Genomic DNA, 134,028 nt, shown 5'->3' with positions numbered 1-134,028 from the left:
CCACCAGTGTAGGTGGATATTACACTACAGCCCAAGACACTAAAATGTTTTGTGATGAGCCAGACACAGAGAAGCTGTTGATTACCTTACTTTGGAGAAGATGTTTATTCCCCATCCCACCCTAGGATGTTTCCTCTTCAGCTGTCTGCTTCGGGGAAGGACAGAGCATCGTCATGCTTTCCATCTGAGATCATGATGGAGTGTCCCAGAAAAAACACTTGAACCACCTTTGTGTAATGTTGCTCCTGGCCCTTTTGAAGTGTAAAAACATCGTTGGATCTTTCAGGGTAGATGATAAGAATATTTCCTTCTAAGGAATATCATCACCCTACCCTAGAGAACCCATAGACATTAGCTCACGTCCTCACACCCATTTTCTCAGTTAGCCAAACCTCATCTCCACTACTATGAATGAGTGATTGGTGTCCCGGATCCTTCTCTGCCCATTTTCAGGCATCATACAGAAATGTCACCTACACTTCGCTGAACAGCCACCTCCTGTGGATACACAGGAGAGAGGACCCTGCACTGTCCGTCAAGTGCCCCATGACTTTCCCCACTGTGACTCCAACTCCTGACCCCACAGCCATTCCTCAGCACCCCCTTTTTAGGCATCTGAGATCAGGATGAAGGGGGAACCCCTGGATGGGGCTAAGCAGGGATGGCTGATAATGGTGTTTGGTGGAGCAAAACCTTCTCAAGCACATGTGTCATCCTGGTAACACACAGCCTTCCTCTTCACAAGCTTGGAGGTTGGACAAGGAGGGTCAGCAGGAGAAAGGATCCTTCTCAGTGTCCTGTTTCTTGTGGTCATCTCTAACTGTCCTCTTTCGTCTGCTCTTGGAGACAAGTTTTGGGGCTCAGGGGACTTTTGGTCTGATCCATTAGAGCTGTTCTCGACCTGTAGGATGCCCACACAACTGCTACAGTCAGTGCTGAAGATATTGTAATACAGGAGACAATGTGTCCTAAACTTGGCTATATGCCTGGATTAGAAATTAAAGGCAAATAAGGCAACCTAAGCTCTGGAACTGCATCAAAGGCAAATCCAGGCTAAATGGGAAGGATCCAATTTCACAGTTAAGTTTGTTAAATAGGTGGGTGGTGGTTGCCGGTGGTGCACACGTCCCTTTATTAACAATTTAAAAATGAAAGGTCTCTGCCTGGAGATAACTGGAGGATCAGACCTTTTTCTGGCTGCCTTGCCACAAGTAATCCTTACTCATGCAAGGTTCCTACTAAAATCACCAGAGCTACTCGCGTGCACAAGGAACATCCTGGATAAACTGAATATAATGGCAAAGATGATGGGAAAATTGCAAGGATAGTAAGACATGCTTGACAGACGCAGGACAGCAGAAAATAATGTGACAAGTCTAGCTCTTTCTTTTTCACTTGTGAGTAATCTGCAAGCAAATAATTCCCAGCCAGAAATTATTCAGCTGTTCATTCACACAAACGTGTTTTTCGTTTTGGATGACTTCTGAATTTTGCTGGAATAGATTATATTTCAGCATGTGGCCCTTGCACAGAGCCTCTGACTGTTTTCCCTGGTCAAGGATGACGATTTGCAGAAGACAATTTGACAGATTATTTTTTTGGCGCAAATCATAATGGCATTGTTAACAGGTAATCATTAAAGCAAGATTTCATAGAGCTTCAACTGACACTGTGGTGATGCATATTTTGCCTACAGATTGCTCTTTGCTATGTAAACTAAGACTCTGTATAACCTTAGACAAAGTTTAGTAGTTTCGTTCAAAGACTCTTGCATGTGCTTGTTTGCAGTGTTACTGGACAGGAATTACAAAAGGTGCCTCCTCTACCTACATCAACATCAGGATGAATAAATATGATTATGAATAAGTCACTTGTACTACCTTTAGTATTTATCTTTGTGTGCAGTGTTGAATTATTACTAGCTTTTGGCTGATTTTTTCCTTGCTTATGGTAATTTATGATTACGCCACAGACCTTTCATACCTTGATTTTTCCTAGTGTTCCCATTCTCATCCACACGATAAATTAGTTGAAAAGAAACTAAACCTCTTCCCTAGATTTTTAGTACTCAGAACCAGGTTTGAGAAAAAATCCCCACAAGGACTCAGAAATCAAAAAATAAATTACCTGAATCCAGCATGAACTATTTCTAAGATGTCATGATTTTTAAACAGATTTCATCATTTTAGTGGGGAAATGGCTGGAAAGGTTGGGCTGCTTGGCAAGGGCAGTGCTGTGGTATGTTACATGAAATGGTCCTGTAAACAAAAGGAGGTAATTAAAATATGTTTGCCAGAAAAGTGCCCAGATTTCCCATGCAATGTGCAATACTCTCTACAGGGCAGAGCTTTTCCTTTCTGCACTCCCCTCAGCTCCTTGGTTTTATCATCTCTCAGTCAGAGGCAAGCAAGACAATAGACATTCTTTGAGAAATTCACTACAGGGGATATGAAGCTAAGGTCTGTAGTGCCAGTTTTACATCTCCTTAGGACTTGTCTTCATGGCAAATGTGACCAGAATAGCTATTTTAGAATTAGCTTTCTATGGTGTCACTATTCCAGAGGAAAGGGATTTTATCCCAGATGAATTACCCTGTTTAGGAATGCACTTGGTATTTTGCAATTTATCCACTTATGTGTAGAACAGCACACGGTAATGTGTAGAAATACCTGATATACGGGGGTCAGAAGCAATATGGCCACATTAATGCCATGCTCAAATCATGCTATTATCTGTATCTTCATGCAGCTACATGCACCCAGCAAAAATAGGGTATTCCTCATTAAAATGTAGTTGCCTAAAATACGTTGCCCAGTGTGAGCTGGCCACCTTGTCTCTCTCTTGAGTTAATGAGGTAAGAAGATACTCCAGAAGGCTGTTGGTCTCAGCTGCCTTAAGTATCTTAGGGTGGACAAACTGCTTTGTGTAAACATTTACCTCTCTGCTAATTAGAAAGGAAGCCAAAATTCAGAGTTTAATCTCAATTTGCAAGAGCCTTGATGAAACAAATCCTTCGTCAGGTGACTTCTGTTCTTAGACAGGAGGTGGGACTCATCCTACCAGTTCAGATCAGGGTACACACTGCTTTTTCAGGTGTGAACACACCTAAGATAAAAGTTGTTGCAGTCCCCTGTGATAAAGGTTTTAGATGCCAGTGGGTCTACAGGTGACCACCTGTAGACAAAGTCTTTGTACCTGAGTTCAGTTGTATATCTAGACTTCTTTGAAATTACCACTTTCTCATGGATTTCCCCACGCTGTAACTCCTTGACAAGCAGTGTCTGTTGTGTGGCTCAGCTCCCACTGCCATATATTCTGTGGTGGATTTAATACATGTTTAAGTGGATCAATTGGGCCTGGGCTCCAACTGGGAAGCTGGCCTTTGCTGCTTGGTAATGACCTTCCTGTGGAAGCATCCATCCTGTCCATGGTGGAGGTGATGCTTCTGTTTCATTAACCATGTGTGTGACCCTTGAGGAATGAAAAAAAAAAATAATGCATCATGTTCAGGCAGCATCAGAAAGCATCTCTGAGCCATAGGGCCCCCATGACAGCTACCCCAGAGGAGAGATGCCTGCGTGGTTTCTACCACTTTGATGAAAAATGAGGAATCTTAGCAGCTTTTGGTGAGGAGAGAAGAGCAAGGACTTTGTCCTCTAGTCAAGTGTTGCTGGGGAAATTTGCAGGCCCTTGACCTTGCGGTGAAAGATGCTCTATAAATGCAGGGGAAAATCAATGCTACAATTGATAAAGGTCACTCAGAGTTTTCAGGGAAGGGGAATACCTTTTACTAGGCCATCTGATACAACTGGAGTAGAGAGGTGCGCTTCTGAGTACACAACATCTTCTCATCTAGATTAGTCAAAATTAGGAGAGATCAGACAAATGAAGTAGGTAGATTAGATTGTGCCCTGTGGTGATAAATCATTTTCAGCCTCCTAGCTGTGACGTAGGCTGAGCCTTATCTCACCAAGCTATGCTCAGAATGAACCTTGGGGGCCTTTTCCAGCTACAATAAAGCGTACAGGTTGGCCATATGTGAGAGACAGTTCCTAAGGATGTCAGTGGACAGCTCTGGAGAGCGTGGGCTGCAAGGTCAGTGTGTTGCAAGGCCAATTCCCTACTCAGTATGTGGATTGAATGTTTTTCCTTGTTGCCAAAAAGTGTCTTACAAAGGTTAGGTTGAAAGACTGGCCCTTGGGATGAGGGGACTCAGTCCCTGTGATGTAATTCCTTGTGCAACATTGGGGAAGTTATTTGATGTGGGACTCATCTCACATTATCTATGAAAAAATAATGTCTAATCCAAGCTAGTCTTTCACCTTCTACAGTTAATTAGGGAGATCTCGTTGTCTAGAAAGTGATCTATCCTGTCCGAGTCAGGGGCAGAGCAAGACTGTAAGCTCAAGGTGTGGCAAATCAAAATCCCATTTCAGCAAGCTTTGCAGAGTGAGACATGCCCATCTGCCTCTCCTGAGGGCAGCAAAAGACTTGATACCTAAATTTGAGAGGACCAAATTCAGGTGAAATGACTCGTCTTTTGGTTTCTTTGTGCCTCTGCTCATCATTTGTAAAATAAAGATAGGTGCACTTTACTCCGTTATAGAGAAGATGCCAACAGAAATATGTTAAAGATCATGAGCTGTTTGTATGCCATGATCACAAAGCTGAAAGAGCAGTGTAGCTTCATTATCCTGACATCTGCTACCTTCTGCTTTGGCAGACAGTGGGTGAAGGCATACAGTTGAGAGAAGGCAACCGATACAGTAAACCTCATCCCAATTTCTGTATGCTCAGTAACCAAAATCAAATGTCACCATTGGGAGACATCACTGACGGGAGAGCATTTCACTTGCACTCATGAGTTTGGGCTACAGTTGATGAAGAAACCAACCTGGTCCTGGCATGAGGAAGTGCTCCAACTTGCCTGAAGAAAAATTGACTTGGGGAATTTTGATTCAGGTGTTGATTCAGCGTCAAAAGAAACAGTAGTGGAAAACCATGGAGAATCGTTGCCATGGTTTTACCATTAATGTCTGGTGTGATCTCATGAGGAGGCTGGCCCGTCATTGTGCTGTCCCTATTGGCCTGCTGAACCTGACTGAGGTGCGGATGTAAAAGCTTTGTCCAGATGAGCAGAGTGTATGTCACTATGGGAACACATTTGGGGATGGGTACTTTACAGCCTACAACAGCTATTACAGATCTGTGTACCTTAGTGAATCCCATAGCAAAATAGGGACAACAATAGCCAACCAGCTCTGTGCTGTACTTCAATTCTTCTGGCCAAGAACCATGGGAAAACAATGTAATGTGGGGCAACAGTGCAGAATGAAGTTCATTTTGGTAATTTTTTTCTTCCTCTTTTTTCAGCCCATGAGTAGACAATTCCAGAACAAATTCCTATGCTGATGACTCTTCAGGCTTAGAGTCTGGAGGGTTTAACAACCAGTGAAGGTCTGTCCTCTCCAGCAATGCCTTAGACCTAACATCTGAAGATCTTGAGAAGGTTTCCATGCTAGTCATGTATTAGGAGGAATTACTGACAGTGCCTTTCTCAGATTACTTTTCCCTTGCAGGTTTGAATACTGTAGTTCTTCTCTTTAGTGAACTTTTGGTTTGGAGGACTGCAGGCATTAACTAACGCTCTGCCTTACTTGAACCTCTGCTACCAAGTGCAGAAGAAGAGCTTCTTAGGAAGCCTTGTGGGAGAAAAAGTTCTTTTGGCCAATGTTTTGTTGAGAAAAGGAGAAATTAAGACCTGACTGATCACCACCCATTGGATGTCCAAGGTGAAATGACAGAAGGTAGAGGAAGGGCTGGAATGAGATTTATGGTCTTGAAACCAGGGCTGGAATTCATAAGATTTTCTTTCAGTTCCCTGTTTATCTGCAACACCCGTCTCAGATAATTTTATTGTTCTGTAAATTGGTTTCACATGATTTATCCTTCCTATCTATTTTTACCATTTATGGACCCCAGAATGCCTATCATTAATTACATGCACAGTAGCCAACTCTTGGTTGTGTCATAATAGAAATGAAAAAAATTTTGAGACCTTTCTGGCAGAAAGACTCCTTAGCACCAACGAAACTGAACACCTTTGCTGCACTAAGCCTGTGCAACATACCTCTGAGATTTGAGCCCTTTTGTATTTGTATAGCGCCTAGCACAATGGAGACAATGTAATTGTGGCATTCAGGATCTATTTGAACATAATAGCTGAATGCTGTGGCTGTGGCATTGCAGCGCAAGGGACAATATGCACCTGCTGGGCATTGCCCTCTACCAGGGTAATGCTTATGCAACTGCTCATGTGCATTCCCCAGGGTATTGAGTGTTCAGCTCAAGTGGTAGGCAATAGAATTTTTAAAGCAAAAGGAATTGCATATGATGGTTACAAGAGGCTTCTTACACAAACATTACAGACCTAAACTTGCCCCTGTTCAAATCTACAGTCATTCTACCATTGCCTCGGTGGAATAAGAGGTGAGAACTATGCTATGTCCAGTTCATTTCAGTTATGTTAGCAACTTCCAGCGAAATCCAGTGTTTGAGGCACCAAGAAGAGATCTGTTGTTTTGTCAGACACATTTTTGGCACGTTTTTTGCCCTAGTGAACAGATGGCAGATTTGTTATTGAAATGGGAGATGTGACGGTGCATGACAGTGCTTCAAGTGAACTGAACAGCGTGGTGTCTCTGAAGATACACATTTTTCTTGAGACACTCCACTAGCAAAGACATGTCCCAAGAGGATGTGTTTGCTTGCAGAAAATTATTCGGCCACCAGATGTCTCTCCACGCTCCCCTGGTGAACAAGGAAGACGAACTCAAGTCGTACGGAAAAATGCTCATTTACAGTTTGTAACTCTTGTCTTTCTTAAACATCTTCTGTGTGGAGTTGGCTTTACACCATCTCAAGAGATACTCTGCTTCAGGGGTGGATTTTAATGCATCCTTTTGGGTTGAGGAGACTGGAATAAATATTCTCTGGAGCATTGTAAATCAAAGGTATTTGTCTGCCCATGGCTATACATGACAGCGCTGTTGAAAGATTAGTACTAAGAAGGTCACTTGGGAGGTCAGAGGAGCTCTATGGAAGAGATAGCCTTTAATGAAGAGGTTTCAAAATGGAGAGTGTCTAAGACGGAGTGGAGTAGTCAAAGAAGGACATCCAACCATGAATTTAAAGCACGGGGAACAGGCCCATAGAGGACTTGATTCCCACGTGCATTGTTTCTCCAAACTGCTGATTCTCAAGCTTTTCATCATTCAGATATGTTATACTCAAACGATCTGGAGTCAGAAGCAACTTTCATTCCTATTTGTTTTGAGAAGTTTACAGTTAGAGATTATTGTGTCAGTCTGACGTTTTAGAGTATTCCAAACAAAAATGGAAAACTGCACATTTCTGACACTAGAGATCATGGATCTGGAATAAATAAATGCAACTTCCTCTGTCCTCACAAATTGTGACTGACTTTGGTTCCCAGTGGGATGGATCATTTTATTCTGCATAGTAGTCAGTCTACAGCAGGTTAGGAATAGAAAGTCCCACAGCATTTTCTCTATTTTTCCACAGTACATCCAGGTTTGTCTTTAAAAACTGCAGTATGAGTTGAGTTTGTGGCACTTTCAGAGTTACAGCCCCTTAGATTTACTCTTCAAAGTCACTCCCAGTTCAGATTTACAACCAGTTCCTGAATCTGACAGGAAGCCCTTCACTTGTGGAAGTGAAAAGAGAACAGATCCTATGACTTTGGATCTGAAAGAGGATCCACTCACCACCGCTGGCATACTCTGAAAGACTCTTGTTAAGGACGGCTTAGGAAGATGAGTGCTAGGTTTGAACTACCTAGATTCCTTCCAACCACAAAGTCAAAATCCAGCTGACTCAACTCAATCCTTTTGTGCTTCTTCAGCAGCTGAGTAGAGTCTGTTCAGATTACTCCCATTAAGGATATATTCTTTCATGGTCTGGACAGACATTAAGGCCAGTTTTTGGCCATACCTGAAATTTGCTTTGATGACTTCAGCTACAAGTTTGTCCCTAGTTAGCAGTGGCCTTTACTCTTCAGGTCCTGTGATTATCAAGAGCTTTTCATTATGGAAAACACTGTAGACTTCTAAAATTCCCAGGGAGAATTATTGTTGGGCCAGGAGCTGGCAAGTAAACCTAAGGGGTTCAAAGGAAATTTTGGTACCAAAATTCAGTTAGCCCCCACAAAACAATTTTGAAATATATGTGCATTTTCTTTAGTGTTTAATACCGTTTTTTGTTACTTTTTCCATGTTCTACCTCACAGTTGAGATTCCTGCAAATTTGAGGTGAGGCTTGCAGTTTTCGTAGGGTTTCATCAGCCCTAATTTACTGCTGTAAAAGTTAGATGCCCAGGTCCAAGTTAGTCAGCCCAGGCTTGCTTTGTAGTCAAGGGAGAGGAGAGTCACCCCTAGGGGGAGATTAATCTCTTAAAACAGACACCCAAGGCTGATCATGCAAATCACTTGCTGGACATGTCCTGTTCTCTCCCTTGGCTGTAGTCATTGTCAGACTTTTAATCTTCTTAAAGTTAAGTGAAGTGACCACTGTCTTCAGGATTTTTAGCCAGACTGAAAGAATAAATCACCTTTTTCCTGAAAGTCTACACTTCCTCTGAAGTGCAGAAAGAATATTAGTCTCTCCCAAGTTTGTTTCATGGACATTTACATGTCAATGAATATACGATTAGCTGTGCTGCAGCAGACAGCAGGTTGTGTTGGCCCCGTCTCCTGTCTCTGACAGAGGCCAAAAGTAGGTGCCTGGGGAAGAGCAGAAGAACAGGACAAACACAGGGTAATACTTCAACTGGCGTATGCCCAACTCCCAGAAACCCCTGGCTGGGATTTCCGATTAAGGAGTTGTATCTTTGACTGTAAAAACTCTTCATGATTTTTTCTTCAATTAATTTTGTCTTTTTAAACTCAGGTAAATTTAAATTTCCACACCTCCGCGTGGCAGAGATTTCTACTGTCAAACTATGTCCCATGAGAAGAAACACTCTTTTCTGTTGTTTTCCACCTGCTAATTACAGTGAATGTCTCCTAGTTTTAATATTATGAGCAATGATGGATATTTGTTCTACATTCACCTCTCAGACCTATTGTCTCCCCAGGCCTGGATGCTCCAAGGATTCTTTTGCAGATCATGCCAGCTTACACCCTATGGCCTCTGCTTACAGAGCAGTTCCCACCTTCTTTATGCCAGCAAGGTATAACCGCATGCTTGGTGAGCTAGCAGAACTGTAACTTTTTTTATTGGCTTGTACTAATTCCAAGCCACAAGTGAAAAAAGTAATTTCCTTGACATGACATGTTTGATAAATGATGCTAAAAGGTGGACCTCGCTTTTCTCTAGTTTAGCCAGACATTGTTAGTGTTACTAACTTGATGTTATTTTTGCATTCAGATGACTTGCAAGACATCTGCGTGACATCTACAGCTTTGTGGCCTCCTTGGGTATGATTGTGTCCACAGGCAAACTGGCTCAGGCAGCCTACGGTAATGGCTAGGAGCTATTTTTATTTACCAGCATCGCTGAGGGATGCAAACAGGGTTACGTAGAAACAGATCACCTGGTCTGGAAGTTCTTTAGAACAGGGTCTATCACCTTGTTTTTTATTTGAGCAGTAGGGGTGGTCTTCAGCTGTGATGAGCACCAGAGACACCGTCACAAGACAAGGATTATGATTGAGACTATCATAATAACAATGACACCTGGATCTTGTTGTGTTCCTCAGGTATCGAAACATCTTAACTAAAAGGGGGGGAAAAAAAATTCAACAAAGTTGCGCAGCCAGCCTTTCGATTGTATTTTATTCCATATGAATTTGGAGTGTCTGCTGCCTTTTAATGTGTAACCTTCCTCTTCCCTGCAGGAACAACATCTGCTGCTAAGACTGAGGTGTGTCAAGCAGTCCCTGCCAGCCTGTAAGAGCAGCTGGGAAGATGGGGGAACTTATTCAGAGCTCTTGAGGACCACTCAGTTATCACTCATTAACAAGTCTAAAGGTTAGCTCCTTGCCAGCCTTCCTTGTGCCAAACTCCTTCTCCCTGGCTGAGATGCTTGGGGGATGGTGTTCCCACTCCATGGTTGAACCAGTAACAGTGTGCTTGTTGATTTAGCTGTTAATATCAGCAAAGTCCTTCCCTTAGCCACTTCAGGGCTATTTACTTGTCCTGCCCTCTCCATTGAGACACCCTACTGTCCCAACTGACACTGGGAAAAGCATGCCTGAGTGAAATCTCCTGCAAAGTCCGGTCTGCTATTCTGGCCTGGGTTAGCAATGTGTCAGCTGTAACCATCCTAACAGATGGGTAACCATCCATTAGGTGTTCGAAGGGGCTGTGTCTCATCACATTCTAGGCGCAAAGGGATAAGTCTTTGTCAAAAAACTTACCCAACTTCATTCACATTGACTAGACAAAGGCTACTGTGTAGTCTCTACTGTGAACTTGGGTCTAAAGACTGTGTGGGAGACAAGTTACTTCTTTATTCTTGAGAGCACTTGAAATTCAGGTGCACTGCTTGTGAGGGAAAAGCATGAGGAACAGAGAGGGAGCAGGAATTTCAGAAGAAACATTTTTTCTCTGGAAAGCGGCAGTTTGTTGAGACCAGAACTCCAGTCAGGTTGCTCAAGACTCGACTGGAGCTGTCAGTCACTCAGAAACGGCTGGTGACTCAGCCAGGATATTGACTGTAGGTTCAAGTCTCTGTCTGATAGGGAGGGGAGGCTTGCACTTGGATTTACATATGCTGCCAGTTGTCCTTGCTGTGTGACTATTCTGGGATACTTTTCTCACTGAAGCTATCCCATTTTGCATAAAGACCTTGATATTCCCAGGATGAAAGACACTGCCTGCATAACCCAACAGCATTGATTAGGACAGAAAAAACAGGTTCAAGACTCCCTTGGATGACTGCATGAAAGAAATTCTCACTATAACAAGTTGGCACACCACCACAATCGTTGTTTCCCACACACATCGATGCTGCAGAATTGAGAATGACCATGGCCTCACATATCCCAGAAAAAAATATCATAGAGCCACTTTATTTCTTAGAGCTCAGGTGCTTGGTGGGACATACTCAATACAGCAAGAACAGATGAAATTCAGGGTGTTGGGATGTGCATGAACCAGGGAGAATGGAACAAGGTTTCAAAGGGTCAGGTCCAGAGCACAGCTCTGTTTTAGATCACTATTAAAGTCTATTTAACTTCACTGTCCTTGCACGAAACCAACTTGCAGAGAAACTGAGCTGACCTCACCTTAACACTACCACCAAGTTCATTAGTTAACACTTCACCTGTTGACACTCGCAGGCAAATCCCAGACCGGATTGTAGCCCTGTGGAATGCAAATCTGGCTATGTGCCTCTAAATGACTGTACGATGGGGGAAAAAAAAAAATCCACACCTGCAAATAAAAGAGATCAGTAAGCAAATTCCAAAGCCAGGCTGGGTAGCAATGAGATGGTAAAGCTTTCAAATTATATTGGGTCACACCTCATTTCTTTATGGCCTGGTTAGCTGCTGGTCAGGAATTGCTTTCAGCTGGTTTTCGCAGCTTCGAAGGATGGTATATTGGACTGATTGCTCAAGCAGGATTCAACTTGCAGATTAAGACATCTAAACCTAGGCAGCAATATGTAGCGTGCTGCCTACATATGCTCGTAGTCTACGCTCCCATTACAACCAGTGGAGATGGAATTTTCAACATGCTTGCCTAAACACAGGTGTCCGGTACCATCTGTGGTATCTTAGTGTAATTCCTCTGGGTATCCCCATGCCAATCCAGAAGGAAGTGGGTCTCCTAAAGGGTCTGTAGCACTGTATGTGCCAAGCCCATGTGATACTGCAGATGCCCTAAATGATATAAAGCAGCACTCAGACCTTATGGTGAAATGAATCCCTCATTAGACTTTACAAACAAGAATGGGAACTTGAAAGTCAGACCTCAAATTCGGGGCAATTGGGGCTCAATTCACTTGACTAAAGTGTTCAGTGCCTTTTGACATGTCTTGGGGTATCTGAGACATCTTCCTGGAGCTGCCAGACATGAACTGCAGGAGACCCATGTCAGTTCTGGAACAGCACCTGGAGGACAGGCAGAATACTCCAGATGAAAATGCCTAGAGGGCATCGATATGTCTATTTGTGGTTCTGTGGGCACCTACATTTGTGTGTTTGAATCTGTGAGTCGAATCCCACTCCTTGTGAAGCCCGTGTGGCAAGTCTACAAGTCTGTGGAAGCTTTGGATGCCTTGTTCACATGCAGATTTGTCTGACTATGGGTGGTTCGTTTCCGCCAGACTGGCGCACAAGGACTCTGGGGGCTCTCAGAAGCCTTGGGCTCACTCTGCATGTACAGACCAATTTGCACATGTGGCGTAGGTCTGGCACATCCCAGACTGGTTTGAGTTACCATTCGTATGCGACTGGGAAACCTGTGCATGAAGAGCAGTCAGGAGACATGATGTAGTACTACCCACAATGTGGCATGTGAACCTGGCTATGGTTTTGCTTAGGTGTAGTGCAGTCAGGACTGATTTATTTTTTTGCTGGGAAGCAAACCTTGGGCCAAGTTTAGTGCGCCATTTCTCAAAGAAACGTGGAGCTCTCAACTCTGCGGATTGCAAGGAAGTTAGGTACCTAATTACTTCTCTGCATCAAGACCTGTGTGCACAGCAATCCTTAAATTATACTTGGGAATGAGGTTAGACCCTTGGTTCTGAGTGCCAAATAGCTGCTCTTGGTAGTGAAACAGTTTTAGGTGACTTCTGTGACCCAAGTTGTCATGAGCAAAGCCCATTGCCATGGCTGAGTTACCATAGTTAGGCAGTACCGCCTACCCATAAAGAGGAAAAAGACCGTTCTGCAGAAAAGAGGACTTCTACAGTTTCCCTAATGATGAAAAGTCCAGGTCATGGGGCAGCAATAAGTTACCAACACTGGATTTTCTTCTTTAGTTCATAAAAGGGTCAGTAGGGGTTAATAGCATGTATAAGGTAAGAGTGACTGAGATGTCCACTCATTTCTTAGTTTTTCCTATTTGAGCCAAAAAAAAAAAACAAACAACCCAAAAACCTTTTGCTCAAACCTGGTAAAGCAGGCGACACAGCTTAACAAATAAGCTTATCTCAAGTGCTCTTTAATAAGAATGTTTATCATTTATTTCTGGAAAATATGCTGAGTCCGGTATGCTGAAAGCTCTCCGTGCTGTTTGACCTGTGTCATTCAAAACAAGGTGTGGGCGTGTGTTTGCAGGGCCGATATTTTGTCTAAGGCATCACAGTATGCTATTTGCCTCCCAGTCCCTTCTCATAGGAAAGGTGCTTTTTTTGTTTATAGATGGGCTCATTTAGAGTCTCTGTAGAAAAACAGACGTCTCTGGAATGTGATCTATACCAACTAAGGTCTATGTTTTAAATAAGTGGGATAAATCTCTGGATGTGCTGAAATCATTCCATTGGCTATAAAGGAGTCATCAAGGATGAGCTTAGAGGAGGTAGAGGTCTATGATGGATAAAGCTGGGTGGCTTAAATCTCTCCTAAGTGAATGGTGAAGGCCACAACAAGACCTGTGAGATCTGATCTGTTTGTGTGAGTGGGGTGGGAGGTGAACAGGCACAGAGGTCCTGGAAATGCTGTCCTGTCTGCCTGCAGCTGTCTCCTCTGCAGCCAACCCATCACCTCTGCAATCAACCCATAGCCTCTTCAGCCAACCCATCACCTCTGCAACCAATCCAGTCAAACTGGAAGTGTCGAAGAGAAGCTGTGCTGTTTTCTGAATCAAATGAACCCACTTCATGAGTTTGTCTTTGCTTGCTAAGGACAGAGGAATGGGATAGGCTGTTACAGGGTTTCTTTTGAAAGCAGATTTCTCTGTACACGGTCCATGCTAGCCATGGTAGGTGCAATGGAAGGCCAGCCATGGTAGGTTCCAATGAAAGGAACAACATGGGTTCACCCATCTTGCCTGTCAGCAGTGTCTCCCCCTAATTTTATGATGATTATTGGTCCCTGTAATCTATTTACTTTTCCATCGCGATTACAGCCTTGATGGTTGCATGACTGTGCCCAGCAGGCTCCCAACCTAATGTACTAATAGAAGAAGAAAATGGCAGGAAATGGCAGAACCAACACAAAATTTCTGAGAGCCTTCCAGGGGCATTGTGCAAAGTGGTGTCTTGCCCATGTCGGGCTTTTCTTGCTCTGGGGAAAGAACGTTTACAGCAGTCAGAGGTGGTAGTGACTTACCATGTGCCAGCTCTCAGCCATGAGTAGCCACATGGTTGGTCGTTGTTCTCCCCACATTTGAAGCAAGATGCCCATCTTTCGGCCACCTTTCTTCACATTGCAGCTGAACTCTTGGAAGGAAACTGGGTTCCTGTCCTAGTGATGCTCAGCTGAGAAATGACCTTGTGGTAGTTTAAGTGTACGTGTTTTTCTCATAATTGGGTTGTCACCTACCACAGCAGCTAGGCATGGGTTAAATGGTGCCAACTCAGGTGGCATCTTTTCTTCCAAAGCACACAATTTCTGTCCTACGAGAGGAAGACATATTTGTTCCCTACCTCTCCCCAGCTGTATTTCAGCCCATTATATGAAATACCATTCCGTCAAAACTGTGGAACCGTAGGAAAAATACCCAAACACAGGTTAAAATTAATGCCTTTTTTTTTTTTTTAATTTTCATTATAAAGTTAACACATCTATCAAACTTAACTGGTAACAAAAAACAGTTACAAGACATCGCTAGTGTGCTGTCAGTAGAAAATAGGGTAAAAGCCAATGAGGTCACAAGCACAACAGCAGAGCAACAACACTGTCCCGAGGAGTTATTTCCGCAAATATATACTCTTACTAATATATACATTTATTCATAAAATAAATAATCATAAAAAAATCATCAGACTTAACAAAATACTGAGGAAAAAAAGGTGACAATCCTACTTTGTACAATAGCTTTGGAATTTCGGGTTGTATCATACATGCAATCTGTACAAAGGGGTGCTCAGGTGGGGTGAGGGCAGGGGCAGGCTGGGGAAGGGTTACAGACAGTGATGTAGCTTTGAAGAAGGCGATGTAATCAGGCAGACAGTCTGTGGGAAGGGAAAGCAATAGTGAAAAAACCCACCCACAAGAAGATACTTGTCCTTGACTGCCGGACAAGCATGTTTTGTACCATGGGGGAATCCCCTGGGGTGCTACAGGTCTGTGTTTTATGTCTTCCACACTGCTGGTGGGCTTGTCAGAGAGTCCAAAGCTACAACAGGTCTTGTTTGGGCAGGTTTTGTCCTGGGAGTGACAGAAAGCGATGCCATAAGAGATAGATCGAGTGTGTCTTCACTGAGATTAGGAGGTGTAAGGCTGAGCTGCAGTCAGTCAGGGATAGGCGGGCAGTGGGGCAACTGGGTCTGGAGGAACGCACACCATTGGGAACCAGGGTTTCAGTGGGGAGGATTTCATCACACACAGAAGGATTTTGGAGGTTTGGGGAGCCAGCCTTGGAAAGACTCAGGCCTCTTGTGCTTTCCAAGTGGTAGCAGAGGGTGGCAAGTGCATGTTGGGCAGGAGCTCTGACAAGATGGTGCCTTCCCTCAAAAACATGGGTGACACTCAGCTGTTTGCTAGCCTATGTCTGTAGCAGACATGCCTTCAGGATTTTTGGTGGAGTGGAATGAATGGTAAGAAATAAATAAATACTAATAAATAATAAGAAGAGACTTGGAAAAGAAAGGAAAATGAGGAAAACATCTCCTCACACCTTTCCCACTCTCCACTTCCACGCAGGGTTGTCCAAGATCTCCCTTGGTCCACAGAACAAGTATAAGAAAAGCAAGGTCTACAGAGACAGAGGAGGAGACCAAGTCACGTGGAAAAGACCCTTGTGACTGTTGTGCTTCAGGAGCTTTCTCCATCTGGATGGTATTCACATAACAGCACCATTTTTCCTGTAGATGACTTGGTGGGACTTTTCCATTTTCATTATGTGCTCACCAACAGGAAGAGCAGAGATGCTCGCTTCGGGTAAAACTGTTTACATACTGGTCTGTAATGGGGATTCAAATAATTATTCTTACAGAATAGGTCCACCCTCTGTTCCCTTTGATACACTCGTAAGTCTGGCATTATGGAAATGGTGCCTCCTGATTTATATCAGTTTAGGTGAGAGCAGTATTGAGCCCATACACAGTTTTCCATCTTAAAGTCCCTAAAGATGTGACAGTGAGGGACCTGGAGTGGGATCCAGCTTCTAGATGTCCACAAGCATGTGTCTCCATGTGAGTTAGACATCTAAACACCCATATCTGATGCATATCTACTCAGCACAGTCAGTGGAGTCCAGAAATCGATTCGGTTTGTCCCACAGTGGACACTTACATGTGGTCAGCTGAATTGTTCTCTAGCCTCCACTGTTTATTGACTAGCAGCTCGACTGAGTTGCTCACACACAGGCATCTGTTGCCACCTGAGATGCCCTGGGGTTTCTGAAGCATCTGCATGGAGCTAGCAGATATGCCATGGGATTTAAGGGAAGCCCACACTCTCCCAGAGTGGCTTCTGAAAGCCAGTGGGGTACCCTGGAGCATCCCAAATGTCTCTAGACACCTATCTTCAAGAATTCAGTCATCCCCAGATGCTATGTTTAAGCAAATGGAGCCCATCATTGGGCTCGTATGGGAGTTTAAGCACCTAGCTCCCATGGAGATACCTGCATTTAAGCATCTCACTTTGCATTCTGAATCCCACCCTAGGTACCACTGTCTGGGAGTTAACTACTGGCCTCTTGTTTGTGCTTGAGAAAATCTCCCCCTCCAAGGTGGAGATGCACAAAAGACATCTCTGGAAACTGCAGCAAAGTGGGAGCAGAATGACTTGTCACAGCCCATGAAGACACTGTAAGTGCTGGGAAAGAGGACTAAACACCCCTTTCTCAAAATGGAGGCCACAGGAGCCCCCATTTCCCACCAAATGGAAGTATCTGCACCCCGCAGCAGTTAGTGGAGGCCTGAGGCAGGAGGGTCCTGTCCCCTTGCTGAGTAGTGATGAACTGCAGATCAGCAGCTTTTGTTGGAGCACACGAGGGAAGGCAGGAAACATGAGCATGGGGAGGGAGGAGCCATGAAGAAAACAATTCAGCAAAAAGCAAACCAGATCCCACTGCTGCTGCCCAGTGAGAGAGTAGAAATCTAGAAAAGAGATTCTCCCATACTAAGAAGTCCCTACTATAATAACTAAGATTTAGTTTGGAGGGAGGTAGAAAATAGGAGGCATGCAGCTATGAAGAAGAGATGAGATCTCCTCCCACCCAGCCCACCTTCTCTCCCATTGTCTAATGCTATCTATACAACTTCTCATACAAGCAGCTGCTTGGTCACACGACTGACAGGTCTGAGTGAACATCTCACTCTCGCTATGCCACTGATGGCAGAGCGTTGCCTTCTCGGCAGCCTCAGCTCTGGAGCAGGTCTCTGGAAGAGCCAGGAGACATTTTCCTATGGGCAGCCTATTTCACCAGGTGCAATGGCTGGTGTCTGCAGGGCAGTTTGATTTGGTGCCTTTTCATGGCCCTGTTTTATCTTCCCAAAGCAATATCATTAAGGCATCAAGGGAAGCCTGGAGTAATTTCCATAGTGCAAAACCTAGGACTGGATCCACAACTAGCTCCTGCAGAGTGCTCATGCTGTAACCCTGAATATCCCCAGTAACATCAACGCCCAGATTTTCAGCACTGACACCACTCTTTGAAGCTAAAAAAGCAACCCAAAGCTCATAGTGTTTCTCCTGTATTTGAATTTAAGGATGGGGGCATGACAAGCATATGGAGACATGTGACAAATGTATTAGAATCCACGGACATCTCTGGGGCAATGTATCTGAATGCACTGAAAACACCAAAAATATTTTAGATTGAGTGGCAGAAGAAATTGCTCTCTGAGTTTTGCTAATATAGAAATCCTGCAATGCTCAGCTTAGACTACAGCACTTCTGTCTGCAGGGCTGATGTGGTTGGTGCTGACTGAGACATTTCTGTACTGTATTGCATTTTGTGGTGTGGTTTTCTCTGCATTTCCCCCGCCCAGGATTAAATCTTGACTGCTTTAGTTCTGCCCATGAAACCCCTCGTAAGGAGCAGAAACAATTCTGGAGACTTCAGAATGCTTTGGAGAAGACTGTCAGTGCTGAGCATGACACTTAGCCAAAAGAGACACATCAGGGGTCACACAGTAGAAAATGTCATGCATTTCCCTTCCCATGTTTTTTTTTTTCTCTGAGAAAGAGAAACTCCCAAACTCTAAAACTAAACTAGAACAAGAAAAACAAAACAAAACAAAACAAAACAAAACAACCCTCCTAAACTTTCCGTTTCTTTCATAGAAAGAAAAGAGATGAGGCCAAATTCACGCCTTGCAGGTAACTCCACTGTCTTTAATGAGGTTGGATGTGGAACTGATGGGGCCCGTCAAACCCATGTGTTCAGCTAAAGGAAAGGTTGGATAGCAGCATGTAAGAGGGTGGAATTATGTTCCTTTTTTATTTTCATTTTTGACATCCGTGTTGCTTGGTTGGATGATATCTTCTCCCTTTTCCCTGGCACTGCCAGACACATCCCTGATACAAACCATCTGCCTGAAGACAAACCTTGTCAGAAGTGAAGACTGAAGAGAAGGGCACCATGGATCGTGTAGGTTGAGTTCCCAGCTCCCATTGGTGGGAAACGAATGATCTTCTTTTTTTTTTTTTGACTATAGGCTGGTGTATTACACTGGTCAACTGAGGTGGAGGGAAAGTTTTGACAAAAAAACCATCTCCAGACAAGTGCAAAATTCAACCGTGTACACATAGGCATCTCGTGTCATTTTGGACACCCTACAGTCTCTGACATATCTGTCCAGATTTAAGACTTGTGAGAGTCCAATGTCATTGAAGCAACAGCTGGATTCCAATAGGATATTGTAGGGCACCTAAAATGTCCCCAGATGCTTGTATTATTGAGTGAAACCCTAAGTCCCTTCCGTAAGGAAAGCCTTACTGTTTTCACAGAATGGGAGAACCTGAGGCAGAAGGAGGCTCTGGTTTGTATTTAGACCATCTCCTAAACAAGGCCCAATGTAGATATGATGGTGTATAAGGAGGGATGGCACCTCCCTCGTCATTGGCTCAGTCTTTCATATCAGTACAGGAGCAACCCTGACTTGAGATATTCAGCGTAGGCAGTGGAGTGGGATCTTAGTTTTCCAAAGACGCTTCCTGAATTCATGTGTATTAGGGAGTGATCGCCCAAGTCCCTTTGCCAAAGCCATGGGGTCAGACGCAGGCCTAGCAAGTGCGCTCAGCATGCTCCCAGACCCCTGTCAGTCTCTCCCTCTTCCCACCTCATAGGTGGGCAGAGTCAGACCCAGGACTAGCACCCTCAGATGCACTTGGGATGATTAACAGAATTCACGCAGGCATTTTTCATTTACTTTAGTAGCAGCTGCTCAACCTCTTACATTATATCATCATGGTGGATGACTAATTACATAACAAAACCAAACAAGTATGCATAGGCTTTGTTAAAAATCCCTTGAATGGGGTAGGAGTCCCCAGCCACTGAGCTGTTTCAGGCCTGAGCCCAGCTTTGAATGAAGGAGTACAACTTCCAGCCCATCTCAGCTGATGATCAGATTGTAGCTTCACCTCCTTGACTCATGGTGGACTTCACACCATCAGACTGTACCCATCTATGAGCTCATCATCTAGTATGAGCTCATCAGCTAAAGTTGGAGGAAAGACAGAGGTACATCCAGAGGGCAATTTACCAAACATAGCTTAGATATCATCCTAGGCTATGATGAATCAACTTCTGGACTTGTTTGTTTCTTGCCATTGATTGTAGCAGAAAACAAGATAAATAGCTTAGACGGACAGATGAAAAAAATTCCACTGCTGCAGTCAAAATCTGTTTGTTCACCTTAAGAGGCAATTGCTCAGCAAATGCCTAATTTGAGTTTTTCCCCCGCCAAGCTTCCCAAAGAGCTTCATCTGCTAGTGATGTTGGGCTTGTTTCTGGTGCAAAAGCAGGAATGGTGGATGTTAGCATGCTGTGGATGGGCTGGGGTCAGAGTCCAGTTCCCATGCATGGAAGCCAAATCCTTCAACCCATTTCTTCTGTAGTATGGTATAAAAGAAGGAGTCTGAAATCACCTTCCTTAAAAATATTAGGGCAAAATTAGTTGAGGGAGTGACCCTGCTGAAGTCAATGGATTGACAATTGCAATGGTTTGCATCCTCGCTGTCCGGGCACCGTTCGCTGATGGAAGTACCTGGTGGGATGTGTCTAACATCTCTTGCTGTCACTGTTAGCACTATATCATATTAATTAAATCAGACGTATCTTCCCTTGTCCCATCTTTTCCAATTCATCAATGTCTTCGCTGCATGTGTGGCTTTCTTCAGCTTTCTTGACAGATTGTGTTTGAATATTGGTTATTGTGGCAATTTACCCCTGTAGTAGCTTCCTTCTGCATTTGCAATAATGATCAGATTACTTTTTCTCCCAGACTGTATTATAAAAAAATTAGTCATGCATCTTTTAGTTGATCCATCTTTCTCTCAGTTTTTAGTGATCTATTGCTTTCTACCACCTGGTGTGTGGCCATCCATTGGGTAGAGTGTTTATCTCTACACATATGATTGATTGGTTTTCTCTCCATTTTTCCTTTGTCTCTCTTGATCTCTTCCTCTCTCCTTCACTCCCTTCTGTGTCTCTGCTCTCATTTCATTGCAGCTTTTTTTTGCAGAACGTCGATAGAAGTGCCTCCATAAATAAGCAAAGCTAGATTGTGCCCTTGGGTGCAGCCCTGAGGCAAATGGGTGATGCATAAACTGCACCAGCCTAGGAGTAGTCCCAGGAGACGCCATGACTCAGAGTCAGTCCTTGGAGGCATCATTTCCTCCTGTTTTCTCTCTGATGGGATTAAGCTCTGTTTGTTCCCTGCTTCTTCTGCATATTCCTTTGGTTCCCGGGAATAAGCTGACATGCAGGGAGAGAAGAGCACTCTGATTACTCTACACAGACATTCAGGTGTGAACTAGCCAACAGCCATGATTGCATTGGCATGAAAAGACTCTTATGGGTCACTGGGAGTTAGATCAAGCCCCATTTCCCTTCCTGTACCAAAGAGGAAGAAAAAATACCAATCCATTGTCCTTTTCCCAGGATAGAAACCCAAAGGTATGGGTAAAAAAAAAGAGGACACAGGACAAGTGCATCTGAGACTGAACAGGCTATGACTCCATGCTTGATTATCACTCATATATGTGAGTATCAACCAGGAATAACTCAAGCAGAGTTACAGTTCTGTAAGACCAAGGTGATGGGCTGAGATCCACGCCTGCTACCCACATGGCTGAAGGAAGCCCTGATGTCCACAGACGAGGTGAGAGCTGTTTCTGTAAACCAGCAATCCTGATCTGAAATCAGAAGTAGAGCAGCGTGCAAAGACGGGGAGTCAGAGGTGAACAGCAGAGATGGGGCCAGCACTGCAGAGTTGGGATTTGGCTCTGCATCCAAACTTGCCCAAACTCTGGGCTGGTTCAGAGTCTGGAGTTTGTACATTTTAATCTGTGCTACTTTTAGAGATGGGAATGGCAGTAGAAATTATGTGTGGAACAAAATTCGGCTTGAGTCCAAAACTGTTCCAGCTTGCGGGGGGTGGTGGTGATGGGTTGGTTCACCATCATGTAAATTAATGGATGAAAGCAGTCCTTCAGAGTCATGTTCCCGACAGACTTGTGGTCTAAGGCTTTTCCAAAGTGCCCAGGGGGAAGCCTGCATGAGGTGCAGAGAGTAGATGGACTAAGTGCACTTTCCGCTGTTGGTGACGGCATTCTCTAATGAGGTGGGAGGAGTAAACAATTTCCCTCTCCTCCTCTATGGGAACAAACTGTGGTGCTGAGGAGCTGGATGTCCTACACCCAGCAGCAAGTGTCCATCCCCAGGAGACTCACTCTACACTGCACATTTCCAAGGAAGACTTGTTGGCTGAGCCATGTATCAGGCCACAGCTGGAGCAACATCTCCGTTTGTGGAACTGTCTCCTTCTCAATGTACACATTGAGTCCTCTTCACTTCACATATCAGGCACTGAACTTTTCCGTAGCATGCACATCACCTGTGTACCAACAGGACATTTGCAGGAAACCACCAGAAGTTCTCTCTCTTTCTCTCCCTCTCCTTCTCCCTCCTCCCTCCCTCTCTACAGATGTCACTGAATCCTATGTCAAATCTGGCAGAAGCTACTACTATGCTAAAAAGTTCATGTGAAGAGCCTGCCCACTCTACAGCTCTATTATATATTTGTAGACTTCTCTGGTTTCAGGGCAAAAGCAAAGGAGTATTTGCATTATTATTTTTTTTTTTTAAATCATTAATTTATCCACTTTTATTTCTTTTTCTGCTGTTGTTGCTGCTCATATTATACACAGAATCTGGCCATTTGGGTATGTAGATAGACCTCAGAAAGCTTAGTGCTGCTGTCCAACACAGCCTCTGCCTGGCTGAGGGAAAAGGAGATATTTAGGAAGATGCAAGTCTCTCAAAAGACACTTAATCACACGAGTCACTCAGGTGGGTGAGAGCAGAGCAAATCCATGGTTTTGCTGTTGCTCTTCTTTCCAGCTCTGTGTTGTCGGCTGGTTGAAAAACTACTGTCTCCTACAGGAGGCATCATTGGGCTGTAACTTGTGTGACTGCCAGATGTACCTCAGGATAGCCCAGAAGTCATTAGACCTATTCTATCCAACCAGTTTTAGCCTTTTTTAAAGTTTTTATTCTTTTAATATCAAAAAAGTAGACTTCTCCCATGTCTGCAACCTCAGAGGAAGTAGGCTCAAATCCATGTCTCCACTTGGAGCCCAGCGAAGGGTTTCGCCTGGTTTATTTGCACGTGTGGACATCGTAGACTCGTATGCACTCCTGGCAGCGGACATAGCAGCACCAGTGGAAGATACAGTGACACTTCTCTTTCCGTTTCTCAGTCCTTGTGTTGTGTCCACGGCCGCAGCACAAAAGATCGCAACCATCAATCCCGTGGGAAGTGACATTACAGATCCTGTCACGGGTCCCAAAGGAACCTGTCTCAGGGTTGGGTTCACAAAAGTTTGGTGAGTTCTCATAGTAAACCAGGTCCTTCTCAGTTGGAGCCTTGAAGAAGTTGTATTTGGGCCTGAGGGTCTCGACCCAGCCACGGGATTCTCGATGTTTTTCCACCACCATTTCAGAAGCGCTGTCGTACTTGTCCTTGAGGTAGTCACCGATGACCCTGAAGTCTGGCTGAGACCACCAGCAGGTCTTCACTTCACAGCTGCCTGAGAGGCCGTGACATTTGCACTTAAGATGCATGAGTTCAATAATAGACTGAAAAAGAGGAGAGGAAAGGCAGAGAAGAAGGGAGGCATTAGCCTGTAATCAAAACACATATTGCATTCTGCTATTTAGTCACAATTTGCTAAAGAATTGCAGTGTTTTCATAGATATATTTACACACTTACGGACAAAAGCCACCTTATCCTCCAGTCTGTGCCCTGTACAGATGCTGGATCTGTAGCAGATAAAACCTCTGCAACTTTATACTTTTCAGTGACTATCTATGATTCCCACTCCAACTTTAAGCATTTACCGAGGGCTCTCACTAATGGCTGAAATGATTTCTGCATGTACCAACTTCTATCTTACCAATGTTCATGTGTGAATATTGCAGTACTTTCACCCAGGAACACAATTCAGACACATGTAGGCAGAGAAGCGAAGAACACAGAAATCTTCTAAAACAATGCCTTTGTAAATGAAATATACAGCTATTCCATTGGAAATTAAAGAAATATGAAACATGCTAACCATCTAGCACAGAGCTCCATCTTTTACATATGTTTCATGTTTACTTAAGCAAACAAGGTTCTAGCCTCACTGCAGTTGTGTTCTGAAACCTGAAAAGTAATGTATTTTTATTTTTAAGACAGGCTCATGATTTTTCTAAAACCATTTCAAAGAAAAAAAATAGGAACCCCACTTTTGACTTTGAAAGGCTTAGACCTCAACATAAAACACTGTCCTGGAATAAATGGAAAGGTGATTATTGATCCCAGAAGTCTGCTATTTGCCTCCACCTCTTATGAAATTAGTTGAAGGGTTTCTAGAGGTGTTGCCCTCCAGTATTCTGAGGTGGGAGACAGCCTTATGCAACTTACTTGATAATCTGCATTTTCAGACTGATCAGCAAATTTCCGGGTACAAGAACAGACTAGTGCCAGCCTGAGTCCAAAAGATTTGCCATGAATCAGCACCTTGGTGTTCACCAGGTGCTTTCCTGTGTTATTTACGGAGTATCACCCGCCGCAAAGGAGGTTGTAATTAGCGATGAGAGAGAACCACAAAATGTTTGGTTCATATAATCACGCTGAACTTAATCAAAGCTTCTGGTCTGGTAGTAGGGTTTGAGTTCATATGGGAACTAATATGAAACATTGCCCATGGCTCAGGTTTAGCTGGAAACATTTGAGCATGGAGGCCTGGAAGAACTACCCCATGAGTGCTGGTATGGTGAGAATGGGAAAAAAAAATAGTGTTTTATAAAACAGTAGGATTTCAGATAATGGTGTGACATCTGCTCTCTGACACCTGTAAAATGTTCAAAAACAACTCAGTGTCAAGTAACAAGACACGCAGTAAAAAGGCCTGTGATCACAGGGATGTTTGCTCAAAGCTCAATTTTTCCAAGGATTCTCACTTTAAGGGAAATCCCTCCTTTCCACTCTACCCAGTTTCTCCACAGTCCTATATATCCAACTATCTATCCCAGCAACTACCACCAGCAATGCACAATACCTTGTGGTACGTGGGATAATTTGGGCCAGCGCTGGAGGAAACCACATTATTGCTTGTATTTGTCTTCACTGCAGGTAATTTTTGTTTCTGGTGGTCTTTGATTTTGAAGCGTTCTAGTCCCTATATCAGACCAGCTTTCCTGTGGTGTAAGGTGGGATAACTCCACCAGGGTTTGATGGTGTCCACCTGAGGAGCTCAGATCAAAGTCGTAGCCTGCCTGAGGACAGATGTTTCCTAGCACAGTGCAATTGTGGTGGCTTTATTATAGCTCACTGCATGTCCTCCTAGGCATGTGTAAGGCCTTCTGCTGAGAGAACAAGACCTTATTAATCTCTTTTGATTACAGTGAGGTATTTTCCACTGAAGGATAAACTATCTCAGGTTTACTATGTGAGAAAAAATGCTGTTATCTCACAGGAGCTGTGGCATTGTTTCTATTAGCAAGAGCTTTATGATTGAATTTCACAAATTGTTTCCCATAAATTGCATTCTTCTGGCATTTACGAGCTTTTCTTGAGATGAAAAAGAGAATGTCCTCTTACTGGGGTTGTTCCACCTTACGGAAAAGGTTCACTGTGTACGAGGGGGTCTCTGTGATCAGGGTAAGACTTTGTACTTTTAGTTCCCTTATACATTTTGCTCTGCAACTGTTTGAAGTGAAAACACTTTAGCTGGCTTTGAGGCATGGTCTAGGTTTAATCAAGAGTCACCAGAGTCACATTCCCTTTTATTTGCTTTAAATATTCCATATTTAAAGATTTTTTTTTAAGTGTTCCATATTTAAATAAATAAATATGGAACAGTGTTGAGAAGAGGGGTGGTGGAAAATGCTCTCCTGCTCTTTCCCACCTTCAAGCTTACTGAGCAGGATGGTGGTCCCAGGGGAATGAATGGTTTTACTCAAACTAGGATTCAATTGCCTAAACACATGCATCTAAAGCCATTTGTGAACTCCAGGAGTGTCCAAGGCACCAATTAAATTTGGCAGAGGACCTGCAGGAGTTCCAGTCTTTCCCAGTAGCAGATCAAGGATAGGCTAGATACTTCATGATATCTCAGTTTATATTAAAATGCCTCTGCTTAAGCAGCTGAATCCTCCCCATAAACCCTGTTTCATCTCTCTTAACTTCAGATGCCTACAGCACAGATGTCTCTGGCTGCACAGCTCACCTTCCTACAGCCAGCCGAGACGGACAGGCCCAGTTAGGGCATCATTAACCGAGCTATTTCAAATTGTTCCTTCAAGCTGGGATGAAACCCCATCCTAGACCTGTCTGTCTTGATCCATTCTCTATAAAGACATCTGGAACACTGACTCCAAGGTAGACATTTACATCTGGGTGGGTCAATTTATTTATAGCTTTCATAGGTCAAGTACATCAATCAACTCCCTGACAAGAGCTATGGTAGGGCAGGTAGCATTGTTTCATGATATAAACCAGCCCAGATTTACTTTGGGTTACTCCCTCCCACTGTTCATTGTGGCAGGTAAGAAAAGATTAAAGGGAGATTGAGAAAGGTGAAATTAAATGTCCTTACGGTCCTTCCAGCTTCGTTGTTGTGCCTGTTCATGGCTGACCGAGCATCTGGTCTGTTCTCTCGGGCATCCGCAAACTCCCGAGACACCATGCTCCCAAACTCCACGTCCTCGCTGCAGCCCCCCCATTTCCAGCCTTCCCCAGGAGAACCCTTGTGGCGGGTGTCACAGCCGCAGATGGTGGCCGAGCCCTCGGCACAGGATCTGGTCACTGCGAAAGCCACTCCAGCAGAGGCAATGGCATGGACAAAGGCTGATTCCCTGGTAGCTGTGAAAGAGAGAAATCAATGAATAGTGTCCAGCGAAGGGACCATGCATGGCTATGATCAGCCCTGCGAATGCCTTCTCTTAAGGGCATGGCAGAAGGCCAGGAAACTCTCCTCTTCCCTGTGGTCCAGCTTGGACCTACTCCAAAGACATTTTCTTATACTAGGAAATAAGCTCCTGTGTAGACAGGACCAGGCTTGATTCACGGCCACTGAGGTCACCCGAGAAGTTTTGACTAAGGTCATCCTAAGGTCTTAGGATAGGGCTGGGGCAAAACAAAAAGCAGTGAGAACCTGAGTTTCAGGGGGCCATATAGAATAAACCATATAGTACTTTGCAGGCAACGCACCACATAGTCATACCCTGAGCTGCAGTCTTGGCCTGAGATGCACAGAATTTGGGCTATGTTTCCATAACATGGAAAATGCAGGTCTACACTTAAGGACAGCCTCCACCCTTAGTGGTGGGACCAGCAGCAGGTAAAGCACCTCCTCCTCCTTGACTGGGAGAGCTGCGGATGGCTGGAAGATAGGAAAATGCCAGGATGGCCAAATACTCCCCCATCCTCACTATTTAAACATTGTTCCCACCTTCCATCCTGAGGCCACCTTCTTTTTCCTACCCTCTCTACCTCACTTAAAGACATCGTTCCATATGTGGCATCTTGCATCTATCCAAAGTTTTACTCACCTGCCTGATTAAGGCCCCTTGAAGGGGGCTGCAAATGAGCTTTCCTTTTCTGTCCATTGCCTCAGGATCGTGGGTGGGATCAGCCAAAAGATTTCATGGTTAGGGTTAGCCTTAGTCTCTGTGGAGACCTTCCTTCATGACCTTTCATCCTAGCTGGAGCTGGATGGGGAAGGGCAGCTCAGCATTAGCCTAGCTTTCCTGGATGCCCATGCTTTTCCTACACTGTGCCAAAATGAAAACCAAACATTTCAAACTGCTTTGCAAATAGGGAATATACCAAAATATCTGTTTTTATTGAGCCCCAGTTTTGGTCTCATTATGTTTCTTCACTCACTAGAATTGACCCTGGAGTTCAACACCACACCTCAGAAAACACCACTGCAATGCTTTTAGCCTTCAGCAAAATGGCATTTTAATCATGAGCAGGGCTATTCTCAACCCCCTGAGGCAATTCTGAGAAGAAACGACGATTCTGATAACTGGCCTCCCTTAACTTCTTATACCATTCCCCAATGAGCTCACTGTATGTCTACAGACCAGTTAGCCAAGAAAGCATGTTGTCTCCGACACCTTTTAGATGGTTAGGCTAGGAGAGTGTTGAAATATCAATGGATCCATAAAGGCAGAATGTTGGGTTTTCAGCTGATGCAGCTTCACCAGCTTCTACTGAGCTTTGCACCAGCTGACGAGGTGCCTCCTCAAAACCACTCAGACCTTCTCTGTATGATATTTTGCTGATCTGAGCTTTCCCTGGGCATTTTGGCTTAATCTTTACCTTCTAGATGCTTCCAGGCTTTACTAAAGTGAGGAGACTTTAATATGCCAAGCCAAAAAGCCAACATGTTCTCGGGGAGAAATCAAAACTGCATGCTTGCAGAGCAGTCCCGGCTGGATTGAGGGCTTAAGCAAGAACTTGTGCAGCACTGCTTTGCTTTGGGAAGACTACCAAATACAACACTATGCAAATCACATAATGTGCATGAACTTACAAGCCAAAGGTATGAGCAATGGCCTGGAACATGATGTCAATGCGCATCGTGAGGTTAGTAAGTCACCGAAGGCTGGAACCAAAAAAGGAAAATGCAAGAACCCTTAGTTCCACAATGTGATTTTGAAAATCCCTTGTTCAGCATCTGTCCAGCCTGGAGGATCCCAGCTTCCTGCAACTGATGACCATACAGTTCCTGAGCTGTGTGAAAGCTCAGCTTTTGAGCATAAACAGATGAGTCCAGTTCTAACAGGACTGTGGACTTAGCAACTTGCACTTGCCTAAGCCTAGATAGAATCCAGAAACCAAATCTTGTGGGTAGGAGGCTTGGTATGGTGTGTCCAAGGGCATTAATGACCATCCCTGGGGTCTGTAAAAGGCAAAGGTCTCACAGAATGCAGCAGATAAACTGATGGGATGAATGCCGTTACCCTTTAGTAGGGAAGTAGAGGGTATAGTGCCTGACCAGAGAATAGCTGACACACCTTCTACCTCCTCCTACTGTGGCCTAACTAATCTTGAAACCTTTTGATGTGCTGCTATGCCATGGACGGGAAAGGAAGATCACACTTCTTCTGTTCCCCTTTTCTATCTAACAGCTGAAATGGCTAAAGCACATTGCTCGGATAGGTTAGCTCTCATCTTTCAGGAATCGCCCCTTCCTCTGCTCAGGAGGAGAGACCTGATCCAGACCTTTAACTACTTGGGAAGGTGCTATAGGTGCTGAAGTGATGTTTGCAAATGCCATGGAGAGCCCCTGTGCCTTGCCGTACTGGGACTGACAAGCAAGCACCTGCAGCCAAGGTGTTTGTGCGGGAAACCTTCTCCTGCATGGGGAAGACAGGGATGGCCTTGGCTCAGGAGTCCACAGGTCGTGGATCCCACCCAGGCTTCAACAGGAGCCATTAGCTCAGCACAGAGGTGTTTGTGCATTCAGGTGCAGAGCTCACCAAAAACCCAGGGAGCTTCAGGCAACACAGACAGAAGGTCTGCAGGTTTTCTCTATTTTCCAGGACTTGGTTGCAGCTTTCCAAGGCGTTACAGGAGCACTGATTTGGTTGTAGATACCCAATTCTGCCTAAAACCCAGGTCCGTTACCTAAACTCTCCACTGGTGCTAGCCCTTACTGAAAGTCTACAGCTCCAGGAGGGTATTGATAGGATTTGCCTTAAGAAGCACCGATTATACTCTGCTCTCCTCTTCCCAGAAAGAACACGATGCCTTTTACAGCCAGAATACGAAGTAATCACTCCCCTGCTTTTGAAATGCAACCACCCCTGGGGTGGAGTGCAGCCACCACTTAACAGCACACAACAGGAAGCAAATAGCATTGTATCTGATGGTAACTACCTGGGGAATGTAGGCAGGCAGAGCGAAGAAGCTGAAATCTGGCCCCAGGCACTGAGGTTAGGAGTTTGTCTCTTGAGAAAGTTGCAGCCGATCTCTTAATGACTCCATGAAATTAGGGCACTGGGTTTACATCCCCTAGCCCTAACTTAAGGCACCAGGTTCAATATTGACGCAGATGGAAGAGTGCCATCGCGTGAATCACGTCCTGCCACCTCCTAAGTTATAGGACTGTCCTCCGATTACTAAGCAGACCTGACCCTGCTGAGCTCTGAAGAGCTCCCCAGGTTGTAGCCGGAGGCGGTGTGGCTGCAGGAATGGAGAAGGAGTGTATAGAGATACAGATAAGCAGAAGGAAAGCATGCACTTGTAATGGAAATGAGGGGTTATTAAGGTGCCATATAAAAATGCAAGAGACTTAGCAAAGATAACAGGAAAGTGCAGTATATTTGTCAGGTCGCCTCATTCCTCTCTGGGTGGTTCTGGTAGCAGGAGACAAGTAGCTCGTTATGACTTGAAGAGAGCTTCTGGAAAGTCATCTGGCAAGAGAAGGTTAATAGGGACTAATACCTCATGGGGATGTTGACTTATGAGCATTTTAACCACTTTGTTTTCAGTGCAGCACAAGGTCACCAAAGCTCTGGCTTCAGCTTGTTTAATTCCTGCCTGCTCCTGAGTTTCCCTGCAGGGCTTAGAGACTTGGATGGCTGGAGCTTCAAGGTACCTACCCCATTTTGGACCCTTTGTTGGGGCTGGCTATCAGTGAAAAACGTGCTGAGACCTACAGAGGGCCTTTAGGGATGCTTTGCAGCTGCCCACTTATGCAGAGCTCTCTAAGTCCCTGGTCCCTTCTAGGAATAATTTCCTAAGGAGCCCAGTCTGTGAAGCTGGGAGCCTGAACATCCCATGCAGAACACCTCTGACCGCCCTGCCTCAGCAGCAGAAACATCTTGGGATGCAAGATGGCTGGGCAGTAACAATATGAGAATTCAGAGGCCTGAGGATGAAGTGACCTAAGATTTGATTTCTTGCTTTCACAGAGCTTTTTAATGTTACTTTTGGCAAATCCTTTAGTCAGTCTATGCTTCTGCTTCCTTATCCATACACCTGGGGACAATCCCGCTTATCTCCTCAGGAGCCTGCAATGATAAATTCAGTGACGTTTTCAGAATCGTGAGCAGAAGGGGTTGGAGCCGAACAAAAGGTCATCAAGATGTGGGAGGAGGAAGGCAAATGAATAACTGCATAAGTATCTTCACTGTCTAATATATGAAACCTGGTCTCATGGATTCTGCTGCCCAGACAGTGACTTATTTTCCCTGAATCTTTCTCTGAATGACTAAATGATTAACCCCAGGTCAGGTAGATATTCCAGATATGAGGGAGGAATGACTACAGTGAGGTAGAAAGATGAACATAATGGTTTATTTTGGTTTTATAAAGCTATAGTCCTTTTTTACCACCTTTGTACCAGAGTATTGAACCCCTGTTATCCCTGCTCTTGACACCCTAAATCTTTCGTTCCTCCTTACACAGTGGCCTGGTGGTAACAGTGGGTTCCTGGGACAGGGCAGCGCAACCTTCCTTCAGATGTGTTGGGAGCTGAAGTTGAAAGTCCTCTGTCCTGGACCACAGTCCAAAGAACTAGGTGGTATTTTAGAAAGGGGACAACACTCTTTCCACTGACTGCTCTTTAAAAGAAAGCAGTGAGATCTGTGCAGTCAAGAAAGAAAGAAAGAAAGGGAGGGAAGGGAGGGAGAAAGATGTTTTGCTTGAGGTGGTTCTGGGCTATACACATTATGAGAAAGGAAGCAAACCTCAGCAGCTGGATAAAAGACAGCCAAAGAGTAGAGACAGACCCTGCTCTAAGGATTTTCCACTCAGAATCCCACTTTTCTAGATGGTTTTCCTAAAGGTGTGGAAGATCCCTTGAAAAAGGAACCTTGATGTCTCCAGGACAGATACTGAGTCTGCTCTGTGGAGACAAACTTCCCATGCCAACCACCCTTTACTGCCCACGACTTTGTCACCATCATTTTTGAAACTAATGTAGTAAAACACTGACTAAATGCCTTTCTGGGATGGATAATGTATAAACAACATAGAAAAGAATAGAATTGTCTCAGATTGCTCTGGGACATATATGATAGTGAAGCAAAGAGTTCCCACATCTTAGCCACTCCTCCTAACCTTCATTAGCATGTCTACTCTTGAACAGAGGGTCCTACTCCCCATCCCACACTAGGGCAGACATTGCAATGGTGTGGCTGCAAGCCTTGAATTTCTGACACTGCATATGTCTTGAGTGCTCTTGGTAAAGTCACTTAGTATATGGGATAAAATGGAGAGAATATCATCTCTGCTTAGCAGGACTGCAGGGAGGAGACATGCTGTTTTCTCTCAGCTTCATTTTTCAAAGCTGAAAGACAAGAGAAAGCTACCTGTTGTGTCAGCTATTCCAGACACCCCAACACCCATCTTTGAGGGGCAAAAGGTGTAAAGTCTCTCCAACATTTGTCTGGAAGGGCATGTACCCAGGAAGTGTGAGAAAGGGTTTCAATTCCCTCCTTGGCCCGAGGGGATACAAACTCACAGCTCTCATGCTAGGATTTGCAAAACAGTTGACACTACATTGACTCTGGATTAAAAAAAAGAAAAAAATCTAAATAAACCCCAAGAAACAAGAAACTAGAAATAAAACTGGGGGCAGACTAGTGCGTCTGGTATTTGGAGCCAGCACAGCCCTGCTTCTTACTCTAGGACCTGCCCTGACAGCTCATTTTCCCCCTGATTACTGTGGTCAGGGTCCTTCTTGAATTGTGGGGATTGCAGAGAAGGAAGGCATTGTCAAATAGAGGAAGGTGATGAGGAATTAGTGAAGTGAGCTTTGAGAGTTTTGGAAGCCCAGTCTTTGACTCAAGGTGAAGTTAATTTTTTTTTGACCGGAGTATAAAGAGGGTCCAGCTGCTATCAGCACACTGTGGTCTCCTCCTAGGATCCATCCAGAGAGCTGCTTTACCTAGATACGGGAGGAAAGCTGCGGCATTCCCTTGTGGGGAAGGTCACCCATAAACACCTCCATGGTGAAAGCTAAACCAGAAAGAAGGGCTTGAATGAAAGCTCACGTTGCACCACTTTGGATGGAAAAGAAAGACGCCAGAAAAGATTACTACCAAATGCTCCTCACCATGGATGCAGGGGCTGAAGTACTGATGGTGTAAAAGTCAGTGGCTGATTCTTGCTTACAACTACGCTGAAGCCAAGGCTGGAGGAAGGCCTCGGCTCTGAAGGGTCAGAACTATCTTCAGCCAGAGCCTCATCAGATGTTAAGTAGATGGTGACTCCCAGGGCAAGTGGGTTTCTTTAGGCTCACACTGACAGCTTTGTAGGTGCAGCTACCTTCTGAATAGCAGAAGTGAAATCCAACAGGACTCGTGAGTCAGAGCTCACAGGAGCTGCCAAAGTGTACTTGGAGGTCATTATTGGCTTATATTAACATGAATGGCATCACCTGCTGGCCCTAAAATCTGTTTACACAATAAGCAAGGACCACCTGCATCAGTGCAGCCCTGCTTGTCCCAGATACCAGGAGAAGACACTCCAGTCCCCTCACTGCTGGCCTCTCTGCTTAACTTGCCAACCAGCAGATCCCTCAGAGCCAAGAACCAAGTGTTCGGGACGTGGGGATGATGTCCCCCATGTTATATGCTCTTCACATTAAAGCTTTTTTTTAAGAAAGATGGGGACAGACTTTTTAGTAGGGCCTACTGCAATAGGACAAGGGTTAATGGGTTTAAATTAAAAGAGGGAAGATTTAGACTAGATATAAGGAAGAAATTTTTTATGATGTGGGTGGTGAGACACAGGTCTACATTGCCCAGAGAGGTGACAGATGCCCCATCCCTGGAAACGCTCAAGGTCAGGTTGGACGGGGGTCTGAGCAACCTGATCTAGTTGAAGATGTCCCTTCTTATCGCAGGGGAGTTGGTCTAGGTGACCTTTAAAGGTCCCTTCCAACCCAAACTATTCTATGACTCTATGATTTTATGATTCTGTGACTGTAAGAAATGAATGGTCACATCTCAGAGCACAGGATGTATTTCTCCCCAGGGAAAGGAGGAGGGAAGGTGGGAAAAATGTTAAAAAGTGTTTTGTTTTTTTCTTTTTTTTTTTTACGATCACAAGGCAACAAATCGTTTGCCAATCAGAACTATTAAATATTGGCCCAGCACCAGGTGAAAATGGAGAACAGGGAAACCTTTGGCACACGCCGGCTGACAGATCCATCCACGCTGCAGAGATGGTGCCTAAGTGCTGGAGGGGAACAAGTGTTGTTCCCATCATAGAGGAGGAGGAGGAGGATGATCACAGAGGTGTCATGGCTGCTGCGAGCCTGACATTGCTTGTGGGGAAAATACTGGGAACGTTGGAAACAAAATATTGGCTCTCATGGCCTTGGAGGCAGCGAGCTTCAGTTTCACTGCATTCCTCTTGATTGTAGCAATAGAGGATCCCATCTCAGATAAACCAACTGAAAGGGTTTTATATAAACTGCCTGGCTCTTCCTCAAGCTTCCTTCAGCTCCTCTCTGGAGAGGCCCCTGTTTCCAATGTTCATATTTCCCCTGACCCATCCTCACCAACCTCAACACGTTGGTCTCCTGCAACAGCATCTCCTGGCCTGGCACCGAAGGCTCCCCAGTGACCTCCTTACCCCTAAAGGGGATCTTTGTACCATGCTTGCTGTTTGTGCTCAAAGTTTCATTTTCTGCCCATTAGGGAAGGTGGAGAGGAGCGAGTTGTGGCTTTGGATGTGCTCAACAGAACAACTATAGTAGGAGGGGACAAGTCAGGTTCCCTGGTGGGACGGTGAATCATTCCACAGAGCACGTTCCCAAATCCTACAGCATGTGCTGTATTCATACTGAGTATATTGGAAAATGATTTCCAAAGTCAAAGCTTTAGGAAGAGATCCTGAGCTTCTTTAAAGCTTTCATTTCTTGGTGTCATTCACAAGCCTGAACACCAAGCAGCCAAGTACCCTGACCCTGTTTTTCTGCTCAATCACAGTAGCATCAGTCAGGAAGTCCTTGTTGTTGCTCTGAGAAGACTCTGGAAGCTTCAGAAAGATCAGAGCCTGGTGACTGCCGCACCCCGTGGGCTACAAATGCTGCACAAAGGCCCTCTCTGGACATAAGCAACTCTGAAACTCTGCCTCAGCTTCCCCCTTAGCTGAGGGGAAAATTAATATATCATGGCACATAAAAAGCACTCATAAATTCATTCAAATGATGATCACCATTGACTGAGATCACAGACTGCATCTGGCATGCTGTCCCTACAGGACAGGGACAGAAAGCTCAACTTGCACTCTATAGCCTGAGCTTTGAGCATCCTTTCAGCCTAAAACATTACAGGGGAGAGGTGCAAAAGGGAGGACTTTTCTCCTCACCCAGTACTGCATGATGCCCTATTACCCTAGGAAGGATGCTTATGCTTGGATCACTCTTTTTCCATAGGGCCTCCCATGAGAACGTCAGTACCTTGAGCTGGCTACTTTCTTATCAGCACCTTGTCTGGGCTTATAGCCATTGTAAGTCTTGGCAGTAGCTCCAGGACTTTCCAGAGCAGCTCTGCATCGCACAGAGAAGACGTGTCCAGAGCTATATAAACCCTCACACTTCTTGTCCAGAAGAGCACGATTGCATGGGATCCTTTGGACAAGAGCAGAACCTAAATGATTGCCTGGGATCCCTTGGATGCAGAAGGATCACTAAATCCATTCCCCAAAGATCCATTTTGAAGACTACGCTCTCACTGTAGACTTACAGATTGACCTGAAAGATTTGGAGCCATACACCAGTGAAACACAACCACCTGCTGCCGCTGTCTGGTGTCTTGGTAGGCTTGTCTCAGGTCCCCTACTCTTTAGCAGCATTTCCCAAATTATTTTATCTGCAGGTCTGCGAAAACTTGCTCCGCAAAAATCACCAGTCCTTGGGAGATGCAGATAATCGAGGCTTTCAGGTCTAACTCTGAAATTGGGTGGGGGCAGCTCCAAAAGCAGATGCAGCGGTGGGAGAAATGCAGCTTCGGAGCACCCACACTGCAGCAAGTGATGCCAGCCAGGAGCTGCCCTGCGGATCCATGCCAGGCTCTGCGTGATGCCACAGCCTATGCCCTTCTTCACAGAGAGTCAAGCCAACCCCATGCCCAGCTGATTCTGCACTGTTTCTCATCAAAATCCAGCTCCAGGGTTTGTTTGACTTTTTTATCCTTTTAAAAATCAGGCCCCTAAATGCAAAGACTTATGCAAATGTGAAGCATAATAACAAGAAGCTAACCACACTTTTGCATATCTTAAAGGAAAGGTTAGGTTTGGGTCCCATCTGTGTTTTGAACGAAGTTCTGATTGAGTTCTTGTTTCCTCTGAACCAGCGTGCTAGTGTCAACACATCCCTGGGAAGATGAAAGGCCCTAAAAAGACATTTGATCAGATTAGCCGTGATTCAGATCATTGGAGGGAAATTATTAAATGGGCAATTCCTGCCAGGGAACATGAAGGCAATACAGATAAGAGGGAATGTCGTATTGAAGGAGGTTGGATTAACGCAGTTTGTAAAATCCTGAAGGCCAAGCTCCCCTAAAACATCTGAATTATGCTTTTTTTTTTTTCATTTCCTTTTTTTTTTTTCATGCTTTTTTTTCTGCTCGTTGCTTATGGTTATCATTGCACCCAGCACAAGAGAACTGCAATCTCCAGCGCGGTGCTGGTGCTTCCAAACCTTTCGGGCTTTACCAGAAACAGGTAGAGCCAGATTGTCAGACACCGGAGCAGCCTGGGAGCCTTGTGCACGGTGCTGGGAGCAGGGCCGGTGCTCCCTGCCGCCCTCTGAGCCCTCATCTGAGCTGAGGGTGGGTCAAGGGCTGGAATGCTCTCGCTAATTAGCTACTGTCAAAATAACCCCAGGTGATCACAGGTAACCAGACCCCCAAGATAGGCAAATCAGCAGGATGGTCTGGTATCAGTAACCCAAGTCTGATACCTGCAAAGCAAACATCCCCCTATCTCTCTCTCTATCGCCCTATCTCTCTGTCGATCTAATCATTACCATGTATGTCTCCCTACCTACCCTGCTTAATGCAAGCACGTTTTATCTATCTTTCTGTTGGCTTGGTCGTGTGTGAAACACTTCGTGTCTGATCCCCCTTCACCGCCTCCCCGCCATCCCGTAAATGCCTTCTTCTGAATATTTCATTGCCGTCTCGAGTCCTGAAACAGCACGGTCCTCTCGGCCCATCGAACCGCCCAAAATTACCCTGACCCCTCGTCTTCCCAACCACCCGATGTCCCTGGGAGGATCTAGACAAAAGGAAGCTGTGTGCCAATTGGGGGTTATTAGCAGAGATACAGCACGCTCATTGTGGCAGGACCGAGTCCTTAATGAAAGGGGAAGGCGGAAAAGGAGTGGGGAAGGACTGGGGTGAAATTCTCCGGGGTGCATTCCAGGTTAAAGGATCACCGGGGTCCCTTCTGGCCTTGACAAAAAAAAGGCAAGAAAAAAAAAAACAAGCCCCAAAGACCGCTATGCAAAACAGCCCTGCTGGTCAATAGGATACGGGGAAGAAAAAAAAAATTGTATTCTGTTATCAGAAGCAACATGGTCGAACAAAAGGATCGCCTTCGCCCACCTGAGAATGGAATGTGAGGCTCCATTTCGCTGCTCTGATCGTATTTGACAGCCCCCCTCGAGACTGCCTGGTTGGTATGGCAAATCGTCCTTATTACCTGCTGGGGTGAATGAATCCCCCTTTGTGCTGGCACTGTCACGCTGCATTAGGTTGACAATGGCCCAAGATATTTTATATGAAATTTGCCCTCACTTGTGATTAGCCAGCACCAACTAAGTCATAGCAACCTAGAACTATGCATTGGCCGGGCCCCGTTGTCGGCCGAAAGGGAAATCCCTATTCAAATGGTTTAATAAAACAATCTAAAGGGCGTGTGAATCGTGAAAAGCATTTTCACTTTTCTCTTTAGCTTAATCTCATGGTCGCTGGGATATTGTGCTCTGAGCAGACCCCAGCAGGGTGTGGGCTAAGGTCCCCCATCAACTTCTTTTACAGCCTCCTTTTCTGCGAGTTAATGATATACCGGTGTGATTGCCTCCCGCAGCAAGAAGAAACACGCATTTGATGAAAAGGATGGACCTCCTAACACATCCTAAATGGCAACAATTTCTCATCCAAAGGTCACAGGTCATAACCTGGATTTTGAATCACCACCCAGATCTTTTTCAAAGCCCTGCTAAAGCTGAGGGATTCTGCAAGGCCGTTTTACACACAGAGACACACACACACACACAGAGACACTGCGTTATCTCCGTAGGTTCCCGCTCTGCTTGAGGCCTGAGTTTAGTGCTTGGAAACAATTGGATTTTCCCCTGGTTTTGGGCTACAGTTTTCTGCCTTTCACATCCTCTCCACCCTGGGTTGCGATACAGGGAAAAGCACAAGAAAGAGGTGGGCAATGCAGAGATGCATGGTTTCTCTACGAGGTACCTCCTGAGCATCCCTGGAGGGTCACCCAGAGCTCAGCACCACCCAGGGCACAAGCAAAACCCTCAGTTGAATCAGCAGCTGGCCATTCACCCCAAACCCACCGCTCTCCCAGCCCCGAGCATCACCTCCAGCAAGGCTTCCCACTCACTCACAGGTGTGGGAAAGCTCCCCCAGTGCTGACCCCTCAACAAGCAAGATCTCCTGCACCTGGATGAGATGCAACCAGAGAGATTTGGCTGTGGAGCAGGGTGGGAAAAAGGGGAAGGAGAAGCGTAAGGTTCCCCCTTTTGCATTTTGGACACTCCTCTTCCTTGCCTGGGAAGCAGAGGAAGGTAACGGCAGCAGGTGCGGGGTCTCCGTAAGGCTAGCTGAAAGCTGGGTGCTCACCTTAACATTTACCTCAACAAGGAACTCTTTGCATCTGCAAAATGAGGCTGGAAATCCCCAGGGAAACAAGCTCCCTCATGAACCTCCCGCAGCCAAGCTTCCAAGCACAAACGAAAGGAGAAGTGGAAAGCAGCATGGAAACCTGTTTTGTTTTCCCCATTTTTCTTTCCTCTTCTCTGTTTCCCCCCCTTTCCCATCACGAAGCCTTGGCCAAGTAGGGGGTTCCTCCATTGGTTGCGTGTCTAATGTTCTCCCTTGAATTTTTCCCACCATCAAGAAGAGCACGGCTTCAGGGAACGTGCACAGTGAAAGCAGCCTGGGCTTTCATGAACGACCCTTTTGGCTTTTGAAATCCACGTTAGCCTGTCCTAGAAGGTGTTCACACGACCTGTGGTATGCTTCCACTGCAGCTCTCCATGTAATTGTAAGCTATCTGGGGCAAGGAGTGATTTTGTTATTATGTGCTTGTACAGTATTTAGCACAATGGGCCCCTGATCTCTGCTTGGGGCCTCAGAGTCTACTGTAATACAAATAATTAACCATAATAGAGCTGGGCAAATATCTTAATAAAACCATGGAATCAATTTGAGGCAATTAAGCAATTTTTCGGCTTGCAGAAGTTTTTGCTTCGCAGGCTCAATTTGGAGAAGGGAGGGGGCTTTGTGTGCTGAAGGAACTGCAGGGAACGGCTCACCCCCCTGCAGCAGGCTTTGGCAATCTTTTTTTTTATTTATTTTTTTGTGGGTTTCAGTTTCACCCCACTGGGGAGGCGGAAAAGTTTTATGCAGCTCCCAAAGCACAAAGGGCTGGTGAGAGGAAGCATGGTTTGGAGGCTGGATCTGTGGTTCCTGGGGAAGAAGGGGCTCAGTCTGAAATATCAGACTTTCAAGCAGCTCATCTGCCCTGCCACCACCCCAATTGCCCACCTGTGAAATGGAAAGTGATCATTACCTTCCTTCTTTCTAATCCCAAGCATTTGAGAAAGCAACTAGCTGCTGAAGCAATGGGGATTGCAGATCTATTTAGACAGAGAGGAATAAGAAAATGGCAAAGCCCCGGACACAGACTGGGTGATTTACAAGCAATTATAAGTCAGCAGATAAGCTTTGGATGACAGATATTCTGATTATAGTTGAAGCTCTTGTACAATTTGCAAGTGGAAAAGGGAGCTAAATATATTGAACACTTGTCTGAAGCTATATTTCGTTCTGTACTTGTCCATCATGGAGGGAGTGCACATGAGGACGCTACAGCAAGGAAGGCATCTTCCAAGGGTGAGCAAACTAAGAAATCTACCATCTTACCCATCGAAAACAGTAACCTCAAGAACTGAAATGCACCAAGTTTTTCTGAAGGAAATAGCTATACCCTCCATAAAAACCTCTGCTAGACAAGCAGGTGAAGACCTTGAACTTTTTCATGGATAGATCTTTTATGGCCAAGCCTTTGCAGCAACCCTTATAACCAACACTCATGTTCTAAGAGGCATTTCCATCCTAGGAAGACACACTCAGAAAAATCACAACAGCAAAAGTGAAAAAAAAAAATATATATGTATCTATATCTACCCATACACCATTGTGCATTGACAGTATGGCTAAAACAACTCTGCAAACTGGTGATCAGCCTGGTGTTGGTTCCAGACACAAGGAAATGAGTCCTAGTACTTAAAAATTGAAGAAAAGGATCAGTGTCACAATGCTTTCAAACTAGAGCTCACCCTCTACTGTGCATATGTCCTAATAAAGGTTCATTTTAGCTACCACAAAGAGTTAGCCTGTCGTTCTGCTGGAGGGTGTCATCAGTTTGATTTGGGAAGCCAAGCAAAAACATGCAAGGTGAATCTTTGGCTAGGAGATCACCTGGCAATGTGTCACACCCAGAATAAGACAAAGAACTTGAGCTCTTGGTGAATATAAGACCACAGAAATGAGATAAACGGTTTTCTGTCAGCTTCACTGTCAAATGACAGACAGGAGTTAAATAATAATACCAACAATAAAATAGCCATAACTTGTATCTACTTGTGATTTAAAACAATGAAGCTTTTGCACACACAGTGTCTACCTTGCCCCCACCAATGTCAATGGGCTACTTGTGACGGACAACTGTCCACCCACGTGCCCGTGCCCACACTGGTGGAGCTGGTGACATGCAGTTCTCATCCTGACGTGTGGGCAAGTGTCACATGCTCTTACTACAGAGATGAGGAGCCAGCTCAAGGATTGAGCTGTCTTCAACTGGAACATCCAATCTGGGTTAGGAAAACGGTCTGGGTTTTCTGATGCCCACCAAGAAGCTCTCAGACATGATGATTTCTCTCACTGAGCCATGCAGATTTTTGAACCGGTCACCCCAAAACAATTTCAAAATTGTGGATAGATGTTGTCAAGATTCAGTTCTCCTGCTGCTACACGATCCTTCCCATAATCAAAACTGCAACACAGTTGCTGCAGCATGAGATAGCTACTTAACCTCAAAAAAACCCCAACCTGCTGTAGAAGAGGAGGATACCAAACACCTCCAGACAACTTTCTCAACGAGTGATTATTTGTATTCATAAGACAAGCCAATTTCTTTAATCTTATGCTTACCTTATTCTGCGCAGGTTTCTTAAGCTTGAATAACACCCACCTACCTAATTACAGAGACGCAGTTTTCTCACCCAGCCCCGTGCCATGCACTCGTCAGCCCTCGTGGCGAGCAGAGCTGGAAGTGTGCAGATATCCTCTCTCCTACGGAGGTGATCTCTTCCAGTCTAAACTGCACATGGGTTTTGCCCTCCCAGGCAAGGAAAACAATGGGCACCCAGACTGTGAATAACCTCCAGGTGGGGATTGGAGTCTCTCTGAAGAGAGACAGGGGCTGTGAGCAAGTGGGAGGAAGAGGCAGGTGCTGTGGGTTTTCATCCAGCTTCCATCTCTGTCTCTGGGTTTGTCTATGTTAACCCGTTTTAAGCCAAATGATAACGCTTTGACGAAGCACTCCCTTCCTCAGGCTATACATCATTACAGTATTTTTGCTTCTTCTCTTTCATGTTGTGAGGGTTTTCCAGAGCTTTGCCAACCTGATTGCAAGAAAACTTGCAATTCCAGCTAATACTTCTCATTCTTGCTGCTTTTGATTCACCCAATGCCTGTTTGCTCTTATGTCACCCCTGCCTTTGTATTTGGTGACTGGACATGATGTTATTCCTTAGGATTTTGCAATTTAAATGCTCCTGTAGTTCTGCTACAGGTTGTTAAAGAGCATCCATACCCCACGGCTATGGGTGTGTGCACTCAAGATGGTGGGAAAGACACATGGCTCCTTATCCAGCATATTAACTTGGGGGGGCGGGGGGACAAGGAAGGGTGATGACCTGTTCTGCCGACACGGTCTTCAGTGACTTTAGTGGGAGTGGAAGCCATTCACCAAGCTGCTGGAGGAACCCAGTACCTCAACGGTTTACTGACCGTGCACATCGCTTTCATCCCTGCCTATCTCACAGCAACAAAATCAAAGCTACACATCCTGCAGTCTCTTGGGACGGGAGCTGCTAAAGATTCCTCTCTTGCTGTTAAATGTAAGCTCCCTCGGTGGCAACACTGCTGCTGCCCTATGTAATGAGTGGGGGTAGATCATATGTGAAGTGCGGGGGGAGGGGGGGCGAAGACCAACCAGGAACCCTTAGGAAATATCTTTGAAAATCAGTTACTGAATAAATCGAGTAAAGTAAAAAATGTATTTTGGCCAACAGCAGAACATGGGGCCTGATTCTCCTCTTGGCGTGGTGTAAATCAGAATAACCTTTATCTAATTCAGTGGATGTGGCAGAAAAGTTAGGCCAGCATGATTAGGGGTGCATCTTGGTATAGAAGTATTTTTTTTTCCTACAAAACCTTACTTTTTCTAATGAGACATTTGTTATTTTGCATGAAACTGGTATCTTGGTGCACTGGCAGGCTCAGCCCCTGCTTCAGAAAACCTTAAAATCATAGAGATCAGACTTGGACCTCGCACCCTTCTGCCCAAAGGCAGGATCCACTCTGCCTTAACTATCCCTGACAGATGTTTGTCTAACCTGTTCTCGAAAACCTCCCAGGTCGGAGCTCCCACCCCTTCCCCAGGCAATCTATCCTCATGCTTCACTACCCTTACCGTTAGACCGCTCTTCCTAAAGTCTAACCCCAGTCCCCCGGCTGCGATTGAAGTTGACGTAGAGGAGAACTTGTCAAATTAACCTGGGCAAACCGAAGGAGGACATGGAAGTGCAAGGAAGAGGAGAAAATGAAGTAATGCTGTGGAGTTGTGTAGTGGATCTGTGGAAGAGCTGGGAATAGAGCTCAGGTCCCTTGACTCCATAACTTATGCCTGCGTAAGCAAGGGAGCCCTTTACCTTATTAATCCCACCGGGTACCTCGCCTTTCTCCTGGACTTTTTTTCTATGCTCCCTCCTCTCACTTCCTTCCATCTCTCGTGTTAATTACTCTTGCCTTTCAGCATCTCACATGTGCCCTCAGAGGGAGAGGCTGTTGCAACACACGCAATCTTCGACTGATTCATCCCTTAGCTTATACATGACTAACACTCATGCTATTTGTCTAACTATTTCGATTGATGAACATTTAATATGTAAAAATTTAATTAAAGTGTTATTCATAAAAAAATATCTGGGCCAATTTATTTTTTTTTTAAATACCCAAAGGGAATATTCCAATTAGGGACTAAATGCCAGAAAACACTGTCAGATTTTTTCCACCCATCTCTAATCAAAGCAGCAGGTTTTGATATTATAAAGAAAAAGCCACCAAACCCACAACAATATTTACAGGCACTCGCTCTGCAGGTGCAGAGATCAATCCTGAGAGAAGCTGAGAACTTCCAGCTCTCAGTGGAAACCAGTGGAAGTTACTCTGAGGAGAAGCCAACTATGTACTCAGAGCCAGCTCCTCACCTAGTGGATCCATGCTAATGCTCTGATTGGAGAATTTGCTGAATCTTTCTAATCAGCTTGGTCCTGCAACCTTTAATCATGCAAATGGCTCAGGTCTTCAGTGCAGTTCCAGACTTGCCAGCACAAGGCTTGCAGGACTGAGTAGGAAAGGGGAATTGGCATTTGTGCCGGCACAACAAAGTTTCTGACGGTTATGGGCCTGAAAAAGCATCTCTCCAAACAGATGCTTCTCCCAAGTTAGCTGGGAGGAGTGAAAACTCTTTGGCTTGCATAATACATGGCCCAACAAGTCTCTTAATGGACAACATCATGCGGGAGCTTAGTGGATATATTAGTATTTCCTGCTTCCAGATAGGCAGGGACTACTAAGGTGAAGGAGTTAGAAACCATGGCCCAAAACCCCCCAGCAAATATCTGAATTTGTATATGCTAAGAGGAACAACTTGGTTTGGGTCTTGGGAAAAGGCTGACGTCAAGTCACCCAGTCTTCAGTTTACAATCATCCAGACCTAATTCACAACCTTGGTCAGAAAGTCTGGTCTCCAGCAATTTCAGGTAACTGTGTAATAGTGGTTCAGTTCAAAAGTCTGCCCAGGACAACTCCCCACAACACGGCTGGGTGTGCTGTGCACAGTGTACAGCGGGTGGTATAACCGTGAGGACACAAGTGTCTTGCGTGACTTACAACCATGTGCCACACCAGTTGGTGCTGATGGTGACCGTTGTCCTCCCTACCCCTTCCCAGCCTCCTGCCATCCGCCACAAGCCACGAAAAGTTGTGCTTCCTAACATTGTCAGTGTTAATAAACTCAACACTTTCAGTATGAAACAACAAAACCTCCAGAAAAGCGATGACCAGTTTTGGTCACCAACATCCCAAACAGACACCTTCACCCCAAACCTTCAGCTGCTCCATGGCTGACATCTACCTACAGGTTTTTGAGGCATTTTCAAGGCTTTTCAAGACTTGTGAAAGTCTTGAAAGGCCTCCTTGTCATTCCAGTGCAAGCCCAAGGAAGCTGTAGAAATCTCAGAATTCTCCTCAAACTGGAGTGCCTGTTTCCTATCCACACCATGGAAGTCACAGCTGCCATGCCAAAAACGAGGCCAAGAGAAATGTTGTGCATCACATGTAAGGAGTGGTCCCCAAACTCTCTAGCAGGAGGCTGTGGATGAGTCATGGGATTTGTTCTTCTTGGAGATCTCCAGGCCCATTTAACCCAAGTCTTCATGTCAGGCATTTTTATAAGGTTGTTGCAAATGCTCAGTCATTTATGTCTTCAGCGGGGAGATAGTAGGGTACCTGAAGTATGTGTTGGTACGTGATTTACCTCCATGGAGCAATAGCCTTGCAGTCCACACGTAGGAGCTGTTAGATATGCTAATACGTGAACACAGGCCTCATCTTGAAATCTTAAGAGGGGATTAGAGCAGATGAGTCCTCATTTAGTTTTCCAGAACAGTGGCAAAGATAAATCTGGCTGCTCCTTTGCAGGGTGTTAAAGGGGGATTTCCTGGTGGGCGGGTCTCCTCTGTGGGGTATTATTGTATTGATGGTGGGGCGGGAAGGAATGGATTAAGCAACTGGCAATACGATACGGAGCCTTTGCATGTGGTGACAATGGATGTAAGCTGGGGAGGGTGGAAAGCTGTCAGTGGCCTATAGGAAATCAGGTTTGGTTCCTGGCTTATTCCTGGAGACCACACTGTTGCTCTTGAGCTGAGAATTACTCTTCAGAAATTCAGCCATGGCTCCCACGTTGGGTATGTCACCAGCGATCGGACACAGGGCTCAGGTGGTGTGGACACTACTGGACCTCCTGGTGCGGAAGGCAGTCAGCCAGTTGGAGCTGCTGAAGTTTGGTCACCCATACACTGCCCAATCCTATCCTACAGTGTAGCAATGCCAATGCTGGTAAGAAATGTTGTGTCCTGCCCATAAATCATACCTGGGCCTTGCCATCCACTTGGCTTCCTTGAATATGTGCAGGTTTTCTGCTATGTTTCTTGGCTATGGTGGAGATTTTGGTATGCTTTTCTTCTAACATGCATGGTTGGTGTTCTACTCTTAATAAATATAGGTGCTGTGGGAATCACCATTAACTTTTGGTGCTAATGTGGGGGATTGGTGGAAGCCTGCAGAGAGCTCAGGAACTGAAAGCAGAGCTGAGCAGAGCAGAGCTGAGCAAAGCAGAGCTGAGAATGGGTTTCCACTTCACCCCGGAGGTGTGGTCTCATTTAGAGAGGAGAGATTTTGGTGAGGAACTGCAGAGATTCTTCAAATTTCAGGGCCTGTGTTTGCCCTTATTTTAATACCAAGTGCAACATTCCAGTCTCTGAAGCTCAAAGTCCTGTTGAATAAATACATCTAACTTAAGAAGCAAAATGTCCACAATCTGCAGATTCCCACAGTCTCACAGGGCTGCTTAGAGATCAAGCACAGAAATGAAGAGCTCCCAGCTGGTAAGCCCACAAAGAACACGCATACTTCACACAGATTGGTTAACCTCAGTTGGCTAAGTCAGGTTAAAACAGTTTTTTAAGGCAAGGCAGTTTGTGTATGAGTTCAGGTATGTAGCTTAAGTTCAAATGGTTAGGGCAGGAGCAGTTCCCCAGCCGCTCCTGAATCCCATGTGGCTCTCCAAAGTTTTGCATATGGTTCTTTGCCCCAGCTATGGCATGTGGTTGGTGAGAAGTAGGGATATGTTGTGTGGGGGTTAGAAGCCCAATATTGCTGCGCTGTATTACTCTGGCATGTGGCTTGCTTGCCCAGGCCAGCACCAGAGGAGCCACCATCATCTTCTGAGGCAATCCTGGTACACCACTACCCTGGACTTACCACATGTGGCTTGTAGAGTGAAGAAAATCCACCATCCTGCACTGGGGTTCATCCCAAACTGTCTGACCCCAATCAGTGCCAAGATTAGCTCTTCTATTATTTTAAACCAGACTACCTGTTTCAGTTGCCCAGTTTGAATAAAGAATGCCTTTCTTCTGGCAGGGATGATGGAACCAAAGAAAGGTCTAAAACATCAGCAGGCATAAAATGGGATTAACAAACTAGCAGTCAGCCCCACAGCCTCTCAAATATCAGAAGACCCAGCCCTAGAAAGAAAAGCCCAATATACTTTCAGCTTCTGGTCAACCACATTAGTGGTAAACCCCATAAAATAGGCAAATACTTGTAGTTAATAGTTCAGAGTGCTTGACGCAGTGACCTCATTGAGTTGCAACATCGGTGACTACAGCTTCTTTTCTAGTGGAGCTGTAATGCTGATACATGTATTTTTAAATTACATCTACCCTATTCTGCAGACTTGGAATAACTATTATTTTGTAGCCAGTACTAGTGTATGAGGCTTGTGACACAGTTGTAATGGTGAGCATGGCCTTTTGAGCAGAGTATCATCCATTTATAAAGTATTTACATGAAAAGTCAGGTTAAACATGGAGATATATTTGGATACCTTAAAAAAAACCACACACACAAAACAAACACCTTTTTCACTTTCCTTGTCTGGTCTCTTTGAAAAAACACTAGCTTTATGTCAGGTTGATTTAAAGATTTCAGGGAAGTCACAATAACCTTAACTTGAATAATGAACAAAAGTATTAATGACTGATAGGGCAGGAATATTCTGAAGGTTAGCGGTTCACTTTGGTTGAAGTGAGGATGTTTGAGGGAGTTTTTAATTCTTATATTTGATTATTCCTATATATTGATTATTGGTGATTTGAAGCCATTGGACAAACATTGGAAATATGGAACTGAAAACCAAGATGGTGCTTTTCTACTGGATGAGAAGTTCAAAAACTTCAGTGCCCATCTGGCCTTTTTGAGAATGAAAACAAGAAGGCAAGACTCCATCGTCTTACTGAATGGAAGTATATCTTATGATAAGACATTTGTATCCACTTCAACTCTTTGCTGATCCGCAGGGATCGATGATATGGGGATGTGTTTGGACCAGGGTTATATTTAATAAAGCCATAAACAGGACTTTACAAAACTCATTATTATATTATTATATTAATAATGTAATTATTATCATAAGTCTTGCCTTCAGAAGCTCCCTAAGTCATCTCTGATGTGTCCAGGTGCAAGTGACATGTACATTAACTTTTGATTGGGAAGACACTGTGCTCAGGTGAGCTAAATACGGAGAATATTCTTCATTTCAGATGCTGGGCACAGATGATACTTCAATTGCAAATCTCACCAGAGTGCCGCTGTGCTGGACCCAGACTGAACATCTAACAGACTGGGCACGCTCCACGGAGTCCCTGTCTACATCTCTCAAGATACACCTATGTCTTCAAAATTCATCTATCAAGGAATCTATATCCAAAATGCAGTTAGGAAAGCAGACTGAAGATGTTGTATGAGCACAAACACCTTTCTCCACCAAACCCAACAGCACTAAACCACTTTTCGGCCTTTTGTTTCTTCTCTAAGAAGAATCCGGGCAATTTCCTGTTGAAGCATTTCATGACAGGATCCAGTGTTTATAACGGGGGAGAATGAGTCATGGATTTGGGGCTTATCTGTTGCAGCTCTCGTTTTACAGAGCTGTAAGGCTGCTTTATGAATTTAGAGGGGTCCTTAGGAGAGCACTGCTATTGCTTAGCTCTCGGTTAATCTGGATTTAGGCAGCCTGTCAGAATGAAGGAGTTTGGAGAGTATGTCATGCCTAAAGCAAGTAAGGAGGGCCAAAAAGTCAAATTACCATATTATGGGAATTTCTGTTTTGTTTCAATTTTCAGAGTTGAAAATCAAGTGGAAAGACATCACAATTTTTTGTTTGACAAGATAAAGTTATTCAACCTCAATAATATCAAAACACTCCAATATTCTATAGAATGTTAAAGGTACTGCAGTGTGTTTCTTTGACAGTTTAATGACTTTCTATTTTGACATAAGATCACATTCAAAATAAAAAGAAATAAAATGTGCTTTTTTGTTGTTTTTTTTTCCCCAAGAATTCAAATGAAACTATCTGAAATGTGCAAAACAAAACAAGAAACCCCTAACTGTGCATTTTTGCCTTGAAATTGAGAGGGTCCTACAAAACCTCTTCATTTTGATGCAACTGCCTTTTCTGATGGAAAACTGGCCCAGAAAATAAATAAATACATTTTGACGAGATATAATATCTCCCAGGCTGGATCCTGCATGCCTAGCCTAAGGGGTCTCCAACTTTTTTATGGCTCTGGGTGAACCGAAATATCTCCTTGTGCCCTCCCCACCCATTCGCACTCCCACAACCTCCCTGTGGCAACAGCTTCCCTGGGAAAGTAGCATTATTAGGAAAGGATAAACCATAATTATTAGCTATCATTTAATGTGATTTAGCACCTGGAAATAATGGAGAGGAAATTGTGCCAGATGCTTAGTCAACAAAGCGCAGCCTACCAGGAAGCTTTCCATGAAGCATTACTGTCCTGTCGATCAAACTTGAGAGCAACAGTCATAAGCAGGCCAATAAAACTATCTAAATTATGTTGCAAGAGCTGCAGGGTCCTACATGTGTCCTACTTTGGTATAATTCTCTTTGATGTATCCAGTTGTTTCTGTCGTGCATTCTGTGGGAAGCGGAGATGCAGTGGAAGGAGGACCTGCTCCACTGTCCCCATCACAGCCAGAAGCAGAGCCAGAACCAGAACCTGTCTTTTCTGCCTTGCTTCCTGTCACTGGTCCAGGCTGCATCTGGAGAAGTCAGCCAAATAACACGTACGCTTTGTAAACCATTTTTCTTCTCTAGGAAGGGTGAGATGAGTAAAGATGAAATAAAAAGTGAAAGACACTCTCCGTTCCTCCACCCACTCTTGAGTTCCACCTCAAACATGTGGATGGCTTTGTGTTTCCCAGGATGCGGTGGGCTCTCTGTCTTTCTGTCTGTGCTTTGCCATGAAGTTTTAGGTTCACCTACATCCAAAGCTCCAGAACCTCCCTGAGGTTCACGATGTCACTTTCTACTTCCTAAAAAAGCCTGCCCAAACTAAAACAAACCCACGAGAGTTTCCTTCAAGTCCTTCCCTAAAGCATATCCCTATTGTGATATATCTATAGCCCTCTTTTATGGGCCCATCTTACAGTGATCAGCTGTAGGAAATACTCTCCAAAAGCATTTCAGTAACCCATGGGATCACATTGAATGGTGAGCAGGAGACCGTACAACATATACTTCCCTGCTGAATGTCTTGGGGTCTTCACCACACAATTCTCATCTACCTTGGCTTCACCCATCTCATGCGGTTTTTCCAAAAAATGCCAATTCTGTACAGCACCCCTGCCTACCCTGGAGTGGTGGAAGTCCCTGCCTACTTCCTCCGGGTGTTGCCTCACATGAAGTTCTCTGATTCTGTGTCTTTGCTTCTCCCAAGACTTTGGAGGCCCCAAAAGTCTGCTTTCCTCTTACTCTTGATTTGTCCTCGCTGCTCAGTCTCAAATCAACTGTTCCCTAATCATTCCTATGAGCACATCATTCACTTGCGCAACAGAAATCCAAACAGTCATAACAATCCCTTGGAATCATTCTCTCTCCTGGTGGCTGACCTCTTCTTTGTGTTAATCTTCTGGATTTTTTCGATGATGAGTCCTTCCTTTGAAGGAGGTGCTCCCTGAAAAATGGGGCTGGGGGAGCAAGGAACAAGAGAAGCTGATCCATCAAGTGCATGCTTCCTCCTGCAGCAGACCTTAGCAGGGAGCATGCTAACCTATCTCCTGCCATTAAGTGCCTTGGCTTTCTGTCATGTCTGCCCTGCAGGAGACAGCCCCGTTCCCCTGCTGTGCAAGCCCATAGCACAGAAAGAAGCATACAGGGCATCTTTATATGCCCTGTTTTTCCTCTTGCTGCCCTGTCATGTCTGGTCAGGGAGGAATAGGAAGAAATTCTCTGTTTGTTATACAGGAATCCAATCAGATGATCCCACAGCCCCTTCTGGCCTTAAAATCCCTGCGTCTATTCAGCTCTGCCAGCTCGTAACACATCTCACAGGGAAGAAAAGCCACATTCATGGACTTGGATCCCTTTTTGTCAGAAGACTTTGCTTGTTTTGGCTGTTTGGTAGATAGAAGCGCTGGCAGACGCATGTCTAGCTCCTCAATTGACGAAAACCACCCTCGCGGACCTAAGGACAGTGCACCCCATTTCAGCACCCATCCCATAGCGGTGCTTAGGGGTGAAAACCATTGCGTTCCCCTTCCCCCCGGGCGCCTGGGTGAAGGCGAACAAGCCTCCATCATCCCCGTTTTCCTCCCTGGCTCCTGTCCAGCGCCGAGGGCCCATTTGGGGCCGGGATTCTCCCGGGACAAAGGGATGCTAATCAGCTCCCTCTACTGTTCCCTTTTGTCTAGGACTAGCTCCCACGCTTGGACTTGGCACTCTGGGATGCGGCAGAGGGAGCTCCTTGTTGCAACCAGCCTGAGCCCAGTTGGGGAATGCAATGTACCCAGCAGGGAAAGGGGAGGAAGGGGAGGGGAGGGGGAAGGAAATGAATCTATAACTCGGTGCAGCCCCGCTCCCTGCCAGCCCGTCGCATTGTGCACGTTGCCTGAGGCAGAAGTTTCCAGTGCCTCCCGCCGCCGGGAGAGACGCCACCACCGGTTTTGTAGCCACGGGCTGTCTTGTTCCTTCTCCCCTCCCTGATCCCCCATCTAATGTTTTAGTCGCCAGAAAAATCTCCATGTCAGGGTTGACAGATGAGGGTTGGTGCAGTGGGAGGTAGAGGGAGCACAGAAAGAAAAGAGGATCGGCTCCTGGCATTGCTGCCATTTCCTTTTCACCACAACCGCTCTCCTGGGTTTGCAGCCTGCGTCTGGGTGTTGGCTGTTTACAGCTGTTTACATGGGCTGTCTCATCTCCAGAGAACTGTACAGATGCGCCGGAGATCACTTTGCAGATGGAGAGGTGATGAGGTCGGGGCCTCTTGCTAAGAAGCCCGGGCGACGCTTGAGCCCACCAAACCCAGGCTGTGCGCAGCCTCCAGTTGATTCACCTGATTGCACTGGGAATGGAGAGACAAATGCAGCCAGATGTGATGCTAACCATATTCTTCTGGGTGCTACTGTACCAGAGGGCTGTCCAGTGCTTGCCCTTGAACACCCCTGAAGTCACAAGAGGCTGAAGTCACCCCTTCTGATGGTGCCCTGGCTGTACAGCAGCTCCAGCAGTAAGAGAAGGAGCTCCTCTACTACTTCATTGGTATCCTGCTCCTGAAGGCTGAAGGACTAACACGTTGGCAAGCTTCCTCAGCATCTCTGCTGCCCTTGCAACTTGCAGCTCTTGCCATGGCTCAGTAGAAGCTGCTAATCTTCCAGTACTGATGTGGGCTACAAATCAGAGATGTGGCTACAGCTCACCTAGACCTCCCCAAGCTGCATTTCTTCCCTGCTGCTGCCGCCTGTACTGAGCTAGCTAGGTAACAGCCAGTTCAGAAATGCTGTAACCATTAATGTGGACCGTTCTGTACCTGTGGGCTGGAACATGGACTCAGGCAATGCAGTGATATGCTGGCACTTATGCCTGTCTCATCCCCTACAGTAATCCCCAGCTCCAAGCTCCATTTACACTGACACTAAACACAACTGATGCTTCTGTCTCAAGCCAGGATCTGCCAGTCTTTTTCTCAGCAGCCTTGGCAAATCTCTGGCCTGCAGTATTTATGCATCTTGACGGCTGAGTGGAGCTTGCATAGTCACATTTTCAATCCTGATCCTTCCAGTTTCCTTCCCCATAGTTACAGGGTAGAGTTTGTAGATCTCCGTTGTTGATACCAGGGCAGCTGCCCAAATTGCCATTAGCAGAGAGGTAGACAGGGTGTGGTTGGAAATCAGATCCTCTTGGGAAGAGTTTCATGAGAGAGCAGAGTACCTCCTACATGTAACTAACCTCCTGGATGGATCAGTATCTTGTGGCTTTCTGCTCATGCCTTACTTTATTGCAGAAGCGAAGAAGTCTGATCTAGAGCAGGGAAAGGGGGGGAAGCATTTGGCACTGAGACAACTGAGATGCCAGAAAGCCATCAGGAAAATATTATGAGGTCTGCTAAAAGTATTACTTTTAAATCATGCAAGATATTATGAAATGGGATTATGCCTGAAATAGCAAAGGACTGACTGTATTCCGTGGTCCAGGAGATCCTTTCCAGTGCCACGTTCTTGCATTAGTAAAATGGCCTCTCCAACAGAGGCTGGATGTCAGAACTGCTTTCTAACAGGAGAAAGACAGGAGGTGGGAACTATTTGCCCCCAAACTGGGCCTCTAAGAAATACACATGGAAGTCTGAGCCTGTAGCCCTAGGCTCCCTCTATAGTCAATGGAGAGAAATAAACATCTTGGTATGATTCATGTTATCCTGAGATAGGTGTCTAAGATAGGTCAGATGAATTGCTCTCTGGAGATGCCGATTGCTCTCCAGTGACTACAAAGGGAGCCTGGGGTGACTAGCTCAGACTTTGACATCTAACTCTGGGAGATGAGATCAGCCCTATCAGAGAGCCTGTGGAGCGATCTTGTTACGACACAGCAAGAAAAAAACACTGAGAAGACTTGTGTCTCCCAGGTATTATAACTGAATTTAAAAGCCTTGTTCCGTTCTTGCTAAACCTGGGGAAAAACTTCCATGGATTTTGCTAGACACAAGATGAGCTTTCTCATCCACAGTAGTAGCAGGGACAAAAAGAGTCAATCCATGAACACAGCTATGTTTTGGCTTTCTTGAGAGAGGTGAGACATGAGACTTATCCCCAAAGATGTAGAGTCTAAAATAAGCCTAGCTGCAAAGGTAACAGTGCCCAGCATGCCATATGAAATGGGATGTGACTTGAATCCCACCTCTCATGAGCTAGACAAATGCCTGCTCTGCCATTCATGTGGTCCCTGGAAGCAAGTGTCTTCTCATCAAGAGTCAGTCTCCCTGGATTCCCTCAGTGATTGATGGAGAGATGTAGAAACTTCAGGGTGTGAGTAACTTAATCCTAACTGTCTACAATACATCAGATGAATCATGGCCCAGAGGACCCCAGAATCAGATGGAACTCCCTTGACCTGTCTTGCTGTCTGATATAATGGACCCAAACTTCTGCTGACCCACTGTTTTTCTGCAGACCTAATTTTTAACTTTTTGTAAAGTGTAAGTGGCAAAGAAAGTGCTCTGTTCTGGAAGAGTTATTCTGAATCTAGCAAAGGAAAATACAGTGACTGGCTGTCAACACCAGAGGAATGTTGCATTAGAAATAAGGAGATTTGTAAAAGGGGAGGTAGATAGACTATCTATCCCTTGGCAGCTCTTGGCAAGATGTCCTTTGGGAAGGATGTCATAGACAAATCCAGATTTTTGTTTCATTCCAGAAGTCTTGAGGTGAGATTCTCCATTCTGCATCACACAGGGATAATCCGACAGTCCTGGCAACCTATAAAAAGTGTGTGCTTTACTGCAGGAAGGAAAGAGGCATTTGAGATCCAGAGATCTCCTGTCTCTTCCAATATAGCACTATTATTGCTGCCCCTTTTCATTGCCAGGTGGTCTTCAAAAGATTACTTAGTATAATTTTCTGAAGGACACATTGTCATGTCTATGGGACAGTGTCATCTTCAGGAATATCATGAGTGAAGATAATAGTAATTCTTCATGGTCTCCCTGGGTAAGATGACAAGGGGATCTCATCCCATCCCACCTTGGCTTGAGTTGGAAGTGCTGGAAGACATGACATCTACCCAGTTTAAGAATGAAGCAATAAGGTGGTCTTGAATACTCTGTATTTCATTCTATGCTCATCCTGGTAACTGCACAGACAGGAGCTGTATCAAAAAGAATATTTCTTTGCTGGACAGGAACGGCCTTAAACCAGAGGGACTTGAACAGTGGGTCACTCCACCACTTTCGTGGCCCTCATCATTTGCCTTCCAGCAGGGGTGACGGCCAACAATTATTTCCGGAATGAATTTATGCCTTGGAGCCTCTGCATCACCCATTAGGCTCTCATTTGTCCAGTGGGGAATTTGATATATGTCCTCAGAGGGCACATCCGACGGGTGCAGACACTTGACAAAGCAACGGGACGCACGCGCACCCGCCCCGGCTCGTTCAAACCCCCTCACACGCCAGCAAACGCCCCGATGTACAAAAAGGGACGGTGTGGCTTCCCAAGGTTGCACGAGTGTTAAACTCTAATAAACAAGCCCCGTCGGCAAAAGCTGAAAGAATCTGAGCCCTCCCCAACAAAGCATTTAATCCAGTTTGGCGTAACCTTTGACATTATTAGGGATCGCAGTGACCCTAATCCAATCAGATTGATTAACTAAAGCGGAGACCCCATAAGCTGACCCCCCTCTGGCCTCTGCTATTTAGTCCTGACCAAACAGTGGGAGAGTCGTGCCGTATTTACACCACAATGGGTCCGCGCTGAGAACCTGTTTCATTACAGAGCGACTTAAACTCCCATTACTCCATCAATGTATCATTCTTCAATAGTTCATTAAAAGCTGCTCCTCCACAATAACTATTAACCATTTCTCAGTCCAGCTGGCAGGTTTAAAGCCCCAGCCAGTCTTTAGCAGAAGGAGGTGGGAGTGAGTGAAAGAAATAGATAGACAAGGGCTCCCTTTTTAAATTTAAACGAACTGGGGGCTTAAATAGTTTGAGGTAATTTACTTTTATTGAATGGGGGGAGGAGAGGGAGGAAACTTTTATTTTGACTTAATTATGTGCTGAGGTCTGTTAAAGAGACAGGGCCATGATAAGCTTTTATTGTATTGCTTCTCTTGAGATCAGTTCATATTTCTGCCCAGAGGAGTTTCAAAGAGAGTTTGCACGGCATTGAGAGACTAGAAAATGCACCCCAACTTAAAAATTAACAGTGTCTTCAGTCCGTAAATATTAAAGTAGGGTGAAAAACATAATTCCCAGTAAACGTCATTTAATTTTGAGAGGAAAACGCCTCTTAGGTTGCACAGTTCACTTTTTGTTGCCGGTGATGGCATGTCCCTCTACTACATCCTCCAAAATTTTATCCTATATATTTTTAAAGGCAACTCAAAAACCTTCTGCCGTCTTTGGGAAATTGAAAGATACAGCAACCGCCTTACAGACTGCCAAACCTCTCAGGTAAGCGGCTGGACATGAGCTGTGGCTAAGACGATCACTTAAGGTCATGTGGCTACAGACATGTTCTGCTCCACAGCTTCACAAAATATAGGTGAAGAAACAAATGAGAGCAAATTTTTTTCCCTTAGAAATTACTCCATTAGAAAAGTTCAAGTGAGCGGTTCTTCCTGCTGTCCAGTAGTTGATATGTGAACTTCTGGGAGACTAGAAATCATATGAACTGTAGTCCCTTATATATCTGATAGACTGACAGATAGGTACATTCAGGTAAAGAGTCCAGGTTCACTTCTTTTCCTATGTAGGCATCCTGTTCTTTGCATTTCAAATAGTTTAGGATACCCAAGTCAACTATTTCCTAGTGTTTTGCAAGAAAGACCCAAGAGTGGCACCTATCTGAATGTTTGTCCATGGAGCTGCACAGCTGCTCATAGGCTCCCAAGACCACAAAGGAGGAGAAAAACCCTCTTCCAATAGCCCCATAGGAATTTCAACTCCTGCTAATGCCTGAGTCATTCCCCATGCAGGTAGTACAGCACAGTGAGGAAGGTGACTCTGTTGTCTTTGAACAGGGAACTTTAATTCCACAGCCAAGGACAGGCAAAACTGAGTAACTGAATAGCTGGATGGGATTGGGGACTTCTGCTCTTTGTATGTCCTGAGTGACATATGAAGAGCTACAGCAAGTTATGGCCAAGCCTCCAAGTATCATCTCCAAATAGTAGCAAGTTTGGATCCCCTGAACATCACCGTTCCTTTGTAGCTGGGCTCATGAATACCGTGAACACCATTGCTGTTTAATATGTGATTCATTTTCCCTGGCTATGAAAACGTTAAAAAAGGAATATACATAAATACAGTCATATAGCTAAAACAGGTGGGATTTCCTTCCACAAACAGGTTGATGGGGAAAAAGAGTCTAGTTTCAGATGAGATATTGGAATATGTCTCTTAACAGGACCAGAGTCTGGTGACAGTTTGGCACCGCTGAATCACAGCTCAAGCCTAGCTCTGAATTAGCAATGAGAGGCCAAAGCAGCAAGGGCAGCCCAGACAGTGAGGCGGCCTCAGTGAGATTTGGGCCTAGAAAGTATTTCCTGAAGGCATTAAAATCGGTCTTTTTCAACGAAAGAATTGCAGATAGTTGTGTAAGGCAAAAGGGAGCTGCTTTAGCAACTACGCTGGTTTGTGCTGAGGGAGGATGGGGTCCCTATTGACTCAAATGGGAATCTAAAGTTAGATCTCGGGTGACTTAAAATCAAGCTGCAAAGTGGAGTTCTACTTTCTTTCTTTCTTTCTCTCTTTTTCTCCTTCTCTCTTTCTGGGTAGGAGCTCAAATATGTTCCTACCCTGGGGGATCTGCCGCACAAGAATGTGACTGAGCTGTTTTTTTTCTCCCCCCTCCTGCTGTAGGTGAAGCAAAACTGAAGGGTGGTTTGATTCTCCCTCAAGGAACAACATTCTTCAGTTATGAAATCGTCCCAGCCTTCTTCCCCTGCCTGAGCCCGGCTACCGAAAGCCTGCAGTCTCAAGCAGGGACAGACCCTTCATGTCGACAATGTTGTGAGATAAGAGTGTTTGCGAGCTTGTAGGATTGGGGTTCCTTCGGTCAGCAAGGAGGTGAGGATCGCTTTCCTCAGGCACAGGGTACAATTGCTACAGGAGGTGTAGAACGTCTAACCCGGGACCATCTGGGAGCACAAGGTGCTCCATGTGTCCTTGAGGACATCCAGCCTTGGTTATTAAGACATTGGGTTATCTGGTTCACTTACTGCCTGCACCCAGTGAATGACCTTGGGGAAGTCACGCCGGGTTTATGTGTATGGGAAAAATATTCACTTTGGCTGTGCTGGCCTGATTCAATCCAAGGGAGATGTACCCAAAACGGGTGTTTTAATCACATGCAAAATATTGTGGTATGACACTTCGATATGGGGTTAAGTGCACCACACTGCAGATCTTACAGGCATAATTATTTTGGGATGATCTCTCACCAGTAAACCCAAATAGTGAGACACCAGCATTAATATGGTGCCCCAGCTCTCCAGCTCTAATGGGATAACCCCACCAGCTGAAACCACTCATTCTCCTGCTGGGTGCATGTAAAATGCCTCTTCTGGCTGGTGGAGGCCCTGCCATGATACAAATCAAGGCTTTGCTCTCTCTTGGCTCCCCTATTTTTCAAAATTCCCTCAAAACTAAATACCCAAGTCTCTTCTGAGTAATGCAGCCAGGGAAAACCAAACAAAACCCCTATCTCCGGATGGCAAGCACTGGGAGAACGCAAGAATGTGGCCCAGAATGGGTGTAGTTCAGCTACATACACCAACTCAGGAGATTCCCTGAAACTATCCCAGGTGCTCCCTCCTCTATCATACGATGTCAAGCCGTGCTACTCAGCCATTCCAGACAAAGTTATTCCAACCCTCAGACTGTCAGGAACCTGTAACTGTTACTCTTTTGCAAAACTGAAAAAGAAAGAAAGAAAGGAAGGGAAGGAAGGGAGGAAGGGAGGGAGGAAGGGAGGAAGGGAGGAAGGAAGGAAGGGAGGAAGGAAGGAAGGAAGGAAGGAAGGAAGGAAGGAAGGAAGGAAGGAAGGAAGGAAGGAAGGAAGGAAGGAAGGAAGGAAGGAAGGAAGGAAGGAAGGAAGGAAGGTTTTCCAAGCCTCTTCTGTTGGTGATCTCCTCAGAGAACGCAGACATATTCTCCAGAGAATATTCTCCTCAGAGAAAGCAGCCATATTCGAAGCAGCTACCAGGCTGGTGAGGGGTCTGGAGACCAGGTCATATGAGGAGAGGCTGAGGGAGCTGGGCATGTTTAGCTTGGAGAAGAGGAGGCTGAGGGGAGACCTCATTGCCCTCTACAACTACCTGAAAGGAGATTGTAAAGAGGTGGGTGTTGGCCTCTTCTCCCAGGTTAACAATGACAGAACCAGAGGAAATGGTCTGAAGTTGCAGCAGGGGAGGTTTAGATTAGCCATTAGGAAGAATGACTTTACTGAAAGAGTGGTCAGGCACTTGAACAGCCTGCCCAGGGAAGTGGTTGAGTCACCATCCCTAGAGGTATTTAAGAAACGTCTAGATGTGGCACTTCAGGGCATGCTGTAGTGGCAGAGATTGCAGGTTGTTTGGTTGGACTCAATGATCTCAAAGGTCCTTTCCAACCATGAAGATTCTATGATTCTATCATTCTATGATTCTATATTCCTGCACAGCTCTGCAGAGGGCATATGGACTTACCATCTGGGCAGGAATTGAATGCAACATGAGTTTGCCTCTTGGATGAACCCCCTTGTGTTAAAGGGAAAGGCAGAGCTTGATCCAGACTTGCTGAGACCAGCAGGAGCAGGCTGGACTTTAAAAGGGAACACGGGCAAAGAAGGATAAAACAGTTCTTATAGGCTAAAATAGGCTCCTGCCAACTTATAGGGAAAAAGACCAGATACTCAGAGTTAGCCAAGTGCTTAAATCCCACTGCATTCAACAACTTAAGGCAAAACATTTCTAAGAGCTCCCACTTATATCAACGGGTGCATTAGCACCCTGTCTTAATTTGCCACGTTCATAACCAATGAAAGCAGAACCATTAATTGATGGTGATTTCCTCAGGCCTTTGAACTTGATTGTATGCCATTATGGTACCAAAACTGATGTTATCTGATAAGTCCAATCCCTAGGAACCATCCCCAGCAGCCCCTCATTTCCCCTTTGCAATTATTGAGAGAACTGTAAATGTGGCATGAAATGCCATGGCATCAGAAAAGGAGCCAGACATCCAGCTTGACCACTGAAAACACAACAATTCTTCCAAGGGATATAGGATGATAGGATAATTCATGTTGAAAGGGACCCTGGGAGGTCTCTAGTCCAACTGCCTGCTCCAAGCAGGGTCAGAGATGACCCCACTCCCTGCCCACTGCCAAATGGGGCACTTCCCAGTTCTCTGGGTCACCTATACAATACCAATAGAGGTTAGAGGTAGAAATAGTTGTTACCTGTGACTGGATGTTGGCTGTACAATGGAGATGGTGGGTAACCACCCTCCTTACATTGAGGAGGCACAGATTTCCTTGCTATCCCTATGACAAGGCTTAATTATCTTCTTGTCTCTACAAAAGACCTTCTGGGTCAGGTTGGAACTGCTTGGATGAGGTCCTGGGCCAACAAAATTTTCCCTGCCTTTGTCAAGCTCAAGTCCTGTCTCTGGCAGTCCATTTCACATGGCACTTTATCACAAGCAAATGAGTTCACAGTAGGTTTCTCAAGATCTCTGCCACTACTCCACCATGGATGTTGTTGTTGCCAAACCTGTAGCACTGCACTCACCTTTATCTAGCACGGGCCCAAAGATTGCTAAGCTGTCATTGACGGTCGTGCAGTTCCACCTTCTCCCTCGAAATTGGTGTTGGCATTCCTGGATCCCAATCTTTACTCCTTCTGCCACACTGGGCATGATCTCCACATAGTTCCGACAGAAACGTAGCTGCTTGGGTACCAGTCCTGGGATGCTCCCACAGAGGATGGGCTGAGTCCCCAGGGAGGAATACTGGTGACCAATTGCCAAGGACCTGGAAAAAAACACACAAGGAAAAAGAGATGCTGTCAAGCTGGCTTTCACCTTTGTACTTGGTTTACAAGAATAGGGATGGAAAATCAACATCTTCAGTTCCTCTGCATTCTTCTCTCCAGAAAACATTCTTTCCACTCTCATCCCTCCTCAAAACAATATAATCTCTCTCCTGAAGTTCCTTACAGGCCCAACAAGGCAAGCAACTCTACCTTTAATGTCTTCCTTCCCTTTTCTTCATCCTCTCAAGCCTTAACCCACCATTGTGCTGCTTCTTCCCAAAAATGCTCAGCTCATACAACTAGTTTACTTTGCAAACAGAGAGTCAAAGCCATGGGTTTTTTTTATTTGAAAGCCAAGCACACCTGTACAAGAGCAAGTAGGTTTTATAGGAAATTTTCGCAGCTGAGGAAGTCCAGGTATTAGGAAGTCAAAAGCACTTTCAGAGTTACACAAAGTAATAACCCTAACATTAGAAGAAACCATGCTCCAAGTCTTTAGAAGGGGAACAACAAAGGTTGACAACCATCATACAATTCAGCATTGTGCCTTATATATTTGAACCTTACCAGGTAACTTCTGTGCACTGAAACTGACCCTCAAGACTCAAGCATTTTGGACCTTGAGAACCTAAAAAACCCAAGTCTGAGCTAAACGTTGCCGGAGTACAACATAAACTCACTACTCTGTGGTGCTTTCATAAGCAGTTACTTTTCCTGTGCTGTAGAGGAAAGGGGATGGAGTTATAACCCTGCTGGATTAGAAAAAAAACAGGGGAAAAACTCTCATACGGCTTAATATAGGACCAATATCAATGCTATTCTTGTATGAACAGTGGTACTCATGTTCCTAGAAACATTCATGCATAGATGCATAAAAATTTGGAGCCATGGCTGGCATATTTGTAACCTCCTTGCAAGTATGATCCAGAAAAGACTTTTACTGTTTAGCAAACCATTTCCACACCTGCTTAATCCAAGCATGTGCTTTGCAAAGCTTAATACTGGGGCTTTCTAATCTGGTTGAAATGTTCTAAAAATAAATTATTAAAATGGCTGCCAGCATCCTTCTGAATATTACTTTAGCACATTTTCACTTTACTTTCACACCGGTTTAAATTTGAGAATTTTCAAAAGTGGGGTTTATTTTCACAAAACAATGCCAGGTTTTCTGTACTGTCACACGGACCTGGAGAGCCTGCTTTGACCATCAATCTATAAATTTCTTTGGTTAAAGAGAGGAGAGTGAAATTAAATAAACAAACAAACAAACAAACAAAAACCAAACCACCAAGAAAACTTGAGTGCAAATTCTATGCTCAGCCAAATGGAAGTCTGTTGAAAGGAGTGTCCATGAACCATTATGTTGGTTGAAGCCTTAGAGACAAAAAGTCAGCTATGTAGAGAGATCAGCAGATACGTAGCTAATTAGATAGATTGTTAAAGTGATTTTACTGGTGCTTCTAATAATAACCTTGATTACTAAAACTGAAGGGATTTTTAGAGTATAATTTCCTTTTCTTCTAATTAAATCTCTTGATTGGCTTTTCTTCTCAGAATTAATGACAAACAGAAACCTGCCTGGGCAGTGTGTATTTCTGTTTACATTCGTTTTTGCTATGTGGTTTTCATTTGGGAACAGCCTGGTGTGTTTGAGTTATCAACAGGGCAGTCAGGGAATCTGACTTCACTCTCTATTGCTCTGACAAAAAAAGAAGTACAAGAATTCTATCATTGCTGGAGATCACAAGAAAATTAGCTTGACTTTAGCACTTCTCTAGGCTAGGATAAAAAATATTTTAAAATGTCTGTCCTTTTTCTGGGAGAAAGGTACTTGCAATCAGTTAGATCCCTTCCTGGTGGGTACCTGATCAAGGTGGGACAGAAGTGAAAAGGAGATGGACATTCAGATGGTCAGGTACATGAAGATTTTAGTCTGAATTCAGTGGCTTTACAAATCAGTCCTTTCCATGTAGGTGAGACATAGAACATCAATTTCTGGATCCCAAATGGTTCTAGGTGCTAGACAAGTCTAGCACGAAGATAATGAGTTCAGCCAAGACAGTGCCAAGACAGCGAACTTTAGATGGGCAAGGCAGAAGGTACCTGGGAAAGCAAAAGGGCTTCAGCTGATTTCCTAAACTTAGGTGTGTCTTTCCACCTCAGCTGCACCTTTGGAAGAAGACTGATCTCACCTGATATTAGAGGAGAAGTCATGCTACCCTAGGGACGGAGAATGAGACAAGTAGCATGAATTGCCCTCCACAAGTTCCTCTCTCCTTCCACTGAATTCAAAGAGGGTGGCAGGCAGCTGCCGTTGACTAGGAATCATGTTCATCTCACCTACCTTTTGATGTCTGCAACATGGACATCTCCAGCTGATCTATTCACCCCAGCTTGCTTTTGTAATCAGCCAGTGGAGAGAAACAGGCACTTCTAGGGCACAATTCATCTGCCCCATTTTAGACGTCTGCTTTGGGATGAGGTGAATCATGGCGTTGCCTCCATTGACTGCATTGGCTAGACTATCAAGAGAGCCTGGGTGACTGGTTGAGTGTGATATGTCTGCACCTGTAAGTGTCCAGATGAATCATGCCATGATACCGACAAATTGGGATGGCTAAATTCCTTGGAAAAATCCCACCCAGGAAAGCTAGGTGCTGTGTTGAAGTCCATGAAAAGAGCTCAGCTGTAGGAAGGAGGCAAGTTCCTGCAGGAGCTTTCAGAAACCCACAGGAACCCACACGAGAAGACGAAGGAAAAGACCCAGTTAACTTGTTTTCCCTATCTAAGTGGCTTGATGTGGGTTTTCTTGAGCTTTAGATTAATTTGGGGAGCAACTAGTGGCAGAAAAGCACCAGTGAAATGGAGCCCATGCCAAGCCAAAGAGTGTTTTCACTTTGACTGCACTGTGTACATTTCTGTTTCATTGATAAGTTATAGACAAAACACTATATCACAGTTTCTGGACTAAAGGCACCTTCTAAAACACTGTTTCAGGCTTCAGAGGACCTGAGTGTGTTGCCTCCACGGCCTTGTTGGGAATGCGGAGTCTTAGGGTACCACATCCCCAAATCTCAGCTCATTCAGCCTCCTGAGGACTGGGAGCTAGGAGATATTCATAGATGCCAACTTTATGCTCGGGAGCTACATGGTTCTATCCCTGTAAACAATAGGGAGAGATAGATGCCTTCATGGAAGCCTCCAGAAAAGAGCGCTAACTTAGTTTCTCTGATTCATCCCTCAGAAAATAGTTCAGCCACTGACTATACAGGGAGTACAGGATGCGGACACTTTCCAGTGTCTAAAGTTAACTTTGGTGGAAACATCGGTAGAGCTTGTTCCCACATTAACTAGGGTCACCAGCATCCTTCCCAAAGCTTTCAAAAGTGCCCCATCCAGTTCCCACCAAAACCAATGTATCCACTGAGAGAGAAACAACCTGCTGTAAGCTCCATCCATCATGTTGTGAAGCTAGGAGGACTTTCTTGAGCTATTTCAATAGGACCTGGATGAAGCTTTAGGATTCTAGTCTCATAAGCTTTAATTTATGCGAACAGGCAAACTCATGCCTGTCTCTTTTTTTTTTTTGGTGGTTACTACAGTGGTAGAGTGAAAACATCAGTCATAGGAAGAAGAGTTTATAGGTTAGTGCCCTCAACTATTCGTTTCCGTTGCTGGGAAGATCATCTCAGATAACAAAAAAATAAAAACATGGAGAAATACTTTTAATTGCTTTTCACACTGCTCCCTTCTCAATACAGCAGGGAAACAGTCACACCTTGCTTTGATCTGTGTTACAGTCTGGAAAGTTTAATCTGCAAAAGACAATCTCCAGCAAGAGCCTTGTTCTCAAGGCGTCATCAGGCACTGAGACAGTGTAATGCAAATTTGGCGTTTCATGGAGGAGTGTGTATTCACTTGACTTTCAGCTGAAGATACAAGGTGGAATCTCAAAACATCTCTCCATGAAGAGTGCCTCTGCTGTTAAACAGCTAAGCAGAGTCCTCTTCCTAGCTCACTTGCAGACTCTGGAGTGTGATAACACCTATCAGGGCACCCTCTTTTGGTCTCTACTTTGCTTCTAGCTTCCAGATATAAACACTTTCTCTCTCTCTCTACAGTAAATTTATCTTTAGGAGAACGAAGTTCTTTCAGTTTCCTGTCATTTTTATTGATCATGAGATATGAATCTTATGAACCTTCCAACCCTCCCCTCCCCTCAAAAACCAACAACAACCCAACAACCAAAACCTTTACAAAACATTGGGAAAGTCCATAAAGATCGGAATCTCATTTCAGTGTTACTCAATTCTTTAGTAGCTTCCATCATTCATTTTTCTCACTGTTTCCAATCATTAAACCCATCTTTTACATTTTCTGCTCTCCTGCAATCTGCTTCTAAACTATCTTTGGCATGTGGGTGATTTTGAAAATGTGGTGTCGAGGAATGGGCCAAGTGTCCTCTATTGTGGTCTAACCAGGCATCATCTTCGAATTACTGGAGCACCAACACTTCCTGGATGCATTGACATGAACCTCTCCTTTTTCACTGGAGAATTTGTGAAGCACTCAGGTTTACAAAAACACTCATCCCCGGAGCAGGTACAGCTCAAGTTTGAACCAAGGCAAAGGGTCAAAGAGCTGTTCTTTTCAAACCAATTAGCTTTTTCTTCCCATTAATTCAGGAGGAGGCATGAAAACACTGTTCTGTATGTCCACAGCCAAAGTTCTTGGCTTATCTTTAAGCCTTGCATGCCCTGAAGTGTTTAACTCAATTTTCAGTGAGAATTTTTCTGTGCCAACACACCTAGAGAGCTCTTCATTTCCCTTATCTCAATCTATCTGCTCCTTCAGCAGAGCTGTTGTAAATAAGTACCTGGCCACCTTCTTAATAAATTACATGTACCCTCCCTCTTTGAATGGACACCCCAGCCATTTTATGAGGAAGAAAATATGCAGGAAATATATGCTCATAGCTTTTTCAGAAAAAGAGAAGGCTTCAGTTCTGGATGACCTTGCTGTACAGCACCACTCTACTGCTTTTCAAGGTCCCTACCTTCTCAATATGGCTGTCAAAAGTCCTTGACACATCAATAGCAGCATGTAGAGGCGCATACATCTACTTGCTTCTTCCTGAATTCTGTTATTCTTGAACCCTGTAGGAGCTCTATTTTGCTATTCATCTTGGAGAGGCCTTTTGCTGTCTCCAAGTGCGGCTGAGAACTTCCTCAGCCGATGTCCTTCTGGGGTGCCCGACACAGGTAGAGTAACTGCATTTGTTAATGTTATACAGCAAGAGTGTAACTTGTCTATTGACCCAGGATAAGACCCAGAGAGCACTTAAATCCCTACTGAGTATTGAGAACTGAGCAATAGCAGTGACTTTGCTCCCTTTGCCTTACCCAAATGCAAGGTGGCAGCCAGCCCTGCTGCAGAAGTAAAGTCAAAGGAAGTCCATCTCCTTATAATAGAGGGTATTTATGTTCACTTGCATATACCCTAGGTTTTCTTTCACACTGCGCTCTTTGCATGGGATCCCCTAACAGGGGGATGTCACACCTCTTCCAAATCCTTTCTCATAACCTGTTCAGATCTCCAGAGGTTCACCTCACTTTCTTTTCCTTTCTCACTCATTTTTTCTGCCTCTTGATGGTGCCACGTCTAACTCTTTGAAGATGAATCTCAGCCACACTATGGAGAAGGACACAAGTTGTGTAGAGCTGCCTCTCTAAAAAAGATGCACGTTCAGAACACGGGCTTGGTATTATGACACTAAAGTATGGAAATTAAGAAGGTGGTTGGAGAAGTCTTCATAGGTCCTGTCAGGCTATAAGTAAAACCCAGCAAGGGTTGTCTCACATCTCCTCATACTAGGCTACAAGGGCTCACAGGCAAGCTGCTTTCAAGTGATGAGTGGGCAGCCCTTACTCCATTCTACAGCATCAGAATTAGGCCCTCTCTGATGCCCTACCCATAATCCTCCATGGGCTGCTAAGGTTGAGCAAGAACTTCATGCATCTGAGGATGCCTGAAGACACATTTGGAGAGAACTGAGCTACTAAGAGGCTGTGAAGTTTCAAGAAAATGGATACAGCTGTTAGTGGCCAATGGCACCTGAATGTTCAAGAGACTTATGGGATAGGATCACTAAGTCACCCTTGATTCTGTTCCCACAAACCCACACCACTCAGGGCTGGCACACATGACTGAAGAGCTATGGTGCCCACCTAACGCTGACAACTGGAAGGTGGGAAGGATACTCCAAAACACCTCACAGTAATTGAGCCTACTGTGTCTTCTTTTACACTCCTATAACATACCTCAATTCCCAGTCTTCTGTAGAGTTGAACTACCTGCCCAGAGGCCAGGTGGGTGGACAGGCAGAAAAAAACCTAATTAATCTACATTAATTTAATGGCATTCTTTTTCACAGAAAACAGCCAATATTCTAGCATATGTTGTGATTATTTTTCTGTTTTCCTAAGAAAATGAAAATAAAACCTGGAGAAATTTTAGAATGGAAAGAAAGGAAATAGAACTTGTCAAACACTATCACTTTAAATGGAAAAGGAAATCATTCTGCTAACTAACATCCCTCCTGGATGGAAGTGATTTTCTTCTATGACATAAAAGTATCCCAAACCCAAGCAATTACAAAATATGGACATTAAAGAAATTTTTAATTAATGTTTTATTTGAAAATTTGAAAACTACCTTACCAGAGATCAGCAGTAGGTTTAGCTCTAGAAGACATGAATGACATAACTGATTATCATGAAAAATATTTTTTTTTCAGTTTGAGGGTTTCTTTTTGTTGTGTATTGCTCAGTAATAATCAAACCTAGGCCTAAGGAGTCTAACGCTGATTACAGAAGTGATCTATTTTAATTCAGAAATTATGAGTGTCTGCAACATTGATTGCAGTGGGGTCTTCAACTTTTGGTCTCTGAGCATCTAGCTATCATCAGAACTATTCCTAAGAAGTTCACAAAAAGAACTAAGAAATCTAAGCCGTTTGTTAGACAGATCAAATGCACTGTGCAGGTTTCTGTCCTTCCACATTTTTTCTTGCAGTCTAGAAAAAAAAAAAACTGAAACCTACTGGATTAACTGTTCTTTCTACTTCTCCTGTTAGGTACTTCTTCTTTCATCCTAAAGTAGAGCACAAGAGCTATATTTAAATTCTTTCTCTCTTCCAGCCCAGAAAGTATGTACATAATTTTGCGGCTGGGTCCGATCCTGCAAACACACAGGCATGGAGGTAACTTTTCTCCCATGAATAATTCCCTTACCCTTGCCCTGCATTAATAATAAAGATGGTGATGATGATGCAGCATTGTATTTCTCTAGCACCTTTCATCAGAGGATCTCTAAGTGTGGGACTCATCTCACCCGACTTTGACCATTTAAAAGTTAGGCATCTTGGCCAACTTAGCTGTCTACTAAAGTCCATGGAGCAAGATCAGCATCTCCAGAGGGCAATTCAGCCCATCCTAAGATAGGTGCCTTAGATAGGTGGGCTGAATCACACTGGAGATGCTTAAGAGGCGGCACTGGCTGTGGAAAAGTGATGAGCATAAACTAGACACCTTGTTTTTAGCAAGCTAAAGGTAGGGACCAGGAATCTCACCCTTTTTTGCTGAATCTCAGAGATCCCTGGAGGGCTGCAAAAAGGACACCAAGGAATGTCTTTGCTGGGAGACAGATGTCAGTTATCTCTAATGTGGACATGACAGCTTATTTATAACACCCAATAGTAGTTTGGGTCTGGATTTGGAAAATAACACACTCAATTGCAACTTTGAGTGGATGCTAAGAAAGCAGAGTATAATTATCTGCATTGAGGTTTGGCCAGGACAGTGAATTCCCACAGGAACTAAGGCACACCGCAACACTCAGCACCTTCCACTCTAAGTGCAAGAGATGTTTCTTTGACTTTGTCTTCCCCTAGGATCTATGGAACAGAATAGAAGAGGAGAGAATATGAGTATTAACAACCTGGTTCCTTGCAAAAAGTCTCAGGAACTCTTTAATTACCCTAGGCAATTAACGCCTCTGTTATACATGTCATCTGAAAAACAACCCATCCAGCAGAATAATAGCCCCTCAAACCATGTTTTCAAGCCTGGCTTCAGGACACAGCGACCCTGATATTGTTTCCATAACCACATCCTACATCTGGGGCTTCTCCCTGGAGGTCTCCCTGCTGAGATCTTCCTCCATCCAGCTCCATTTATCTTCTAAGATTTGCCAGGATCGCAGTACAGGGTATTAGAGATGTATAAGCCTTAACATTTTAATCTGCCACCTACACGGCAGTTTATGAGAGCTGTAAATCTCGTGGTTATAATGAACTCATCTAATGATATTGCTGATGGATAAATTTACCTGGGACGAGGAACAACAGTTACTTGCAAATGAAAGAAGAGTAATTTAAAGTTTCATGTAAACACCTTTGCTGCCTTACTTCTGACTTCTCCCAGCCTAACCCCTATCAGGGTTTCATGACAAATGGAAAGTATGCATAGACGTGTGTTTGCGATGCAACGACTGGCTGGCCTGCGAGAGAACCTGCCTCTTTCTACCCAGTAAAATGCTTAGATACCTTGGGCATTGGAATCAAGTTTTAGATGAAAATAGATCAAGTTTTCTGGGTCACGTGTGCTAAATTAGGGGAATGGAGGGAAGAGAGAAGGCATCTTTAAATGCCTACAGTATTTAAAGATATTTAGACTCCTACTATGAATTTCAATAATAATTAGGAGTGTGGCTTGCCTTAACCCTCCTAGCTCCCCCCCACCCCCAAAGCATCCCAACTTGAACCTTTTTCAAATGATCAGCAATATAAATTGTATATTGTGGTTTCAAACCTCTCATTAATGTTCATGCCCCTGAATTGAGGTCTGTTCTGGGCTATGTCAGTCCTAAATACCTTGGAGGACTGGGCTCAAAGACCTCAGATCCTTGCGAAGATTGGATTTGGACTTCTAAATTGCTTAAGTGCTTAAGTGCTTGGGGGAATTTTGTCCTGAAACTCCTTAGTGATGAAGCCAATTTTGAAATCGGAACCATGGATGGAAAGCGCCATCATTGTGGTGTTTCCTATAAGAACAACATGATTTTCACTGTCCGCTGTTCTAATACAGCAAGTTAGTTAAATTTCTCACCCTTTCCTCCCAAGAACGTATTTTGCATATGCATTTGGTCACGCTAAACACACACACATATACCCTCACTCAGTTGTGCACACACACACACACGTCTGCGAGTTCCTTCTCTGGCTTTCACTGAGTCATCAGGCTCACCAAATGTGTGAACTCACGCTATAATGTTCTCCCAGAAAAATAACAAATTGATTTCATTTTTACAGGCTACAGCATGCTATATAATTGGAGACACTGCCTTGTCAACTCAGACCGGTCTGACCCGACCAGAGACATTGCTTACAGCTGTTTACGGAGCCATAAAGTTTCCTCCTCTTTGTTTTTCCTTCCTTTTGCACTCTCTCTCTCTCTCTTTTTTCTTTTCCCTTCTCCCTCTAATGAATCCTACAGCTACTTTTCGTTCTGGTCGTAAAATACTGTTAAGGAGAATGCAGAAAGCCTTGATTTAGAAAAGCACTTCGGTCTGCGCCTGAAGTTAACACTGTAATCAATGAGACTTAAGCACATATTTAAGACTAAGCATGCATTTAAGGACTTTTATTGCACCAAGACAGTCAGTAAGGAAATTTCTGTTACACCTGTGTGCTCTTGTGTGTGCTTTTTTTTAATTATCAATACCAAATTAGAGGTTTTGATTGAGCAATCTCAGGGACTGTTTCCTTTTTGGACCCAGAGCACAGTTCCAGTTGCATCAGGAATTTTGCCATTTCTTATGGCCACTGCGTCCCAACCCTGATCATCTGAGGAAAAGCAAACTCCTACACTAGTTTATCTGAAACTGCCAGTTAGGACTGGGCACATTATTTTTTGCATATTAATCTATTTCCTGTAAAAATACATATACATATATATCCTCCACCCCCTGAATCTTCTGAGTATTTTTCACATATCTATGTAGTTTGACACATTTGCCAAACACTCAGAATAAATTTGATTCTTCTGGCCATTGTAAAAATACAGTTTTATGGAGGGTTGTTTTGCATGCAATTTTACTTTGTGTAAAAACCTTTTATGCATATCTTATAATACTCAGAACTTCAAAACTGAAGTGAAATATTTTTATTTCTGTGGAAAAAAGAATTTCTGATCAAATACTTGATTTCCCAGCCATGAAAACGATGCTTCCATTTCGGACCACTGAACTGAAAAAAAAAATAATAAAAAGATCCCAAACCTGAAAGAGCTTTTCATCTAGTTGCACTATCCATCAAAATCCCATTTAATTACTTTGCAATAAATTATGGTTGTTCTTCCTTTCATATCATCCATTCCTCACAGAATCTGCTCCTCCTTTGGTCTGAAATGTCACAAGACTCATCCCATTCAATCCCTCTGAAAGGCTCAAGGACTTATCAATACTGAATCAACTCTTCCAAAGTCATACATAGATACAAATCCATCTTACACACTCTTTGAGGACCATTTCTGTACACAGGATGGATTTAGGACTAAGGAGAATATTTATCCGGATCTTGGTACAAACATGTATGGGAAAGGGACATGGAAGTCAGTCAGGGAAGAAAAACTTTCCTTCAAAAAACATTGAAGATTTTCAGGTTTATGTTTTTCTCTTTAGAAAAAAAATGGAAAGGAGCAGAAGGGAAGAGACCTACTTAACTTCTCCTTCCCTTTGTTTTGGAAGGGCTCCAGCAAAAGGTGACCAGCTGTTAGACAACAGAGAATCCATGTGGAGGAAGGCCACGAAGAACACCCCAACCCAAAGGGAAGTCAACTCTCATTTAGAGCTCAATTCTTACGGGGCTGCCATGAGACAAAAGTTCAGACTTCTTTAGACTTCTTTTTTTGCAGCTTATAAAACTATTTTTTTAAATGAAACGGCAATTTCTGCTGCAACAGAACAACTGGATTACTTTTTTTTTTTTTTTTTTTTGCAAAGAAACTACTTTGCATGGGAAAAAATCCTCATGGCTCCTTGACATGTTTGAGCTAGATCTCAGTAAAATTAAGGAGGCACAGACTGATGAGTCGCTCAAAGGTACAGGAAAAATGCCAGTGTATGTCCTGGCATTTGTATACGCTTTGAGAGAGAGAAAAATTCTCCCTCAAAGATCATCTCTCAGAACAGGAAGAATTAACAACAGCAATAAAACCTGATGCAGTGAAAGAAAAGAAGAGAAAGATTCAATTTGCTTTACAGCACTCATTTTTACCATTGTTTGCGGGTATCTCCTGTTTACAAAAATGGATGTAGTGGGTCTCCTTCAGCCCAAAATTTGCTCTGGTGTGAATGGAAAAGGCAGAGATGTTTCAGCCATAAGGCAGCTTAATTTTCTTGGGCTGCTAAACAAAACCCCTCAACTTGTTACATCTGTGACAATCATCTAACATTAAGTCAATCTTTTACAAACTGCTTTCGAGATGGGAAGCCCTATATATATGTAATGTGAACCTATTCACAACCAGCTTGCTTTTCTTAGCCATCTTCTGTGGACTCTTAAGCAACAGGCCACCCACTCCAAGGGTCTCCAGATCTCTTAGAAAAAGGGGATGTGGGTGGAAAGCTCTTCCAATGTTTTGAGTAACCAAGTAACAGACCCAGTCTGATTTCCTGCAACACAGCTGGAGAATTACAGCGCCATGTGTGCAACACCAGACCTCGCAGAGAAGGACCAAGCTTTCTTCTCCAGGCTTCTCTCCCTAAACTTGCTGGAGTTTGGTGTTTGCACACCCAGAGCTGTGGGTTGAAGAGCTTCTTCTCCAAGTGACTCAGCAGATGCGGTGCCTTGATGTTCCTCAGAAAAACATAACTGTTCTGCAGCCTAGTATCTTAGTGTGATTGGTGACTCAGTGCCTGGCTGGAAAAAGGCTGGTGGTGGTCAGGATGTCAAACTGGGAAGAAACTGGAGTGAGAGAGAGGAAGTGTGTAGGAGGGGTAGGATTTGGAAGAAAGAAAGTGGGTAGGGAGTTGTCCTTGGAAGAGGAGAAGCTAACCCAAATCTCGGACTTGGAGGATGAAATAAGATGCTGGGTGAAGAACAAATAACCGTCACAGTGGGCTCTTTTTCCCTGGCTGGTGAGGATAAATGACCCTTTGGGCAAGGAGACTCCTGCAGGAGGACTCTCAGAGGGTGGCAGCCAGGAGCCGCACCTGTAGACCTCTCTGTGCAGCATCGGAGACTTAATGATTTCTTTCTGAAAGTGGCTGGGGAAATGCAGACAGGCTGCCAGATAGTGATCAGCTTGCGGAGGGGTGATCACTATTAGGCAAAGATACCAGCTTTGACATGCAGCGAGGGAAGCGGCCAAGAATTTGGGAAAGCAATCCCAGCTTTCTGCTGCACATTCCTCTGCCAAGATACCTCCTGTGTTTACTTTAGAAACTAGAGGCGAGCCCTCCTCTTCATAATAATAATAATAAAGCTGCAGGGTCACTCAGCTTAGCAGATGGATTCCTTCCAGCTTGGATTTCTCCTCGTTTACCTGCAGAACCGATGCACTGATGTATCTGGGGGATTATGCAATGTTAATAATTGGGTTTCACAGGAGATCTGATCAGTGGCAATGGGAGGCTGTGGGAAGGAAGCTCCACCGGAGAAAATCAATCCACACTGATCTCATGTGGACCTGTGAACTTTACTTGGCTCTAAGGAGCCTGTTTAGCCACAGGGACGATGTAGTTCTCTGCAGCAGGAGCTTGCTGCTTGCCACCAAGCTGGTCTCATTCATGCAACAGAAACTGCTCTGTCTCACCAAAGAGCTGCAGGAACAATCAACCAGACTGTTAACTCTCAAGTGTTTGGCTTTCCTACGTTCATAGATCCTAAACATCTAGCTGTGCCTACCATAGCAGGGAAAGAGACAGAAAGTCTGCAGGAATGTTCCCTTCCATTTCTTTTCTAGTAGTACTGAATCAAAACCTTAAGCTCTGGATGAGATTGTGCTAAAATCCTCACAAAGCTTTTTGTGTGTTTTCGCAATTTTCTTCCATGATGCACAGGTAGCACACAGAACACTAAACCTGTGCCATTGTTGGGTTTAACCTGCTACGGTTTTTTTTTTTACTTTAAAAAAATGAAATGTTTTGTCTCAGTACAAGTAGCTTATTGAAACAACTTTTAGCATTATAATTTTTCACTATAGTCCTGTATGCATTAGAGCATCGAAAAGTAGAAATCTAAAGGAGATATTTTGACCGGTCAGAAATATTAAGCTGAAAAAATAACTCAGAATTTTAGCAACTTTTTTGATTAATAAATAAAGAAATTTCCAACTGTCCATATTGTCTGGAAAAGAGGAAGTTCAGTTCTCAAGGATTTTTACAGGAACAACATATTAAGTGCTATACAGATGTTACAACTACTATCTTAGAAGGCCCTGCAGAACTCTGGATTTTACTACAATGCTCAACGTATTAATTAATGGAACTCAGTTGCGCTAATTTCACGGTTTTTGCCCCATCCCTGGAAATATTCAAGGTCAGGTTGGATGGGGCTCTGAGCAACGTGATCCAGTTGAAGATGTCCCTGCTGATTGCAGGGGTTTGGACTAGATGACCTTTAAAGGTCCCTCCCATTCAAAACTATTTTGTGATTCTATGATTCTATGAAATTATCATCGAGGTTCAGAGATTAGCAGGAATAAGAAGGGATCACCTATTTTACACAAAGCAAGAACACCTGGAGATTTGACAGCACAAAGATGCCAAGGGTTTAAAAATTTCTAAGCACTTAATCTACAGGACATTAGCCCATTTATAACCAACTAGGAGGTCAATGAGCAAGCTTTCCTTGGACAGAACAATCTATTCCTTAGCTGCAAGGCTGAAAATGGCAATGGAAACAAACCCCTGAACACAAGAACATGTTTATCCTTGATGCCACCATCAGATGTTTTCTGTCTTCTGTTCCCGTCCCTTCCTACCCACGCAGAGACACACCTATTGACACATCCTTGTCTGAGGAGACACGATTTACAATTTCTCTGCTCTAGTGCACCCAAACATTGACCAGAAATATTAAGTGCCCTCAAGGAACTCTTTCCTACATCTTATTTTCCTACAAGTACTGTCTAATAATATTTGGAAATCAGAAGATCAGAACTAGGTGGGTCAAACTTCCAAAACCTGAGGAGGTATTTCAACACATCGGACGGTCAGTTTCGTTGACTACACAAGGGCATCTCACAGCCTTCCAGCTATGCTTGGGGATCCTACTTGGCTCCCAGCTGCCACTCCAAAAGGGCACAGGTCTTCTTCTGTAGGATCTGTGTTGTAGACCCACTTGAGCGTCTTGAGTACCACCAGGAATCTATGGCAGAACTGGGTGTCTTGATGTGGCCCACTCATCTGGGTGGAATTCAGCTCAATACCCTATAGAAGGCTACAGCATAGACCTGGGCTAGCCATCTTATGTTTCCCATGTGTCCATTGGAAAGAAAAGGGCACAATTAGCACATAAGTAATTTGGCTTAGTTTAGATATCTGTTTCAAGGTGAAGTCATGTGTTGGACTCCACTGGCTATAACAGAGTTATACCTTAGGTGGGAATTACTGACACTGTAGGTCTTTAGTGCCACGAATCCGACCTTGAACTCAGGATCATGTGGTCAGGTGATAAACAGGAGGTTTGTATTCACCTCTACCAGACCCTTTGGCCAAACAAAGACCTGGTTCTGGAGGAGCTCCGGAGAGACTTGCTGAGACGAAAAGAGGGGTTGCAGTGGGGTAGAAACTCCCTCCATGGGAAGTGTAACAAGTACAGGAACAGAGGCCCAAGCCCAGCAATTCCCAAAGAAGCCTAAACCAGGACAGGGAGACCCTCACTGAGATAAGACATTCTGGACTGAAGATTCAGGACCCTTCACTTGCCTCCTTGTGAGATAGGTTTCCTCAGCTGGGGCAGGGGGACTGGTGAGAGACAATCCCAAAAGTCTAGGAATTCTGCTGAAATTCTTCAAGAAAAAAGTAACTGCTTTCTTATGAGTTTCTCCTCAACAACATTGTAATCTTACTGATTCATCAATGGATCCACTTTCCAAGCTAGGCCACCTGATAATTTGTCTCCTCCAGGCCACTGGGCATTGCATTTCAGACACTAGATTCACCTGGAGCAAACCCATCAGCTTTTGTTCAGCTGAATCACCTCCATCAGTAAGGTACCCGGTCTTGATCCAAAGATACCCAGAGATGGGGAATCTACCAGTTCTCCCTGATGGCTAACCACCTTTGTGGGTAAGAGCTGCTAGAGATGCTGAAGCCAAACGCTTGTGGCAGCGGTGGCAATCATAGACCACAGTGCAGAGACTTGTGCAAAAGGAATGTGGCTTTCCAGATGTGGGCCTGGCAGGTGCTAATTTTGACTCCACTGAAATCAGTGAGACCTGAATCCTGTCTAGAAAAGGAAGCAAGAAAGGGAAGACAGTCAGTACACCATATTGTTTAATCTGGTTTTGGTTTACTTCCTTAAAAATAATTATTAGAGGTTTCACCCAGTCCCTACAAGAGATCATTTATTCCTTCTGCTGAAAAAAGAGTTTGTAAGCAAATATGCTGGATCTCTCCTGGAAGTGCTTCTGCTGGGTATTCACTTTAATGAGGGTGATCTCACCAACTGAGGTTGGGAGGAGGGGAAGGTTTGCACTGCTTAAGGAGGCTCGTGGGGGAGGACGGGGGACCTACCTCCCCTCCACCTCATGATGCTCTCCCCTCAGCTCCCCACCACGCTAACCTCCTTTTACTTTCTGAGCAGCAAGCTGCTGCTGCTGGTGTTATTGACACATATTTCAAACAAGCCTGTGCAAGGGACTCGAGACACATTACATTGCACATGGTGCCCCGGGCCACAGATTCGCCTCCTTACACCGACAGCACGTTTTGCTTCATAAAGAATGTGCAGGCCTTCACCTCGAGCTATTTATCTGGTGTGCTCAGAAGAAATAAGAGAGAGGGAGAAAGCCCTACATGCCCATGTTGCCTGTTAACCCCGTACTACAATACCCCAGAAGTGGCCAAATGTTGACCTCTCTCTGCATGAGGTCTGGGCCACCCTCTGCTGATGAACCTGGACCGATGCCTGCAGTCCATTCCCCATCTTTCTCTGCACCTGCATTTAGGAAAATGGCTTTTTTGCACCTCTTTGTAATGTCACCCACCCATTCACAAAGTTCCTGGTATATGCTCCATCACAGCCTGCGACTGGAGCTCACAGACAGTAGTACCATCCCACACTGGAAGAAGACGGCTATCTGGTGAATAAAAGTTGCTGATACACACCTCTTTCCAGGATCAGGATAATCTTCCCTTGCTGTTAGCAACATTTTTTTTCCTGCTTTCTCTAAATCTCTCCATCATTGTTATTATAATGATAATAACAATAATTATTACTATTATGCCTTGAACCTGAGTCTAAGATTAGGGCTCCCATTGTGTTTAGAGCTTGATGGAGAAACATCAAGCAGCCAATTCCTGCTGTAGAAAGCTCATTGTCTGCATTCAGGCAGGACATGAAGGGGTGAAGGAAACAGAGAAAAGGGGCCAGGAATGAGGTAGGATGAGAGGCAGCAGTAAGTAGAAAATGAAGAGCAGTTAGCAGAATAGCAGGAGTCAGCACTGGTGCCTTGCCTAAGCAAACCCCGCTCCTTGTCTGTGTCCACACATGTCAAATCTCGGCAGGGAGAAGGGGAATGCTCCCTTGAATTTTCCAGCTGCAGAAACGTGGATTTTTTTTTGACATAGCAGTGGGAGAGCCTTTAGCAGCCACGCACAGGTCTGATTGCTGCCATTGCCTCTTCACTGATAGAGCTCTGCTCCAAGTATGTCAAATGCCCAGAAAAAACCCTTTCCTCTTGGCAAAATCAGGGTGGACAGCTTTCCACCACAAAAATCCTACATTTCTCTTACCTTGAGAGGAGATATCTGCAGTCATGTCCCTTTTCGGGGCTGGAAAGCTGCCAGGGATCTAGGGTAAGGAGTTGCTAACATCGTGCCATACTAATAATTCTTCATTTCACCCACCTTTTTTCCTGTCTCTTTAGATTAGATTTGAAGTGCTTCAGGGCAGTGACTGTCTCTTGCTATATGCGCATACAGTGCTTAGGAGAAGGAGCCTTTCGACTTCCTTGGAACTGGCAACTGCTAATGTATTGCAATTAATAAATAATTGGAGGGATCTTGAAAGGTGAGGTGTGAAATGACAACAAAGTGACTGAGAGGGGCTGGCAGGGGTCTAAAATATTTTGAAAGTTTTGTGGGTTTTTTTGTTTGTTTGGGTTTTTTTGTATTGTTTTTTTTTTTCTTTTTAGTCAATGGTAAAAAAATGCACACATTTTCTGGCTGTATACAGAAAAAAGGAATTAGTGCTTTACCTGGACTGTGACACAGGAGCACTGAACTATAGTCCAGGTCAGGGAGGGTAAAAGAAAAGTCCGTCCAGGTGAAGTCGCATGAGAAATTTATGTAAAGTGGATGTAATTCCCTAAATGAACCTCTTTGCTTTACCAAAAAATTACAATGTAGGTGAAATCCCATGGGATAGTTTAAAAATCATCTTTCAGCTCGTAGCACTGCCCATGAATCTCAGACTCACTCAAGAACAATGTGAGACAAGTGGGAAATTGTGAACATAGTGAATATAAATTAGGATTTAGTGAGGCAGATAAGTGATAAGGGAAGCTCAAGCCATCAGTGAATAATCCATGACTAGTGGTGCTAAGAATATGAGAATGACCGATAAATAATTGTTTAATGTATTGTTAGAGAATATACAAAGACATTCACACACACTCATACACAAACATATATTTATAATCCTTAATAATATATTAACCATGTGCAGATAAACAAGGAGATAAAGAATGAAGGGAATCTAGGATATTTCTGGATAACTGCTGTTAACATTTGTAATAAATCTCAAAGTGATGATGGAAAACAAGAGAATGCCAAATAGGTTAGGAATCTACTGCGCTGTTAAAGAGCAAATGGATAACTGTAAATCTGTTATCTGGCCCAAAAGGGAAATGGATGATACAAGACTGAGCCCATAGAGAATGAAAGAGTTGTAATATAATTAGTGGTAGTAACCACAGTTATACAGAAAATTAATTTCATGCAATTTAAAAATGAGATTGTTAAACATAGGTGATAAAAGTAATTCTGTTGATATAACATTCTCATCAGAATATAAAGAAAAAGAATGACTAAAGAATTCAAAGTGGTAATATATAGGAATAATATAGTATACAATAAATAGATGCACAACTGACAGCTCTCCAGTATCATCCTGCTTGGAATTCTTCATCAGATGGGGCTGTTTTTAACTGAAACTCTCTGAGATCATCTCAGTGCTATTTAACTTTCTTACTAATGGTCCAAAAATAACCTCCATCACATCATTATTGAAAAAGTCTGTAGGATACTGAAGCACCAGGGGAGTGAGAGTGAAGGATATGGACAAGGCAGCAGCACAAAATGAGGGATCAGGATGTGTCCACCTAAAGCCACCTTCAAGCCCCAGATGCCAAGTCAGGCTTGCAGGAGTGACATAAGCCATAAGGAGGCTCCAAGAGGATGCAGGGGTTTGGGGACTGACCCCCATGGTGTGAACGTTGAACAGAACAGGTCTGGCTAGGAAAGTGAGGACAAAGGAGGAGACCATAACCTCTGCACACAGTGCTGGTGAGGACACTATCAAAATACCACATCCAGATATACTGAGGAGCTGGAGAAGGCCTGGAGAAGCAGAAAGACATCTCAGTTTGAGAAGAACAAGTGATTCATACCATCTGCAGTCCATAGCTACTACGTCATTCCTCCCTTTACAGACAACAAGGAAAGCGGACACAGGATTGAAGTCAGTCACATACAGGAGATGCTTTGAATATTACCAAAGCTTCTTTCTGGTGACTCAGAGAGAGCTAGAGTTTTGACCCAAGTTATTCATTACTTTCTTGATCGCCGATGCCACTGATAAGTTCCTCTAAGGTCTAAGAATAATGGTCTAAATGAGAACTACAGGAATTTTAGGAAATGCCACCTTGAACAACTCTTTAAATGTTCAAGCTCAAACACAAGTTATGAGACCTGATAAAGGAGTGACCAGGTGTAGCTCTCAGACCTCATGGTCATAATGGTCCTGAAGAGACAGAATCATACTCAGATTTCCTTGAAGGCTTCCCACCCAAGTAGTGACTCAACCTTATTGTTTTAAGTAAGGAATCTGACACGATCAGGCCCAAGATGGTCCATGGCTTGAGGCCATAAAGTCCCCTATCACCAAGTGCTATAAAATTCTCTGATCAGAGGAGCATTCACCACAAGCCCTCAAAGGGCTGAGTAGCAAGATCTGCCTTAGACAATGGGATGTAATATATCTACAACCATATAAATAGCTAGTTGGAGGAGAGTTGGATAAGATCATGGCTTTACAATGCTGCCCCTCCTGCTTTTAACCCATCCCAGCGTTAGCTGAAACCAGGATGTGGCAAGCCTCAAAGGGATTTATGCCTTGAAATTACCAGCCTTCTTCAGCCTTACAGGAATAAGGATGTTGATTCTCACTGGCAAATTGCTCCCACTCAGCACTGACTTTCCTTGTTGATCCTTTTAGCACCACCTTTTTGTTTAGACCATCTAATCACTTATCAGCAAAGGTCCTAAACTAAAACCCACTGTTTGGAAACATCTCAGTTGTGGCCCTTTCATTCCATTGTGCTGCAGCATCCTGCTCAAGAAAGGCTTTTGCTCCCCAGACTCTCCCTGTAAGTGATACTCTACTCAGTTTGGGTCGTCATTGTGAAAGACACCCTGTGCTAGCAGAAGAAAAGGAATTGCCTTGCTGCAATTTCTATGCTGCTTGCTGTGACAGGACAGAAATGTCTCTTCGGTACCCAGAATCTGGTTGGCGCCAGAGCTCTGGGAACAGACTGAAAGGCGTGGGTTGTTTTTGAATGAATCATGTTTTTAATCATCAAACACTGCCAATCAGAACTACAGCAGATTTTCCCCAGTTTTTTTTGTTTTACTTTACAAATGATAATTTCAGACTTGCAACTCTGGATTGAGCACAGGTATAAACTACACAAGCATTAACGAAACCTCACAGACTTCTTGTTTGAGATGGAGAACCTTCAACAACAAAAGATTACATTTATGAACCTGTCCTTAATGGAGCTGACATTAGATTTGAGATAATAATCCTTCCAGTGTGCACATGGATCAATTATATCAGTGACTAACTTTAATTAGGAGAGAAGATGTTATTAGAAGTTATTAAGGCATGGGTAGAGGACTGCGGGTTCAATATCTCGTTGCACAAAAGATCCCCTGTGGACTTGAGGCAAATCAGGCATTTTGGTTTGCCTCAATTTCCCATCTGTGAAGTGGGAACAATATTACCATACACATTCATGAAAATAGCCATGTATTTACGGAATTAAAGACAAATGCTACTAACACTTAGATGATGGATTATTAATAAATGAGCCATATTGCAGTAGTAAACTGGATCTCATGCCAACCACAGGAACACAGGAACAGAAGGTAGCTGAATGTATTTTCTTCTAGAAGGGATGCAAAGATGCACACCATGTCTCTGCCTCTAACCAGCTGTTTAACAGTAAGTATGATAGAGTATGCAAACCTGCCTTCCCAGTCACTGTAGCACCTATCAACACTATTTTGGGTGGGGGAGGTTATTTCTATGTTGGAATCTGCCCAACTCATCCATAAAGTTTTCTCCTTGCAGTCTTCGGAGCAACACCAAATAGAGTTGTTTTCTGTGGTTCCAGTAAAACCTTGACTGATCACTGGTCAATTTTTGTTTTCAACCTTTCAATCCACTTAACTAGATAGGGCAGATGGTGGGAAGCTGGAAATTTCCTTCTCTCACTTCTAGGTCAATTACATTTGTTCCTGATTTACCCAATGCCCCAGCTGAGCTATGGATCAATATATAAACAAGTATGTAAGGACAGGATGTCCCAGGTGCTTAAATATGTGGTTAAGTTTTTGGCTGAACCAAAGTTTTCATAAGGATTAGATTTAATGCAGTAACAGTGAGTAATCCCATGCATGACCCAGGTTTTCCTCCTCTTAGATTCTGTAACATTGGACTCTACCTTGAAGAAATTGGTGTTATGTTTTAAATAGAGACTTTCAGAATTTAAAAGCATGAAAATCTCCAAATGTTAAAAAAAAAAACAAAAAACCAAAAAAACCAAAACCCAACACAACCAAACCAACAAAAACCAACAAACCAACAAACCAAAAACAATAAACCACAAAAAAACCCTTCAGGTAAAACTTCCGATAAATCTATCTTCAGCTTTACGTTACCAACCATAACAGAATCACAGAATGACAGGGGTTGGAAGGGACCTCTGGAGATCATCTAGTCCAACCCCTTGCCAGACCAGGTTCACCTAGAGCAGCTTGGACAGGATCATGTCCAGGCAAGTTTGGATAATAATCCATTTATGGATTTAATTCAGAATTTGAATACCGAGGGTACTATTTCTTCATATCAGCTGCTAAGTCAGCAAAGACCTATGGGGATACTTCAGAAGTCATAGACAAAAGTGGGCACATCATGCACTTACATTAGGTGAAGGCTTCATCCATAGCCTGATCCATGTAGTCCAAAGACTACTGCTAAGTAGAGATGTCCAGGATGAGATCTCTAAGAATCCTCTGCCTCTCCAGCTGGTTGAAGCTGGCTTAAAGGGAAGCCGAAACAGAAGCATGATAGAGTAGCCTGAGCTAGGAAATGAAAATACCAAGGTGGAATGTTTGTGTCTTTGCACAACGGATATTTTAACTGACATGATTTTGCCTATTCTTTCTATTACAGCATCTTCTTGAATAATGCCCAACAGGCCAAATTCAGCCTGCAAAGCACAAGTAGATAGGAAGCACACATGAACCAGAGAAGCAGCAGCCCATAGTTGTCTGAAGTCTGGTGCTCACAGAGCTGAAGGCAAAAGTCCTGACCAGACATTGACCTTCAAGACAATCACACAAATACAACACAGATAAGAGTCCTGAGCTCTCATATCCACTTTAACTCTGCTCAACCACTGTTGCATGAGGCCTGCATACACTTGCTGTCTTCTTGTATCAGCTCCCCCTCAAAACAAGTCGGGAGCTTCTATTTCTATTTATTTTAAAGGTTACATAAGAAGAAAGCATTGCGGCAGTCAGGTCAAGCACTGTAATTTTTTAGAATGTCAGTCTTCAGGTTGCTGAAGATTGCTATTTCATCCCTTTTTCACAGAGACAGGTAAGGAATCATGTGGTCAAGCTGCCACTGGAAAAAAGCCTGGATTCAGGTGGCCACAACTGTCACACACACTGTCCCAGAAGAAACAAGACTGGTGCTCAGGTGATGAAGAATGAGGACCCAGGTGCTCAGCTGCTGAAGAACGGTAAATGGAAGGCATTTTGAATGTTCCCTAATTGTATGCTCATCACTTCAATCTGTTTTGAGTGACAACAGTATTTCCTGGCAAGAGTTGGCTTCAGAGCTTTACCAGGGTTTTGGATAAAATAAAGCAGGATCTTGGTAACCTTTTTACGCCCTGAGTCCAACACATAGCTTCTGCCAGCTAACTGCTTTTGGGTACCCATACAGTGCAGACAAGATCAACTTAGCGCACAATCAAGATCCGGGGATTTGATCAAAGTGAGGAGATAAGAATCACAAAGGCCAACTTTATGACTCTGTTACTGATAAGGTGACAGAGCAGGGACTAATCTAGATACTAACATAATTGATAATAACCTTGGAGCTTCTCGGAGCTGTTTAATGACCCAGGAATCTGGGGAATGCTGTTGCATGGCAGAATTCCTGCCATGTGCCTAACACAATCTCTACCTCGGGCTGTGAAAGGAGGCATTAGGTCTGTTAGATTGGATTGATAGGCCAATACTGTGCAAAAGGATTTCTTTAGACCCAAATGTTGGGTGTCTGAGATCCTGGCTCCTGGGCACCCCAGATCCTGGAATACAACATCACAAAGACAAAGGAAAAAAAAATATATCTTGGATAATTCAGCAGCTGGGAGGCAATCCAAATTCACTAGGCAAATTTGCTTATATGAGCTAGGAACCCACATGTCACGCCTCAGCCTGGAATCAATCGTATTTCAGTAGCTATGGTAAAATATGCAAACAGTGACTTCCAGCTGAAACAAGTTCAGCACAGCTCGGCCAACGGGGTGGAGGCTCCACTTTTGACTCACCTAATAGAGTTACTGCCTAAGGACCATGAGGGTCTCCGTGCAATGTGCACGTGAGACATGAAGTCCAGCCAAAATGCTGGGAGAAGGGGTGGGGAGGATCTGTTCGTGCATTTGGCCACCAGCTGAATGGGAAGTGTGAGATTCTGCTCCCGAGCTTGTCTCAGCTGGAAGGAGCTCACTGCAGACATAATTCATCCACACTCTGTCCTCTGCAGCTTTCTGTATAAATCTCATCCCAAGGCATTTTGGAGCAGTACATAATGTAACATGACAACACTGCTGAAATCCAATGATCTCTATCACCTCTGAGGGAAGACAGATCCTCAGGTGATGTCAAACAGCAACACTCCTGGACTCCCAGAAAAATAGGACTCAGGTCCTTAAAGGTATTTAGCAGCCAGTCTGTCTCTAAAGATACTTACCCTACTTTGACTGTGATGACAAAAGCCTTCCTCCTTCCTACCAGCTGCATACTTGTGCATTTACACAGTGACTGAAGCATTGATGGCAACTCCACAGTTAATAGGATACAGCAACTCCAGCATAGATGAGTTTGCAAGTTACATATTCCCTTCTTCTGTCTGTAGCTTGTCAATTTAGTCGCTAAACTCTGACTTTTTGTCCCATATATATGCATTTGTTTGGTCATTTTACATGTCCTGTGAGGAGCCTTTTCTTTAACACCAACTCTGCATAATCATAGAATCACAGAGTCATAGAATGTGTTGGATTGTAAGGGAGATTTAAAGGTCATCTAGTCCAACCCCCCTGCAGTAAGCAGGGACATCTTTAAGTAGATCAAATTGATCAGAGCCTCATCAAGCCTGGCCTTGAATGTCTTCAGGGATGGGGCCTCCGCCACCTCTCTGGGCAACCCGTTCCAGTGTCTCACCACCTTCATTGTAAAGAACTTCTTCCTAATGTCTAATCTAAACCTACCCTGCTCTAGTTTAAAACCATTGCCCCTTGTCCTATTGCTACATGCCCTTGCAAACAGCCCCTCCCCAGCTTTCCTGTAGGCCCCCTTCAGGTACTGGAAGGCCGCTATAAGGTCTCCCTGGAGCCTTCTGTTCTCCAGGCTGAACAACCCCAACTTTCTCAGCCTGTCAAGCATGCTGGTTGCCCAACTTTTGAGCAGGGTGCTAAAGACACAAGTAGCAGAGCGCTTAAATAGTGTTGACCCTGAGAGTCTTTTAACATCTGCTGTAGGTACAGCCCTTACATGCCCTGTAAGACAGGAAAGTTGGGAAAATGGCCATCTCAGACTGCGGGTGTGTCCAAAGGAGGGGAACATCTAGGTCCTACTTTAGCAGGAGACAGGAAATCACTGTCTTCACTTATGAAAATCTGAAGTAAAGCATTGACCTTAGTTTAGGGTCTCTGACAAATTATTATCCATTCTCATACACTCCGGAGCTTCTCAAATGCTCGTTTGTGGCTCAGGTAGGACCCATCTCACCTAACATTAGCCATCTAAAATGTAGATGTTTAGTTTCACCTACTCATCCAGTTCCTACTTGATTTGATGGAAGGAAAGGGACTTTCAGGGGGCAATTCAACCTAACGTGTCTGAGTTATCATAAGCTAAGCGAGAAAAAAAAAATAATCTGTGGAATACCATTACTTATTGGGCTAGAAGATATGTTTCATGATTAACACTGTGAAGGCCCACAAGTCTAATCAAGGCAAAATATTGGAGTCAATGGGAAAAGAGTTTACACACTTTGTTATACCTGCTACACAAACCCACAAATTGGCAATTTCATAATTTTATATCTAAATAAATGAATGCCCAAGTGCTCACTTTAAGTACACAGATTAATGCCTAGGAGTCCATACAGTCATATACTGAATCCCGGCTCTTCAGTAGCCTCTTCTATGTCTTTGGATATCTACAACAACTCTACTAAAGTCAGGGGAACTACAGCAATTCATACCAGGTGAAGATAAACCCTCACTGAATTCCATAAAAAAATTACTGATTTACCTTAGTTCCACCCAGCCTCTTTGTAAAATAGAAAACTCCATCATAAATTCTCCATGGTCTTGCCTGGGATCATGTTGAGTAAGTCAAGTGATGATATTTCCACCATTTAAAAAACACTCCTCTATACTGTGATATTCTAGAATTTCAGACAAGTTGCCTTCCCTGACATCTAATTGGTATCCCCCTTTCTTTCCTTCTCCTAGTTATGCCCACTGGTATCCTGTGGAATGATTCTTCCTTGCGTTCCTTTACTATATACACCTGACAAATGTTTAAGAGCTATTATCATATCATTATTTGGCCCGGATTAGTACCTGCTAATCTTTGCTCATCAGCATCAGTCCTTCCAGCCCTCTGGCTCTTTGAATACCCTCCAGTTTGTCAACATCTTCCTGGCATGAGCATGGGATGAAATACAGTAGTCCAGGTGCACTCACTCTGGAGCCATATCATCATATCAACTCAATTCAAGGGCTCAGTGCATTGGATCATGCGGGTTCTTCTTTCCTGTCACCTTGCATTTCACACTTAGGCTGAAGGATGCATGCCTGTGCATAGCTGATCTGTTCATGTCTATCTATGTGAAGTTGTGCACGTTGACATGGCAACGCTTTTCATAAAAGTGCAGGTAGGGGCTTTACCTTCCTCTGTTTACTCACCAAGGTGACGAGAAGCAGGGTATTGGCACACAATGAATGAGATCAGGTAATTGACAAGTTGCTGCCTGCCAGAAGAGCTGCTGCAACTGTCCATGCGAGTGCTCTTAGTCTATACCAACAGCCTTAAGTCTCTTCCTTTCGCCTTGACATTAGATTAAGTTGAGGTCATGTATAGATGTTGCAGTGCTGTTGATGGCCGGTAACATATTGAGCCACAGCAACCATATTGCAATCAGTCGTCTGAAGATGATGCATGTTTTTATCACAAAGGAAGTCAAATGCTTTGATAAGCCACCTGTCCTTAACTTCAGTGTAGCTGCTGTGGTAGTAAATTCAAGATTATCCTGTGCAACACTGGAATTTATCCTTCTAGGTAAGACTAACATCTTAATTTTCTTCTTCACCAGTAATCAGACACAGATCTATATCAGTAATATTGTATTACTCTTCAAAGTGAAAAGTATTTAAAGTCAAACTAAAATTGCTGACTGGTGCTAGACCACTAGTTTCTGGAAACTGTGGTTTTTCTTCATCTCCACATATCCAAAGTGAACTTCCACTTCCCTGAAAGTAGGCTAAACCTGGCCCAAAATGAACTGAACCAAAACACAGGAGGATGGTTAATTCTTTTCTTTCATCTTTCGTCCCACTGACTCCATGATCACTGACTGCCAATATGTCCTGTTATAGTCAAGAGCTCCATGGCCACGCTAGCAGATGTCTCATTCCCATTACCAGGATAAATGTTCATTGTTATACATCATTTAGATAGCAATATTTTACACAACACTTTTAGTTGAGAAACACACATTCTGAAGCAAGCCTGCTAACAGCTGCTTTTTGGGAGAAATTGTATATGCCTGCTTGAAATGATCTGGATTTTTTCTTTCCTTAGTTTATCACATGTTGAATTCTCAGGGTGGAATTCAATTGCTTAAGCATAGGTGTGTTGAGTACCATTTCAGGTGCTTTACGGTGTCCACCTGGCTCCAGCCTGCCTTTCTAAAGCATGTGGATACCTCAGATGACATAAATCATCCCGAAAGGCACCACGCGCTTCTGCATACATAACTATATTGAACCTTAAAACTCCACCGACTGTAGCAGGACACAGATAACTAGCTCAGCATTGATGTCTATATTGTAGAAAGCCAAATGAAAATATGTCCATCTAAAGGAGATCAGGAATCAATTCAATTGCATAAATATTTCCACATGAAAGACCATATATGAGATACCTACACAAGGCTTGCAGATATGACATGGGACCTATGGGAGACCTGTACCCTTCTGGAGGAGCACACAGAATCCAGGAAAATCTAAAATGGCTTTCAACACCTATTTTTATCCAAATGTATCAGACTCCCAGCCAGGATTATTAGTGTTCAGTTTGAAAATGCAGCACAGTACTGAAGTTCTCCTTTTTTCCTTTGTTCAGATTGGACCAGAAATAATGAATCTCAACAGTGAGGTTACAGAAAGGGCGATCTGCGCTAGGGAAAGGAAACTTGCAGCATTGTACAGGCTATTGAAACATACTGATGATGATGATGATGACGACGATGATGATAATAAAGCTTGGTTGGGTCATTATTTCTACAATTCTCAGCCTCTCTGTTCATCACTTGTGGGCTCAGGTTCTCAGCTACCTTGGAATTTGACCAATTCTATAATTTTGGCTCATGTGAAGGCAGGAATTGCATGCTGCAGAGAATCTCCGGTTCTCTGAGTCATCATAAAGATCTATAGGACATGTATAGGAATCACTAATGATTTACCTATGTGAGACATCGTCTCATAGCAACCTAGACTGTAAATATATTAATTGCCACCTAGTCCTCACAAACCCTGAAATAAAATAGTCAACAGTACGTGCATTTGAATGATCTACATTGGAATGTCTCAAAAATAACTCCTTCTTTGAAAAGGGGCAAGTCACTTCACATTTAGGGCATAGCTTCCGAGCTATGCCTGTGGGATCGGCAGATAGGACACAAGATCTTTAGGAGACTGGAGCCCTTTTGGAGGGGCAGGTGGAGGCCCCTCAGATGACACTAGACCCTTATGGCCTGCAACAAAATTGATCCCTCAGCGTGCGCTGGGAGGTGGGATTCATTTGTCCAACTGGTGACACCTGCAATGTAGTGGTCTACATCTGAGCAAGTCATCCAGATTTCCTTTTCAGCATTTAAGAGAAATATGCCATTTTAGGGTACAGTTCAATGTGTTTTCATTTTTATTTTTTTTTTAAATATTTTTTAGTGTAAGAAAAATGTCTCACTATAATCATCCATTTCTCCTCTTTACTGACTGTAAAGAAGACAGAAAGAGATGTCTATGTCTCTGTTGCATATGTCTGAGCATGGATGTCCTGGAGTGCATCCTGAAGGAATTAGTACACAGACACCATTGCAAGATAAATTCAGATCTCCACTTGGGGCTCAATATCATGGTCAAGCAAGTGGAGCTCAAATTACTATGTGCTAGTTGACCCACAGCAATCCTACATATGTGGATTCCTAGCCTACAGCAAATGCTGGTGAATGTGATTTAAATTAACCCTTTTTTTATTGTGGGTAAGCAAAGTCTAATTACCGTGCTTGCTGCAGGCTAGCAGAGAGCGCGCAGACGGTTACCAAGGGTCAGCTGATGTGTGGTAACTTGTTGCACCGCAGAAACTCTATCATGAGTTTAATTTGCTATAACTTCCACACGCAGGCAAATCCTTAGACCTGGATTCCAACTTCTGCTAAAGCCCCAGGCAGTACAAAATTGACTAAAAGTTGTGTTAAGGAGGAGGGAGCGGTCACACCGATACCCCTCTCTGCTGGAAGGTGCTACGACATGGTGGGCCTCAGTCCCTGTTCCTCCAAAGACTTCCGTTTTGCACAAATGAAGTATCTAACAGTGGCAACAATAAAAAAACCTCTACATTCCTGAAACTTTTTCCAGCTTGAAACATTAAGGGCCACTTGTATCAAATAGCAACAAATCTGTTTCACTGGAGGCAGCCGGCATCCCTTGAGCTGTGCCTAACAGAAAACAATAAAATGCATTTATTTCTTACAAATAAATTAAGTTATAAATAACTTAACAGTACTCTTGCTTCTGAGCTGGGAAATAACAAATAAAGGTCACCAAAGGTCCTTAGTCATAGGTACCATGACAGTCCAGCTAGCTTTAAGTCAGAAACACGACTTCTTTGCTGTTAGAAGAAACATCTTTCAAGAGAGAGACTGACCATTTTTTTCCCCCTCATCACATCTATGTTGTCTGCTGCCAAGGCAGAAGCTAGACACGTTCAGTAGCGATCTCAACATACGGGGAGACCTGCTTACCTCACCAAGTCCAGGACAGAATACAGAAATGCTTGTTTCCCAGATCTCCAGTGGTCCACAGGGCACTCCTGAAATAACGTACTCAGCAGGAGACAACCTCCCAACCAGGTACTTGTATTATATGAGGGCTTATTTTCAATCTAACCATGAAATAGCAACTAGTGACGGTTCACTGAAAACAGCCAAATTCAGCTCTTAGCTGGACCTGAAGAAGGGTGAAGTTGATGAATCCCCAACTGGCCAAGTCCATCAAGAGAAAGGAAGGATTATCCCTCCCTCTTGACAGCTTCAGGAGCACAACTGAAAACTCTTCCCAAAAATGTATTTCAGTCCAATAAAAGTTGTTTGGATAAGTAGGGGAAAATGTGGTGAAATCTTCATTGTCATCTTAATAAATGATCCTGTAGAGCCTTACATCCTAGACCCATTTCAAATGGGTCAAAATAGCAGACCCTTAATGCTGAAGTTTCTCAGGGTGGGACCCAGTTCACAGACTGCGACATACACATGTAGATATCTCATACAAAAATATTCAATGGGGCTAATTCTGGCTTTACTGAAACCACCACACACAGAGTACTTTACAACTAAACCGTATCTATCCGGGACTGCAGGGGTCCCCAGTCACCTCTGAGACCAAGCTCTCAGTATTTATAAGAAAGTCCTGGGAAAATGGACCAGTGTTATGCTAAAGAGCTGAGCTTGCTACTCTCACCATTTCCTCTAAACTCTTAAATAATGCATATGCATGGTTTGCACTGTACCAACAAATGAAAGAGTTTCTTAAAACCTAGGTGAAACACAATGCAAAGAGCAGGAAAATAAAGGGAAAGGTGATCAGACATTGCAGAGTTACAGGAAAGTAGATGAAAGTTTCAATTAGAGAAAAATGAGGACAATTTTGTTTAAATTTTGCAGAGCTGAAACTTTATATTTACTGAGAAATTCAGTTGTTATCACTTTTGCCATAACAGTAAGAATGGGATAATCATTATTAAAATAAATAAATAAATAAATAAATAACTGCCATGGGACTTAGAATGTCAGTGGAGACCAGACCCATACTGGCAAAGCCACATTGGTTGCAACAACATCTCTCATTTGCTTAGGATGTTCAGAGGAAATCTTCCTGTTTCCAGGTTGCCTCATCTGAGCACACATCCACAAAAGCCTAATGAAATGCCAAGGTTTATGCTTATGAAATTAGTCTGGAGACTTTCTTACTGTAGAGGTTTGAAGCACAGCAAGAAGGAAGCTTCCAGAGATTCATAGCTTGGTTAAAAACTTCCCTGGAGTCAAGGTTGCTATAGTGTTAGCACAATTAGGCTTTGAAAAGACATGTAGGTACTAGTAAACTTCTCAAGCCATAACACTGTGCAAGCAGCTTCCGTAGCTTCCTCAGCCACGATGACCTCATATTTCATCCCTGCACTGTAATACTGTTGCTGTGATATTTGTCAGCTGTGGTCCTCAGCCTCTAGGCTATAGACCTGTGCCAGTTCACACCATTTCAGCTTTAAACAGGTTCTCAAGGCTGCAGGACTTCAACAGATTTGCAAAAAAGTCTCAATTCACTAAGACTGAAATCTCACGCATGCTTATGGTGGAAATCAATGCTCACACCAAAGCTGGTCACCTGGAATAGAGTTCATCTTATCTCTCTGTAGCCACCTGAAAGTTAGGAATCCAGTTAATGATATCACCTAGGCCCCCTCTATCCTCATAACAGAGAGATAGGGGCCTCAGAAGAGCAAGTTGCTCTGTCCTAAGATCATAGAATCATAGAACATGTTGGGTTGGAAAGGACCTTTAAGGTCATCTACTCCAACCCCCCTGCAGTGAGCAGGAACACCTTTAACTAGATCAGATTGCTCAGAGCCTCATTGAGCCTGGCCTTGAATGTCTCATATGACAGGTGTCTAGATGGGCTGAATTGCTTTCTGGGGGATTTAGTCCCTACAAAAGGGGCCTACATGAAAGCCATAAACTAGATGTTTAATTTTTAGATGGCAGAAGCTTGCTAAGATGATTCCTACTCTTCTCAAGAGCCACATGTACACAAACACGAAATTCAGCAGCAAGTTCAGAGGGGGAGGTTTTTAAATCACCTTTCAGGATGGTTAGCACGCACTGCTGGCAACTCAGCTTAATGTTTCTCCAAAATATTGTTGAAGTTATACTGAGCCACTGGCCAGTCATAAACCATCAGCTGCCCTCTGAAGGGTGCAGTGATGAAAAATTGCTTCTATTTTCTCTACAAAGATCTTTGTGTCCCCATTGCAGCTGTAAATGGATTAGCACTTTGCACACCAGACTGGTAACAATGCTCCAGTCCTATAGAAAAATGTAAATTGGCAGATCTGAGGCCAGTAACCCTTTCCTAGAGTTGCCAGAACCAGATGCTCCACAAAAAAATGTAAGCCCTCTGCACAGGACATTTGCAGAACGCTGTTTCCTTGCATGAATCTTATTCTTGGTCTTCGATAGTCAGATGTCACCTTAAGCCCAGAAATAAAAGCCCCCAAATACTTGCTGTCACTAACGATATTTGTAATATCTCTGTAAATAGTGCCTTGAAAAATTCTCCTGAAAAATCCTCTTGAACCTTATGGTTTTGGCCTGATTAACATTCTGTTGCTCACCCCAAAGCTAAAAACTGGCAGGTTCTGGCACAACCTCAGGACAGAATATAAAACACACTTTCCCTGGGAAGGGAGGTCATTTTCATTTCTTTCTGAGGCCTTTTTGGTATTTGAAGTACACATGCCTTCCCATTCAGTTTTCATTTTTTAAGGACAAGCTTTTTCTTTCTCCTGAAGTAACTCTGCAAAGCAGTACCTACTTCAGCTTGTTGACGCGCTTAAATTGGAAGAGTTGTGCTGTTTGCATCTGAGAGGATTTGGGTCTTTTACCTCTTATCTCCAGGCAAAATCACCAAGGAAGGTCAAGGAGCTGACAAACACTTAAGGTTTCTCATCAGCCACCCTTAAAATAGGGATAAAAACCTTCCAGACACCAATTGGCATCACATCAATGACATTGGTTGGGTGTTCAGGCACTCAGTCATACCTCTCAAATTTAGCTGTCTAAAAGGTAGGTGTTTAGGCTGTTTCTAGAGTGGATGGAGAAAGATAGGCAACTCCAGACAGTGATTCATCACATCCACTAAAGAGATACCTATCTCAGGAAGGATGAATCTCCTTCAGAAGATGCTCATCTTTCTAGAGGGAGGTAAGATGATGAGCTCAGATAGTTAAGCATTACATGGCTAAAATTAAGTGAGTGAATTCCATCCAGAGGTCTGTTAGGGGAGTGTGCTGTGACCCAGTAGAGTACAGGTACAACTCCTTGTATGCTTGGAAAAAGAAGGTGCCCTCAAACTTTCTGAGAAAGCTCTGTTTTCAAAACAGAGTTGTCCCAAGTTGGTGGAACGCTTCCTCAAGGATGACTTGAATCTTCCCAATCTAACTTGAAAGGAGATGCCTCAAAATAGCTTAAGTCAGCCAGCCTTTAACATCATCATGAGACGAGGTCCCACCCCATAAGTGTTTTGGGTTTTTTTTGACTGGAACATTTAGTCCAGTTCCTGGAACATTTTAAAGGCATTTTCCCTTGTCCAGTCACTTGGGCTCATGCAAAGTTACGCTCAGCCTGCTCCTAGGTAAAGGTGTCTATCTCTGCAACCCTGGAAGGCTCCCAGACCGGTACACAAAGAAGTGAAATCAAGGTCTTCTCTTCAGAGCTGCTGCCTTTGTGGCCATTTTCCAGGCCTATGGGAAGTGCATGAAAAAGCGCCGAGCATCCAGCAATCTCAAGGCAACCTGCAAGCTCTGTTCATCTCACAACCACACCACCTTTTCTCCAATGGCTAAATAGGGTTTTCTGTACCTAACTTCATATCTCCACATGTTTAAACCTCTTCAGGGCTCAGGGTCTGGCTGTGAGAAATTGGAATATTAACATTATGTCAGTGCCCAGAAGGTCTCTGACTATGAGGCAGGCAAAGCTTGTGAGGCGTCAGTAGACTATCTGCCCATGTTGGCCAAAGCTGGCCACAAGGATCTCAAGTGGAACTGCTCTCTGCCAAAACAGTGCAGTGGAATCAAGCTCAGCAAATCATTTATGGCATACCAAAAATGCACTAAAACAATTATAATTGAAAATGCATAAATGTCATATTTGGTGGTTTTGTAAAACAGAAGAGCTTGATTTTTTTTTTTTTTTTTCAGGATGGATTCTCAAGGGTACTGAGGTTAGAGGCACAGACCCAAGTTAATGGGAATCAAACCAGGGTGTGGGCTATGTGAACACCCATGTGAACAACCATGTGAACGTTCTTACCCCCTGGTATATATGAACCATCTTGTATTTATTGCAGGGTAAGAGCATTCACACGGGCAGTTACCACAGAAAAACTGGCATCTTATTAGTTCACACCCTAATTTACCTCGTGGTAATTTGTTCATGTGCCCATCCCCTAAGGTGCCATTCCCAAAGTGAAGTTAGAGGACGCAATGTCCCCTTTATACTCATAGTCAGCAACTTAGTGGTTAGAGCACTTACCCATGGTATGGGAAAATGAGCTTCATAAGTTTCCTCTGCTTGATTTGAAGCAGGGTTTTGAACCCAAGTTTCTCAAATCTCAGTAGCACACCCTAGCCAACAGATTATGCTGTTCCACAGAACTACCAAATCAATTATTCACATTGATTAAGTCTTGGCCAACACTGGGGATTCAGCCAGAAACCTCTGGAGCTCAAAACTGAAGCTCTCAACGCTCATCGTATCTGAGACCTGGGTGCAGATCAGGATAGGTAATATATGGATGGATTTTGCAAGTGCTGAAGCCCATTAGGATACACACAGAAGTTCTGCAATTCTGTCTTTGCATGCCCCAAAACCCCATCCAGCTCCCAGCCAAGTTTTGCTGCATGTTGTCAGATATATACAAGCCTTAACTGGGATCTTTCTCTCTCCTGCAATGGGATAGGAGATGGGACTGAGAGATATGCCTGTAATTTACATACATTATTACCGTATGTCCCTGATAGCATGTATAATAATGTGCTATGTATCAGCCCAACACAGGAAAGACTCTCCCTGCTCTCAGGCTTGATCTCAACCTGTGCGACCCAGCTTGGTGCCTGTACATAGAAAATGAACAGAACTGCCCAGATATTTAAGGATAAACACAAAGCTAAGCAGAACTTTCCTGGCCCAGACTCAAAGTGTGAAGCAGCTTGCAGGATCAACACCTAATGGAGCTCAGAGTCTAAGACATGAGACAAAGAGATTGCTCCAAAATCTGTTAAAGTCAAGGGGAGATTTCCCTTGAGTTCGATCTGTCTTTGGAGTATTGCTAAAGAGAGGGACATATCCATTTCCTGTCTATGCCTAATCACACGTATACATAGGCATATGTATTATATATATGTATATAACTACCTTCCTTCATAAGAGGTGCTTCTTCTCTTCAAAGAATCCTCAAAGCAGTCCTTAACTGGACTGTTCTAGATGTCACTGGGAGCTGCTAACACCACTCCTCCAGGGAAGTAGGTACATTTCTGCAGCTGTGCTGCTCCTGTGCGCACCAAACACAAGCTGACCTTTCTCACAAACCCTTCATCGCTCCCATTCTCTCTATCTTGTGACTCTCTACCAAAATGCCTGCAATGCACAGCCATGCTGTCAGGTGCCTCCCAGGTGAGGGACATGTGGTATGTGTTGTCCTGGTATGGGAGACAAACTGTGACTGGGAAGCATGGACCTTCCAAGAATTGGAGCCCTCCACCGTCCTTGAACTTAATGAGAAGGCTCATTCTCTTCATCTCTTCCTCAGTCATACAATGTAACCTGTCTATCAAGAGATTCATGTCATGGCCCACATCCTCTATGTTCTCCTTTCTCCCACACATCACGTAGTCGAAATGAGAAGGAAAGTGGAAGAAACAGAAGATGAATGGAAAATAAAACTCGTGAGTACTGTCTTCTCTGTCCTCCTGTCTGGATTTCTGATGTCCAGGGAACATTGCACACACACACGTATGCTTGCACACACATGTGCAGGCTTATGCACATGCACACGTGCACACACACATATGTGCACACACTGCAGCCTTTCCCTCTGGGAGGGCACTGGTCACATCTCTCTGCTACTTAACTGCCCATTTTTTCTGAGACTTGTGGGTATCCAATGTCTTTGAGAACCTCTGCCAGCTGAAGCTCATTAGGGCAATAGGTTCAAATGTCATTAGGGGGACAAACGGACAGGCAGCAGGATTGCTTAAGCCATGGTTCATGCAGAAACAAGTTGCAAGAGATGGAGCAGAGGAGCAACGCATCTGAGAGCTCTTCCATGAGCACCTCCTTGCCCCCAGCCTGTCAGCCCCTCAGGGACCGTGAAGCACGTGCCCTGAAAGACATCAGTCACTTTGCACCAGCTCTCCCCTTACAATTACAGGTCTGCATTTTAAACACTTTGGAAGGGCCATAACTTCACAGAAGAGGGGGTCGACACTGTTTGAAAGTTACACAAATTACACCTGAGGTGTCTCCATCTATTGTCTCCTAATATTAATAATAAAGTCTAACTTAGCATAGTAGTGCCTAGGGCTAAGTTCATGCCTAACTTAGCACTCAGACAGTTTTAATAGCAAAACCTATATAGAGACCTAAAATTTAGGCAGTTTAGAGGTATGTTCACATCACTTCTCTCACTTTGCCATTATATTGATGCCACCGTATTCATCTGGCATCAAAGAAAATCCCAGGCATCTTTCCTGACATCTTTAAGATCAAGGAAATTTAAGATAAGCCAAACTCTTCCTCATTCACAGTAACAGAAATAGTCTGGGAATTTGAGGACTAGACAGCACAAGTGTGTGAATGAATTTGTACAGATTTTATCAGCAAGGTCAGCAGAACCATAAAAATCTCAAGCTCAGGAGAAGATAATATGAGTTGGTGACTCTTGCTGCAGTGATTTCAGAATTGTGATTGGCCTTGAGGGTGGTCTCTGTCACGGTACCTCCACCTGAGATCTCATAACTGGTTACAAAAATCAGTCCAGATTACTATTTCTTTGATGAATTTTGCTTCTGCAAGAGCACTTTTCTTGAATCAGCCTTTGCATTGTAAGCTAGCACCGTAGAAAACCAAAAGGGAAAGACTTTTGCAGAAATACATAATCCTTGTCCATGGAGTCACACAGCTGTGGGAAGGATGAACACAAGGATTTGGACATGATAGTTAGAGCATTTGACCTAAACCTGTTCATCCAGAAGTCAGGCACCCAACTAGTCATCTTGTTTCTTTTGACCACCAACATAGAGAGATCAGCTGCTACAGAGAGCCATTGCATCCAAAGATTTACGTCAAAGATAGATCTGATGAATCACAGTAAGGAAGTCTCAGCCCTCATTCATTGACTAGGAAGGGAGCTTAGATGACTACCCCAGATGAGATGTCCAGCTCAGAGATGGAGTATGACAAATCCTACTCAGCATGGCTGCAGTGCGTAAGCATTATGTAGGTCTCTACAATAGAGTGACCAAACCTAAACTCTTTGCTCATGGTCTCTGTTGTACTGACTCACGTGTGTCCAGCCACCCTGGATGTTATCCTTACCTCAGTGTGGTTTTTTTTTTTTTGAAACAGTGAGTCAAAGTAACTCCAGTACAGTTTTTCCTCCTGTACCTCCAGCTCTGCTCAGTGACCCCATACCGTCCACTGAAATGGGATGTGTGCAGCCTGCCTGTGACAGAGGCTGTAGGAAACTCTCTTGTTTTCCAGATTTCTGATTCTCATCTGTCCAGGTCACCAAGCCATTTGTTTAGGCTTGTGGAGGGCAGAGAAGGGATATAATGAGAGATCTCATGTCACAGAAACATAGAATTGTAGAATATGCTTTAGCCCCTGAGTTATCTTTTTTCCCTTGGTTCATCACAGAGTCTGCAATTCATTAGATAACCAAGGTCTTGCATATTGCCCTACCCTTCTTGTACAATAGGATGGACAAAACTGGACTCTTGCATGCAAGAATCCAAACAAGAGCCCGTGTTCATAGAATTATAGAATCATAGAATGGTTAGAGTTGGAAGGGATCTTAAAGATCATGGAGTTACAACCCCCCTGACATGGTCAGGGACACCTCCCACTAGACCTGATTACTCAAAGCCCCATCCAGCCTGGCCTTGAACACCTCCAGGGATGGGGCACCCTTAACCTCTCTGAGCAGCCTGTTCCAGTGCCTCACCACCCTCAGAGTTTCTTCTAATTCTTCCTAATGTAGCATTTCCAAGATAGTATTGCCATACTTCTGAAGCTTCTGTGCAGGACAGAATTTCTCATTTTATTCTGTCTGAGTACCGGTGTCAGAGGCAACAGGAGCACCAGCATCACTAGTTGGTGGCAGACATCACCACTGTGTCTGAGGCTGTAAATATGTGCTAGACTATATAACCCTTGAATTACTTTCTGTACTACAGTTTAGACACTCTTCTGGTAAACATGACAGTTTACTTCTAATTTTAGTGGAGCTGTTAGAAAGCTGTACTGGCAACTCACTTGTATTATGACTGAGCTTGAACCTTTCATTCACCAGGAGACTGAGACTACACATTACGTCAGCAGGACAGATGGACTCAGTGCTCCTTTCTATCACAAACTTCCCATATGCCTGTGGGCAAGTTGCACCACGGATCTCAGTGGCCACTGAATTAGCATTTCCCTGTCTGATTCCCAATCTTCTGCTAATGTGTCTTATCTATTCTCTTTCAACTCAGTTGTTTGCTCCATCTGTCTGGACCTTATACTCTTTCAGGCAAAAACTAGTTCCCACTGTGCCCTTAGTCTTGTGTCGTAAGTGACTTTTAGGTTTTGCAATCAATCCACTAATATCCATGACCTGTTCTGTTAGAAAAAGGCTGTGATCCAGCCGCTCCTTCCTTATCCAGCTGATATTCTTGTTAGTAATGGCTTGGTGCTAACTACCTCTTATATCCATTACTTCTTCACAATTTTGATTTAGGTATATTTAATCCAGCCTGGGGCACACGAGGATGGATGAGATGATTTAATAATGGCAGAAGTTGTTATACCTATTACGGCAAACATGTAGTGAGATGCATCTCAGCTAACCTAAGGTTTCTAACAGTTAGACAGCTAAATTTGTCCTGCTTAACTTCTGTTCTCTCTGTGGCACAGTGAGGAGAAATAAGCACTTCAATAAAAGCAATGGAGTTAATCCACTTTTACTGACATTCAGATTGAGCTAAGGGTATTCATGGACCAGTCACTGCAATCCATTGACAAGGGGCAGCTCAGTAAAATCAGTTAAATGATCAGGTTGCAGCAATGCAGTCAATAAGTCTAAGGCATAAAGCAAGAATTATGTGTCTCAATAGCCTTGCACTTCACTTCTTTGGTCCTTTTCCGCTTAGCCTTTTATTGTGCTGTGTGAGCACTTCCACCAGCAAATCTTTCCAGATGGTGACCAAACTTCACCTCTGCTAATGCTTTCAGGCCCTGGAGATCAGGCTGCCGCTTTTTTCTCTGTAGATTTACACTATTTGTAAATGAGAGTGTATCAAGGCCTTGAAAAAAAATCAGCACACCCTGTTCAAGCCAGCTGATGAATGAGCCAGGCTGGACTGAGCCTCCCAGTCCCTGGACCCCTCACTGCCAGAAAATAATAGACTATATCAACACACACTTCAAAATATCTTTAGTCCTTCTTCCCAGCATCTACATTTCTTCAAAGAGTACTGTTCCCTGGGCCTCCAGGGTGGCTCTCCACCAGCATTACAAAGCCACAAGGTGAGGCAGCACTCCTGTGGTACACAGGATCAAATGAGGTACCCAGATCTTCTGGTTTGGATTGGTAAAGCAAATTATTTCACGACAAATGCATCAGGTCTGCTCTTCCCATGGAATAATATGCAAGAAATGGATACTTCATAAGAATTCCCTTCAAACACCCTTCTGAGCAATGGTATTTATGCTCAGCTCTTCTATAAATATGTGGAATGCAACACCAGGACTTCAAGTGATGGGTTTTTAAAGGTAATTCGGTCCCTAAAGATGTAAAGCAATGCCCACCAGGATTTTCAAAAGGGTCTTCCAATGGAAGTATCCTCTTTCAGTATTCTACATGTCTACGTAGATCATAAAATGCCTAGATGCTCCTAGCCTTTAGGAGTGTGTTCAAAACGAAAAAAAAAAAAAAAAAGAAGCTGAATTCATCTGTTTAAAAGGAGATATCTTTGTCTGATGTAGTCATCCAGGATCCTTTTGCAGGCAATGGTGAGAAAACTGGCACAGCTGGCATGTGATTCATCTTATCTGAAAGTAAAGGTCTAACATATGTCAGATGAGTTGCATCCTATTTCTTGCCAATAACTCTAAAGAAAATTTGGCTAGAGACTGCTAAAGCAACAAGATGATTCTCCCTCCAGAAGGAATAGGAATCAAACCTGCATCTCCAAAAAATCAGCATTAACCAGATTTTTATGCCCCTAAAGGAACTGTGCGTCTCCCAGTAAATTCTATGAATCTTACCAGATTCCCAGTGGTGTTTTCCCAGTCTTCACTGGGCTTCGAATGGAGTTCTACCTGTCCAGCAAGAGCTTAGACTCTCCCGTTTCTTCACGGCTACTGTAGGCTCGTAAAAAAGTGGAAATGCTCCCTTAAGTGTGTCCCTCAGCCTGCAAAGGATTTAGAGTTGCTTTCTGTCATGCCACACAACACTGTCTAGCAACAGGCTCTATTGTTGTTCTTCTGGGGGCAGAGGGACAAACTGAATGGTAGGCTTGGCAACTGCTCAAGGAGTTTCAGTCCTGCCTTCCCACCCCTTACTAAATATCTCTATTAGACAAGGTGAACCCTTTTGGAAGCAGAAGAAACTCCTGCTCTGTGCAGTGCTGTTTGGCTTTGTTTCACAGGCCTGGCTGTAGCAGAGGTGGGCTCTGCCTTTTCTTGCTGCTCCGTCCCACAATGTGAGATCTTCTGAATAACAGCTTCCTTGGAAACCTGAATGTGCATAACCTCTGGCATTAAACTGCATCTTCCAAAAGAGATGTAGAAGAAATACGAAGCTGGAAAGTGAAATTAAGAGATATAGACTGGGAAAAAAAGCGGTCTGATTTCAGAAAACCGAAAGTAAAACAAAGTCAGAAGACTTCTCTGAAATGCAGATACAACTTTTGCATTAATAAGAGTAATCATGTCCTCTGCTGAGATAACTGCCATGATAGGGAAGCAAGAAAGACATTTTATATCTCTGTTTAAAAAGTTTTGAGATTAAGTTCTATTACAAGCTTGAGTGGATGTGGTTGGAGGATGGTAGGAGACTCTGGATGTTTTTGAGGATAAAGAGCACTAGGAAGAAGTATTTGTGCTCTAGAGAGTGCTTGATTAGAGGCAGGATTAAATATGTTACAGAGAAAGCTGCAAAACACTCAAACTGCTTAGGCTTTCAGTAGCTATGCTGAGACATGACAAAATACAAGTTGATGTGAATTTGCTGAGGAGAGGGGTGGCCCAGAGGTTTTTAGTACCCGCTTGGATAGCATGCACATTCCTGCAATAGCACGCCATGGCTGCACCCTTTCCAATACACCAGTGAGCACTAAACGCTGAAGAGCTTGTTAAAATACAGGAAAATGACGGAGAAAAAGTCCACGACTCGATTTTAGCCATGTGAAATTAGGCCAGACAATGGAAATTAGAAATAAAGCTCATATTTTAACAGCTAGGAAATAGGCAAATGAGCAAACTCTCAAAGAGGATTCCCTGTTTTGGGTATAATCTGACTAAACCTGGATGACAGTGGTGGAGATATCTCTGAGCTGGTTGCCTCAACTCCTCCACAGACGCAGAGGATTTCACCAGTGAAGCTCAATCGAATGACTGAGACATGAATTGCACCATAAGAAAGTGCCCACTTCTCCCCATCAATGAAAGGAGCCAAGAGCACCTGCCTTGGATGGAGACATTGAAATTGCAGGCATGTCATAGCTGGAAAGAATTCCACCCCGAGGTTTTGCTCAGTTGCCTGCAGATAGGTATCAAGTGACACTGGGATGCTCTGGGGTTTCCTCGACTGGCCTCCATCTGCTGCTGAGAAAGGAGTGTGCCACCAGTGGATAGTATACAGTCCCTGCCAGGCCTCTGAGGACAGCCAGGATGCCACTGGGCATCTTAACTGGAAGTAGAACCTATGCATGGGCCCCTGATGGGAACCCAGGCATCTTTTTCAGACTACTAGATGTATTTCCTGGAAGTCATGCTTAAACTGACCACTAGGATTGATGCATGGTGACTAGGAGAGTTTCCATAATCTGTGATAGACATGAGGCCAGCCCAGAAAAGTAAGAGTCTACCATGATCTGAGCTCAAGGCACTCTCAGAGCCTTCTACGCAAACCTACACTCCAACACACTTTGAGCCTACAGATCCTCCATGGAAGAAGAGAGCTGTCCATCCCAAATATCTGTGGTGTCTTGTGAGGCCTGTGATGTGAGAACAGAACCAGCCCGCATGCTATGACGTGACCTTGTTGACAATGCCTGAGAATGTGCAAAGATGCAGTGACAGAAAAGCATTTCATACTAATAGAGTGTGGAGGAATATCCATGTTGGAAAAGAGTAACAGCATCCCTGCTAAGAATTATCACTACACCGATATAAAGTATAACTGAGTATTATTTATACCAGAACAGAAACTGTGATGAGGAGACCAAAGGCACCTTAAACTCCTTTGATGGCCCAGGCTCTACAAATGCAAAGCGCTCTCTGGGTATCAGCAACATCCAAGTGGGAAGGGGACTGTGAATATGCAGGTGACAAACAAGGAAAAGAGGCAAACAAGATCTTTGTGATGCATAATGCTCTCCCCTTGTTTACAGGCTGCTTTTAAAAGCAGTGCCCTATGTTAGGAGTTCAGAACAAGAGAGTTAATGTATTGGTTCTTCTTCCCTTCCCTTGTTTTTTGCAAGCACCAGTAGAATTTGGAGTGAACTGATGAATTGATGCATTTTTGCATGTTGTGCTGAAGTGGCAACAGGACTTAAAGCAAACCTTGCCACTTTTAAAGAGACAGAAGGGGAGAAAAGCATTATGAATGGCCCAAGCTAAATGGAAACAGTTGGTATAGACAGTTTCAAGAGTGGCTTTTCTGCAAGACCAACCCTGCACCTGATCCAGCAAAGCCCTGGTGGATATGTCATGGGAGGTCTCCTGTACTTACAGAGTTTCCTGAGTATTCCTGTCATTTCATTATTAAGCCACACTGACCTGTCTTGGCTCTTATGGACCCTGGACTTTCATTTGGCTCTTGGTGGTGTCAGCAAAGCAGAGATGGGTTTAGTAAGACAGGATGGAAATAGCTCTTGCTGCAGCCCTGGGACTGTGCCCCATCCAGCCTTAGCTGAGCATGTGGACAAGACATACGTGCTCTGGTTGATACTTCTCCCGCTGTTATTTCCCCTTCCTTTCCACTATATTTCAGTGGTTTTAACTGGCGCCATCACCTCAGCACCTGCCACCACCTGACTAGGCAGAAAGCACCAAGCTCCACATCACCAGAAGGCAGTGGGTTGCTATTTTGAGCCTAGATAGTACTTCTCCATCTTTGCAGCAATGGTCTCCAGACTTCTTGCATGCTTCACCTCCCCTCTTCCCAGCTGCATTCTTTGGCCCTGCAGGGTTTCCTTTGGGATCCAGAGCAAGATCATGAGTCTGGTCCTGCTCTGGGAAGGAAATTTCAAGATGAGTGTTAGTGAGAGTAGGGCCAGTTCGTCCTTGCTCGCAGGAGGCCCTGGGGATGAGACTGTGTGCTCATCGCACAACCAACTGCCTTTGTCATACCACGTACAACTCGGCTGTCCAAATGGAGCATCCGTGACTCAGAGCCCGGAGGATTCCCCCTCTGACACACTTGTGCAATACTTGTTAAGTGCTATCATTATGCCCAATAAAGTCCTTTGAAATGCGGCTGGTCTATTTGAATCATGCATTCGAGGAACTCGAGCACAGATGCTGAGCAAGGGGGAAGCAAGCATATCAACCCATGGTTGTCGCATTGGGCTTTTCTTGTGCTTGTCCCATACAGGCAAAGAAAAAACATCTGCTCCTCCTGAGGTCTAGCACAGGACAGTCTCCTTCCCCTGCTGCTTTGCACCCCTGCTAAGCACCGCCAACAAGGGAAGAGGTGCAGAGAGTGGCATTCCCTGTCTGGAAAAGCAACAGCATTGCTGCAGGGCTGGAGTCAAGTTGGCTCATCCCAGTTGCAGGAAGCAAGATGCAAGCAGGAAAGGGATCCCATAGATGTGGGATGGAGACACCAGTGAGTCAGCCTCATTTCCACTGGTACAATCATCATTCCTTGACTTTTCTTTCCTAGGAAAGACCACAAACTCACAGCCAAAGTCAAGGCTCTTCCAGCCTGACCCTTTAGAGGGAAGAGTCAAAAAGTCTTTTTTGGCCAACAGAAAGAAGGGCTATGGGCATCCCCCTATTTCATCTACTCTACCTACAGCAGGTCTAGCCGTAGAGCTGAGTCTGGGAAAAGAAATGCCACATGCACAAGTGAAATGACTCATCTAGGTCGCACAGGTGCTCAGAGAGGAGAACAGAACCCACCTATTTCATTAGCGTCTACTGGCCCTGAAGCAGACACTTCTTTACCCTGCCCTGGTGCTCTGCGCTGCAATAGCACCCAAGGACACAGGGTATGTGCAGAAAGTCTTTAGAAAGACGAAAAGACCTGCCTTCCCCTGGTGAACTGGACAACCAAGTGCTACACCCAGCCCTGCTGCAGGCTCATTGCAAGGGCCTGGGCAGGGCCTTTAAATTCTTCCACCTCTGCTTACCCACCTGCAAAGCAGGAATAAAAAACTTCCTCTCCCTTCCTGGGCCCATACCAGAGCTTAAGCCGTGTTAGTAGGTGTTCAAAGGTTTTCAGATGAGAAGTCTTAGAGGTGTTCAAATGTCTGTAAAGGATATATTTTGCCTCTGGGGCTACCTGAAAAGGTCTGGGGAACAAAATTATTTGCTTTTCCTTATCTTAGTTAGGAGAGGCTTGCTTGTTTGAAGCAATGAGCTCGTTCCATGCTTTGAATATCAAGTTGCTAATTTTCAGGTTAATTTATCTAATAAAATCCTCTTAAAATTGAAAGAAAAAAAAAATCAAGTGAATATGTAGCAGGACAACACAATCTAATTAAATCAGTCTAAAATCTGAGAAGACAAGGGCACTTCTTTAGCACACACTGTGGTCGCTGGGAGAGTCCCAGCCCTCCCCATGTTTGAAACAGGGGATTCTTGCTAAGACCTTGCAAAATTTCCAATTTCTGCCATGAAAAAGGCTTCTTGTGTGATCTTGGTCTGGTCATTCAATCTTACCAGCACAGCTCCTCCATGCCTGGACTGTCCCAGGAACAACATAAATACCATCAGAGTCTGTTTTTCCGGTCCCACCATGAAAAAACGGAGATGGGAAAATATGTCCCTTACCCTTTGCACACTATACCCTATGCATGGACCAGCTAAGGGCTGTTTTCTACTGTTTACGTCTACACAACAAGATCTCCTTGACCCAGGTGCCCTCCGTCCCCATTGCTGCTTGGGGGCCAATCCCCCATGCTGTGTTCCAGAAAATCCAAGCTGGTGGGTGAGTTGATATCCAAGAATAGGCTAAAACATCATTCCGTGATTATACGTTGCCTGGCAAAACGGGGCCATGTAAGATACTGTTGTAACACAGACGCATGTATGTAAAGACAATTCCCAAGCCTTGGGGCAAGGGTGGGAGAGGGCCACATGTACGGGGATTGCACCGCGTAGAGCTGAAATGCAGCCACCTCTGCAGAGGAGCACGGCAGCTGTTTGACATCGCCCCACGGCTGCAGAAGCAGAGGAAATGAAGACAAATGCCATCACCTCGGAAATGTCAAAATCCTCAACTCCGGCTAATCGAGTAGAGAAGTGGGTAGATGCAATTCATATTTACGAGCTCTAGAGATTGCTTTAGGAGCTCTGGTGCCAACGCACATGGCTCACGCTGTCCCTTGGGTGACCTTCCAAGGCTCTGCCTCCCTCCTGGCTAACGAGGGATGATCATCTCTCACTTAACACGGTTGCTCTCTGCCAAACCTAAGCTTTGCTTTCTCAAGTGTGGAGCCTGCCAAGACTCAGCTTGAGTCTCCAGGATTTGCAAGAAAAGGAGGATCATGTTTGTCATGGGATCCCAAACCTGGCCTTACTTTCACCCACCCCAGTGCAAACTGGGGGCTGTTCCACCCATCCCAAGGGGGACAGATCCCAGGAGAGACCTGAACCAGGTCACAAGCCAGGACTTCATCCATGCAGCTGCTTTTATTGAGATGATGCCATCAAACTCTGACAGGGACACGTTCAGGTGTTGCACCTGTGTATTGCTGGAGTAATGCCACCAGGTTACTTGTCTTTCTGTTGGCAAGGCTCCCTCCCACCCTGCTCCCATGCACTTACATTTCCTGAATCACAAAAGATAGAGATGGAAAGATCTTTTAGACCACTTTCTCCATCCTCACAGGCTGTAAAGTGGCTACTACAGGTGTCCTGGTTTGAGGCCCAAACCATGACAGCAGGATATCACGGGCTTTGGCTGCTTCATCCTACATGGATGATTCAACCAACACAGCTTCTGTGACCCATCTTGGGGAATAAGCAATAAGAAGCCAAGAGCAAACACAGGTCCCAGCCAGGAAAATATTCCTAACATACATCCTTCATGACCACTTTCCAAATACCAGCCTGACATCTCCAGTAACACTGCATCCCCTCTGCCACTACTTGTTATGGCTCATTTTCTTGACCAGTTCATTATGGGGCCAATCTCATCCCATCCTACTTAGAACACGATACAGGCATTACAGAGAGCAGCAGAGGAGATGGGATCTCCACCACAACCAGCAGAACAGAGGAAGGGACAGACTTCACCGCCCAAAGTGATGCCACCACATGAGGTCCCAGCCACATGGGACCTCCTGTAAGATGTCCTCTTCCAGTCCCTCTCCAGGCACAAGCTTTAACCACCTGCATCCCTCAGCATGCACCAAGCTGCCTCACACCCCAGGAAGGGTGACATTTGAGGTGCCAGTTGGCAGGTTCCTCCCATGGTGAAGAGGTCTACCTGTACTTCCAGTTCAGCCCAGACATCCTCTCCTGTGATCACCTCCCCTAGTTCCAGCCTCCTGGGCTACAGGAGGTCAAGAGCCCCAGCATTGAAGCTCTGTGTTAATTTTTATCACTATTTTTTTTCCTCCTGAACGAACCTCTTCTCCCTTCTGAATCATTTCTGTACTCTGGCTGTCCTCAGACCAAGTCAGACCTCATGCCACGGATTAAAAAGTAAAATACAATGCCTTTTCCATTCCATGTGCAGCCAGTCAGCCAAGGCAGTGCAAGTTAGGTGGAAAAAGTTGTCATTTGTGCTGCTACTGTGACTCCACACGGACCCCAGATCCCCACAGGCCAGGGGACAGGTTACATCTAATCCTCTCCCACCCATGAATTCTGCTTCTGAATTTTGTAAATCTTCCTTCACTCACTCTGGTCTCTTTTTTTTTTTTTAAAGACAAACCAAAAAATGAACAGCACTAAGGTTTAAAAAAAAAAAAAACAAACAACATTTTTGCTCTTAATCTGGCCCCCTGGGTGCGGAAAAGCCTGTTGCTTCTACCAGTAGCTCCTTTAGGTTGAACAGGGCAACGTTGGAGAAGGTCCTGTGGGGTTACTGTGCCGCAATAAATCACACCAGCACATCCCTAAAAACTTGCCACGTCAGTCCCAAGAAGAAACAGCACCCTCTTCTTTCATGATTTTGAAACATTGTTTTAAAAGCCTATTTCATCCCTCTCTAAATAGGTTATTTGGGAATTTTCTATTTTTAAGAAGCTCCCGTAGCTTTCTAGCCCATCGTCGCTGAAAGGACATGGATGGCGTGCGAGAGCATCATTGCTCTGGGGGGATCTTTTTCCCTTTTGCTCCACTGAACTTTTTCCGAAGGTGGTACCACGCATCCGGGGCTGTGCGGAGGCCACCAGCACTGTGTGGCCTGATTTTAAACCCGTGCCCCTATGCCATGGTGGGAACAGCAATTTAAACAGCTCAGCCAAGTATGGAGCCCTATTAAAAGGTAGACAGAAATTACAGGAGCAGACACATGTCTGCTTGCTCCCCCTGACAAACACACACTCAATGTTTCCCTGAACTTCTTTTCTTTGGGAGAATAATTAACCCAAACCTACAGGAGAATATCGTTTCTCAGTCTGCGCTTTTGCACAAATTGTCTTGATGCTAAAAACAAAGGAAATATCCGTAGCTCTATGTGCTTTAGGATGAGTTTACGCTTTAATTGGAAACTACTATTGGAGGGGGGGAACAATTTGGGGATGGTAAATTATGGATTTTCTGTTGTAAGCAGTCAAGTCACTATGAGCTAATATAGGGGAGGCTTTAAACAGAGATGGTTGAGATGAGATGTTTGCTGCTTGAACTACCAGACTAAAAAAAAAACAAACCCCAAAAGAAAAAAAAACCAACAACAAAACCCCTCCAAAAAGAAAGAAAAGAACGAAATTAAATTAAAATAAAATATTAAGCGCAATAGATTGGCTAAATTAGCTGGTTTGGGAGCAGGTTGTTCTTGATGAGGAGAAAAGAACCTGCACTCCCGATGTTGGGATGCTCCCGGGTACGTCCGGGGGACCCCTGTGTCCCCCTCCAGCCTCCGCCTGGCCCGTCCCTAGGGCTGTCTCCCACCTCCAGCCAGCGGGGTGGCCCTGGGTTTATAACTCGCTTGAGGATAAATAAAGAGGGAAAGGGCTGTGTGTCTGTGTGCGAGAGGGGGAACTCCTCCGTCTCCCCCACCCCAATCAAAACCTCTTTTGCATTTCCATGGCCTGAGGGGGCTTTGCTCTCTTTGCGAAAGAACCTTGGAAAACCGCTGGTTGGCAGCGGGGAAAGATGGAAAAAGGAAAAAAAAAAAAACAAAACCCCAAAACCAAACCACAACACCTAAAACCTCCCCAAAAAGTCGCCGCTGCGGTCCCCCTGCACACACCTGATGCCCCGGCTTGGGAAGGCACCTCCTGTCCCCTCCTGTCCCCCTCTCCATCGCCTCCTTCCCTGCCCTTTCCCCCACCCTGGTCCGAGAGCCGCCTGTCGCGCACCTCGGGGCTGCGGGGTCGCTGCGGCGGGGACGGGGACGCGGGGACGCGGCCGCTCCGCTCTGCCCTCCTCGGTTGGTGACAAGGGAATATTTATGTTGGTATTAGAGGAATGCGTTTCCTTCTCCAATCAGGAATGCAACCGGAGTTTCTAATTATAAGTTAGATGGTGGCTGGGAATAAAAGATTGCTTTTTAATGACTCCCGTCCAGGTGCTCTTTCTGCCTGTCTTCCCAAGAACACATTTGCATTTTATTGCTTTTTTTTTTTTTTTTTTTTTCTCCCATCCCAACGAATTCCCTGCTTTCAGACATACCTGAAATAGTTGGAGCGGCTGCCTTCAACACCCCTCACCTCTGTAACGCCGGGCAGCGCGGGGGGTACCGCGCCCGCGGCCCCCGCTCACCGCCCATCCCACCTGAACCCCGCTAACGGCAGATGGGGGCGGGGAGGGGGGCTGGTGGGTGGGTGGGCAGAGATCAAGTGCACTTAAAAAAATAATTAATTATTATTTTTAGAAGTATTTCTCTTTTTTTTTGGACGCTTCTGAGTTATTTGCAGCACCGCCCCGGGTGCGGAGCGGTCCCTGCTCCGCGTTAGGGCCACGCAGCCTGCTTTCCCCTCCGCGGGCGCGGAGCTGGCGGCTCCTTAACCCGGGGGCAGCTCCCTAACGCCGGGCAGCTCCGCACCCGCGCAGCCGGCGGCAGAGCGCGGAGCCCCGCCGCTTCCCCCGCGCCTCTCCGCTCCGCGCTTCCTCCGCGCTCCTCCGCCAGCTGCCTGCAGAGCTAGGGCTTCCCTGAGCCCAATTACCTCCGCGGGGTAATTAGAGCAGATCTTGCAGTTACATGCCTTGCCCAGCACCATTTGCTTTTTGTGGGGGAGAGAGAGAAAAAAAGCTCTTAAAGGCGTAGGGCGCAAAGCGCGGAAAATAAAAACAACACCAAAACCAGCCCAAAACCGTAAAACGAGCTGCAAGGCGGACAAAAAAAGTGCGTTATCCCGGGGGAAAAGGAGGTGCGCAGGTCCCTGCCGATCTTGCGCGGGGCAGCTCCGCGGCAGCATCGCCCAGCCCCGTCTCTGCTCCCTGTTCTGCCTTTCCAGAACCAGACCAGGTTGTTCAGCCTCCTCTCACCTCTTTTCTCTTTCTTTCCCTTCCCCCCCCCCCGTTTTTTTTTCCCTGTTTTCCCCTAAATATTCCTTAAAACGAAGGGAAAAAATAATATACGTTTTCATCCTTTTCCCCCCCTTCCTTCCACCTGACTAGCTCGAAATCACCTTGAAATGCTCATGTCAACTTGTATCATTATCTCTTTAATTCAGGCAGCGCCTTTTGTTCTTCACAGGAGAGGATCAAAGCACTTAAAAAAAAAAAATAACTTTCCGATCGCTCTCGCTCGCTCTCTCTCTTTTACAGTAGGAGAAGGAGAGATCAGGTATAACCCAGTCAAAATAAACAAAGTGAATGCATAAATAAAAGAGGTGAAATGCAGGTTCTAAGAACTTGCTGGCGCTGGAACAATCCCACCTCTTTAGCTGAGTGGCAACGAAAGGAGAATTTCAAGTCATCTTAAGCACAGGGGTTGCAGAGAAAACGAGGAGGGGAAAAATAAATGAAAATGAGAGAAAAAAAAAAAAGAAGAAGAATAAAACTTACCACCAGATTGGGTAACTTGACAGAGCCTGACTCAACCCACAAAGAAACAGGAAATATCCAAAAGAGGCCATTGATGAAAAGTTGTCTTTCTTTTTTTTTTTTTTTTTTAACCAGAGTTGCCAAAAACCTTCCTTTCTTCTGAGGCAGGATGATTATTTTAATAATAATAATAACAATAATTTAAAAAAAAAAAGTCAAATGAAGTGAACTCAACCCGACCAGGTAAATCCTCTCTTTGCTTCCTCTACTACTCTCAAGGAAAAAAAAAATCTCAGAGAGGTAAAAAACTCTTCTCTCAGCCAAGACACTGAAGGCAAATATTAAAAAAAAAAAAAAAAAAAAAAAAAAAGTTTGAAGTAGCTCTCTTAAAAAGGACCCAATCAGCACTTATTGCCAAAGGGAGAATTCTGATGCTTTGGCTTGTTCTGTCAATCAGGAGCGCGAAGTCAGGAATGAGCTAATTGCAAGGAGATAGTGTTTTAATACTCATTAGGGGGCACGTTGGCCCACAAGCCAAGGGATAAAATGTAGTTTTAAAAAGGGGAAGGAAGATTTAGGGGGTTTAAATAGACAGGGGGGACCCCTGTGGATTTGGGTAGCTATAACAACCTGCCCGGATTTCACTCCCTGGGTCGAAGCTACTAAAATGCAAAAAAAAAAAAAAAAAAAAAAAAAAAAGTGTGAAGATTTTTTTTTTTCTTTAAATTATTATTTTCTCGATATGCTCCTTCCTGCCATTCTGTCTTCTTCTCAAATCCCCGTTTCCTCACAGTGACGGTCAGGACGCTTTGGGACTAACTTTCTAGAAACTTTCAGCTGGTTCTTTTTTTTTTTTTTTCCTCCTTTTTTCATTTAAAAAAAAAAAAAAAGAGGATTTACACCCAGACATGCACACACACCCCCAGACACTCACCCCCCCCCCCCAAGACATGCACACCCCTTCCCCACCAGTCCAACCAGCCAGATATCCAAGAGCTCCACTGAAGACATCTGTTAAGAAATCAACTTCTTCCATGCAAATCTCAACAAGGCTCAATCCAGATCATCACCATTTGCAGGAGTCCCAGCCCCGGACTTTGCGAAGACGCTGCTGCAAACGACTTCATCCACCAGATCCACCCCACAGGGGCAGTAGTAATTGATCTCTCTTTTTTTTTTAATTTCTTTCTCTACATATTGGCACAATTTCTCTCCTTTCAGTGGCGGTGGCGGGGGGTGCGTTGGGGTGGTTGGGGTGGTTCCTAAAAAAGTTTTTTCGGTGGGGCGGAAATGAGGGGGAAAAAAAAAAAAGAAAAGAAAAAAAAATCATGATTAGTATTATTATAAAGATGTAGCTCCTGGAGACTGGGTCCGCGGTTAGATTTGCTGCTCCTCTGGAACATATTGTTTAAATCTTGCTGTATCTGCGAGCAAGTGTCACCCAGCTGACAGGCTTTCCCCTTTCCCTGGGTCATTCGAAAGGGGCTGGAGAGGGGAAAACGAGGGAATGGAGGTGCTGGATGAGCTAGGAGATATTTTCTCCCGGAATAACACCGATGATTCTCTTTTGCACAATTTTTTTTGTTGTCGTCGTGGCTGCTGCCTGTTGGGTTTCTCTTTTGCTGTTTTTCGTCGCCCTATTTTTTTTTTTTTTTTAGGAGAGAGAAAACTGGATGAGATTTTATTTATTTCTCTGACTTTATTTTATTTTATCTGTGAATCAGAAAATTTCTGTGGCTCACACGGAACAAAGAGAGGTACAATTTTTAATGACTTTGTTGGAGGAAGGCTTGCAACCTTGCATTAGCTCAAATCAAAATGCGTTTTCTTTCTCATTAAGAATTGCATATATATTTTCCCTTAGTAGGGAATATTTCTATTTACACACACAGGGCTTTATATGCATATATATAAAGATATGTTTGTGTTTAGCTAGATGGAGAGATATATTCATTCTAGTGAAATTATACTAGAAATGCAGTTCATTCGGGGATATTTAAATCACTGGGAATTTGGCAGGGGTCGGGCCTTGATTATTTTTCTTTCGGGTTGGATGACAAGTGATTGCAAATGTGAGCTCTGGCAAGTGCTCCGAGATCTAATCGCCCGGCATAGCCAAGCTCCAGTCGATCTCAGCGGCTTCTCGCTGCCTTCCCGAGGAGGAATGGATGCTCTCTCCGTCTCTCTCAGCAAATCCCCGTGGTGTCAATGCTGCAATTATATGGAGTGTATTAATTTAACACCCTCCCACCCCCACCCCGGCCCCGGCTTTCCTTCAGGAGCTCCCCCTCCCCAGAGGAGCTGGAGCTGGAGAGGCAGAAGGGAGTTTTATTGCAGAAGGTAGGACGACGAAAAGGAGGAGGGTTGGTGGTGTGTGAAAAATCATCTTAAGGACTTTCCCTCTGTATTAGAGAAAATCCCTTCCAATTATAGCATTACTGGAAAGAACCAAATGCTGAGACTTTCAAAGGAGGGGATTTCTCTGTCTTTTCAAGTGAAATTGCTCACACTGCAGACTGGAACACACACACACACACACACACACACACACACACACAGACTCTCAGCCACCAGCGCCTGCCCGGTCGCGGGGTCCCGGCAAACCGGGAATGGAGGGGGAGGAAGGGGCAGGACACACATCCCTTCCAGGGGTCGAGCTGATCTCCCCTCCTTTTGTTCCTGGGGAGAGATTTAAACATCCCCCAAAGCTTCTGCCCCTCCCACCAGGAAGCACCAGGCAACTTCACCTGAAGGTACAAATTCAGCCACTCTCCCTTTTCCTCTTTGCTTTGCAGCTGCTATTTGGGGAGGATGGAGATAATCCACTTTGTCATAGGCGCGCGCGCACACACACACACACACATATGTAAGCGGGATCGTATTGATTTCTTCAGCAGGCAGCAGTTGCTACTTACTCTGACGCCAACTGCTTTTAATTACACCGATAAAAAGGTAGTTGGGTGTATAATAGCTATTCCCATCGCTAGGAAGACTACTGTAGATTAGTTATCTATTAGCAACGACACCTTTGAGCCAGAGCCCTTTAAGGGCCAGATTTTGCAGTCCATTAGAGTCAGAAAAAAGTCTGCTATGGGCTTCATGGATATGAGACTGCTGGCATTTGGCTGCCCAAATCAGCAGCATTTTCTCCCAACAGTTATTTTTAGGGCCTGATGTCAAAACCTACCTAAGCTCCTCCATGGTGGTCCAGTGGTTTCCATCCCTCTCCCGAATATTCAGACATATGCTTTGCAATGGGCAGGATCTGGCTCTCCATGGGGTGACAGTGCCATGGCTTTGGCTTCTTTGCTCTTGACTTTGCTCACCAGTGCCCAGGGAGAACTTTTGATGGAAGTCTGCGTTGCAGGGTTGTGGACCCTCTGTGGTAGACACTAAGTCTCAATCCTGGTGGAGCCTTGCACAGATTTTCCACGGTTCCCATCCTTACACCAGCAAAGTAAACACCAGTTTTGGTTCATGACTTCCCCAAGAGGTGAAGGTCCACCACCCTGACTCTTGAAAGGGAGAATAAAGCCTTGACCATGCTCACAGCCATTAGGCCAATGCCTCAGCCCCATAAGCCTGCTGTGAAAAGAGGTGGGTAACTTCAGTTATCAAGCTCGCATGGGGAAAAGGGGATGGGAGGACATAGAGCAGGCCTCATCGTCATGGCATTGGAATGCCTTATGAAGGCATCGCAAGCTGGTCCTGTCTTGCTTACTCATGGGGATGGCCCAGCTGGCATCTTCAGGGCCCACTTGAGTGTGTAAATAGAGCTGGATTTAGAAACATGAGTGCTTCGCAGTGCAGTTAGTCACAAGAGGCAACAGCTGCGCTCACCCACGTTCAAATAAAGACACATCCAGGGTGCTTCCACCTCAGAGACGTCTATGTAAAGAAATCATGGGCAAGAGGAAGAGGTTTGGAGGGATCCAGGCAGACAGGAAGGCGGGCAGACGGGTGCAATGCAGCCCATCACACTTCTCAAATTCTCTCTGTGTCACTTCTCTCACTCTCCTTCCCCCTCTGCCCTACATGGAGATGATTTGTTATGGCTGTGGGATGGGAAGATCTTCCTCACTGAGAGCAAACACAGAGCCAGGGAAGGCTCCTCGCAGGGCAGAAGGTTTTGTTTGGTTTTGGTGGAGCAGAGAAGTGCATTCTGCCCCTTCCCTCTTTAATATTTTAATTCCCACCAGTAAAAGCTGATGCATTATCTGCTTTTGCAAATTGCAACTGCAACTGGTTCTTGCTGGAAGGTGGTTCTTCTTCCCTGTTTGCAACTCACTCACTGTCTCCCCTACTCTCTAAACAGTGGTCTCCATGGTTGGGTCCAGCCACCATGGTGGCGTGAGAAAGTCACTGCCTATTTTTCGTTCTACGCCTAGAAGACCGCACTGTGGCACATTGGGATAATGGGAGCACCAGTGAATTCCCACCAGGCAGCTTTGTAACCCATCGTCCCTAAAACGTGAGGAGCCCCAATAGCTCGGAGCCTCAATAGCTCCTCTTGGTGAGGGGCCCCAATAGCCTGTAGGAGTTGCTACAGATATCTGGAGACCCAGATATCAAAACATGCTGTGCGCACTAAACGTCCTCCTTCCACTGATGCTTGGAAAATATAAATGCTGGGATCTTAATGCCTGGGCACTGGCTTTGGCGTGGGCCTATTGACTTGTGGCATGTCATTCGGCTTCCCTCTTTCATTTTGCCTCTTTTAAGGTCCCTGAAGACTGAGATCCATGTCATCCATACATCTCAACCAGAAGTCACAGCAGTACAAGGGGCAACACGGTAAGTTAATATTTATCTTATCAGATGTGAAGAACAAGACAGAAGATGAGTAATGGCTGGCTCATGATGTGATTCGTGGCAGAACTGGTGAAAAAATGGATTTTGCTGCTAAATTTGTGTCCCCTTTTCAAAACAGGTCTCTCTCTGACCAGCTGTTTTTACTGTAGACTGCTATCCAGAAGTGGAGGTTGGTCCAATGTTGGAGATGGAGAGGGGTTTTAGAAATGTGCAAATTATACTAATAGCATGGGTTTCACCTTGCCTGACTACATAACGTTGGCTGCCTCCGTGGTCAATGATGCAGTGGAGACCTGAGCAGCTCAGCCCACTGTAGATACCAGTCTATGGTAGGTGGGGTGGATTCCTTCTGGAGTTGCATTTCTCTTTGTTTGGCAACTAGTTTCGACTTGGTGCCTAATCTTCAGATAGTTGAAGTTAGGTGAGATGCCTACAGGCCATTGCCTCTTCTCTGGGCTCTAAAGAGGCACTGATAGCAATGAACAAATCAGGAGCACATTCGGGGTGGGTTTCTCAGCTCTTTAGGCTGCAAGGAGATGTCCTCAACTACAAGGGAACAGTATACATTTGACACTGCCTAGGACAACTTTGGCTATGGCTGCCATCTGCCCAGGTTATTCTGTGCCGATGTCAGACTGGGATTTTGGCTGCTCCTGGATTTCCATCAAAACAACTCTATATAAAAAGTGTTACCCTCTGATCACAGTGCTCATAAGAGAAACAGAGGATGGCTGAAAGCATAAGATCCAGTACTGGCATGTCCCCAGGAGGACAGGGAGGATTAGATACATGACATGGCTTTCAGTTTACTGGAGGCAGAGCACCCAAAGAGCTGCACTGCAACGTGCCAGATCTTTTGCAGAGTAGAGCAAATCTGTTATGGGAGATAATCCTTTCCTTTGGACTTTTAAATACAGGAGTTTCTGTCACTTCATCCTAGGTGAAGAAAAATGTTAATTTGAGAAGGGTTTTTCCTCTCATATTGTATGTGCCTCCTGTTATTACCTGCAGGCACTGGTGCTGACTCTGTTTCTTCCGTACCAGAGCATGTCCTGGCCATCAGTAAGCTGCTTTGGAAAGGCAGCAGGTGGTAAGGCCAGGCCATGAACTGGTGGTGGGGGGCTCTGCTCTTGCCTTTGCCACCAGTCTGTGGTGAGACTTTGTGCAAGCGACTTCACTGGCATATGTCATGCCCCATCGGGGTTGCTCTCCCTGAGATGGTCACTTCTTTAGGATAAGACACCTCTCCTGTGAGAGCTTGAATGACAGCAAGGCTCAAGGTGAAACTTGGGGCTCTCTGACAGCTTCCTTCCCTCCATCTCCTGTCCCTCAGCTGCCTGTCCCCTGGCCAGCAAGGATCAGGCAGGCACCTGCCTTGCCTGTCTTCTGCAGGAGATGTAGGACTCTCACCAGTGTAGCTTTGGCCCACCTAGTGGTATAGCAGGAGAACAAACCTGGAGAGAAAAAACTGTCCCAACAATGCAGCCAGTGCACAGGATCTGCAGAACCAAACTTCTGGTTTCCTTTCCCCACCACTGAAGAGTTGGCAGAGCCCAAGATGGGGCTTGTTTCTGTGTCCCTGGTGGGATACCAGGGAGGCCTGGTGGGTATAAAGATGGTAAGGTCTTGCCTTGGAAGGTGGGAGGATGAATTGTGGGTGCTACCTCTTCCCTTGCTTCCTCCATGCATGCTCAGGAGGGCTCAGTGCTCTGGGATGGTGCAACCATGCAGGTATTTCCTTGTCACCTGCCCACTCAACAGCTAAGGGTAGGTGGGGACACCAACACCGCTGGCCCTGACCTTCTGCCCTGGTGAAGAGTAGGTACACAGACAGGCAAAATATCTTCTGAGAATAGTGGTGGCAACTAGAAATAGCACGGGCTTCTCTCAAATCTCCCCTAACAAATGACAGCAGAAGGCAATTGAACATGCGTATACAGTTTTATTAGACAGCAAGAAATCAGTGCCATGTCTGTGTTCAGATAAACATTTCCTTTCATTGCACCTTCCTCCTAAACCCCCTGAGCTGGTCACCTTCAACCATCTTCTCCAGAGCCTCTCACAGCCCCTCGGGATTGGGCAAGAGGAGTCAGTGCTCTGCTCTGTAGGTCCATTTGCTGATGGCGAAGAAGAATTTTGCAGGCAGTCTCCACCAGCAGATGCCTGGTTGTGGAAAAATCACTTGGTGGAGACCATCCTGTGACAAATGAGTGCTGCGAAGGATAGGTTGGGATCTTCCTCGTGGGATGAGATTTGGGGAAAAACAATTTATTTTGAAGGCAAAAGACCATTTGAAGTCAAAATCAAACTTAACTCCTCGAGTACGTAAGGAACAGTCCTGCTTTTCTGTCACATTGAGATCTCCAGATTCATGGAGGAAATAACCCAAAATAGGACCTGAAGAATATGATCCGTGTAAGTTTTCCCCTAAGGACTCTAATAAATGTATACACAACCTGAGCCTTGCGTGTGTACTGTGTGTTTGCTTACGTGGAATTTCTCTAGGCCAGCTTCAGATTAAAAATCTATTAATCAGCAGTGGAAGTTGATAATCTCTAGGGACCCAAACCTGCTACTGTGTATACAAATAACCATTCATAGGACGATGCAGGCGTAGATGCTAATAACTGAAGCACAATTAAACCTTTCCAAGAGAGTAATAATAAACACCCGCCTTCTTTGAGAGAAACATTTTAGGGTTTAGTATTTTGGCTCCTGGAGGCAAATCCTGCATCCTTTTCTGTAGACATCCATCTCGCCAAGTCTCAGCATCTAAAAGAGAGGTGACAACGTGTTAATAGTACGCATCCAAAGGGAGTTCGCATCCTTGGAAGTGATGTGCATGGATGGGTGGAATGAAATATCCTTTGGGGTCCTTGTTTTCTGCCCCCCTTTCACTAACTACTGCCTAGACAGCTACCTTCACCTACATCAAGCAAGGTGGTTCTCAGCATTGTCAGTACTGCAATGAGCATCACTACAAATGCAATATTTCTGGTCTCAGAAGAAAACCACAGGAGCAGAACAAGGCTTTTGGGGAAGATTCCCTTCAAATTTGCACTCAGAATAAGGACTGGCTTTAAAAATTGTAATTTCTTTACTCTGCTCCATCCAGTCACTCTTTATAGAAGTGATTTTTTGAGGGGATATACATTGGATTAAAGAAAAAAAAAAGAGGAAAACTAAGTTATTTATTAATGATACAGAAACAGTTATTTATTAAATCATCGATGCACTGATACTGAAATTTTCTAATCCCATTCTAACATACAATTCAAATAACCCCTTTTCAAAGGGCTGTCCACACTCCTGCTGCAGGTGCAAACAAACAAAACAAAAATTAAAATTGAAACCAGAGTTTTATCCCTTTGTGAATTCACTCGTAACACCCTGCTTTGAAACCCAAGTGATACTATTGCTCAAGTTGAATGTTGGGATTCAGTCGTGTGCTTGCAAATCAATATGCATTTTAAACAGGGATTACTCTATGCTGCTGACGAGCACTGGACTGAAAAACTACCCAGACTGGAGTGTCTTCTCTTCAGCCACACAGCAAGCTAATTAAGATACATTAAAACCAGTAACTAGGAACCTAGGGTACAATTTGAAAGCACAGGAGCATCTGCTAGACTGGCATGCCTGTTACTGTCTGGTATTGCAATAGAGTCCTGGTTGAGGTCTCCAAACCTTTTTGAAATGCATTTTAAAAGTGGAGAACACCAAGATTTTTAGGTTATCTGATTGTTCGGCATTGGGTTTATTTTAAAATGGCTTATTATGAAATATCACAACGGCAAAGTTGTCATGATGTGTTGCACGCGGTACCAGCCCTCCACAGCGTGCGAGAGGGGACATGGGGGAGGGTGATGAGCTGGGCCAGAGCTTTGCCATGCAGTTGAAAATAATAAAAACAAGCAACAATATCTCTCACGCATACCAAAAATCACTCTCACTGGTAAGATCCGGACAGGGCTGGATTGGGGATTGTATGGTGTTTTGCTGTAGGAGACTCTCATGCTGAGAGAAGATTAATTCTTGCAAAAATAATGGGAAGAAAAGATCTGCCTGCACTCAGGAGGAGGAAAAGGGACAGATTTGGCTGAGAGAGTTAAAAAAAAAAGCACAAGAAAGTTGCCAAATCCCACCAAGGTGCTAAAACCTCAGTCAAGTGAGGTGTTGACAAGGGATCCGAGTTGATAAATAAACAGAAAGGAGCTCTCCCTTGCAAAGTCTGAATGACAAAGAGAGAAAACCAGGCTCTGGAGAGTGTCCCTTACCATTTTCATCACAAAAGCTGATGGGGGTGGGGGGGAGGTTTTAACAGGGCAACAAGTCTGACTTTCTCTCCCTTTCTCCCTCCTTTTTTTTTTTTTTTTTTTTTTCTCCTTCCCCTCCCTCTTATAAACAGAGAGGACAAGAGGTCATATCCCCAGGGTTTAAAGAGACACTTCTCCCCCTTCCAGGGAGGGTGGATGTTCTTTCAGCCTGTTTACAAATTAGTCAAAGTTATGATGTCTTAATGTAGTTGCCGGGTGGCCACCTGTCCCGGACTTCCTTCTGGTGCATTTACTTCATGTGCAGGAGTGACATCTGCAGATGGTTTCTTGCCCAGCATCCAAGTGCACGTGTCAAAATGGGGCAAAATGCCACGAGTCAGGTTCTTTGTGCCCATTTTGCTCTGGTGTAAGCAGTGGTGGACACTGGAGATCGGTGCATGGGTCTGTAAAGCCCACAGGATGATTTGAGGAAAGGCTGTGCTCCCAGTTGAGGTGATGTGTGTTGGGTGCTGTACAGACCCAATGGACACCTTAGGGAAGGATTTCTGCCAGGGGATTTGGAGCAAAGTGATGAAAAGGAGCAGAAGCGGGGGACTGCATCATTCCAGTTTGCTCTCAACCGCATGTTTGCAGGACCAAAATTAAGCTTAGATCCTCCCATTCTTCACTTTGCTTTAAAAGGTTGTTTCCAAGCCATGGGCACGAAGCAAAGTGGCTTAAGCAGAAAGTAGTTCAGTGGGAAATGATGCTCATGATGCTCAGTGTCCCCTGGACCTTCCCCCTTCCTATGTGGGCTATCTGGTGCCTAATAAAAGTTGAGCTCACATCACAGCCCTTTTCTCCCAGGGGGAAAGGAGGGAAATGCAGTAATAAGGTCTTTTTTCCCTACCTGTACACTTATTTTCATACAGCTTAATCTCTCTGAAACTTTTATCTTTCTGCCAAATTGGGCTGGGATTGGCCGAGGGGTTCAGAAGTTGGAGGGGAGGAAACGAGCGGATAGAGACACCCAACATAATAAGCTCACCCAAGTTTCCCAAGGAAACCAGACTTCAAATGCATTACAGCGCTTTGCAAGTCTTGCAGGAGCTGCTTACAAACCCAGTCCTGAGCCAGAACCCCCCAGTGCCAGGCACTGTATGAACATATTCCTCAACACAATCCTTTCCCCAGGCCAGTGCTCAGGAGTTTAAAACGAGAAGTTTAAGGCACGTTAACATTGGCAAGCACCCGCTTTTCAATATGAATGTAGAGCAACTCCCTTAATGTGGGTTGTATTTGGCTGGATTCAGCAAGAGAGCAGAGCTGGGCTCTGCTGCAGTCATTTTTTTCATGGGAATGGCAAGGAAATCACAGGGTTTGAAGAACTTTGCCTCCTAACAGCCCTGCTTGGCTTCGATCCTACCCAGAAATCCCGTTGGCTCTGTGGAGTAAGAAGGGAGTAAAATCTGCAGGGCTTGGCCCCATTGGCAACTATGCAATTTTTTTTTTCCCCCAAGAAAAAAGGTTATACTCTTTCTCTGTAACCATGTCAAGTAGAAAAAAAAGCGCTTGGATCTTCACAGGATACTGGGTCACCCATGCGTGTTGTTCTGTTGGTGTCACACCAGGGATGAGCTTGTCCAGTGTCTGGAAAATGCCTTTACCTACTAAGGTAAGTGTTAAAGCCTGGAGCCTGCAGTGGGGCCCACTATAGAGATTATTTCTCTTTTTAGGCAGTTGTTGAGCTCTGATCAGTTCCTCATGGCTCTGACTTATTGGTTTCAGGTAGGACTTCCCAGGGACCAGTGTACTTGAAAGGAGAGGTACCTTGAGGCCTCAGCCCAGTGGTAGGTAGGGACAGCACAGTGTTGGGGATATTTAGGTCAGTTCAAAGTTTCTGGCTCTCTTGGAAGGATTTGCATCAAAAGATGTATGGCCACCAGGTCGAGGGAGGTGATTCTACCCCTCTACTCTGCTCTGGGGAGACCCCACCTGGAGTACTGCGTGCAGCTCTGGAGCCCTCAGCACAAGAAGGATATGGGCCTGTTGGAACGGGCCAGAGAAGGGCCATGAAGATGATCAGTGGGCTGGAACACCTATGCTATGAGGACAAGCTGAGAGAGTTGGGGTTGTTCAGCCTGGAGAAGAGAAGGCTCCAGGGAGACCTTGTTGCAGCCTTCCAGACCCTAAAGGGGGCCTACAGGAAAGCTGGGGAGGGACTCTTGATCAGGGAGAGCAGCAACAGGACGAGGGGTAATGGTTTTAAACTGAAAGGGGAGATTGAGATTAGGTATTAGGAAGAAAATCTTTACTGTGAGGGTGGTGAGACACTGGCCCAGGTTGCCCAGAGAAGCTGTGGCTGCCCCATCCCTGGAGGGGTTCAAGACCAGGTTGGACAGGGCTTTGAGGAACCTGGTCTAGTGGGAGATGTCCCTGCCCAGGGCAGGGAGGTTGGAACTAGATGGTCTTTAAGGTCCCAACCATTATATGATTCTATGATTCTATGATTTGGCTCATCATTTCCCAACTCTGAATTTCCCAGAAAAGGGACTGCTCTGCTCCCATCCCTGGGCCATGGTGTCAATACTGCTTGCACTGGAAAGCAGTGAGATCTTCAGCCACCTGCTAGGAAAGACCTGCATATAGTTCAAGGCTGCTGAGTCCTCTCTTCAGACTCTCCTCACCTGCTCTCTCCCTCAGTGGACTCCTTGGAGCTAAAGCTGCACAAGTCTGAACCTGTAAATTCAGATGACATCGAGCAATAAACCACTGGTGCTCCCGACATCGAGAGTCAGCTTTTTCTGCCTCTGTTTAATTCTCCCAGAACACTTAAGGTTTTAAGGAAACATATATATTTGGAATCATGAGTTACTTTCTAGTTTCTGAATTTTTAAAATAGGTGGGGAAGATGGTTTCTGAAACAATTTGCACAAACTTGATGTATGCTTGCACAAAACAGTATGACTGCGAAAGCTGGTGTGTTGAGAAGAAAATAAAAAATACCCCTCAAATATTGAGATATTTGGTAACTCTATTTGGAGGTACAGACATTTGGGGAAGTAATGCATGAGATGGAAAAAGTGACAGGCATATTCAGATGGGGTAGACAAGACTGGTCATAAAGAATGCAAATTTTTGGAAGCATTTTTATATTAGAAGAAAATTCACTTTTTGTGCAGGTGCCATTATTTCTTTGCAATTCTAACATCTCCTTGATGCTCTTTTGAAGAGCTGGGGGTGAGGGGCAATTAGAACACATCCCCATGAGCTCGGTGTGGCCAGTAAAAGGAAGGTGTGGGGAGCTGCTGGTGGGAGAGGACAAAAAAACATGTTGTCCAAACTCTTTTCATCACACCTCCCCATCCAAAGCCTGCCTGACACTTCCTGCACAGTTTTGAATATGGCAAACTCAGGAGCTCCTGTGGTTACACGGGGCAGTGAGTTTTAGGAAGGTCAACAGAAGGAAGTTCTCATCTCAGCTAAGCAGTTGGAAAATGCCCTAAAGCAAAGACCCCAATGACCTTGTTTAAAGCTTCTGAGGGTATTTCCCAGTGTAAAGTTACAGATGAAGAAAGGGCATCGGAGGCTTTTCAAGGGAGAGGTAGGTGACAAGAGCAGGTTTAAACCTTTCTCCTGTTCCTGGGGTTTGCAGGAAATGAGAGGTCTCTTCAACCTGTGTGGGTTGAGAAATGTAGATGATTGGATGGTCTTGGATGGTTAAACATACTCTCATGAGCTTTGCACCATCAAACACCACAGCGTATCATTTGAACATGGACAGCCGGATGAAGCAGGGCCATCATTGCTCAGTCCCTGCATCCTTAAACAGATACGACACCACATGTCCTCCCTGGAACCACAGACAACACCTAACAAAGGGTAAAAAAGGCATCTCAAGCATTTTCCAGCTTTCTGCATCATCTTGGATGTAAAATGGTGGCTTGTCACCTCCTTTAGACTGAAGATTACTGCAGCATTATGGACTATCTGTCTATGGGATAGATTTTTCAGGGTCCAGGGATAGCATGTCTCATGAAGAATTCAGCAGCTGTCCAGAACATAAAAATAACAAAACCAGAAAGAAAATGCTGAACACTGCTGGGGGAGATGGAAAGATGAAGAGATGGGAAAAGGAAAGGTAAAACCATGTGAACGGGAGGGAAAATGCCAGTGTCCGTTAAAGAAGGTGGAGTAAGAAGGAACCGTCCAAATTAACATATTGGTTAAAAAATAGCTTATGAAAGTGGCAACAAAGTGGTAAAAACTCCAGTGATGTTTTAGGGCAGGTGAGATTTGATTGGGCAAGTGAGACTGGCTGATAGCATCCAGTACAGGTAGTAGGTGATGTTGCCTTTGAAGAACGTAGATTGGTGGTCACCACTCAAGGCTTCTCCACAGATTGCCCTGAAAAAATCTGTTGTCCTCAATGGACAGCTCCCTGTGCAGGAACGATCTAAAAGAAACAAAGAGAAAGGGAACCAGAATACATCTAGGAAGAAAGTGGGAATAATGCTGGGAATAACTCATGAGATTGCCTAAATATGAAAACTATTGGGCTCCAGTCACCCTCTGTCAAAACAGAAAAAAAAAAAGAAAAAAAAAAAGAAAAAAAAGAAGAGAAAGAGAGAGAAGAGGAACAGATTTAAAATATCAGGGTTTCATTGCTGAGAGGCTGTGAGTAAGAGATGTACAACATAATGAGCAGGATAGCAATCAGCCAAGAAGCTATAATTTGTTCTGACTCATGATACCAGCCCAATGGAATTAAAAGCAACGAAATTAAAACTGGTAAAAGCAGACACTTTTATATACATAGTTAATGATTAAACTGAGGAACTCACTGCCACAAGACAGCACAGGCATTTAGTGGGATTCAAATAAAAAGAAAGAAATCCCAGAAGAAACGAAAAAGCAGGTTTATGCTCTGATAAATGAAATAATTCCAGATTATGTTTTGGGGAAGTGTTGTAATAACACCTCCAGCATGGTTTGGAGTCTCTGTTTTGGGCCTCTCTAGAGGTCCCTTGAGGATGTTCAAAGTCGGCTTGCATTGGATCTGGTTTCTAGGATCTGTAAGGCTGCTTTGCGGTTCCCAAAGTGATGGCACTTGATCACAGACACAGATTAAATGGAGATGAGCTTGCAAATAAATTTCTCTTTCTCCCCCCCCACACTCACCATACCGGTACGTGAGCATTCGTTGACTACAAGGGATAACTGTAGATTATTCATGGATATTACATTCAAAATTAAAAATCCTCATCCCAGATGAGTACCCACCACCCTATGCCCATTTGGCATGTACTGACAGTGAGGTCCAGTCTCAGCTGATATTAAAAGCTTGTGGATCTGACAGCCCCCAAAAAATTATGCTAAAACAATTCCTCCAGCTATCTCAACCCTGTATTCTGTTAAAAAGTTAACAAGAACCAATTCAGCCAATCCCCTTTTTGTATGGTTTTTAAGAATTGTATTACTTGGTGAGATTTGGACAGGAAAATGTGCCACGGTCTTAAAATCATCCAGAGACATATCCTGCAAAACCCCCAAATTTTCTCATTGTTATTAGGGGAGGTCCTTGCAATCCTGATCACCATGAAAGCCTTCATCTGTGGGACAGATTAGGGTGTTTTTAAAAATAGCTGTTTGGATTCTGATGATTTTTTAAAACTCCATCTCAGGTTTTTCAAGAAAAAATGGAGAATCACAGAATCAAAGAATGGTTTGGGTTGGAAGGGACCTTAAAGATCATCTAGTTCTAACCCCCCTGCCCTGGGCAGGGACACCTCTCACTAGACCAGGCAAGAATGGGATGTATGTTCCAAAACTGTCAAAAAAAGCCTATTTTAAAGAATTTTTTTTTCTTTCCCAAGGTTGTCTGTATGGCATTGGCCACCGCCATGGGCTTGCAGAGCTCATGAGCTGCCCTTGCAGAGCAGAGAGCAATGCTCTCAGATGGGGAATGAACACCTTTCTTCCCCCATCTCCTCTCCATTCCCCACGGTACTTCAGACAACACAGTGGACAACAGCTTCTATTCTCACAACCCCTTGCACTGTCAGAGACAATGGGATGCCCACTCGAGGTCACAGAGGAACCCCACCCCTTGTGGACTTGGAAACACCTGTACCAGACACCAAGCCAAGGACAAGCTCAGGAGAGGACATGCTTAGGCTCCACTGATGTTCTGTGTTCAAACAGAAAGGCAAAACATTATGTTTGGATGTGCCTTCAGTGTCTCAGACCCAGGTCTCCAAAGATGTCAGAGCGGTGGTTAACCAAGGAAAGGTAGATTCCTCCATGTTCTGAGGCCCAGATTCTCAAAGGTTTCTTTACATCACCTGAGGTTGTCTACCTCAGGAGATAAATGTACATGGGGCGAATGCAACCATTGGGCCAACCATAATTGATCAGACTAGTTTTCTACCTCACTTAATAGCCATCTACAAACTATGCCCAATTAAGGGCTGTCCTGGGGAATGATCTTGTGGGAGACTGCACAAATACAGCAGTAATGAGTTGCTTTCTGCCTTGGAATGAGAATGCTTCTCACTTTGTCACAATGTACATTTTTTTTCCCATTTGCTGTTATATGTCCTATGCTTTTATAAAGAGGATAAATGTGTAATCCATTTTGTTATTGAAATAAATTATTGGCAGTTGTCTTACCTCGATATCTTGCAGCAGTGAGTTCCACTGGTGAACAATGTATGGCAAAACTTACCCTTATTTCAGAAGTGAAAGGAGCATCTCACACATTGGGTCTGGAACAGCACTGCAGACTTTTGGTCAACAGTTCCCAAACTGTTAGCCTCAAGCATATCCTGAATGTGATACAAATGTGGGATTCACAGAGGGAAAAAGGGGTCACCAGCAAAATACTCTGCTACCTCCCTTGTTGTTAGTGTAAGACAATGATTGGAGGATTCCCCAAGGCTTTGGGCAGCACCAGCCATGCTGAACTCCATGGTTCTGCATGCAATTCCTGCGCGGGCGAGAGGCCAGCCAAGAGGTCAGACCTGTGTGAAGGGGATGTGAACCCACGTGTCCCAAGGGAACAAGATTGTTCAGGGATGTGGTTGAACCCTGGGTCTGCTGTGCCACAGAGAGGCTGAATGACCCCAGACCGCTCCATTTCACCTGCTGTCAGAGCCCCTGGAGTTACAGATCTAAACGTCTGGCAGGATCCCTGTGTCCTGTGCTGATGCAAAACTAAGTCCACCCACATTACAGCACTAAGTGGGCAGCAGTCTGGAGCTGTTGCTGCTACTGGCGGTACCCACAAGTAGAGATGGGGAAGGAGTGCAGAGACCCCCGCTCCAACTTACCGTGACACATTGATCCAAAATTGCTCTTAACTGCTGAAGGAGCTTCGCTGTTTCACTAGGTAACTTCTCCTGGTGTGTTACAGTTCAGCATCCATCCTCGCAGCTGATGAAAATGTCCTCGCTGGGAATCTTTATTCCGAGTGCCAGCGATTTCTTCTCACCCTTAGATAGCCCTGACCTGTCTAGAGCTGCCAAATGTAAACAGTCACCGCCATCTAGTGACCATGATACGGCTCACAGCTCCTAGAAAACTTTTTCTGGCTTCCTGAGGGGCAATTTCAAGGGGATGTGGGAGAGGAGATGACATGTTGGCCTCAGACAAAGACACTACACCTATCTGCAGGTACACGTGAAGATAATTAAGGGTTAAAGCAGAAGACAGCATTGTACTGTCCGTTGGTTTGCCATTTCTTGAGCAGGAGGGAACAGAATACAGTAGAATCATACAATTGTTTGGTTTGGAAGGGACCATAACAATCATCTAGTTCCAACCCCCCCTGCCATGGGCAGGGGTACCTCCCACTAGACCACTTTATTCAAAGCCCCGTACAGCCTGGCCTTGAATGCCTCTGGGTATGGGGCAGCCACAGCTTCTCTGGGCAACCTGGGCCAGTGTCTCACCACCCTCACAGTAAAGATTTTCTTCCTAATATCTAATCTAAATCTCCCCTCTTTCAGTTTAAAACCATTACCCCTCATCCTGTTGCTGCTCTCCCTGATAAAGAGTCCCTCCCTGTCTTTCCTGTAGTCCCCCTTTAGCGTCTGGAAGGATGTTATAAGGTCTCCCTGGAGCCTTCTCTTCTCCAGGCTGAACAACCCCAACACCCTCAGCCTGTCTTCATAGCAGAGGTGCTCCAGCCCTCTGAGCATCTTTGTGGCTTTCTCTGGACCATAGGCCCATGTCCTTCTTATGTTGTGGGCCCCAGAGCTGCACGCAGTACTTCAGGTGTGGTCTCACCAGAGGGGCAGAGTCCCCTCCCTCAACCTGCTGGCCACACTTCTTTTGCTGCAGCCCAGGATGCAGTTGGCTTTCTGGACTGCCAGCACATAATGAATGTTGAGCTTTTCTTCCACCAACATCCCCAAGACCTTCTCCTCTGGGCTGCTCTCAATCCATTCTCCCTTCAGACTGTATTTGTGATTAGGATTGCCCCGACCCATGTGCAGGACCTTGCACTTGGCCTTGTTGAACTTCATGAGGTTTGCAGGAGCTCATGTCTCAAGCCTGTCCAGATCCTTCTGGATGGCAACGCTCTCCTTCAGCATGAATACACACTTCACTGAAGTGTCCTTAACAGCTACCATAATTGAGAGCAATTAGGTGCTCGTATCCTCAGCAAAAGCTGTCCTATCTATGGAGAGGGTGATTTGAGGGGTTTATGCACCTATTGCCTTTCCAGCTCCTATATTTGTCCTTTTGTCTCAAGCTAGAGCTTAGCCACAAAGGTGCATCCGACAGTTTCACTTAGCAGAGTGTTAAAGTCATTAAATCAATTTATAGTGTTGTCTTTGATGTAAGAGGGAACCCACTGCTAGGAAGCTGTGATTTAAGGGGTCTGTTTCCCACCTATACAGCCTCAGCATCGCATGAGATGAGCTACTTCAGGATGGTCCCAAACCATGTCTCAGAGCTAAAATTTCAGCCTCGCTCTCAGTGGATCAGCAAAATGGGACTGAAATTACAATTAGCCCCTGGATCATCCATGGGAAAAGTTGAAGTGAGGCTATTTTATCACTCTCCACTGCAGTGTTTCTGAGAAATCCAAAACTGAGCTGGCACAACATTGTATAATCACATAATACTGCATGGACAAGGAAAGGATTTCTGGGTCTTCCAGGCAGGGACAATCTTCTAGTCTACATCTGCACACTGTCTAGCAAAACAAAGCTGTAATATGAGGCAAAGTGTGGTGGTAATATAAACAATGTCGGTCCATCTTCTGGAGACCTCCCTGTACAAAGTGCCCCCAAATCTGGTGTGATGCATTGGCTGGCCAGCAATCCCCAGGCCGTGTGCTGGCTGCCTGTTGGTGCTAGATTGGGAAAGGTCTCATTTGCCAGAAGATGGCACTGGTTCTCCATGGAGGAGCATGTGGGAACAGGTGCATCCCTACCCATCCCAGACACTTATGCTCCTCAGCTTTGGTTAAAGCCCTTCCTCAAGACGCTCATTCCCAGGGATCCTGCGGATTGCTGGGTTATCAGGAACACAAGGAGAGCTTTATTCCCACGTGGCCAGAGCTGAGATCCTGGAGATTCACATCTCTTCCTACTTAACTGGTGCAGATACCATGCACAGTGGTTTCCTCATTTATGAACGTACAAAAAAGTCACCTCTTTTTTGTTCCTTCCTGCAGTATTTCACTCCCTCATCACAAAGCCTTGCTTTCTTAAGGAGAAAAAGCGCCTGAAATAAGTGTATGTAGCTTGACAAGGGCAAGGGTTAGTTTAGGTTCATTGCTATTTATCTCTACACTTGCAGCTAAGTAGCAGCAACTGGAGATGCACATCTGCTCATTCCAGGAGATGATGGGCTCATGCTTTGAGAAGCCCACAGAGATCACGGGAGAAGCTGGAAACTGAGGGCTGTTATCCAGTGGTAGATGAGCAATTTTGTGTGATTTCAGCAAGGTTTGAAGGCCACTGTGCTCCGGATCAGTTCTGTAGCCAATAGATGGGGCCATTTCCACACCTACTCCCTTCAAGTCCACCAGAGCAGGTTCTCCCAGTGCCTGCGTCCATGGGATGAAGGCTTCCTATGTATGTGCTTAGGGAATGCTGTCAGAAGGAATGTCAATGCTTGGGCTTTCCTGCTTCCCTTTGCAAAAGACCAGGAGACAGGCAGGAACAAGTCTGTTGCTCCATTTCTTTCCCATGATAAAAACCCACCGGTTCTCCCAATAAAGTCTGGAGGAGCTGTAGCGTTGGTTCCTCGGAGAAGAAGCAAGGCTTTCCTGGTGTGCCAAAGCAGGGCACCCCAGCAGAGAACCTCACTGAGCTTTTCCCAACTCTTTCCACACCCAGCAGAGCCAAAGGCAATGCACCCACTCTGTCCCCAGCTTTTCCACCTGTACTGATATGGGACTCTTCTGCGCCTTGAGGAAATTAGGCTGTTAATAATTTAGTGACTCAAGGCACTTTGGAGAGGTCAGGTGCTCCCTGATGAATCACAGGATTCCCAGACTGGGATCTGGGACCAGCAGTGGGTCCATCAGAATGGCAGAAAAAACCAGTTCTTACACGTCTGGAAAAGCAGGAAAAATGGAGAAAGGCTAGTTGGAGAGGAAGATAGGAGCTCCTCTTTTATTCCAGTTTCAACAGTCATTTTTGATTGCTTGTGCAATAGGACCTCAACATGTACAAAGCAGAAATAAAGGCACCCACAGCAGAATTTTCCTGCTGATTAATTCCCCTTAGACATGATGCAATGGCCAAGTGGAAGAGAGTAAGTGCTCTGACTTGCTTTGGCCTGCTAGCTGCCATTCTGTGTGTGGACTTGATTGTCTGGACCTTTGAATAATTAATCATGTCCTGTGGAAAAAAAAAAAGCCTCTAAAACAAGCAAAAAAACTCCAACATCAAAGAATAAGCCAGCAAGCTTCAGTTTTAATCCAGGGCATGTCTGAGTCACCCAACCCTGATCCAGCAGCACAGGTGGGTGCTAGTCCGATATTTTTTACAAGGCTACTGCCAGTCACGCTTGTGGAAGTACTTCTGTTTCCAGACTTGTTTCCCCTCACAGCATCACTCGTGTTGCTCAGAAATCCCAGCAAGGTGGAGAAGCATGGCACTGGTGTCCACCAGAAAGGAATTTCAGCAGGACAAGATAGCCCAGAACATACACCACTTACATATACACCATCAGCACCTATTAGAGCAGGCATCGTATCGGTGCCATAAGTCTCTGTGAATATCTGCACACTGCAGACTTAGGTAAATCTTCAGCTGAGGAAACCCTCCCTTCCTAGAAGAGAGAATTGCATTCACTTCTCCAGAACTCATAGAGGTGAAGTTTCAAAGAAACCCTTCCATCTTTTGGAGATACGAGTCAACCTGGCTGACAAAAATAAAAAGAAAACTTTTCCCACTCTCTCTCTGTTAATTCAAGTCCTGGGCTTCCCAGGTAGAAAATATCCAAACTTTGCACCATAAGGAATGCTGTATTATCCTAGTTTTTCTCTTCCGTCGTTCTCCATGTCCTTCATCTTCTCTCAAGACAAACTGGTTCACCCAAAAACCTCTTCCCAGGCTCTAGGCTCCTACTATTGCTTCTGGCCAAGACTACAAGGACACTTACTTTCAGTATCAAGGTCACCTTCAGCAGCTAAGCATTCATTATAAAAGCATCTGCTGCTGTAGACCTATTTCAGCGCTTTCCAGCTGGGCCTGCCAATCCCAGGCTTTGCTGCAACTTGCAATTGCATGAGCCCTTACAAATTTCAGAATGGCTCTCCTTCAAGACAGGACCTGAAGGAAGGATGGACTAAGTCCAGCCTGTACTAAAACTGCCAACAAACCTTGGCCAACTCATACATACTTTTGAGGATTTAAAGCGAGTGGGTAAAATAGACGAGAATTACTTTTACCTGCCCAACAGCAAAGGCCAGCAGAAACACGTACTTGGAAGCTGCACATGCCTTTAGGTTTTTAACATGCCACAGTAGAGGGAAGGAAGGGCACACAGACTCCTCTCCGCAGGAACCCAAACTGCTGCACCCTTCCCTGAACGTGGGATCACACAGACCTAACTGGGACACCTACTCCAGCCCCTTCCTACCACCGTCATGGCGCACTGAAATCCTGTCATAACCCTGTCCTAACTGGAACGGGGTTAGGACTGCAATTAAGGTTAATTGCAGAAAGATAGAATGATTCAGGTTGGTAGGGATTTCAGGAGGTATCTGGTTGGGTTAGGGGTGAGGGCAGATGTTGGGAGATGGATGGGAGACACTCGTTTGGCCTGGAGGTGGGATGCAGAAAGAATGTGGGAATAGAGGAAAGAGAAGACCTAGGCTAATAAAAAGGTTAAGGGGATTAAGAGAGGCTTATGCAAGCTGACCATGATGATCTTTGTGTTTTCCATCCACATTGCTGTTTGCCCAGCTCCAGCTCACATTAACAATCAACATTGTGCTTAAGAAACACAAAATCTCTCAGTAGATAACCTGAAGGAGATTCATGGCATATGGCTGATGGTCTATGGTGTACCGTGCTTTGCCCATGCCTTACCCACAGAAATCACAAGAATGAGAGTGTGGTCAATGCGGTGTCTCAGTGGTCAAGTGGGCTCACTCTTGTCAGAAGAGGTAGGTGCACTCTAACATTTCTTCACTGGTGAAACCAGAATTTTCCACGTGTGAGGCATCTGAATGTGACACAGGAGCACCTGAAAATGTCTCGTGCTCCCCAAACCTCTGAACTTCCATGAGGAACCGTCTTGGGAGTGTTGTAAATCAGCAGTATGATGGTATGTTTGAGAGTGGATGCTTCGTTGGTTAGTCCCTGAACTATGGCCTAATATGTGTGAAAGCTGACAATGATTTACAGGCCAGGAGTGGTTTGCATGCCCACACACACACACACTCTCACAGGTGCCGAAATGCCCTTGCCTGCTGGCAGCTATGCACTCCCCTCCATCCCCTGGGCTGCCCTGGCATGGGACAGGTTCTGCATCTCTGGTCCAGTGCCATCAGCTGTGCAAGGAAGGGGGAAAGAGCAGATTGCTTCCCTTTTGCTCCGCATTGAGGTTTAGCAGCAACCAAAACAAGGGGAGAGGAGGGGAGGGCAGATGGGTGATGGGGAATCGGCTGCAGGAGGAACCTGGCGTGAACCCTGCACATCACACGTGAATGCCGGCAGCAATTTTAAAAATGTCACGTTGCTTTTTTGAACTCGGGTATGCCAGGCTGGCTGCAGTGCTGCCTGTGTTGGCCCAACAACCCGAGGTCTGAGCCAGGAGCCTGTGGCAATATCTGTGCCACTAGTAAAACAAGCTGGAGTGTGTTCTCTGCATCTGAGGGCAAGCAGAATGGCACAACACACATCCAGGTACCTGCATGGTGTTCCCCCTCCAAATAGGGTGGCTGTCCTAAATTCGGTCCTGGGGAAATTACATTTTCCCCAGAAATGCACTGGAAGATAAAAGTGCCCAGCGAAAACCTACATACTCATAGAATCGTAGAATCATAGAATGGTTTGGGTTAGAAGGGACCTTAAAGATCATCTAGTTCCAACCTCCCTGCCATGGGCAGGGACACCTCCCACTAGACCATGTTGCTCAAAGCCCCATCCAGCCTGGCCATGAACACCTCCAGGGATGTGAGAATCCACAGCTTCTCTGGGCAATCTGTCCCAGTGCCTCACCACCCTCACAGGAAAGAATTTCTTCCTAATATCTAATCTAAATCTCCCCTCTTTCTTTTTAAAACCATTACCCCTCATCCTATCGCTCCACTTCCTGTACTCATATACATATGCATATATACTCTGACCCTTTCCTCCAGATATACACATGTACAAGTTTCATGCAACAACAAAAAGCTTGGACAAATTTTCCCAAGCAAACCACCCAGCCTGTGAGTTATGCACATGGTCCAGTGTTGTGGTACGACTATTTTGGAGCAACATAAAGAAACAGACCTAAGCATCCAGCATCTGCAGTGCACACAGCAGAACATTTTCCTACTATCTCGTCCTTGGAAACCCGGCACTGACTCAAAAAAACCAGAAGATGAAGGACAGTAAAAGTAATGTGAAGGTAAAGTAAACTGGAAATTAATGATCAGGGCTCTCATAACCTCCCTGGTAGGCAGAAAAGGATGTAAACACAGAACCACAGTCAGTCTGTTCTGTGATCCTTCCGAGGTCAAGTTTTGCTTCTCATTCTAGATCAAAGCTGAGGGCAGTGGGCAACGATGTCCAAGTTAATCTGCTACTTATGGACCTCTGGGCCCTAGAAACCTCCTGGAAAAAGGCTTTGCTGAATCCACCAAATTCAAGTAACATTTCCTTACGTTCAGGTCACTCCATGCAGCTCAACGAGGTCCAAGCATGTGAGTAGGAGATAAGCAGTCATTGTGTGTCTGCCAAGATCAGTTGAGTGATTGCCCATGTGTTTTGTGATGGTGGTAAGTGCCATGGCAG

General features: G+C 44.7%; 1 protein-coding gene across 1 annotated transcript; it reads right to left on the bottom strand.

Annotated features, from left to right (window-relative positions):
- Positions 1 to 22,967: 22,967 nt before the first annotated feature.
- WNT3A (Wnt family member 3A) lies at positions 22,968 to 110,578 on the bottom strand. Its single transcript, XM_063323842.1, has 4 exons — positions 110,508 to 110,578; positions 60,059 to 60,300; positions 26,454 to 26,719; positions 22,968 to 23,447 (listed from the first exon to the last, which is right to left on the bottom strand). The coding sequence occupies exons 1-4, from the start codon at positions 110,576 to 110,578 to the stop codon at positions 22,968 to 22,970; spliced, it is 1,059 nt and encodes a 352-aa protein (XP_063179912.1).
- Positions 110,579 to 134,028: the final 23,450 nt, after the last annotated feature.

Source organism: Chroicocephalus ridibundus, chromosome 2, assembly GCF_963924245.1.
Source record: "Chroicocephalus ridibundus chromosome 2, bChrRid1.1, whole genome shotgun sequence".
Classification (NCBI taxonomy): domain Eukaryota; kingdom Metazoa; phylum Chordata; class Aves; order Charadriiformes; family Laridae; genus Chroicocephalus; species Chroicocephalus ridibundus.
The sequence above is the reverse complement of the archived record's forward strand: the minus strand, read 5'-3'. Positions and strand labels throughout refer to the sequence as shown.

Bases quoted from the DNA above. Each gene is read 5' to 3' on its own strand.
- WNT3A (XM_063323842.1), bottom strand. From the start codon at position 110,578: ATGGCCTCTTTTGGATATTTCCTGTTTCTTTGTGGGTTGAGTCAGGCT. The intron at 26,720-60,058 runs GTGAGTGCAGTG...TCTCTTTCACAG, and splicing joins TGGGCCCGTGCTAGATAAAG to CTACCAGGGAATCAGCCTTT. The intron at 23,448-26,453 runs GTAAGGACATTT...CCTCTTTTTCAG, and splicing joins ACAACGAAGCTGGAAGGACC to TCTATTATTGAACTCATGCA.